Here is a 144179-nt window from a genome sequence, read left to right as displayed (position 1 = left end):
TCTACCTGAAATGGACTCACTAGGCATAAGAGGAAATTGCCAGCTGCCGTGGCATTGCCGCCACACCTGTGAAGGGACAGACCTTTCAAATCCACACCATTGGCCACTGCTTTCCACCCTGTGGGAGCTCGTAAAAATCCTGAGCTCCAGGCTGCGTCCCAGATCCATTAAATCAAAACCTTTGCGGGAGGGATTTAGACATCAGCTTCAAAATACTTGGGGTCGAGGTCCGCAAGCAGGCTTTCCATGGGTGGCTGTACTGTGAGAGGCGCAGATCGTTGGCTCGTTGGTCCTATGGAAACTCATCAATCAGAGCATGGAGTTAAACTTCTGCTGAGCCTCACTGCTTCCGTCTGTCCGTCCTCAGTCTTCATCTAGGGTTTGTGAGAAGACACCCGTTGCCTGGAATGACAATGCTCCTTCTGGTCCCCATCATCTGAGGTCGTATCCCATATGTAAGGAGTCTGCGTTACAAACTCAGGATTCTGTTGTGGCTAAGTTGTGAAGCGCATGTATCTCAGCATTGACCTGAACGAGACCTCCGATAGGGCATTTCAAAACTGTATTTCCTGCATGCTTGTGCCCCTGAAGGACAGAACTGTGTATCTTATGAAACAAACAGTAATGAATAGAGGAAGTCTCGTTTTAAACAAACAGATATTGCTACATCCATGACCCTAATCAATGAAGTTGCTAACACTTCACTAGTTTTTAGGAACAGCTAGCTGTGAATAGCACTAAAGCTCTGGCAGAGTTTCCATTTTTGAAAAGAAACATTTCTTTGGAAATGAATCGGGTTTTGTTTGTTGTTGTTTTTTTAAATACTACAAAGCAATTTTCCACAACCTTGGCTGCTTGGAACAGGCATTGTTCGGAGTTGCCTTTGTTCTTGTCAAAGCAGCCAACACATTTTATAATATCCCTGAAAATCATTTGAAACTCAATTTATTCCAATTCACGGGGAGACCATAAATATAGCTTTGTCTGTGTACAACAGTGAAAACAAAAGAGCAACCCATTTAGTGAAGATATCCAATAACTTGGATTCCAAATTTAAAGAAAGGAAAACAGATAGCAACATACCCGATTTTAATGTGAATCTTTAACACGGATGGCCTAGCAAAACTGGGAAGTAAATCTACACCGCTTTGTGGTTGCCCAGTCTTTTGGAAACCATTCAGGTGCCCTGAGCCTCTCTTTCTGCTCCTCCTCTCTCTCCTGAGCTGGCTTCCTCCTTCTCAAATCTTACCTTTAGAAAGGAATCAGTTAGGGCGCCTGGGTGGCTCAGATGGTTAAGCGTCTGCCTTCAGTTCAGGTCATGATCCCAGGGGCCTGGGATCGAGTCCTGCATTGGGGCTCCCTGCTCCTTGGGAGCCTGCTTCTCCCTCTGCCTTTCTCTCTGTCTCTCTGTCTCTCTCTCTCTCTCTGTCTCTCATGAATAAATAAGTAAAATCTTTAAAAAAATATAAAGGGATCAGTTAGGTACTGTTCATTTGTGCCTTCAAAGGAATGTTAATTTTTTGATGCACCCCCTTCCAAGGATATTTACATTTTAAGGCTTATCTTTATTATTCTTAAACTAATAGTAATGGCGGGTGTGGTTGTCATTAAGAAGGAAAAGTCATACCCTGAAGGAAGTGAGTTATAGTAAAGATGAATCACTAGATGTGTTTGTACTCCCAGAGTCGCCTGGAAAAAAAAAAAAAATACCCATTACATATACTTATGTCTTAAAGAGAAGTAAACTATAAGAAACTATTATACAAATGCCCTGCTGTGCCAAAAGGAAAAGAAATGAATTTAGAATATTAAAACAAAACCAAACCAAAGACAGACTGGTCCACATATTTTAAAAAGAGAAAGGAAGATGCTACTCAGGGAACGAAGGGCTCAGAAGCGAGGGCTCTGAGAACCCGGGGAGGCAGCTGCTCCCACAGGTTGATGGTGGTGGGGGGGGTGGGGGGAGATTCCATGGAGCCCCCAGGACACAGATTAGACGCTGATGGGAGGGCAAGTTCATTTGACAGTTCAGGCCATCTGCACATTTGATTTCACACAGACTGGACATCTAGATGATTGACTTCTTAAACCCAGCACAAAATGGATTTCAGGTTTGTGTTGTTTTTGCTTTCAGAAAATGCCATCTTAGAGAGAATCCACGAACTGTTCCCTCGGAGGCAGAGGTCTTTGGATGGGCGGAGATATTGAGGGAGTTGATTTTGAGTAGCTTCCAGGCTATTTAGGGAAGACTTTTAACCTAACCATTTATTTTTTTAAAAGATTTTTATTTATTTATTTATTTGAGAGAGAGAGAGAGAGAGAGCAGGAGTTGGGGACAGGGAGAGGGAGAAGCAGACTCCCCGCTGAACAGGGAGTCCAACGCGAGGCTCCATCCCAGGACCCTGGGATCATGACCTGGCTGAAGACAGATGCTTAACTGACTGAGCCCCCCAGGCGCCCCTAGCCTGATCATTTAGTAAATTTCAACCCTTGTCACCTTCTCACTAACTTTGTACAGGAATTACGTCCTCGCAGCGCCCCCTAGCTTCACTCCCTTCTCCAGACCTGGCTTCCTCCCAGACCGCTAACCCCAGGATGGGGTGCAGACCTGCGCTCTCCTCTTCTCCCTTCACTGACCCCGGCTTCTGAGTCACCCTCTTGTGACGGCAATCTGGCCGCTGCCATTGTCATCCCGATAGCATTGCTCTCTGAGGGTCACCTCCCCAGAAGCGTTAGCCAGAACCAAAGGATGAAAAGACTGTCAAGACTCATAATGAAGGGGAAGAAATGAGAAGACACAGGATGCAACTCTGGCGGGTGGTGGAGGCTCAAAACACACGTGGTCGGGGCGCCATGGGGAGGGGTTGGGGTTGACTGAAGGGCTGTCCCACGAAGCAGCCAGTGAGGAAGCGAATCTGAAGAAGCGCTCCTTGCCGTCGCACCCGAGCTCAGAGCCCGCACAGCTGTTCCTGCTCCTAGACTCTCCCGGGGCCGCAGAGACTCACACGGAGCGCTGTCCCCGGAGCTATTGTCATTGTCCGCAATGACGATCCTGGTCCACTCTTTGGGCTTTCTCTCTCTCTCTCTCTCTCTCTCTCTCAAGATTTTATTTATTTATTTGACACGGGGTGGGGAGCGCAAGCACAAGCACGGGGAGCGGCAGGCAGAGGGAGAAGCAGACTCGCCGCTGAGCAGGGAGCCCGACGTGGGACTCGATCCCAGGACCTTGAGATCACGACCTGAGCCGAAGAGAGATGCTTAACCGACTGAGCCACCCAGGCGCCCCTCCACCCGCCAAAATCTGACCCACCCTTCAGGCCCCGCTCTCCTCCTCACCGGGTGCACGAAGAACTGAATGAAGCCCCAGACAATCACCATCACGGTCACATCGCCTAGATTCTCAGGGTGGCCCCAAGTCTGCCCGCGGGCCGCCCTTTGAACAGCTTGGCACCGCACAATTGTAATCAACACCCGAGAAATTCCTGTAACTTAGCTTATCAAGTGTTAAAAGGAAAACGTGTCCAAAGTTCCCATATCCAAGTCATAAATTTCTTTTGCACCTACATGTAGCAGTTACCAAAAGGTGCCCAAGACTTTCCTCCTGAGCTACGAGGTCAGCGTCCTGCCTGCCCTCCTGCCTCTGGCTCTACGTTTTCATCTCTCTCTTCTCTCCTCTCTCTCTCTCTCATTTATTGATTTTAGTACCTTTCCTGCTGCTGGTTTATGTAAAATAATCCTGCAGGGAATCAAGTAGATGCTTCCAATTAGATTCATTACAAGTTCCCTTAAGAGCCGATTAGGAAGGTGGAATCCCAAGCCGCTGACTGCCTCAGTAATCCCAGCAGCATTTTCGGGGTGCTTGCCAACACCAGACCGGGTTTTAAATGCCACACTTACTACTCTATCACCAAGGGATTCTTGGAAGTTTGCAAAACGGTGGGTGCAACTAAGCATAAAGTTGGGCTTTACTGAATGCCTGCAAATGGCAATCAGGAGGAAGCCAGAAGCGGGCAAATCCTCGTGGAAGGTAGTCTTAAGGGGACTGGTTATTTAGCGTGTGATCTCTGTAGTCAGATGGGCCTGGGTTTCAACTCCCGTGACACCATTCACCAGCTGTAATACTTTGGGCAAAGTACTTCTCCAAGCCTCAGTTCTCTCATCAGTAAAATGGGGGTAAACAAGAGGGCTTTGGGGAGAATTAAATGAAGTTAGCACAATACGTGGCGTTTCGTCTTGAAATAAGTGGCAGCCACTATCATCACCATGGAAACTGACATTCTAGGGAATCACACACTGTCTCCCATCTCCAAACCCATGACCTTGCAGTTGCTAGGCTATCTGTGAGCTCTTCGGGCTACGAGGAAGACGGAAAGTAGGGAAAGGAAGATGGGGGAGAACAAGGTTTTCCTCCTCCCAGCGGGCTCCAGTGGAAGCCAAACTCTTCACACAAGGATCCTAGAGATAATATTCTGAAAATATTTTTCTTTCTCTTAAGTTAACAAATCTAGTTCCCTGTAGCCATTGAGGTAGCAGAGCCAGAGGAAATCCTTACGAGCAAGCCCTTCCTTCTGGCTCGGTGGGCTGTGCCGAAAATCACAGAAGGCAGAAGGACAAGCCAGCGGCCTGTGGTCTCCCGGCCACAACCCGGAAGAGGGGAGAGGGAGAGAGGCAAAGGGGGACGTGAGCCCCAGTCCTTCTCAGAGCTCTGAGAGGAGGCTGCCATGCAGAGGGGCCCACAGCACCCCGGGACTACCACAGCCCAGAGAAGAGGGGCGAGGGGCACGGTTCAGCAGAGGGAGGGCCTGTGCCCCCCCTCCCAAGCCCACGGTGGCTGGTCGAGGGCCTGGAAGGGCTCCAGAAACTCCCACAGTCGGCTGTGGAGGTAACAGAATTGGCGGCCTCAGGGCCTGCTCTGGTAGGGCCTCCGTGGCCTGACAGCAAGGCTGAAGGACAGATACCTACGCCAGGAGCTGGAGAGAGGACCTGGTGGGGTCTGCAGTCCCAGCAGGTGTAAGGCGGGGTGAGTCCGAGTAAGCCAAGGAACAACAGTGCACTTGGGGAGCAGCGTTGCCGGGTCCAGGCCCCTGGCTGGAGCAGCCCCCTGAGGCAGAGGCACGGGACAGGGCCGGGCCTGCACTGAGATCACCACCCCTGTCTTGTCACTGTGGGCTCTGCATGCCCAGACAGCATGCTGGCAGAGGAGTGCGGACGGAGGAGCGGGAAATGTACTGGGAAGAAACAGGAAAGATGGCTCCTCTACCCTGGGTGGGAACTCGTTAATTCGCCCGAAGAGAAGTCTGGCCTTTGCCCTGAGAGCTACTCTCTAACCCTTGGAAGGTCCTGCCTGATAAGAACGTCTGTGTTTATCTGGGAGTCTTAGCGTTGTCTCTTCCAACAATGTGATTCATGTGGGGGCTTTGGGCCACCCCAGAGGCTCAAGCTCTAGAGGGGCTGGAAGCTAAGGTCATGCAGGGGGTCAACCATACCTACGGGACAGAGCCCCATAAAAACTCCAGACACCGTGGCTCAGGTAAGCTCCCCTGCCTGGCAGTACTCTGTGTATTGTTGCACATGGTTGCTGGGAGGCCTGAGCACTGTCAGACCCCCCACGGGAAGAAGGTGGCTGGAGGCTTGGTGCTCGGAAGGCTCCGGGGCTCTGCCCCAGCTCTTGCCTTCCCCATTCTAATCTGTAACCATTGGCTGTAATAAACCGTAATTGTGAGTAAAAGAGTCTTCAGTGAGTTCCGTGAATCTTTTTTTTTTAAATATTTTTGTAGTGAGAGGCACATTTTTTTTTAAAGATTTTATTTGTTTATTCATGAGAGACAGAGGGAGAGAGAGGGAGAGAGAGAGAGAGAGAGAGAGAGAAGCAGAGTCCCGATGCGGGACTCGATCCCAGGACCCTGGGATCATGACCTGAGCCGAAGGCAGACACTTAACCATCTGAGCCACCCAGACGCCCAAGTTCCGTGGATCTTGTAGTGAATTATTGAAACTGGGGGTGGTCTTGGGGACTCCCCATCTGTGCATAGCCCAAAGAGACAGAGTTACTTGGCATGACTGATGCGGAAAATTGGATCCATTAGGGAAGACGAAGAAGCTTCATTGTCTTATCAACTTGGAGGGACAGTCTGAATATGTGTACGTACTGCCCAAGCAAGTAAGGACTCCTCACCACACCAAATAAGGCGCGGACGAAGGAACCAGGGTGGTGAGTTTCCCGTCAGAGTAAAGAAGAGGACGTGAGCACTGCCTTCCAACACGGAAAAGCCGTCATGTGAGAAAGGAGCTAGAATTAGTTTGTGTGGCTAGAGTGTTATATAAAGCCCAAGTGTGGAAGTTATGGAGGGCCAGATTTCAGTTTATTCTCAGCACAAACTTAGTGACAACCAGCAGCCTCTAAAAACAGAAGGGGCTGGCTCAAAGACAGTCTCGCTCCCCATCCGGAGACATCTACAAGGACAGTGTGAAGGACCCCTTTGGACTGAGTGTGTGTAAGAGGTGACAGCTGAGGGGCGCCTGGGTGGCTTAGTTGGTTAAGCGACTGCCTTTGGCTCAGGTCATGATCCTGAAGTCCTGGGATCGAGTCCCACATCAGGGTCCTTGCTGAGCAGGGAGCCTGCTTCTCCCTCTGACCCTCCCCCCTCTCATGTACTCTCTCTCTCTCATTCTCGCTCTCTCAAATAAATAAATAAATCTTTAAAAAAAAAAGAGGTGACAGTTGACTCATATGTCCTTTAGGTTGCCTTCTAAGCTGAGAGGTTATGATTGGGATGTAGGAGAATGTGACGAGATGTTGAGCCCATATATGGGAATGTTGTTCTTTCAACTCTTTGGTAGATTTGAAATTTTTTGAAAGTTGGAAAAAAAAAAAAGGAAAAAAATTTTGGAAACTACTTGGTGGCTGAAAATCTTCCATCATTCTAGAAAGAAACACAAGGGTTTGGTTTTTGTTTTGTTTTCTTAACCCGTTAAGGTTAGACTAGAGGCTAGTGTGATAGTGTTTGCATTTTGCCACTCCTGGCACATCTATATATTTAGCCCTTTCATCGTTGGTAATTGCTATGGATTGAACTGTGTCTCCCCAAAACTTGTATGTTGAAGCCCAAAACTTGTATGTTGAAGCCCTAACACTCAAATCTCCTATTTGGAGATAGGACATTTAGGAGGTAAAAAGGTTAAATGAGTTTGTAAGGGTGGAGTGCTAATTGGATAGGATTGGTAGCTTATAGGAAGAGGACGAGAGAGGGGAAAAATTATTTTGAGAGAGAGAGAGAGAGAGCTAGAGGAGGGACAGAGAGAGAGGGAGAGAGAATCCTCAAGCAGACTCCACACTCAGCGTGGAGCCCGACACGGGATTCGATCTCATGACCCTGAGATCATGACCTGAGCCCAAATCAAGAGTCAGATGCTTAACCAACTGAGCCACCCAGGCCCCGAGAGAGAAAGATTTCTGTCTCCCTTCTCCATGTGAGGACACAGCGAGAAGGCAGCTAGTTATAAGCCAGGAAGGGGGCTCGCACCAGGACCCGAACCCTTGGCCGGGCCAAAATTCTACTGTTAGAGCCACCCAGTCTATGGTAATTTGTCATGGCAGCCCTAGTAGACAAACACACCTTTTAGTGATTTACTGACTTACTTCCTGCTATTATATGGCATATATATAATAAGGTATATAAAATATATATACTTTATTATATAATATAAAACACACATATATAACACAGAGAGGCAGACAAAGCATTCACCATGGCATTTCTGGAGATAGTGTTCAGAGCGCTGCCTTGTAAGGCCAGAGCAGGTGACAGTGACAATTACTATGTGGCGATTACCATGGGGCTGCCTCCAAAGCCCCTTGTCCTAGGAGGAAACAGCAAGAGAAAATCAAGGTCCTTGTAGATGACAAGCCACTCTATGAAGTCAGAATGACCCAGGTAGGGTTCACCCATTGATGAAACCAAGACTGGGATTTGCTATAAACACTAGATTCTGTATACATATTAACATCTGAGGACACAGAGTTGGAATTTTACTATGGCAAAAATTCTATCCGTGCAGAATTGTAAGCAGGATAGACTGCATCCAGGGAAACGAACTGATTTTTCTGTTCTCCACCAGAGCAGCACCATCTGCTGGACTCAATCAAAATGCAAATTTTCCAGCCCTGAAGGAGCTGAGGAGAGACACAGAACTCCTCCCCTCTAGCTACCCCCTTCTCTGGACCCTAACATCCCTTTTCTTGTTTCCTGACATCAGCTGACTCTTCCTTCCTGTGCTCATAAATATAGATGCCCTATTTATATTTTGTGCTTCCGACGGGTTTCCTGGAGATTTGTTACCCCATATGTAATGGATGTTATGGGGAATGAATGCGAGGAATCTAGCGGGGAATTTTTAATAAGTTAGTCTGTAATTTTGCAGAGTAGTGCCTTGGAAAGGGGAACTAATTCAAATGTATCGTGCTCCATAAACTCCTTTCCCCAAAAGTAGCAGGTGGTGTGTGTGTGTGTAAATGCTGTCTAACTTGACTAATTTCCTGTCTCTACATCTAACCACTGACCAGAACTTGAGGGTCTAAATCTTCTTCCTCCGCCTACCTCACCCTATCCCATTCTATCTCTCCAGACTCTGAGATTAATCCCGACCCTAGCCAGAGGACCTTTAAGGAGCTCACACTCAGTACTAAATCTATTGCTATTTGCACCCCACATCTGGCCCAGTTCTAGCTGATGGCCTTCTGCCTACGGCCTGAGCCCACTGCCCAGAGCTCAGTCTCCAGTTCCCATACTGACCTTGACCTTGTTGCCCCGCTGCCTGCACGTCTTTCCGGATTATCTGCCCAGATCCTCCGTATTCCGGGACTCTTGTGGGGGAAATCGTGGGGAGAAAGATCTAAAGGAAAAGACGTCAGGCTGGCTGAGAGATGGTTGACAAGCGCAGTCAGGGAGGACAGAGAACAGCACAAGGCAGTGCGGAGGTCCCTAGGGAGCCAGCTCTGAGACCGAGGTCAGTGTGTGGGAGGCGAGGGCGCCAAGCCAGCCGTCGCGGCAGAGAGAAGTCCCAGTGCAATTCAGTCTCAGATGAAGCCGCAGCTGATCCTGTGGGGGGTTTGGAAATGGGACGAGCCTTCAGTGGTGACCGGACTGGGGGTGGGAGGGCTGAACCGTCATGCCCCTAGCCCGTCAACCACTGGATGAGGGCCTCCAGGGGGTGTGACCTTGGGTGAGGGGCTCTCTTCCGCTGAGGTGTCTTCCAGGAGCCCTCCTAGCAGCTAGGAGAGCAAGTCCTACAGAGACTCAGTCTTTCCTAAAGGAGAGATCTGGGCAGAGCATCATCTCACACCCAGTCTGGAAGTCGCTCTGAACCCCTACCCCAAGCACAAGGAGGACTAACCCATTCTATGACAAGAAGCCCCAGAAGAAGCTGGAGAGAGAGTGCTGAGCAACAGAGGGAGTACTGGAGGGGGATGAAGTGAAGAAAAGCAGCAGGAGGAACCAGAGCACGGCGGGGCATGAAGGAAAAGCCAGGGCCCAGAGAGCGGGCTGTGAGTGGCAGGGACGCAGAGCGCCCCCTGCAGTTGGCAAGCAACTGTCTCAACAGACGCCTGCCCAGAACACGGCTGCGAAAAAAAGACTCAGAATGATGGGGGAGAATACCAGACCATAAAATATTGAACAGAAACCCATCCTCCTCGCCACACTGGGCTAGGGGTTTTCCCCAGTTTACTTAAAAAGAGAGAGAGAAAAATAATTCATGACTGTCCTTGTTCCCCAAATGACTTCCTGTGGCAGGGGCGCCTGGGTGGCTCAGTCGGTGAAGCGTTCCCCTTCGGCTCAGGTCGTGGTCTCGGGGTCCCCAGACCGAGCCCCCTGTAGGGCTCCCTGCTCAGCGGAGAGTCGGCTTCTCCCTCTGCCCCTCCCCCCATTAGTGTTCTCTCTCCTTCTCTCTCTCTCTCAAATAAATAAATAAAATATTAAAAAAAAAAAAAGATTTCTTCCTGTGGCAGATCCTTAGTGAGCAGGAAGAGAAAATTTATACCAGAATCTCCTACTTGTTTTACATAATTCCAGGCAGATTAGACAAAATTCTCTCCCTTTACTATAGACAAAGATAGGGGAGTATTGATAAATCCTTTAGTCATGTTATGGACTGAATGTATCCTCGCCTCTCAAATTTCTATGTTAGAATCCTAACCCACAATGTGTGGGTATGAAGAGGTGGGCCTTTGGGAGATGACTAGCTCATGAGGGAGGGGCTCTCAAGAATTGGATTCGTGCCCTTCCAAAATAAGGTACTCTAGAGAGCTCTCTCACCAGCTTCTGCCACAGGGAATGCAGAGAACAGACAGTTGTCTATGAGCCAGGAAGCGGGTCCCCCCCCCAGACCCTGAATCTGCTGGTGCCTGGAAGTTAGACTTCTAGCCTCCAGAACTATGAGGAAATAAATGCTTGCTGTTTAAACCACCCGGCCTGTGGTATTTCTGTTACAGCAGCCTGGGGAGATTAAGACAGTCATCTTGTAAAGTCCTGAATTAAAGTCCCCTTCCAGGATTTTATGTAGCTCTGGTCTGGATTGCTCACTAATTATCTCCAGTGTCTAGAGACCATCTACCTGGTGAGCTGCCTTGTTGCAGATGAGAACTTTGAACGGACTCATTCCTCCCAGAGGAGGCTAAGCCATCCACAAGCAAAAAAGGAAGGGTTCAGGAACAAAGTTGCCCGAAAGGATCACTTAAAAATTAATAAGGAAATCAGAAAGCCCAGCCTTGGCCATCACACATGGCTATAAGCAAGCTCAGCCTACATACAAGGGTGAGAAAACAACCCAATGTTTGGCCTTTGGGGGCTTAGCCTACAAAAAAGCAGAAATTAAAAAAAAATAAGAAATAATTCAATTCTTAAAGAAATACTATGTGCCAGGTACGATGTGCTAGATGCTGGGGAGAGATCAGGGGATAAAATCGGATCACGATCTCTGTTCTCATGCAGCTTGCCTTTTTGTGAGGAAAAAAGCCATGGGCAAATTAAAAAGAGTGATACGAAGTGTGTTGACACGGGGCTCAATCCCAGGACCCCCGAGATCATGACCTGAGCCAAAGGCAGACGCCCGACAGACTGAGCCACCCAGGCGCCCTACAGGTAATTTTTGTACAACAATTTAAAAAGCACTGGTGTGGAAACTTGAAAACAAAGCAGGATGTTGGCTATCTTGGGGAGAGGAAAAGGGAATGTTGGGATTTGAAGCAGGGAAGCATCGATGAGAGTGTGACAAAAGCAGATGCATTGTCAACCAAGAGATGGAGAGGAAAGACCCCTTAAAAATTCAGGAAGAGGAAACTCCATAAATGATGGTGCCTATTAGGCCAATTTCTCCTGAGTACCAGAAACATGGGGCTTAGAAAGCTTGACTTGTTTCAGGAGCCGTCTCTAGGAAGTAGGGGTGAATGTGTGTGTGGATATTTTTTATTGTGGTAAAATAAATGACATAAAACTTACCATTTTTAAGTCTACAGTTCAGGGACATTACATACACTCACAATAGTGTGTAACTATCACCACGATCTGTTTCAAGAGCTTTTTCATCATCCCAAACAGAATTTCTATACACATTAAACACTAAGTGCCCCAACCCTCTTCACTCAGAGCCCCTGGTAACCACCAGGCCACTTTCTGTGTCTAGGAACTTGCCTCTTCTAGGTACACACCTTAGGTATTACCTACATGCACTTAGACCTCACTGAAGTGGAATCACACAGTGTATTTGTCTTTTTGTGCCAGGCTTATTTTACTTCACACAGGAAGTAGAGTCTTAATGAGATCTTCCCTCATTTTACAGATGAGAATATTAAGGTCCAGGGAGAGAAAGGATTTAACAAAAGTGCAGCCTTGAGTAAGAGGCCAGCCTGGGCCTTACCACCAGATACCAACCAGTCACAGCTCGGTGGCTTTCAAAGCTTACTGCAGCTCTAGAGAACGTGACCCTTGGATACACTGACACACCCACTGAAGCTGAAGTTGCACAAAACAACTTACACTGGGTGTGACGCAATCTGACTTTCCTATTTCACTATTTCAAAATGCCAATATAGACCTTTTGTATTAACTTCATAAACAAGAAGTTAGAAATTGATAACTTTGGGGGCGCCTGAGTGGCTCAGTGGGTTAAGTGTCTGCCTTCAGCTCAGGTCACGATCCCAGGGTCCTGGGATCGAGCCCTACGTTGGGCTCCCCGCTCAGCCGGGAGTCTGCTTGTCCCTCTGCCTCTCTCTGTCTCTCAAATAAATAAAATAAATTTTAAAAAATTTAAAATTTAAATTAAAAAATTAAAAAAAAAAGAAATTGATACCTCAACTGAGCAAAGTGTAAAGAGTTTTGACCAGTGATTCAGTAATGACGATAAAACCCACCGTGTAGACTGTAAGGTGTGTGGTTCAGAAATGTAGTTCCCCAGAGTCTTCATTAACGCAAATATTCACACAAAGCTCATAATAGACATAGACTGATTGAAGATTCCAGCGCACAATAATTACGATTGTTTAAAACTACAATTAAGGGGGCACCTGTGTAGCTCAGTGGGTGAAGCATCTGGCTCTTGGTTTCGGCTCAGGTCATGATCTCAGGGTCGTGATCTTGGGGTTGTGAGACTGAGCCCCAAGTTGGGCTCTGCGCTCAGCAGGGACTCTGCTTGAGATTCTTTCCCTCTCCCTCTGCCCCTCTGACTCATGGGCTCTCTCTCTCTCTCTAAAATAAATAAATAGGGGTGCCTGGGTGGCTCAGTCATTAAGCTCCAAGGGAAGCCTGCTTCTCCCTCTCCCACACCCCATGCTTGAGTTCCCTCTCTCGCTGTGTCTCTCTCTGCCAAAAAAATAAATAAAATCTTTAAAAATAAATAAATAAATAAATCTTTAAAACTAAAATTAAGTAGAAGTCAAATAAAATAGTTCACGACTTAGAGTATTTACTACATGCAAGCACCCTTGTAAGATTATATGTCTGTATCTATAAGCTTTAACCTTACAACAACCCGATGAGGCAGATACTGTTATTATTCCCATTTCACAGATGAAGAAATGAATAAACAATATAGTATAGAGTCAGTGTAAAATTTCACGAATGTTACAACCAGTTTGTTTCTACCAGCACAAAGGGGAAGAGGTCGGTATACTTGCAGACCTCTGGCTAAAGCTCTGGCAGAGGCACACATTAAATGTTCTTAGCATCTCTGGTCTCCAAGCTCCCCCCTGGACACTGAGAAAAGCTGCCTCGAGAGCAAACACATTTTGATTGGCCCCCGAGGGGTGAGGGATTGTTGTTCTCTTCACAAGAGAGAATACAATCAAGGGAAGTTGGACAACCCATCTTTGCCCTACTTCCTGCTTCCCTTTTCACCAACTAAAGGCCTGTGGGTTCTGCACACCAGCTCCCCCATTCCTCTGGCCAAAGCTGGTTGCCTGTCCTCTTTGGCCAGAGGCGGCTGGCACCATGCCCTGCTGCTGTCACATCCACTACAAGTTTCAACCCTTCGCTTCCCCAAGCATCTTCTTTCTCACTTGACTGTGAGTCCCTTCAGGGACATTACTTAGTGCTGATCGGGTCTTCCGTGCCTAGGACAGAGCCCGAGGTTGAAATGTTTGAAAGGACCTGGATGTCTGTCTGCTGGGGCACCCACCCCGCCGTCTGGTGACTCCGCTAGGTACTCACAGTGGTCTCTTTTCAAAGTCGTGGCGGTAGGGGGAGAACTGGGCGGGTAGAGCAATTTTGTGGTAAGGAAGTTGATCCCATGTATAAGGTGTTGCATCATGACATCAAATAATACAATGAAATCCAAGTGTGTTCATTTGGCATGTTTGTGCTTCACTTCTTACTGGGGGGAAGGGAGGTGGGGGATGTGAGAAACACTATCTTTTATTTCCCCCCATAACAATGCAGTAATTCTGAATCTAATAGGCCAGCACACAATTCTATTGGTTGATTATTTTTCATCAATTGGTTGATTATTTTCATCAATTCTAGCCTGCCAGAAGACAAATAAATAACTTTTGGAAACTTCAGTTTTTAGTCCCGGGAGTTTTTACAAATAAAATGACACATGTGTTGGGACAAATTACATGCTTAAAAGTCTGTCACTAACATCGGTTTTGCATAAAAAAGTACTCAGCAACTGTTACAGTGGCTTCTCTTTGTTGGGGCTGGAAATAATGTGTGAATAGCTACGCTAATTTAGGGGCAATTTTCAAGTTTCATGACTATATAAAAAAGCTAAGAGTTGTTCAATAGGGAACATTTTGGGGTGGAGCTGCTGGGAGACTTCCTTGTTGATTTTTATATCTTGACAGACTGATATGATTGAAATGAATTAAATATTAGACATGCTTAATATTTTATACGTGATATGTCATCATAATAGCAAAGTACATAGATCACATTATTGACTGCCTTTGGATTTTAAAAATCTAGATTGTTATCCAGATGAATAGCATTTCATTATGGCCTGCCTTGCTCTGTCGATTTAAAAAGATAGTAATTACCCTTCGTCCCATTGTAAAGCATGGCAGTCATCAAAAATGCTGAAGCTGTTTTTGTAGGTGGTTACAGAGCACAGCAAGGACCTCCAATGAGAAAGTCAAGGCTTTTATGGAGATCTCTGAGCCTTACTGACACGCCTCCACATCGGTGCTCCGACACTTCCCAAGTCCACGTTTGTTGCGGGATGCTCCTCAGGCCAAACTCTTGCAGATTTCAAGAATTTGGGGAGGCGGGAGGAGCTGTTAAAAGTATCTCTTTGGGGACGCCTGGGTGGCTCAGTCACTTAAGCGTCTACCTTGGGCTCAGGTCATGATCTCAGGGTCCTGGGATCGAGTCCCACATCGGGCTCCCTGCTCAGCGGGGAGTCTGCTTCTCCCTCTCCCTCTCCCTCTGCCGCTCCCCCTGCTTGTGCTCTCTCTCTCTCAAATAAATAAATAAAATCTTTTTTTTTTTAAAGGTATCTCTTTGTCTTCAACAGGGTACTTCACCTTGGAAGCAGCACACATCTACTTAAACTAGAAAAACAAGTCATTGTAAAGATACAGGAACACTCAAAAGAAATGAGCTACCAAGCCATGAAAAGACATGGAGGAATCTTAAATACATACTACTAAGTGAAAGAAGGCAATCCTATTGTACGATTGTATGTGTTGTTCGAAGGCTAAGTATTGTACGGTTCCAATGACATGACACTCTGGAGAAGGCAAAACTATGGAGACAGTAAAACATCAGTGGTTGGTGGGGAGAGATGAAGGAGTGGAGCACAGAAGATGTTTAGGGAAGTGAAAATATTCTGTATGATATAATGGATACACGTCATTACAACACCGAGTGAACCCTAATGTAAACTATGAGCTTTGGGTGATGATGATGTGTCAAAGTAGGTTCATCATCTGTAACCGCTGAGCCACTCTGGTGGGGGATGGTGATCATGGGGGAGGCTGGGCCTGTTGGGGGGGTTGGGAAGGAGGTATATGGGGGATCTCTGTACCTTCCTCTCGATTTTGCTGTGAACCAAAAACGGCTCTGAGAAAAATACAGGGATGTTTCGTGGACACCAAGAACTGGAGGTGTACTTTGGTCTCCCATGAGGGATTAAAATGTGGAACTCCAAGACAAACTCAGGCAGCTACATCTGTCTCTGTGTCTTTGTCTCTGGGAGTACAGACTCTTCCTGTGTCTGGCTTCCTTTGTGAATGGGCATTATTCTTGCCCTGGAAAACAGGCTCCTTTTTGCCTTCAGCAGAAGATAACCTTGCTCTGTTCCAGTGAACAACTGAGCCTAACCAGTGCCTCTGAGTAATGGGCTGTCTTCTCACTTGAAACTGTTCTTCACCTGGGGTCCATGTGGCGTTCCGGGAATTTGGAAGGGATATAAAATTTGCATGTTCAGGGCGCCTGGGTGGCTCAGTTGGTTGGACGACTGCCTTCGGCTCAGGTCATGATCCTGGAGTCCCGGGATCGAGTCCTGCGTCGGGCTCCCCGCTTAGCGGGGAGTCTGCTTCTCCCTCTGACCCTCCCCCGTCTTGTGCGCTCTCTCTCAAATAAATAAATAACATCTTTAAAAAAAATTGCATGTTCACTACCCTTTAACTGAAATTCATTATTTTTTTTTAATAATGAACCTAGGCAACAAAGCACAGTAGAGCTTGGGAGACCTGTAACTTAGTCACTGTGATTATTTTAGGATGTGCCTCTCAGATTCTCTTCCAGGAATGAGGACTTATCAGCTAGGTGCTCAGAAAGCTGTTGGGAGAGTGACCCTCAGCTGCAGAGTCACCTCACCATGGGTCATCAGCTTCCTGGGGCTGCTTAGAGCCAATGATAGATCAACGCCGAGATACATAGGCCTTGGCCTCTCCTCTGATTCAAGACAGCTTTGAACTTCCCTTCCCTTCCCTTTCTTTTCCTTTCTCTTCCCTTCCCTCCCCTACCTCAGGTACACTTCCTAGGACACCTCCTGAATGCCAGTCTCCAGCTTAGATTCTGCTTTCCAGGGCACTCACCGAGAGAAAGCACCAGTATTTTCGTATCACGGGTGTTGCAGACATCCTGAAATATTATATACGCTCATCCCCATCTCGATATTACAGTAGTCATTAGACTGCTGGATCTTGTTATTTAATACAATAAAAATATACTTTACTATATTAAATTTGCTTTTAATTTTCTGATTTTTTTGTCATCTCATGAATTTTAGTTCATGTATGCAACAGATAGCAGAATGAGTCACCCCAAAATATGCCACATCAGTATAAGGATTATTTTGAGTGACCAGGAAGATCAGGGTTAGCTTACAAGGGTTGTTTGTATGGATTTCTCTAGAACCCGACTTCCCATCCCTTGTGACAAAAGTTACTTTTCTCCTGGCACAGGGAGGACATCTTCCATTTGGGAGTTTTATCTGGTGCTTTCGTGAAGAAAAGGAGGGAAGTCAGAGACTCCTACTTGCACCTGCTGTTTCTCAAGTGACTTTAGCTCAAAATAATCCTGTCCAATCTCCACACAGACACAGGGTGCAGTTTTTAAAACAACACCACAACATTTCTGGAGTAAGAACTAACATTATAGTTAGCATTTCCCAAGTGTTGACTATGAACCAGACTCTGCCACTATCTCGGTCTTTATAACGGGCCTGTGAGGACGCCCTACCATTATCACTATTCCATACATGGGGGAACCAAGAATTACAGAAGACGAAGAACATCCAAAATCACACAGCTCATGGAAGTGGCAGAAGTGGGATTATGGTTTCAGAGCCAAAGCTCCCTCTTTCCTCCTTTTGAGATAACTTTTTTAATCACAAAAATTTTCAAACATGCCCCCAAATACAGAGAAACATATAATAGACTGCCATGTACCTATCCCCCAGATCGAACAATTTCCAATTTTTTATAATTTTATTTTGCCTATCACGCCCGCACCACCCCCACATTTTTTTCTTTCTTCTTTATATCTGGCGTATTTTTTAAAAAAGATTTTACTTGTTTATTTATTTGAGAGAGAGAGAAAACAGGGGGAGGGGCAGAGGGAGAGGGAGAGAGAATCCCAAGCCGACTCTGTGCTGAGTGCGGAGCCCAACGTGGGGCTCGACCTCACGACCCTGAGATCATGACCTGAGCCAAAATCAGGAGTTGGACGCTCAACTGACTGAGCTACCCAGGCACCCCTATATCTGGAGTATTTTAAAGCAAACCCCAGACATCACAGAATTTTACACAGTAGAATAGTAGAACCCAGGAGAACACTTTGGTGGAATGATGATTTAAATATGCCAGTATAGTCATACCATTCTCTGTGTAAAACACTTGAGCAGATTTCTCTTCTACTTGGGGTGAAACCTTAACATGATCTGTACACCCCTGAGTCAGAGGCCAGGGCTCGCCCACCAACCCCATCTGCTGACTCTCTGCCTTGCTCAAGAAAATCCTAGGCAGACTCACCTTCCTTCAGTATCTCTAGCTCTTCTTCATTGGCCTGGCCTTCCTCCAGATTTTCATAAGCCTGAGAGGCTTCTCCTTCCCCCAACCTCCTGTTGAAATGCTCCTTCCTCGGAGAGACCACCCTATGCTAATTTAGAGTCCAAATTCTTCCCGGTCTAATTCTTTCTTACACCACACTGGGCTTTGCTTTCATCTCGCTTCTTACAATGGATAACTTTGCTTCTGTTTGTCTGTGTGTCTGTCTCTGCCACTAACACTGTAAGAGATTTGCCAGTATTGTTCACCGTTCTATACCTAGTCTCGGCGTGGCGCCTGGCACATGGTGTGCACTCACAAAAATGTGCACATGATGTATAACTTACAGGTAAAAGTGTAAGTATAAAAGGAGAAGTTAGAATAAATTTTGAAAGGATGGCCTATTTTACTTCAACATTTAATTTCCCAGTGTTCCTGGCTACCTTAACAGATGTGACTGGCTAGCAGCACCGAGTGATGAGACCAGATCATCCCCCCAAAAAGACACCCTCCTTCCACCATATAAAATTTGTCCCCATTGTCCTCAACAGCTAGAACTTTAGAACATACTTTTCTTTTGGTTCTAAATATACACATTAAAAAAAAAATGCTTTGGGGATGCCTGGGTGGCTCAGTCGGTGAAGCGTCTGCCTTTGGCTCAGGTCATGATCTCAGGGTCCTGGGATCGAGCCTCTCATTGGGCTCCCTGCTCAGCAGGGAGCTTGCTTCTCTCTCTGCCTGCCAGTCCCCCTGCTTGTGCACTCTCTCTCTCTCTCTCTCTGACAAATAAATAAAATCTTTTTAAAAATAAAAAATGATAAATAAATAAATAAATAAATGCCTGGGGTCTTGAGATCATAAACAAGAAATTCAGGTGGCTTTCTTGGACATGTTAAGGGTCAGGTCCTAGGAACCTGTGTCCAAGGCCACGAGCATAAACCAGTCATTTCCCATCAGCATGAAGTGTGGACGTGGATGGTCTGCCATGGGTTTTATCTGCGTCAGCTCCTGCATCATCCTGCCATCCTGAATTAGGATTGTGGGCCGAATCTCTATCGCAATCTGTGCCCCGTGAAAAAGATGGAACTAACATCCACCGCTCCATTTGCTGCAGTGACTAACATGAGGGGCTCCAGGTGCTGGGCCAGAGTGCGTGTGGCCTTACTGTTTAGTCAAGTGGCCAAAAGGGAAATATTTGTTCTCTCTCTGTTCTACAATAATGTTTTTATTAGAAAAGTCATACATGTATATTGTGAAAATGGGCAAGTGCCGCCAAGTGTAAGGAAGGGAATGAACATTGCTGATGATCCCACTACCAAGAAATAGTCACCGTTAATATTTTGGCTTATTTGCTTCCAGATATTTTTTCCTTTGTGAAACTGCTGAGATTTTATCCCTTCGACCTACAAACGTGTTAATTTTGTACGGTCTACGGTAATTTATCTCAGTCATGTTCTATACATATTCTTTTACATACGTAAGAGCAAACTAAACAGATTGTTTTCAAGCTTGCTTTTCTCATTTAACATTATAATTCAAGCATTTGTTCATAATAGAGAAACTTTTTGAAAACTCTGTCCTGAACGACTATTATATTCCTATGTACGGATGTGCCACAATTTACCCAAAGATTTCCCTACTCTTGGACCCACCAGCTGTTTCCATTTGTCACCATTACGAATCGTGCTCTGATCAACATCTCTCTGTATAATTATCTGTACTTATTTTAGATTATTTTCATGAGATTCTTGGTTACAGTTTACACATACAGGTTTCCCTTGTTATCCAAAAGTTTGCTTTTACACCACTTCTTTTTTTAAAATTTTTTATTTTATTTTATTTTTAAGATTTTATTTATTAATTTGACACAGAGAGACACAGCTAGAGAGGGAACACAAGCAGGGGGAGTGGGAGAGGGAGAAGAAGGCTTCCCGGAGAGCAGGGAGCCCGACGCGGGGCTCGATCCCAGGACCCTGGGATCATGGCCTGAGCCGAAGGCAGACGCCTAACGACTGAGCCACCCAGGCGCCCCTATGCCACTTCACTTTTAAGAAACACTGACAGGGGGACGCCTGGGTGGCTTAGTCGGTTAAGCGTCTGCCTTCGGCTCAGGTCATGATCCCAGAGTCCTGGGATCGAGTCCCACATCGGGCTCCTTGCTCAGCAAGGGGCCTGCTTCTCCCTCTGCCTGCCTCTGTGTCTCTGATAAATAAATAAAATATTAAAAAAAAAACAAAACAAAAAACACTGACGGGGCACCTGGGTGGCTCAGTCGGTTAAAGATCTGACTCTTGATTTCAGCTCAGGTCATGACCTCAGGGTCGTGGTCACGCTCAAGCCCTGAGTTGGCCTCCACACTGGATGTAGATCCTGCTTAGGATTCTCTCTCTCCCTCTCCCTGTGCCCCTCCCCCTGCTCGTCCTCTCTTTCTAAAAAATAAAATTAAAATAAAATAACACTGACATTACTGTACATGAGTTTTTGCTAACATGAAGAGGATTTTTGCTTTTAACAAATGGTAACTGTTTCTTTGCTTTAGGCCATTATGGCTTACATAAGCTTTCATAGGAACTCCACTTTTGGATAGAGGAGGGAACTGTATTTTAAGGTCTAATGATACATATTGCCAGGAACTTGATTTTAAGAAGAAACATATGTTTTGTGAATGCAAGGGCCGTGTTTGCCCACCCCTGTTTCCCCAGTGACTAGAGCATTAGCCACAGTGAAGGTACTTAGTAAAATATTTGCTCAATGGATTAACATATGGCACCAGCCACTGAAAATAAAGGAAGTTTCAGAAAACAGCATCTACCCGTCAGCCTCTCTCCTGTATCTGAGATATTTTATAGTGGTTGATAAGCATATGATAACGCTTACTGGGCCACGCTAGGAATTATATAACTTCTCTGCATCTAGTTTGTTCCTCTGCAAAACGAGATCGACAATATCAGCCTCACTGAGATGTGGTGAGCTTATTAAGTCAGGTAATTTCTACGGAGATGCACTGGGGTGCCAAATACACAGTAATTGCTCAATGAATGTCTTCTATTATGACTTTACATAACTGAGAAATCCTGAAAAGATTTTTTTCCTCAAAAGGAGGTACATAAGGAAAAGTGATGATTCTACGTAAGCATCTCAATCAACGAGTCAAGAGACACAACTATGAAGATTTTACAAGACTTCATGACTTTTTAAAGTCCTTGTCGGTTGTTTTTTACTATCCTAGACCTATTCCTCTTGAGTGGCTGGCAGAAAAATCTTCACAGGAAAAAGAGCTCCGCTTGCAGTGGAACAAGGCCAGGGCAGCTGGAGATACTGGGGCGGGGGCGGCGGGGGGGCGGAGGGGGGACAGTGAGGTGTCCCAGGGAAGCATCACCAAGCGAAAGAGAGGAGGACACCTTCAGGGATTCAGAAAGCAGGGAGCGGGCCTAGACTGAGAAGGGCTTTGAGACTTGAAGACTTCCAGACCTAGACACGCTCGCTGCTCGACTGTGTGGCCGGGCCGGGTCCTGGGCAGCAGTGGTGGTGTGGGTGCCGAGTGAGGATCGAGCAGGTGCTGGGGTCAAGGCCAGGTACCCTCACACTGAGCACTGACTGGAGGAACTGTGCTATGTTCCGTGATTTAATCCACAACCATCATTGCAAGCCTGCTATGTGCCAGGCCCTGTGGTAGGCCCAGGGCAGTCAGCAGGGAACGGACAAAAAAGGCAAACACTTTCTCTTTTGTGGAATTGGGTTCTGGTAGGAGGATACAGACAACAATCAATCAATATAATACATATGTACACGATATAATATGTAACTTGGAGGTGATAAATGCTTTGAAAAGAAGACAGCTGAATAATGGGGATGCCGAGTGTGGGTGGTGGAGGGGAAGTCTGCGATACTAAGTGTGGTTCGTGTGCGTAGACGGTGTTTAAAAAGTGATGATGGGGCCGAGACGTAAAGGAGGTAAGGCAGGAAGATGCACGGATACAGGGAAAGCGTGGTCCGGGCAGACGACCGGCCAACGCAAAGGCCCCAAGGTGAAGAAGGATGTCCATTTTTGAGTAAAATCAGGGAGGCCGGAGGGGCTAGAACATGGTGAACTGGGGAGAGAACGGGAGGAAGCAAAGGTAGAGAGATTAAAGGGGGACCCTGCATTGGAGAGCCCAGGAGGCCCTTATAACGTCACGTTATCCTGGATCAGAGCTTCGCAGTGATGGTCTCAAGTAAGAGGGGTTTCCTTGGGCCACACTCGGGCTGCTCAAACGGAACGCAGGTACGAGGAATATACTTCTAAATGTGGCCATTCAGTTATTCTCCACCGTTCCTTCTCCCTGGGCGAGGTGGAGGAACTTGTGGGCAGCCCTGGGGAAAGAAGCAGGAAATGAACCCGGTCCCAGACAGGCACTCCCTGGGGACTTTCGGATATGTTGCAAGAGTCTGGTTGCTGGGTCCAGCCCTCCTGCTCCTCAAGCTTCCACCCCTTCAAGTGCATAACCGGGGACCCCTCAGTTCTCAGGGGCATATGACTCTCCCTACAGACCCCAGCATGGAAAGAGCTTGCCCAAGTGGGCAGCTCTAACTCCCCAATAGGAAGCCCACACTGGTAGTGCCTGTCCACTAAAAGGATCTCTTTAGTGATTAACAAAAGCACTCGTGGGGCACGTCTGCCTTCAGCTCAGGTCATGATCCCAGGGTCCTGGGACTGAGCCCCACATTTGGGGGGGGGTCTCTGCTCAGCGGGGAGTCTGCTTCTCCCTCTCCCTGCTGCTACCCCTGCTTGTGCTCTTTCTCTCTGACAAATAAATACATAAAATCTTAAAAAAAAAAAGCACTCACAATAATGAAGAGGACGTGAGTATGGTTAAGGACCATGATTATTCAGGATCTCTACGAGTAAACATATCAATTCAACATTCTTCAAAATACTCAAAATTCTCCAGTTTTAGAGTCAAAAGCTAAAGTATTTATTTATATTTTAAGATATTGGGGAGTGAAAACATTATCCCTTTGGGCGCCTGGGTGGCTTAGTTGGTTAAGCGACTGCCTTCGGCTCAGGTCATGATCCTGGAGTCCCGGGATCGAGTCCCGCATCAGGCTCCCTGCTCAGCGGGGAGTCTGCTTCTCCCTCTGACCCTCTTCCCTCTCCCCTCTCGTGCTCTCTATCTCTCATTCTCTCTCTCAAATAAATAAATAAAATCTTTAAAAAAAAAGAAAACATTATCCCTTTAAGAGCTGCTTACTTTTATTTGCTTATTTTTTAAAAGATTTTATTTTTTTGAGAAAGAGAGAGAGATTGAGCAGGAGGCGGGTAGGGGCTGGCTCAGTCAGTGCGACTCTCGACCTCACCCCAGTGAGTTTCAGCCCCACATTGGGTGTAGAGGTTATTTAGAAATAAAATCTTAAAACAACAAACCAAAGCAAAAACTCCTGTGGTCAGTGTTATTTGAAATATGGAAAATTAAGACCAAGAGCCATAGACGCAAACAACCTCAGTAAAGGACACACCACTTCGGGCTCTGAGTCACAAGAAAAGTGAACAGAGAAGGCGATGGTCTAGCAAGTAGACTAGAAACAGAGACTGTTTTTACATCTTAGGCATTGCCCTCCGTGAGTGAGTGTCTCGGTTTGCCCCTGCCCTCTTGAGCAGTATTCGTGAGTTGCTCTTTGCCCTGATTAGAAGGGTAGTGCGCCCGCCGCGTCGGGCGCGGCCAGCGCCCCGGGAGGGAAAGCACGCGCAGAGCCGGCGGCGGAGCGAGGCCACACTGCCCCCTAGAGGTCTGCTGCGTGCACGCCCGCGCGGCCCGGCAGCCGCCTTCTGGGCACCGGGCGCGTCCGGTGAGCTCCAGCGCGTAGGATCCTGCGGGAGCGAAGTGGCGCGGCCCGCGGCGGGCCTCACTCCTGGGCGGACCTGCCGGGTAGTCTTGGGCTCCTGCGGGAGGCTCACGTCGGGGAGAGTCATCAGCCCCCGGGGGGACACACCGCGAGGGAGGCTGCAGTCGCCGTGTCGCCGACACAGTGGCCCGAAGAGGAGCCCGGCGGGACTGTCCTCCTCCGGCCCCTGCCTCCCCTCACCCGGCCTGCGCGCTGCGGCGCACAGGGGTCATCAGGAGCCAACAGAGAGGCGGCGGGAGCTCTCCAGCTGGCCGCGGACAGGGGGAATCCCGAAGGAAGCTTCCAGTCGGGGGGGCGGGGTTGGGTAGCGCGGTGGGGGACACGGGGAGGAAGCCGAACCTGGGCCGGCATAGCAGAGGGCGCTGCACAGAATACAGGGAGCTCTTCTGACCACACGAGAGAGCCAGGAAGGCGTTCTCTGGACGGGACCAGATGTTTCTAGAGGGAGTGGGGATTTACGTGATGACCAATCCGTGTGTAGGTTTGGTGTTCTTGCTGCTCGGGGATGGCAGGAACCATACAGCTCACCACTTAATCCAGTCACAGCCACACAACCACTTTTTACCCGTTTGATACATGTCCTTCCAGACTTCTTCCCATTCCTATGCTGTGTAGACAAGTTCGTTTCCTACTTTCTCATTTATAACAAAAGCTCTTGTCCTTAGTGCTTTTGAAAAAAAACAATTTGATAATTTCTTATCAAGTTACCACCATATGACACTGCTGTGTATTTATCCCAGGGAAATAAACACTGGCGCCCACACAAAGTCCTGTACACGAGTGTCCATAGCAGCTCCACCCACCAACAACCCAGATGCCCTCCAGCGGATAAACGGGGAAACTAGCACACAGCGGAATACCACTCAGCAAGGAAAACAGAAGGAGCTTCAGATGCGAACCTCAGTGTGGATGAACCTCAAAGGCATGCCAGGTAAAAGAAGCGAGTCCCAAAAGATCCATGTGCATGAAGCATTCCTGAAAAGACCGAACTCTTAAGTACAGAAAACAGTCCTGGTGGCCAGCTCGGGGGAGGGGGCAGGAGGTGACAGCGCAGGAATAGCAAGGGGGTGTTTGGGGTGATGGAATGGCTTGTCTTGATTTGATGGTGGTACACAAATCGACAGAGATGCCCGTACTCACAGAACTGTGTACACAAAATAGTCAGTTTTATTCTATGCGAATTTTTAAAAATAGGCCAAAATGCCTATAAAACATAATTTAAAATAATTTGTTTTTAGTAAATATTCCAGCCAGGGGCCTGTATTATCATTTATCCACCTCTTTCCCTGCTGCAGGGCTGTTGGACCGTTCATGTTTCTGCATAAATAAAGCTGTCCTGAAAACTTCAGGGACATACATCTTTGTTCAGATTTAGGATTTTTTCATTAGAATGGAGTACCAGAAGTGGGATTACTGAGACGATGGGTGCGAATATTTTTAGACTTCTTGGTATCTGCTGCCAAATTGCTTTCCGTCCGGGGTTATGTCAGTTGACCCTCCCACCCGCGGCGTCTGAGATTCACTGGGTTGGACACTGTTACATATGTGAAATTAGATTTATTCAGGGTCGTTTGGAGAATCCTTGTAAGGAAGAAAGAGGAGTAAGAGAAACAGAGGTGGGTGAGCTTCTAGACCAGAAAAGAAATCAGACCTGCAGACCTGAAGATTTTTTGCTTCCTATTTTTGTGCTTTTCTGATAATGCCAACCTTTCTCCTTACCTTTCTTTGTCCCGCTAGCTTTCCTGATTGATTTCTGTTTTCTTATTTCTTCTTCCCCCTCTCTTTTAGCCCTAATGCAGGAGCAAAGTTAGGTCACCAAAGCAGAAAGGCCATTTTATATAATTGACTAAGCAATCTTTATTTAAACACCAGTCATGTGAAAGGCACTGTTCTAGCCGCTGCGAGACTCGGCGCAGAGCAAGAAGAATGGAGTCTGCCAGCCCGGGACATACAGCACAACAGAGAGAGAGGAAGATAGTATCACTTCCCTGCCCAGGACCACCTTTCCCTCTTCTGTGTTGCTAATGATGGCACCGAACACGGGAACACCAGCAGATGCTGTGTAACCCTTTGAAGAAAGAGCGATCGATTGATGGCTCCAAGTGACGTTCATCAATTTCACAAGCCATGTGAAATTAAGCTGTGCCTTGTAAGGTGGGTGCGTCCATGTCAGTGCATTCCAGGTAGGGAAAGCAGAGGTGGCAGTATGGAAGTGAGACTCCTTCCCTCTGATGTGCTTGTATGAAAACTAACAAAGAGCGATCAAAAACCTCCTCTCCCGACGTGAAGAGAAACTGACTCAACAGCCCATTTGCGTGCACCGGCTTGTGGGGGAAAAGGGGAAGGCCTATTCCCCAAAGCAGCCTTCCTCTCACACAGATAGAGATATCATGTATAATAAATTGGGAAAACTTGTGAAATGAGACATCTGTTCTGCATGCTCAAGCACCAAGGCACTCTGAAATAATGAATTTCCACTCTGTATTCTAGGTGCTGGTGATGATGAGCTGAGAATGAGTCTGGAAGGTTCATCTCTCTCCAATAAAAAAGGTTCATCATCTCTCTCCAACTTGTATAATAATTGCTTTGGAACACTTTAGGTAGGAAATTGAAAGAGATTGGAGGAAAGGAATGATGAAAGAACCGAAGAGGAATTGATGAAAGAGCCAATAAAGCTAAGAAATGTTGGGAAATGAATTTTAATGAACTGAACAACACCTTCAGCTAATTCAACCAATTCAACAAAGCCATTATAATTGTATATATGGTGCTTGTTTTGCCACAAATCTACGTAGACTAAAAGATACATTACGAAATGCAAGAACCTCCTGTATTCAGAATCCGAACAAATGCCTAGATGTTTGAAAAGATAAAATGTGGATATTCTGTCTTAGGTGTTTTTAGGACAGGATGCTTTTTTCCCCCTATAATAAACATTTTATTCTTTCTGGATGCCATCAATTTCCCCTATAAGGCAGCAGCTATGTATTGTTTTCTAAGGTACTACTGGTTTTCAAGTTCACTCCTGACCTTACAATATACAATAATAACTCATAAGTCTTACCAGATGGCGAAGGTTTCTGCATAGCAAACAAATAACAGAATGAAAAGGCAACCTATGGAATGGAAGAAAGTATTTGCAAACTATACATCGAATAAGGGGTTAATATCCAACATATAAAAGCAATAGCAAAAAGTCAAATAACCCAATTAAAAAACAGGCAAAGGACCTAAATAGGCATTTTTTCCCCAAAGAATTTATATACAAATGACCAAAGTATTTGAAAAGGTGCTCAACACCACTCTTCATCAGGGAAATACAAATCAAAACCACAATGAGATACCACCTTATACCTGTTAGAATGGCTATTATCAAAAAGAGTAAAGATAAATGTTGGCAAGGATGTAGAGAAAAGGGAGCCCTCGGGCACTATTAGTGGAAGTGTAAATTGATACAGCTATAGTGGACAACAGTATGGAGTTTCCTCAAAAAATAGGCGGAGCTACCATAGACCAAGCAAACTCACTTTTGGATATATATCTAAAGGAAATTAAATTTGTATCTCGAAGAGATGTCTGCACTCCTATGTTCATGGCAGCATTATTCCCGATAGTTAAAAAATGGAAACAACCTGAATGTTCATCAACAGATGAATGGATGAAGAAACTGTGGTCTGTATCAACACTGGAACACTAGTCAGCCTTCAAAAAGGAGATCCTGCCATTTGTGACAACATGGATGAAAATGGAGGACATCATGCTAAGTGAAATAAGCCAGGCACAGGAAGACAAATACAGCATGATTCACTTATATGTGGAACCTAAAATTCTCAAACTCTCAGGAGCAGAAACTGAAATGATGGTTGCCAGGGTTTAGGAGGGGGGGGGGGAAATGGGAAGATGTTGGTCAAGGAGCACAAAGCTTTATTTATGCAAGATGAATAAATTCTGGAGTTCTAATGCACAGCAATGTGAATACAGTAACAATACTGTGTTGTATACTTGAATTTTAGATCTTAAGTGTTCTTATCACACACAAACATACACACAAAGAAAATAAAGTAACTATATGCTGCAATGTATATGTTCATTAACTTGATGATAGTGATCATTTCACAATGCATACATATGTCATATATCAAGTTCTGTATCTTAAGAAAAAGAAATCTTAAAAATATTAGACATTCTTTTTTACAATATTTTTTAAGTAAACTCTTTGCCCAATATGGGGCTTGAACTCACAAGCCCAAGATCAAGAGTCGAGTGCTCCACTGACTGAGCCAGCCAGGCACCCCTATTAGACATTCTTTTTAACTGAATAAAAATGAAAATGCAACATATTAAAATTTGTAGAATACAGATAAATCACTACTTAGATGGAATTTTTTAGCTTTAAATACTTATATGTTAAAAAATGGACAAGGAATTTGAGTATTTGGCAGAAAAGCAAAACTAAAGGGCCGCTAAACCAACAAATCGTTATCAATTATACTTATAATCACAGAAATGTGAATCAATATGTCACTTATTCCAGATCAGAGAAAAAATGTGGACAATCTGAAGTGCTGGTCAGGTTGTTGGGATTTGGTGGCTTTATTTCTTCGCACAGTGGAGTAGAGTTTAACAAAATTGCTAAAGTTGAAATCTACTTGTGGACACATGCCCTGTAAAGATACTGCCAGGAGCCCATAAGGAAGCCAAGATAAAACGTTTATTTCAGAAAAAACGTTTATTTCAACACAGTAACGGTGAAAATGGAAAATAATTTGAATTTGGGGATTATTAATTCAAAACACATGATAAATTATGTAATGTGTGGCCTATTCACAAATGGAATATGACACTGCAGCTGAATAAGTGAATTTGAACTACATCTGTCAGAACGGATGCTCCCAACACAGAATGTTAAATGAACATGTACAGTAGTAATTCTAGAGAAATAATGCAGATGTAATGTGCAGAAGCACAAAGCAGCCGGAAAAGAGACAATGAAGATGTGAAAACATGGATGGGAGGTTTCAGGACAACCCCTCCCCACCCCCGCACCCCACCCCCACTCCCACCCTCCCACCCCCACCCCCACCCCCACCCCCACCCCCACTCCCACCCTCCCACCTCCACCCCCACCGGGAAGGAAAGCTGACAAACACTAAAAAGACCACAAAGGGGGGTATCAATTGTTTCTTTATCTCTTTTCACTGCAGTCTTTTTTTTTTTAAAGATTTTATTTGTTTATTTGCCAGAGAGAGAGAGAGAGAGAGAGAGCACAAGCAGGGGGAGCGGCAGGCAGAGGGAGAAGCAGGCCTCCTGCCGAGCAGGGAGCCCGATGCGGGGCTCGATCCCAGGACCCTGGGATCATGACCTGAGCCGAAGGCAGACGCTTAACCGACTGAGCCACCCAGGTGCCCCTTCACTGTAGTCTTTATCTTAAGACATGGGGCAAAATGTCAGCCACACGGAGGTTTATTTATATGCTTTTCTATATGTGTGAAGTATTTCATAACAAAACGAATGGATACAAAACAAAACAAAACAAAACCGTTAGTGGGCATGTGAATCACTGGGAACCTTGTTAAAATGCAGATTCTGATTCAGAGGTGGGGCCTGAAATCCTGCATTTCTAACAAGCTCACAGGTGATAAGGATACCGTTGGTACCTAGGGCATGCTTGCAGTAAAAAGATTCTCAAGTGATAGTTCTTAATCTTGGCTTCCCTCTAAGGAAATTTTATTTAGCAAAAACTATTAGCTCTTAGTTGTTGAAACTGGTTCAGTATTCTCTTTTGAGTCCTGTGTTGAGTCCTGGAATGGCAAGATATTTCTAGATGATGCTAATGGGTAGCCAAGGTTGAGAAGCACTGGTCTACTGAAAAGTCAAGAATTCAAACTATTTTATTTTATTTTTTTTTTTTAAGATTTTATTTGTCAGAGAGAGGGAGAGAACACAAGCAGGGAGAGTGGCAGGCAGAGGGAGAAGCAGGCTCCCTGCTATGCAAGGAGCCCGATGTGGGACTTGAACCCAGGACTCTGGGATCATGACCTGAGCGGAAGGCAGACGCTTAACCGACTGAGCCACCCAGGCGTCCCAAGAATTCAAAGAACTTTAAATGACAGAAACCCAATTCAAGCTAAACATGGGAATTGCTTGTAAATGGCATTCGCAAATGAAAAAAAGAATAATTGTGATTTTTAAAACTGTTAAAAAATAAAATTGTTACTCAGAACATATTTGATTAACCACTCAGTGAGTGATACACATAAATACTGTTAAAGGAATTTAGAGGAGAGCTCTATTAGGCTGGCATACTTAAGGAACGGAGGACTCGGATAAGATGTGACAAGACTGTGCCCGCCCAGAGTCCCAGGTGTGGTATGAGCAGAGGCGACAAAGAAGTGAGCACCTGAGCTGAGGTGAGCTCTTCTACTCCTCTGGAACTGTGCTTTTTCTGGAATTGAAAGCCCCTGAAGCTTCTTGTTTATACCACGGGCCAGACGGGGTTGCTTTGCAACTCAAAGCCATCAACATGTTTGCGTATTGTTAACCATTTGCCATTTTCCCACCTACTATAATCTCATGGCTGAGTTCGAATTCTGACTGATTGAACTGTATTACTAGGAGCTAATTCCCATTTTAAAAGGTTAAGGTTCTTAGCCATTTTCTTATTTGAAACTGTTAAAAGTAGCTTTAGGTATGCTGTGGGATATGTGCATGATGGGGTATTTCTCCTTTGCCTGGAATACCTTACCTCCCTACTCCTACTGCGTTCCCTCATTTAGCCTCCTTCCCATCTTAGGACTTCTCAGGCTAGCCTTTGGCAAAGGATCATGGTATTTTATTTTATTTTTTTTAAAAGATTATTCCCTGGGATCATGACCTGAGCCAAAGGCTGACACTTGACCTACTGAGCCACCCAGGCGCCCCAGATCATGGTATTTTAGAAAGAATTCAGATTCTCTGGGGAAGTCAGGCCCTCCAACACTGTGGTGGTTTTAAAGATATACCCACAAATTCTTTGATCTTCCTCCCTAAAGAGAAGGGGCTTAATCCGCCTTCCTCAGTGCGGGCTGGACTTAGTGACTCAACTCTAAGAAATGGACATGACAGACGTGATGGACTGGTACTTTTGCAATTTGGTTACTAAAAGATTGTGGCTATTGTCTCGAGGGTGCGTGCTCATTCTTTTGCTCACAAATTGCTCACCCTGGGGGACCCAGCTGCCGTGTTACGAGGCAGCCTGTGGAGAGGCACAAAGTGAGGAACTGAGGACTGCCAATAGGCATGGGAAGCAGCCTGGAAGGAAATCGTTCCCTGGAGAGAAGGTGCAGATGACTAGGGGCGTGGCTGACACCCTGATGACAGCCTTGTGAGAGTCTGGGCAGGACCACCCAGCTGAGCGGCCCTGGACTCCTGACCACGGAAACTATGAGATGGTGTTTGTTTTCTTAAATTGTTAAGTTTGGGGTAATGTCTGTATTGACTACCAGAATAGAAAGGAATGCTCAGTGTCAGGGTGAATCCATGGATCAGGGAGCCCAAGAGAAATGAAATGAGTGTGTGTATGTGTGTGTGTGTGTGTGTGTGTGTGTGTGTTTAAAATACATCCCACTTCTTTGGAAGTGAAAAATGAATTTTTGAAAAAAACAACCAACCAGGTTCTTTACTGTTATGGAAACACTTAAGCACCCCCCACATACACTCACAGTTTCTCTCTCTCTCTCTCTCTGTCTCTGTCTCTGTCTCTGTCTCTGTCTCTCTCTCTCTCTCTCTCTCACACACACACACACACACACACAGAGTCACACTCCCAAGAGAGTAGAGGACAGTAGCTTAGAATATAAGAGGAAGACTGGTTGAACAACTTACGCCCCTGGGAGCAGCCCTGCAAGCAAGAAGTACCGTAAGTTAGAGCTGTCTGGCTTTATCTTTTTTCTTTTTTAAAATTTTATTTATTTATTTTTCAGAGAGAGAGAGAGCACAAGCAGGGGAAGCAGCAGAGGGAGAGGGAGAAGCAGACTTTCTGCCAAGCAGGGAGCCCGACGCGGGGACCATGAGATCATGACCTGAGCTGAAGGCAGACACTTAACCGAAGGCAGACACTTAACCGACTGAGCCACCCAGGCGTCCTGAGCTGTGGGGTCTTAAATGAAAGAAACCTAATTCAAGCTAATAAGCAAAAACCGTAATTTATTGGTTCACATATATGGGAAGTCCGGGGGTAGAATGGCTTCAGGCCTCTTGTTTATATGGGCTCAGCTGATGTCACATGTTCTCTGTCCCTCTTATCACCTCCAGCTCTGCTTTATGCTTTATCTTCTCCTGGGGCAAATGGCTTTCTTTGGCCACCAGCAGCGCAACTTCTCATCCCAAGTTTACCTCCTTTAGGGGGAAGAGCACAAGTCTCCTGACATCTATTAATCCAACCTTGGGAACACTCTGATTGATCAGCTTGGGTCACAGTCCTTTGTGGGAAGTGGGGTTGGGGTTCTGTGATTGACAGGGCTGCCTGGATCCCAGAAAGAGAGGGTGAGTGCCTAAGGGACCCAAGAGGGGGAGGGAGAGAGGGCTGGGCAAACAAAAATATAAACACATTGCCCTACCACCTGGAGGCTTGACAGAAGCAAGCCCTTCTAGACAGCAGTTGCTGTTCTTAAGGTGCTTCGGAGAGAAATGGGATTTTCTTCTGGAAACTTCCCAAAATGGAAGTCCCTGGTGGCCATAGCAGGCCCTCAGGGCATTTCTACTTAGAGCTTTTCTACTTGTTAAGTGTGAGAAGTCAACTATCCTCCATTCAGCAGGAGAGAATAATTAGGTCAATTTGCCCTTATATTCTGGAGAAAGCTCATTTGGAGTTTCAAAACACAAAGAGATTGAGGATGTAGGAATGTGTGGAGGTGGTAGACATCTGCTGATTTTTTTTTCTTAAGCAAGTTTGAGTTGGGATTCCAGCTTATGCAACCAAAAGATCCTAATAAAGTTGGTTTTTAAAAGATCCAGATTTTTCTATCAGAGATATGGCAAATGAGATACAAGTGACTTTATTAAACCTTGTATTAGAGATTAAAATATTTTGCACTGGTAGATGAATTCAAGAGCCAATATATGCAAAAATGTGCCAACTGAATCCTCTATATTCAGAATCATAGTGTTAGAACTGAATGAGGCTTTAGAGATCCTAATTAACTGGTTTTCTTTTAAATGAGAACAAGTATCTTTTCATATGTTTAATGGCTGTATTTCTTCTTCAGCGGGTTGCCTTTTAAAATTCTGCTGTCTTAAACCATGAGAGACTCTTAACTCTAGGGAACAAACTGAGGGTTGCTGGAGGGGCGGTGGGTGGGCAGATGAGGTAACTGGGTGATGGGCATTAAGGAGGGTACTTGTGATGGGCCCTGGATGTTATATGCAAGTGATGAATCACTAAATTCTACCCCTGAAACTAATACTCTACTATATATTAACTAACTTGAATTTAAATAAAATCTTGAAATAAAATAAAATAAAATAAAATTCTGCCACCTTTTTTCTATTGGAGAATGAATTTGTTAGCAATTTGTGTTTTTACATGAAAAATATAAACATATCTGCCATATACAGTACACATCTTTCCCCTCATGTTGTTATGCTGTTTTTTATATATACAAGTAAGTTTTAGATTTTATGTATTTAAACTGATTCATATCTCTTTTTATGGATTATATCTTTGTACTTGTAATTAGCAAAACTTCCAAATCCCAAAATACAGTCAATATTCACTTATATTTTCTCATAGTTATTTTATGATTTACTTTTTAATTTTAAAAATTGATCTGTAATTCAGTTCTATGTAAATTTAATTTGTGAAGTAGGCATCTAACTTTATTTTTTCCCAAATGTTGAGCCAAATGTCCCTGTACCATTTATTAAGTAATCCATCTTTTCTGTGTTCGTTTGAAATGCCACCTTAAGTTAATATTGTCTTTGCATTTATATAAGGTGGCAAAACTGCTCAAAAACATTTATTAACAGAGACTAATGTTTTATGTAATTAGTATTTGACTTTATAGTTCAACATCCAGAAGGGAAAAAAAAAGGGAAATGACAGATTCCAACACTATGAACAATGTTTGTTGGCATTTTTGAAATTACAGAACTTGAAAAAAATTCTGATGTTGCTTTTTTTCAGAGTAGAAGTTAGCTGCACTTGAGAACTTTATTCTCTCTGCATTTTTCCTCTGCCATTTGCAGATTTTCTAGGGGACTTAACATCTGGTATTGAGAAAGCCTGAGGAAGGAACTTTGCTGTCAGGAAATTTTTCTAGGGATGTTAGGATTGAAAAAGTGGGGATTGTGCATTAAAAGGATACTTATTCTTTAAGATTTTAAACTCTAGGGGCGCCAGGGTGGCTCAGGCAGTTAAGCGTCTGCCTTCGGCTCAGGTTGTGATCCAGGGTCCTGGGATCAAGTCCCGCATCGGGCTCCCTGCTCAGCGGGGAGTCTGCTTCTCCCTCCCCCTCTGCCTGCCTCTCTGCCTAGTTGTGCTCTCTCTCTGTCAAATAAATTTAAAAAATCTTAAAAAAAAAAGATTTTAAACTCTATCTACACAGCCCCTATTTGGGTTGGATTATATACCTTCCACACAAACACACACACACACATGCACACACACACACATGTGCGCACGCACGCGCACACACCCACGCACGCACAGAGAGAGAGTTGTTCAAGTCCTAACCCCAGATATTTCAGAATGTGACCTTATTTGGAAACAGGATTGTTGAACATTAGTTAAATTAAGATGGAGTTATACCATATAAATAAATAGGAAGACATTTCATGCTCATGAATTGGAAGAATTAATATTGTTAAAATGTCTATACTACCCAAAGCAATCTACACATTTTTTTCAAAATTTCATTGGCATTTTTCACAGAGATAGAACAAACAGTCCCAACATTTGTTTAGAACCACAAAAGACCGTGAAGAGCAATGGCAATCTTGAGAAAGAAGGAAAGCTAGAGGCATCACACGTCCTCATTTCAAACTATATTGCAAAGCTGTAGTCATCAAAACAGTGTGGTGTTGGCACAAAACCAGACACATAAATCAATGGAACAGAATAGAGAGCCCAGAAATAAACCCATGCATGTATGGTTAATTTACAACGAAGTAGCCAAGCATATACAATGGGAAAAGGACAGCCTCTTTAATAAATGCTGTTGGGAAAACTGGACAGCCACATGCAGAAGAATGAAACTGGACCCCTACCTTACACCATATACAAAAATAAACTCAAAATAGATTAAAGACTTGAACCTAAGACCTGAAACCATAAAACTCCTAGAGGAAAAGATAGGCAGTAAGCTCCTTGACATCAATCTCAATCTTGGCAATGATTTTTTGGATCTGACACCAAAAGCAAAGGCAACAAAAGCAAAAATAAACAAATGGAACTATATCAAACTAAAAAGCTTCTGCACAGCAAAGGGAAGGGAAGAAAATATTTGCAAATCGTATATCTGATAAGGGGTTAATTTATAAAATATATAAAGAACTCATACAACTTGATGGCAAAAAAAAACAAATTTAAAAATGGGCAGAGGATCTGAATAAACATTTTTTCTAAAGATGACATACAGATGGTCAACAGACACATGAAATGATATTCAACATCACTCATCATCAGGAAAACGCAAATCAAAACCACAATGGTTTATCACCTCATATCTATTAGAATGGCTATTATCAAAAGGACTAGAAATAACAAATGTTGTTGAGGAAGTGGAGAAAAGGGGAACATTTGCGCCCTGCTGTTGGCAATGTAAATTGGTATGGCCAGTGTGGAAAACAAGAGAGAGGTTTCTCGAAAAACTAAAAATAGAAATACCATATGATCTAGCAATTCCACTTCTGGGCATTTATCTGAAGGAAACAAAAACACTAAGTCAAAAATGTATAGGCACCCTCACGTTCATCGCAGCATTATTTAAAGTAGCCCAAACAGGGAAGCAGCCTAAGGGTCCACTGATAGATGAATGGATAAGGAAAATGTGAAATGTGGAAAGGAAATGGATAAGGAAAATATATACACAGGTTTATGTATATGTGTGTATGATCTCACTTCTATGTGTAATCTCAAAACTAAACAAACAAACAAACAAACCCAAACTAATTGATACAGAGAACAAACTGGCCTGTTGCCAGAGGCAGGGGAATGGGAGATGGGTAAAGAGGGTGAAGGGAATCAAAAGGTACAACTTCTAGGTATAAAATTAATAAGTCATGGGGATGTAAGGTACAGCATGGTGACTATAGTTAATAACACCTTATTATATGTTTGAAAGTTGCTACAAAAGCAAATCTTAAAAGTTCTCATCACAAGGGGGAAAAAACCTGTAACCATGTGTGGTGATCGATGTTAGCTAGACCTGTTGTGGTGACCATTCCGCAGTCTATTCAAATATTCAATCGTGTGGTATATCTGAAGCTAATATAATGCTATATGTCATTATACCTGAATAAAAAATGTTATATGTCAGTTATATCTCAATAAAAAGGACGGAGTCATACTGGAGGAGGGTGGCCTTCTAATCCAGTAGGACGGATGTCCTCATCAGAAGATGCCACGTGAAGACAGACACACAAGGAGGACGCCACGTGACGACAGGGGCAGAGATTGGAGTTATGCAGCCATGAACCCAGGAATGCCTCCTCACGCATGCACTCTGCGTCAGGGTTGGCTAAGTGGCCAGTACGGACTGTTGGCAAGTTACCGGAAGCTAGGAAGAAGATAGGAAGGAATCCCCTACAGACTGCAGGGGGAACACACCTCTGTTGACACCTTGAGTTCAGACTTCCAGCCATCCCGTTTCAGGAAGTTTGCCACAGAAGCCCTGGGACACTAATACAGCCCCCACAGAATTTCATGGCCTCATGGCTTCTGACACCAAAACACCCAGTGACATCTCTGATCTGAATTTTGCCAAATTCTGAACTCTCAGAGGAGATGACATGACTAGTAGAAGATGAGAAGATACTTGCTAACTACAGCCCAAATGACTCCATGGAAGGGAGGTAAACGTTAAGTAGACCCCTTGAGGTCAGAGCTGGAAAAGGGTTCAGTGCAGACTGTTGAAGCCAGGTGTTGCAGTGCGGGGCCCTTGCCTGCCACTTATGAACACTGTGACCTTGAGCGAGTTATCTAACTTCTTGGGGCCTGTGTTTCCTCATCTGTAAATAAAATATCTGCCTTACAGGGTCATCGTGGAGCTGGGCTGAGCCCCTCAAGGCAACGATGCTCACAAGAGCACCCGACCCAGACTCATTGAGTCATAAATATCACCAGACTGTGCTTGTTGTCAGTACCCCCACCTGTCACAAGGGCCGTTGACCCTGCCTACGGAGACTGTGGATGACAGGTAAGGCGGGGACTGTGGTTGATGGGTAATGGCTAAAGACTCCCTGTAATGTTGTCAGTTTGCAAAGGCAGTTTGGCCATGGGACAAGACTGCAGCCATGGTCTGTATCCAGTCATCCTCATGCCTCCTTACGGGTTTCTGGGACTGAACTGTGTCCCCCCCACCCGACTCATATATTGAAGCTCTAACCTCCAATGTAACTGGATCTGGAGATAGGGTCCCTAGGAGATAGTTAATGTTAAATGAGTTCCTAAGAATGAGGCCCTCGTCTGAGAGGATTTTGGCCTTACAAGAGGAAGAAATGTTTCTCTTTTTCTTATTCATTCTCTCTCTGTCTGTCTGTCTCTCTCTGTCTCTATCTTTCTCTCCACCATGGGAGGATGTGGCAAGAAGGCAGCCATCTGCATGCCAGGAAGAAAGATCTCACCAGAAACCATGCTGGCACCTTAATCTCCGACTTCCAGTCTTTCCAGAACTATGAGCACATAAATGTCTGTTGTTGAGCCACCCGGACTACGGTATTCTGTTGCGGTGGCCCGAGCTAATACACATATTCAGCACTCATAGGGTGAAATATACATACTTCTTGGGAAGTGGCCATGTGGCTCTCCCTGCTCGGCTGTTTCTGCCTTGCCTACCAAAACCCCAAATCTGGAGTGCTTCAGGACCCTCTTCTCTGCTCTACCTACATCCTTTCCCTGGACCTTTGATCTCAACCAGGCCTAAGGCTTTCAATACCACGTAAACACCAAGGACACCCGAATCCACTCCTCTTCCCTTCCCTCTGTGGTAGGCTCCTAGGTCCGACTGCCTTCTTGATGATGCCTCCACTTGGATAAATAATAGGCATTTCAAATATGTAAAAGTCCAAAACAAACCCTTGATTTGCCAACCCTGCCTCATCCATGCAGACACCTCCTCCCCACTCTAAAAGTCATCCCCGATTTCCACTTCCTAATACCCTCTGCCCACATCCAATCCAGCACCAGGTCTTCTTAATCTTACCTCTGAATTAGATTTTAATGTTCTCTCCATCTCTTGCTTTCATTGTCACCACCCTAAGCCAAGCCACTGTGATCTCTTGTCACAGTCCCCGAAATGATCTCTCTGTCCATTTTATTTAACACTATATCCGCAGCTCCCAGATGATTACCTGAGCACACAGAACATGCTTTATATTAGGCTGAACCACTTGGAATTGCTGATATATAACCATGTTTGACCTACAAAAATGACAGTTTTAAACCATTCAACACAATGAATATTTGCTGAATGAAGTAATGAAATGAAATTTTACGTTGCTGCCACCAGGAGACCATAGACAGTTACATTTGTGTGTAGTTTGCTCTTTCTGAGTTCACTTGACCACTTTTTACCCTAAACTGCCTCCAGAAGTACCACTATGGTTTCCAAATAATAATTTTCCATTATGAAAACATTCTTCTTTACTAAAACAGATACCACTAATAACTTAAATGCAAAACTTAAAGGTAACACCTCTTTGAGGAAATTTACTAAAAGAAATGGAACTTTCTGTGGTTAGTTTGATTGAAACATATCTTATACACAATAACATTCACCCATTTCAGATGCATAATTGGATGAACTTTGACAAAATGGAGTTACCGCCACCACACTCATAACAGAATTTTCCAACCATGCTAAAAACTTTTTTTAAAAAAATTGGTTCCCTTGTCCCCTCCCATCCCCAGGCAACCAGTGATCTGCTTTCTGTCATTATAGTTTGGCTTTTTCTAGAATTTGCCTTCCAAGGATTTACATAAATGGGATCATATGTGTCATCTTTTGTGTCTGGCTTCTTTCACTTAGCATAGGTACTTTTTTAAAAAAAATTTTATTTAAATTTCAGTTAGTTAACATACAGTGTAATGTTAGTTTCAGGTGTACAACATAGTAATTCAACACTTCTATACAACACCCAGTGCTCATCACAGCAAATCATCCCCACACCCACCTCCACTCTGGTAACCATCAGTTTGTTCTCCATAGTTGAGCCTGTTTCTTAGTTTGCCTCTCTTTGTTTTCCCCTACCTCATTTGTTTTGTTTCTTAAAATCCACATGAGTGAAATCATATGGTATTTGTCTTTCTCTGACTGACTTATTTCACTTAGCATACTACACTCTAGCTCCATCCATGTCACTGCAAATGGCAAGATTCTATTCTTTTTTATGGCTGATAAAAAATAAAAAATATTTCATTGTGTACACACCACACCTTCTTTATCCATTCATCAGTTGATGGACACTGAGCTGTTTCCACAATTTGGCTATTGTTGATAATGCTGCAATAAACAGGGGTGCATGTATGCCTTCGAATCAGTATTTTTGTATTTTTTGAGTAAATACCGGTAGTGCAACTGCTGGATTGTAGGGTAGTTCTATTTTTAACATTTCAAGGAATTTCCATACTGTTTTCCACAATGGCTGCCCCAGTTTGCATCCCCACCAACAGTGTAAGAGGGTTCCCCTTTCTCCACATCCTCACCAACACTTGTTGTTTCTGGTGTTGTTGACTTTAGCCATTCTGACAGGTGTGAAGTTATATCTCATTGCAGTTTTGATTTGCATTTCCCTGATAATGAGTGATACTGAGCATCTTTTCATGTGTCTGTTGGCCATCTGGATGTCTTTTTTTTTCTTTAAGTAGGCTCCATGCCCAGCATGGAGCCCAACATGGGACTTGAATTCATGGCCCTGAGATCAAGACCTGAGCTGAGATCAAGAGTCACATGCTCAACTGATTAAGCCATCCAGGCGCCCCACCATCTGTATGTCTTCTTTGGAAAAATGTCTATTTGTGCCTTCTGCCCATTTTTTAATTGGATTATTTGTTTTTTGGGGGGTGAGTTTTATTTTATTTATTTTTAAGATTTTATTTATTTATTTGACAGAGAGAGAGAGAGCACAAGCAGGGGGAGCCGCAGGCAGAGGAAGAGGGAGAGGCAGACTTCCCGCTGAGCAGGGAGCCCGATGCAGGACTCGATCCCAGGACCCTGAGATCATGATCTGAGCTGAAGGCAGCGGCTTCACCGACTGAACCACCCATGTGCCTCGGGTGTTAAGTTTTATAAGCTCTTTATATATTTTGGATACTAACCCTCTATCAGATATGTCATTTAGCATGATACTTTCAAGATTAATCCACTACTGTATTAGTTTATTCCTTTTATTTCTGGCTAATTTTTAACTTTTGTGCTTTTTGGTGGCTGGCATCTTGTGGATCATTCTCAGTTTTGCAGAAGGCGGATGGTTTCCTTCTGAGGTGACAGCACCAAGAGGTGGTAAGGCACAAGGAGAGGGTCACTGCTTGTGGCAGGACGGCCGCACATACATGCTCCCTGTGCCGCTCACTTGCTAGGAGACCTAGGGAGGCTGTTTGGCCTCCCTCAGCCTGTCTCCTCAGCTGGGATGAGGCTGATAAGACTACCTACTTAAGGGTTTGTGTGAGAAGCACATCAGTTCGTGATGTGAAATGTTAGCACAGGGCCTGGCGTGGAGAAAATGCCTGATAAATTGTACCTCAGCTTGGCTTTTGGAGCTACAGAAGATCCTCCCTCTCCCAGCACGTCTCTAGCTTAACTTTTCTTTTTTTTTTTTTAATTAAAGATTTTATTTATTTGAGAGAGAGAGCACAGAGGGAGAGGGAGAGGGAGAAGCAGACTCCCTGGGGAGCAGGGATCCCAACTTGGGACTCGATCCCAGGACCCTGGGATCATGACCTGAGCTGAAGGCCGACACCTAACTGAGCCACCCAGGTGCCCCATCTAGCTTAACTTTCCGTTTTCTACTCAACCTTTTACTCAACTCAGCTACTCAATCCCTAAATGACAAAGCCTCGGAAAGGGAAAAGAAGACCTGGATTGAGGCTGCCGTTTTTTCTTTGTGAATTAAGCTCCATGTCTCCCTCCTTCTGATTCAGGTTGACTTGCAAGGCTGCTTCCCAGGCTTGTTCCCCCTTCCCTGATAAGGGGCTCTGAACGTCTGCTCTCTCATCTAACTGCTGATCTACATCCAGGGCCGCAGGGGTAATTGCTTGAATGGCCTCCAGCAACTGGCCTTCAGGTGTCACATTAGCGGTCAAGGCCTCCCTCTGAGCAGACCAGCCGAGAGGCCGAGAGGCCGGGGCAGGCGGCGGTTCCATCACAGTGCACTGCAGTTCGGTCGGTGCAAGGGCAGGGGAGGCACGTTAGTGCAGGCAGGGCGGTTTCTCTCTGCACTTCCTCAACACCCCTCAGACCCTTCTGCCTGGCCAGGTGAGGATGTCGGAGGACAGCCTGCATCCCTCGTGTCTCTGGCACCAGCTCCTTCTGGCTGACCACTCTCTCCCCATCTCCTGCACTCGCTTCTCCGGTCCTCTCCCCCCTGTAACCGCGCGGGCCATCCCCAAGGCACAAGGCAACCCACACAGAACGCTTGCTTTTGGGCAGACCATTCCCAAGTCCAACCCTGTTGGATTTCACACCCATTTACTACCATTCAACAAATATCCCACTACAATTTTAATTCCAAATGTCCCAAACTGGTCTCCTTACTCCCCCCCAACCACACCAGTACTGCTCTGGCTCGGGCGCCCTCCCGATTTCCAAGGTGAGAAGCAATGAAGGCCGATGTGACACTCCTATTCCAGTCAAGGAAGCAGACAGTCACCAGGTTTACTGTCCGTCCTTCTGGACTCTGTTCCGAGTCCCTCTCCTCTCTCTTCTCACTGTCACCCTCACCATGATGGCTAATGTTTCCTGTGTGTCTCTCTTCCCGACACAATGCCGGGTGGACCACCTCACTTAATCCACGTGGCCACCATAGGAGCAAGCTAGTGTTAACCTCTTTCACAAACGGTCCAGTTCTCACTGCCATTGCACAAGCTCCTTCTCTTTTGGGGATGTCCTCTGTCCACATCCTTATGGAATGTCCCCTTCCTCTGAAGTCCTCGGGAAGTCCTCGTCTGGTTTCGCCATCTCACACGGGTCCCCCTTTGCACTGAATGTCCATCACACTACGCACCATGACCCCAAAGTCAGGACAAAATTGTTCTTCGACTCTCAGATATATTAAAATCATTAAAAGTTCATTTTTCTCCCGTTATGAGAAGGATACATGCTCATAACAGTAAATTTAAAAGATAGGAAGAAATGATCACTATTTACACTGCTTTCCATGTGGTCTTTATGCATGCCTTTTTTCTGCCTGTGTTCATCTTGTGTTTGTGATTCACTATTATAAAATATGTATCCCTGTGTTCATCATCAACATCATTTGAAATTACTGAATAATATACCATCGAGTGAATTTATACATTTTCTGTATGATTGGATCCAAGGAGATAGAGTACATGAAGCAAAATGAGTTATCTGGCACATAACAGGCGATAAAAAATTATCACACAGTATATCAATTGATTTATGTCTCATTAAGGGTTCAAACTGAAGGAAGTCTGTTCTTATTTTCCAAATTACTTAGTGTAGTACTGCACTCATACAAAATGCTCAATCATTTTGGGGGAAATAACTTTTTTTCCCCCTCATCATGAAGTAAGGTATGCTGACTGCAAAAAATCCAGAAAGTAAAGAGGAACATGTTGAAGATAATCTCAGTCCTCAGAAATAAGCACTTTAGGGGTGCCTGGGTGGCTCAGTAGGTTAAGTGTCTGCCTTTGGCTCAGGTCATGATCCCAGAGTCCTGGGATCGAGCCCCGAGTAGGGCTCCCGGCTCAGTGGGGAGTCTGCTTCTCCCTCTCTCTCTCTGTCAAATAAATATATGAATAATCTAAAAAAAAAAAAAGAAGCACTTTAAACATTGTCAGTGCCTTTTCTTTGAATCTAGATTTTCTGTTTTCTACATGCACACAGGCACACACACAAAGCCAAACACATACATGAAACAAATATCAGACACTCAAAATTGTCCCTCCAACACTTTATGAAATCTTGCACAATAGCTCCCTCCACAGTGAAAAATGTCTTTTGCTCTATCTGAAAAAAGGTCTCTATGCAATAGGGTCGGGCTCTCCAATGTGTTTAACTCGGTAAATATTCTCAACATGAGAAAATAAAAACAAAAGACCTTCCGTCCTAGCAAATTTAGACCCCAGATAAACAAATTTAGAACTAGAACTAGAGGTTCAGCAAGTTTAAGGTTAAGGAGCAGGTTGGGGACATTTAAAGCGAACGGTTTCTGGGCTCCGAATGAAGTGAAACAGAATCCCCAGGGGCATGGGCAGGCTGCTGCATTGTACACAGCGTGCAGTGTCGAGCTACAGAGGGAAGTGAGAGCCCGAGGGAGAAGCAGGTACATTCAGTCTCTCACCTAACTACCATGAGTGACACTCCCAGACGGTTGCTATTAATAGCTGACAGAGCTTTTCATTTCATACATTACTTTCTTTTCATATAGATCTTGAAAAAGTCACAGATAAAAGCCACATTCATTTCCTAATACTTAACAATAACTAGTTAGAGAAGCTTAATATGTTTTCATATTTTTGTCTTGCTCCAGTCTTGTGATTTCCCAAAATAGATCTATTATTGGAAGAAAGAGTTCATGGGCAAATGTCACACTTTGCTTGATTCAGCTAATTATATTTCTGCTTTTGCTTCGGAGAAGATTAATTTTCCTATTCTGCTAATAAACCATGTGATAGCAAAATGCCTTTAGTATTTTTATGCTAGGAAGTGCCTGTGACATTTTAAAGAATCGGCAAGCTATTTCAGATAGGCCACCATGTGCATAAAGATTAATTTATTCATGTGAAATGTTCAATAACCAGAAAAGGCTGATTTAAATAAAACCATTTCACAGTCATTTTTTGGTTATGGACACTGATTTCTCGTAAGAAGTAAAGTGCCCAAATACATGAAGAAAGGCTCAAACAATGGTAAACACATATTGATTGCGTCTAGCCAAGTAAGCACCATCTTTGGTTTTACAGATGGTGTTAACTTGTCACTAACTGTATTTAAATGCTTATGATGAAACCTTGAAATTGGAAAAGCAATGTTGTTCCTGAGTCTCATGAATATTTTCTAACTCCTTTGTCCTAGATTCCCTGCCTGATAATCACCATTTTCAGGGAAGAAGAAGCCATAATATGTGATCAATTTTTATTGAAACTTTTTTTTTTATTACTTTGACAGAGAGAGACACAGCGAGAGAGGGAATATAAGCAGGGGGAGTGGGAGAGGGAGAAGCAGGCTTCCCGCTGAGCAGGGAGCCCAACGCAGGGCTCGATCCCAGGACCCTGGGATCATGACCTGAGCCGAAGGCAGACGCTTAATGACTGAGCCACCCAGGCGCCCCGAAACTTTTTTTAATCTGAAAAGTTCTTACACATCTTACTTCTAGTAAACCTGGAAAATGTAGAGAAAACTGGAGGCATTAAAACCTTTAATAAGAAGGGGCACCCAGGTGGCTCAGTTGGTTAAGTGGCTGACTCTTAATTTTGGCTCAGGTCATGATCTCAGGGTTCTGAGGTCGGGCTCCGTGCTGGGCCTGGAGCCTGCTTAAGATTCTCTCTCTGCCCTGGAACCAGAAAAGACCCCAAAAAGCCAGAGGAAGGTTGAAAAAGAAAACCAAAGCTGGTGGCATCAAAATTCCAGTCTTCAAACTCTATTACAAAGCTGTAATCATCAAGAGAGTATGGTACTGGCACAAAAACAGACACAGAGTTCAATGGAACAGAATAGAGAACCCAGAGATGGACCCTCAACTCTATGGTCAACCAATCTTCGACAAAGCAGGAAAGAATATCCAGTGGAAAAAAGACCTTCTCTTCAACAAATCGTGTTGGGGAAACTGGACAGCTGACAAAACCAAAAGACAACCAACAGAATGGGAGAAGATATTTGCAAATGACATATCAGATAAAGGGCTAATATCAAAAATCTATAAAGAACTTATTAAACTCAACACCCAAAGAACAAGTAATCCAATCAAGAAATGGGCAGAAGACACGAACAGACATTTCTCCAAAGAAGACATCCAAACGACCAACAGATACATGAAAAAAAGGCTCCATATCACCTGGCATCAGGGAAATACAAATCAAAACCACAATGTGATACCACCAATCAGAATGGCTAAAACGAACAAGTCAGGAAACGACAGATGTTGGTGAGGATGCGAAGAAAGGGGAACCCTCCTACACTGTTGGTGGGGATGCAAGCTGGTGCAGCCACTCTGGAAAACAGTATGGAGGTTCCTCAAAAAGTTGAAAATTGGGCTACCCTATGACCCAGCAATTGCACTACTCGGTATTTACCCCAATGCTACAAATGTAGTAATCTGAAGGGGCACCTGCACCCCAATGTTTATAGCAGTAACATCCACAATAGCCAAACTATGAAAAGAGCCCCGATATCTGTCGACAGATGAATGGATGAAGAAGATGTATATATATACAATGGAATATTACACAGCCATCAAAAAATGAAATCTTGCCATTTGCAATGACATGGATGGAACTGGAGGTTATTATGCTGAGTGAAATAAGTCAATCAGAGAAAGACAATTATATGATCTCACTGTTATGTGGAATTTGAGAAACAAGGCAGAGGATCATAGGGGAAGAGAGGAAAAAATGAAACAAGACAAAACCAGAGAGGGAGACAAACCATAAGAGACTCTTAATCATAGGAAACAAACTGAGGGTTGCTGGAGGGGAGGAGGTTGGGGGGGATGGGGTGGCTGGGTGATGGACATTAAGGAGGCCACTTGATGGAATGAGCACTGGGTGTTATATAAGACTGAAGAATCACAGATCTGTACCTCTGAAACCAATATACACTATATGTTAATTAATTGAATTTAAATAAAAAATGTTAAAAAAAAAATATGGGCTCCTGGGCGGCTCAGTCATTAAGTGTCTGCCTTCGGCTCAGGTCACGATCCCAGGGTCCTGGGATCGAGCCCCGCGTCGGGCTCCCTGCTTCTCAGGGAGCCTGCTTCTCCCTCTCTCACTCCCCCTGCTTGTGTTCCCTCTCTTGCTGTCTCTCTCTCTCTCTGTCAAATAAATAAATTTAAAAATCTTTTTAAAAATATTTAAATAATTGAAAACACAAAAACAAAAAGATTCTCTCTGTCCCTCTCCAGCTCACATGCGTGTACGTGCGTGCTCTCACTCTCTAATTAAAAAAAAATTTAAACCTTTTTTTTTTTGAAAGTCAGGGGAGAAGAGGCAGAGGGAGAGAGAGAATCTCAAGCAGACTCCCCGCTGAGCGTGGAGCCCAAGGCAGGGCTCAATCCCATGACCCTGAGATCATGACCTGAACTGAAACCAAGAGTCAGATGCTTAAGCCACTCAGCCACCCAGGAGCCCACTGAAAAAAAAAAAAAAACCTCCAATAAGGAAATCAATGTTAATGTATTTAGGATGTTTTCACATTTTTAAAGGACTCACCATCTTCTTTTAATTTTTTTTTCTGATTTCCCACAGTTGAGCTAATTACTTTTGGGATTATTTCACATTTATCTTCCCATTTAGATGATAAGCCTGATGAGAGGAGGAACTGACTTTATTCCCAGCACTTATCACACAGTCTGCACTAAATAAATATATACTTCTATATACTTCCCTCCTGCACTACTACTTGGAGTAGGGAGTTTCCCAAATTTACTGCTCTCATTTTATTTACTCAAAAATTTATTTCAAACTCCTAGGAACATCCTTTATCTCATTATTCTAGGGTTTGGTGAGCAGAATGTGTGTCTCCTTGTGTCTGCCCTTTCAGAGCTGTCTAGATTGACATCACACCCTGTGATCTCTACCTTTCTCATCGGTGAGTCAGGCTGCCCACAAAGCCAGTTCCTAACACCCTTGTCAGTTTGCTTGGTTGAAGGATGGTGACGTCCTTCTCAGGATGCCTGGGGATATGATGAAATAAAGACAGTGATAGTAATCCCTCCACTTAGTAGCCCGAGCCACTCTCACCCCTGAGGGAACTCTCTACCACTGGAATAGAGCACCAGGGGCATTGAGATTGCATAGGGTTTGGTGGGATGTCAGCAGGAATTCTTCCAAACATCCAGGGCATAATCTTTTCTCTTCCACCTCTCCTTCAGAATGTTCCTCCATAAAAGTCCCCTTTAAGTGCAGAAGGAAAGCTATTTTGAGTGTGAAAATCGTCCTGCAATTGTGTCAGGGTGGAAAGCCTCAATGATCAACTGCTGTGAGCAACCGTTGGGTGGTCGGTGCTAATAACTCCCTGAAGTTCCGTGTTCTGAACACTGGTGCTCATTACTTCATGCAAATCCCAGCAAGTAACCAAAGATCCCCAAACTTTAGAATTTCCCATGTCCTTTTCTCTCCAACCTTCCCTTCTTCTCAATGTTGTTGGTCTCGTAGCCTCAAGGGTCCAGCCCAGAATCCACAACATACCCTATTCCATGGTTATGAATAAAGACCAGATAATTACAAACATGATCTCATTTTTCACTTTGGCTTGGTGAAAATTAATAGGTAGTCAGGAATTTTATAGGTATGACTCTCAGTTTCAGTTTGTATAATTCCTCCTGACTTCTACATTTAATCTAACTCTAGGGCCATTTCTTCCAGCTCCCTTGAGATAAAAGGCATCAGACCCCAAGCCTTCCATTTGGTTCCATGATTAAATGATTCTCTCTAGAGCTAGCTTCCTTACCACAGGCCGAGCAGCTCCCTTGTTCTGGATGGAGGTATTTTCTGTCTTGGACTTTTGTCATCTTGAAAGCAAGTTACTTCATTCATGTCTGTCTCCATCTTCTGGTTGACACATTTTCCATACTTTCAAGCCACGGTATCTCTTAAACAATTCATATTTCTTTTATTATTAAACTCCCTTTTCCAAAGTTTTCCTCTGTAGCCTATAATCGTCCTTCCTCATGTCTTTAAATCCTCAAGGAGGCTTTAGACCCTAAGTACACATTTCCCTTCATCATTTCTCATTACCAAATTTAGAATGACGGAATATTTTATTTTTCACATCATAGATCTTTTATTCTTTTTAAGGGGAGGCATTCTCAAGTGGTCATAGATACCTAGAACTGCTCATAGTGTTCCTGGTAAGGGCACATAATGAATAGATTAAGACATTGTTTGGCATTGATTTTTATATCTTTCCTGACAATGCTGGTCCACTTTCAAAAAACATACTTATCTAATTAAAAATTAGTAATACAATAGTAATATGTATTCATTGTAGATTATTTAGAAAAGTTAATCTCACCACCCAGAGAAAACTTATATTTTTCCTTTCAATCTGCCTTTCTATACAGACGTGATCTATAAAATGTGATCAGGGGCGCCGGGATGGCTCAGTCAATTAAGCATCTGCCTTCGGTTCAGGTCATGATCCTGGGCTTCTGGGATCAAGCCCAAGTAGCGTCGGGCTCCCTGCTCGTCAGGGAGTCTGCTTCTCCCTCTATCCCTCCCCGTTCATGCTCTCTCTCTTAAATAAATAAAATCTTTTTAAAAAATTCAGTAGCATTAAGTACATTCCAATGCTGTACAACTGTCATTACTATCTCTTTCCAGAACTTTTTCATTATCCCACATTGAAACTATGTATCCATTAAACAATAGCTCCCCATCCTGCCCTCCCTACAGCCCCTGGTAAACTTTATTCTTCTCCTTTCCATCTCTACAAATTTGCTTATGTGGGTGCATCGTATATGTGGAATCATACAATATTTGGCCTTTTGTGTCTGGATTATTTCTCTTATTATAATGTTTTCAAGGTTCATCCATGCCATAGCATATATCTGAATGTCATTCCCTTCTAAGGCTGAATAATATTCCACTTTATGTATACATGTTTATTCATTCATCTGTTGATGAACATTTGGTCTGTTTCTGCCTTTTGGCTATTATGAATATTGCTGCTAGGAACACTGGTGTACGAGTTTATGTCTGAGTCCCTGCTTTCAGTTCTTTTGGGTTTATCCCTGGAAATGTAATCACTGGATCATATGGTACCTCTATGTTTAATTTTTTGAGGAACCCCAAACTTCTCCACAGTGACTTCACCATTTTACATTCCCATCAACAACGCACAAGGGTTCCAATTTCTCCACATCCTCTCCAACACTATTTTCTAGGTATTTTGTTTTGTTTTGTCTTAATAATAGTCATCCTAATGGGCGTGAAATGGTTAGATTTTATTTGTATCAAACGTTTATTTATTTTTAAATATTTTATTTATTTGAGAGAGTGAGTGAGCAAGAGAGAAAGAGAACACAAGTGGGGAGGGGCAGAGGGAGAAGCAGACTCCCCCGCTCAGTGGGGAGCCCAATGCGGGGCTTGATCCTGGGACTCCGGAATCATGACCTGAGTCCAAGGCTGTATCAACCTTTTAAAAAGCATGTAGTTTAAAATCTCAAATACTTTCTTATGGTTTACTAAGAAAAACATCAGTCTTAAATCCCTTCTCCCTTCCTCTAGGACAATCATTTATTTCATTTACTGGGCATGTGGGTATCTATTTCCGCATCTCCAAAGAACATGCATTGAGTGATATTTCTGGATCTGCAGTTTTGGAGATCACCTACTGACTTCCCACTATGAGCTACGACTGCTCCTACCACACCTTCTTTACTTTTTCACCCCCTCATGATATGGTCACAGCAAATTTCCTTTAGATTATATCAATCAGTATGTCGACAGTAACATAATTATGTGAAAACTTCTCACACCTGAGCCAGGTAGGAAACTATGGTTGATTTTTCTTTCCTGAATAGCTTTTTACTTGCTCTGCAGCAAATCCTCTTGCTTTATCATTGGTTTAGTTTTCCAAGTACTTATCACTAATTTAAACACCATATTTTCTTTAACTAGTTCCCTAAATCTTAAGACGTATTGATTTCATCTTCCCGATGAAATATCTTCTGGATTCTTCTGACAGCTTCTGTGTTGGTCATTGTGCCCAATCTACAGCTGCTGTCCTGGGATGTCGCCTTCACCCTCCTTGTGAGCCGACTTTCTCCACTCCCCTGGTCCGTTTCCTGGGTCTCATTTCCTGTTCTGGCGAGGCTGCTGGCTATCACTGTGGGGAGATCGGGTTGGGCAGTTCAGTTAGGGAACCTCTGATGTCACTGCTTTCAGTTTTTGCCTCCTGGGCTGGTCAGATAAGATTCTTCCAGTCCTCTGTCTGGAGAGTACGGTGGCAGCTCCCAGCTCATGGAGCTCACCCAGAGTGGGTGAGCCGAGATGGCTCCACGTGCACACTTTCTCACTGTTTCCCATAAGGTCCCCCCAACTTGGACTCTGCTGGGGGTCCCACGGCCAGAAGCCAGTTTTACTCTCTTGAGAATATGCCTCCAATGAAAGAGGAGCAGTAATGTAACTTCTTAGAGGTTAAAGGGATCTGGTGTTCTGATTCTTCAATAAACTTTCAATGCATCTCCCTTTTTCAGTCTCTCTTCTTCACCTCATTTCCAGAACAATCTGAGGCTGCCAATTCCTGGGACTTTGAGGATTTTCAGTATAAAACGAGTTGCCTCATGGATTTGCCGATTCTGGCAAAATAGTTTGGTTGTGGGAGGCCTGCTAAGTCTTCTACAGCCCATCTACCATCTTTCAAGTTTCCAGTTTTGTTCTTGTCATTTCTTCCCCCCATTTCTCCCTATCTTAGAGGTCTTTTAAAAATTCGGTCATTATTTTCGGCTCAGGTCATGATCTCAGAGTTGTGAGATGGAGCCCCATGCCCGGCCCTGTGCTGGGCGTGGAGCCTGCTTAAGATTCTCTCTCTCTCTCTCTCCCTCTACCCTTCTGCCCCATAAAAAAATAAAAAATAAAAAATAAATTTAAAAAAATTCAGTCATTTTCACTGGTTTTGGGGGACCAAAATTTGATGCATGTGTTTAATTTACCCTCCATACCTGGGAACTCCGTCGAATTTCTACCAAGCCTAACTAAGACAGTTGATACCAGTAGTCCTGTAATCTGAGTGTAAGGATGACGCCCTGCAGTGTGCTCATTCACCAGCCCGTTCTGCCCTGGAGTTGGTCTCTGGCATGGGGCCAACACTCTCCCCTGTGCTGAACCAAGATGGGATATAGGTCAAAGGGAATGCATGAACTTGTACACGGTGTCTAGCACTGGAAAGTACCGGAGAAAGAGTAAGGTGGAAGACTGTGAAATTGGGAGTACTCAGCAGTGTAGAAGACAGAAACAGAGCTAGTACGAACCAGCTGAAACCCAAACGTGAGGGTCAAAGGGCCTCATTCGCAGCTTTTACTTTATTTTATTTATTTGAGAGTGAAAGAGAGAGCAACAGAGAGAGCACAAGCAGGGGGAGCAGCAGAGGGAGAGGGAGGGGGAGAAGCAGACTCCCCGCTAAGCAGGGAGCACGATGCAGGGCTCGATCCCAGAACCCTGGGATCATGACGTGAGCCGAAGGCAGACGCTCAACGACTGAGCCACCCAGGCGCCTCTCACTGACAGCTTTTAAACAGACCCTCATTGCTGGTGACCAGAGGGATGATGGAGCTGAAGACCAGACATGGACTTTAATTAAGAGTGGCAGAACTTCGGGCGCCTGGGTGGCTCAGTTGGTTAAGTGACTGCCTTCAGCTCAGGTCACGATCCTGGAGTCCCAGGATCGAGTCCCGCATCGGGCTCCCTGCTCATCGGGGAGTCTGCTTCTCCCTCTGACCTTCTTCCCTCTCATGCTCTCTCTCTACCATTCTCTCTCTCTCTCAATAAATAAATAAAAATCTTTAATAAAAAAAAAAAAAGAGTGGCAGAACTTCAGGGAAGGTGACTTCTCAGCCTGGGCAAATCCCTTCAACAGCATCTGGTCGCCCCGGAGTGGGACCGCGAGACTTGGAGTACAGACACCTGTTAGACACTCAAGGGCCTTAATCACCAAGGTTCCCCTGAACTCCAGACCTACAGAGGTGAACCGCTCCCTTGTTGGAGGACAAAAGAGCTTCTTGCTTGAAAACTATATAGAAGCTTCAAATGAGCCGAGCATCTTACAAAACAATGCTGGCCCTGCTCAGAATTTGCCCCCACTTGTCTCCTGGCCACCAGGGTGTTCTAGGATCAAACTGTAGTATGATTCAAAAGGGGGAGTGCAGGGTTTGCTACAGGAAGAGATGAACATCTAGGCCCTTATTTTAAGGGCCAGTCCAAAGCCTGCAAAGGAGCCACAGGATCCGCTGACACATGCCAGCAGGAACCCAGAGAATAAGTCTGCCGTGGGTCCCCAGGGGACTGGATCCAGTGGGTGGAGTAGGAGTTAAGACCCTGTCAAGGGCCCTGGAATGACTTAGAAGTTTGGCTTTCCTCCTATTTCTGGGACATTCAGAACCACGTTTACTAACGCATTGTTTCCACAAGTATTTATTGGCCATCGGGTAGGCATGAGGCAGTGGGTCTTCAGTGCTGCACAGGACAGACGTGCCCCTCGACCTTGTGGAGCTCAGTGGGAAGGACCGGTAGCTGACTAGTAAACACCAAGGTAAAGCATATCTGGCTGCAGCCATGGCTCTGAAGGAAACCACCAGGGTACGGTCACAGGGATGAGTGGAAGGGAGAGCCTAGTTCAGCCGAGATGGTCAGGAAGGGCCTCTCCACAGAGGCGACAGGAAGCGGAGAACTACAAGAGAAGCCAGCCACACAAACAGCTGGAGTAAGAGCTTCCAGTCTGAAGGGCAAGGAAACACGGCACTCGAGGTGAGGAGCAGACTGGGTGTCTGCTTGGGCTTTAGAACTCGACTTAGTTTTGGAGCTTTGTGCTTCTAGGCAAAGATGCCTTTGATGTACGGGATAGGTGCATACATCGTCAAGTTTTTGAACTGCTATGAACTCACACATTGTTATTTTTGGATATAAACAATAACATTAGTTTCCATTTATTTATCCCACTAAATACCAAGTACTTTACAAATATTTCTTATCTCATTTAATTGTCCCAGCAATCCTGCAAGAGAGCGAACATTACCGCATTTTACAGATGAGGAAACTGAGGCTCAGAGAGACTAGGTAGCAGCCACAGGATTTCTTTCACTACCTACCCCAGTAGACTCGGTTGTGGGATTCTAAATGTAAAACTCTAAGGCCTTTATTTTATTTTAATTTCAAGCTTTGGCCTAAAATGTAGCATATTACTTTAGGACACAAAACAAATGGAAAAGAGCCTCTCCTTGACAGGTACAATGAACACCAGTGTTCTGTTTTTCTAGCCTGCACCTAGCAATTATCTTCTTAAGCCAAGAGGATGCCACTTCAACAAATCAGCCCAGGTTTGATTTGGAGAGCAGAGCTAAAACAAAACCCGGTTCAGTTTAAGTTTAAACACACTTGCTGAATGTGTTCAGCAAATAAAAGGACCAGGAACTAATCAGCAATAACAACAAAAACAAAGTAAGATGATATCTGAAGAAACTCCTCAGGTTTTTATATTCCAAAGGGACGCTACAGAAGACTTATTGGGGACGTCTGGAGAGCACCAGAAAAGAATTTACAAATTAAACTCTTATTTTAAGGGCCAGTCCAAAGCCTACAAATATAGTAATTAAAATCCAGGCATGTATAAACATATAAACAAGCAAACTTTGTATTGGTGCTGGCCCTCCAACTTCTTAATTACAGAGTGGAAAGTCAATGTTACCGTCTCGAAATCCCTGGGATAATTACAAAGGACTAAATGAAGGCAGATTTTCTTGGCCCAGAAATATGCTTGTCAAGTTAGTGCAGGATCACATTTAAAGGCTGTTGCCTACATGCACTGAGCAAGAGTAATGAAGGGGTACATTTAGTCAAATGATTCAAGGTGGTGGAAGAGACAGGAGCTGTTTCAGCATGAGAGTAAGGAGAAGAAACAGTAAGAGGAGTCCTGTCTAGTCAAAGTGAGAAATCCATTCCAAGTTTCCAATGACCCTCATTCCACCTAGAGATGAGCCTGATGGAATCGAATGACTGGCAAGTTAGCTGGAGAAAGAGGTGGGATGCTGGCGGAGAGGAGCTGAGGAGACAGGCGTTCTCAGCAGGACCATGCACTGCCCTGGGGTAAATTTAAGGGAAAAAAAGGAGGGGGGAAATAAAAAGTATGCCCCACGCCTCATCCCAGACCAAATGAATCGGATGCTCTGGGAGTGGGGCCTAGGTATTAGTATATTAGGAGAATCCATGCATGGCTTACACTGAAAATCACCAGCTTAAAGGGACTCAAGGCTATGACACAGAGAGGAGGGATGAGAGGAAGGGCACGTTGGGAACGTGTGGCCTTGAGAGGCTGATGGAGCTGTGTCCCTTGATGGGCTACGGGACAGGGAGAAGGAATGAGGCAGCCCCCCAGCTCCCTGTGGACTTTGTATGGTTTGGGAGATAGGATTCAATCATCAGTTAAAGGACCATGGCTCCTTCTATACTGTTCATGTGTGACTAGCGGATATAACCACGTGTAATACCGAACTGCCCCTCCATTAAGTGCATGGTACCGCCACATTATTTTCCAGGGTTGTTCTTACAGCGGAAATAGAAAAGTTCCAGATGGACTCACTCTCTCTGCTGCTTGCCACCTGCCAATTATTTCAGTTTGAGCTGAAGTCTGCAGACCGACAGGGTGTGGTCACTAGGTGTTGATGGTGACCGGGCCCCCCACAGCCTGATCTGGGAGAGTTTAACAGAGCTACCTGTGTGGTTGATGAAAAAACATTACAGGGACTCCGTCACTGCTACTAGTGCCTACGAAAAGAAATTCTAAGAAAACAGAAAGATGTTTCTTCTTCAGGCCTTGAGTTGAGGCAAATTTCCGACAAGTCCAGACTAAAGAGGAGACCAAGAAGCTGAGATTTTAAGGATCCCAGGACAGCTTTTTTTTTTTTTTTTCAACATAAATGTCTCTATTGGTCCTGGTATGTCCCATGTTAATCCATTTAATGGACCTCTGTATATATGCATATGTTACCTGAGATAAATAGCAGCATTTGCTTAGTTAATCACATTAACCAGTCAGCTGGCAGAACCCCAGGAAAATGGAAAGAATCAGTAAGTTCTAATAAATAAAAAGAGAGAGCTTTGGGGGCACCTGGATGGCTCAGTTGGTTGGCTCTTGATTTCAGCTCAGGTCATGATCTCAGGGTCACGGGATCAAGCCCTGCATCGGGCTAGTACTGGGCGTGGAGCCTCCTTCCGATTCTCTCTCTCCTTCTCCATCTGTCCCTCCACCCCCTCCTGAAAAAAAAGAGAGAGAGAGAGAGAGAGAGAGAGAGAGCTTAGGTTTGGGATGCTACCTTGGGCTGGTAAGACTAAATTAGGAGGCTCCAGACTGAAGCAAGTCCCCTGAACTCAGGGGGTGTGTATGGCTGCCAAAGAAGGGGAGTGTGGACAAAGGACTAAAGAACTCCGAATACACTTATTGGCTGCTTTTTACTCTTCAATCTAGAGTCTTCTTGAACATGATAAATCCTGCTCAACTAAGAGGAAAATGTTGGCAGAGTTAGGATGAAGTCTCTTGAGTTCTGCTCCGTGAGGTTCAGGGTAAATCTTAGGAAAATGTGCTAGATACTCACTTTGGATCAGCCTTTGAACCCCTCTCTGTAAATCACGTATCGCACTGGAGACCTGAATAACAGACAGAATGATTATACTTTCCCCTTTGACCAACAAGGGTACATTTCAGTCAAATATTCAAATACTCAAACAGCCTCTTTATGCTAGGGATGGAAGTACAAGGTTAGGCAGTACTAAAGACCAGTCTTTAAGGAGTTCTAACTCCATGGGAAACAGACTGATGTGGAAACAACCTATTCTCTGCCTCATATTCCATTTGTCACACATCTATCCTGCTCTTTTCTTTGCCATGCTGTAAGGTTCAGATTCCCAAGCACACTCTATTTGCTAACTAATCAAATAGCTTTGATAATGTATTTTGTGGTAAGAATCTCAGAAAGAGACGAAAATATTCCCTTAGATCTGCAGAAGAGCACATATCATACCATATTGTAAAGCCAGTTCTGATCAAGTAGAGAATTCATTCCATTCACAAGAGTGTCGCTCTTATTCTCTTACCCAATGCAAAGACTTGTATAAAAAACTATATAATCTTATTCTAATCTTCTTTGGTTTAACAGAAAAGTCTTTTAATCATTTTTTTGAGAGAGAGAGAGAGAGAGCATGAATTGGGGGAGGGGGGCAGAGGGAGAAGGAGAGAGAGAATCTTAAGCAGGCTCCATGCCCAGCACAGAGCCTGATGTGGGGCTTGATCTTAAGAACCCCAAGATCAAGACCTGGGCTGAATTCAAGGGTCGGGCACTCCACCAACTGAGCCACCCAGGCGTCCCAACAGAAAAGTCTTTTAAAGACACCTAGACTTCTGAGCCTATTGCTATATCCTGTGAAAAGAAACTTATAATTGCTAGAATTCGGTAATTCTGAGTGGGTGACTTATGTAATAATTTCTTGCTTGAGGAAAAATGTTTAAATTGATCTCTCTTTTCTGAGAAGGATAAACGCATGCAGGAGTTCTTCACTAAGCATGAACAGCTTCATAATGTCCTTCTTCTCCCTTCATATATAAAAAGGTAATAAACTTAGGATTTTGTTGCATTCCTTAATCAAACCAAGAGTTTGAGAGTCTTTGTCTCCTTTAAATTCACATTGCTAAGTGCTCTGATAGAAGTCAAACGAAGAGTCATCGCTGTCAAGAAGAAATAACAGTTCCTTTTGAGGATGGGGACCTGAGAAAGCTTCCCACAGGAGATGACACTTAAGATGCCATAATAGAACAGTTGGATTTCTGCAAGCAAAGAAGAGAGGACGGGTTTGGTAAAGGAGTGTTTCTGGTGGAAGGAGTGGTAATGCCTTGAAAACATAAGTGCCATGTGTTGAAGGAATACTGCCTGTTTCAGAATGGTGAGGAGTGGGGACTTGTTACTCAGTGAAGCTGGGAGAGTTGGTTGGGTCAGATCAAAGGCTGAATGAAGCATTCTGGGACTTTAAAAAATATAAGCAGTGGTGTGCAGTAAAATACTTGTGAGTAGGGGGTCGTGTGATTTGCTATTCCCTGAGAAAAGTAAATAGCAGGAGGATGGAAGATGTATTGAAGGGAGCAAGACGCGGGTACAAGGACACCATTTAGGAGGTCACCTGAATAGTTTCTGTGAAGGGCGACAAGGTCCACGGCAAGGGAAGGAGAAGGTGAGCAGGAATTCAAAAGATGTTCTGGAAACATAATCCTCTGGAAATGAGAATGAAGATGAGAGGAAGATTGGATACCCCTGCAGGTTACTAAGAGGAGTTGTAGCATCCTTCTCTTTTGAAATGTATACTTATAATATGTGCACTGTGTGTCTACAGGATGTCTCAGAGGTGAGAGATAGGGGAGTGAATTGCATAATCACTAGAGGTTTTCCCAAATTCTCTTATCTGTGGTTGAAAACCTAGGATCATCAATGCAATCTATTTCAGAGGAAGCCATCGACAACAGCTGAAGTACACTCTATCTTTTGTCTATGAAACCACCACGGCACTTCCACTCTAGAGATGTAATACTCTTGCCCCGGAATGCCCATCTTCCTCCAGAGTGACTTCCAACTTTGCTATATCTCAGACTATTTGTGTGAATCATTCAACCACTTCTTTACACATGCGGAATGAGTTTTTACCAAGACTCAATGATTGAACATTATAAGTTGTTTCTATAAATCCTTCCTCTATTCTTTTTGAATCAGTGGCTCCCATCCTCTGAGTGCTCTCTCTTTAATTTTATTATTTCTCTTTGTCTTTAAGTTTCACTCACTTCTATGGTAAACACTTTTGGTAATATTTTTCACAAAGGATGAATTATGAAAATAAATGACACAAAGTAAGCCATTGTCATGTCATTAGGATAGATGATGTTAAGGACTTTTACAGTTCCAGTTTGATAAAAAGGGGCTCACCCAAGTGATAAGGCTCAGCACTGAGGTACTCCAAGTTGTTACATATTCATACTTAATTTTAGAAAGTTATGATCGTGAAATATGCACTGACCAAATGAATTGATAAATTACCTTCATCTCCGCCAACCATGTTGTATCATTTTCCAAGAGATGAATTTTTTTTTTAAGATTTTATTTATTTATTCATGAGAGACGGAGAGAGAGAGGGAGAGAGAGACAGAGAAGCAGAGGGAGAAGCAGGCTCCCAAGGAGCAGGGAGCCCGATGTGGGACTCGATCCCAGGATCCTGGGATCATGACCTGAGCCGAAGGCAGATGCTTAACCATCTGAGCCACCCAGGCGCCCCCAAGAGATGAATTTTGATGTAATGCAGAAAAGCTTTATTCTTTGAGTTATCTGTAATACTTCTTATTACTAGAGCCAAAGACCTTATCAGTATTTTCATTTTCATTATAAATTTCAAACTACCAATAAAAATTTAAAAGTCAACACCAATTTATAAAAGAAGGAGGCAGGGCACCTGGGTGGCTCAGATGGTTAAGCGTCTGCCTTCGGCTAAGGTCATGATCTTGGGGTCCTGGGATCAAGTCCCGCATCGGGCTCCCTGCTCCTTGGGAGCCTGCTTCTCCCTCTGCTTCTCTCTCTCTCTCTGTCTCTCATCAATAAATAAACAAAATCTTTAAAAATAAATAAATAAAAGAAGGAGGCAGAGAGGAAATGTATATTCCTACATATTTTGGAATAATCCAAGAGAGAAAATAATTTTCTCTGGAAAGGTGAGACTGAACTGGGTATTTTGAATGCGTATTGTTGAGATAAGCAAAACATTTGGTCCTAGAAGCTGAGAGGACGTATTACTGAATGATTATTTGCCTAAGAGGTTTATATTCAAGGATGTCTTGAAACAAGAATATGTAATTATTATTTACATCGATCTTAGCTGAATGATTTTACCAAATGTCATTCATGCAGACATTCACTAACTTATCAAAATTTATACATCGTTTATGAAGCAGGTACAGTGTTAGAGACAGAAGTGGCCCAGGTACAAGAGCCCTTGTTTTGTGGAGCTTATGACCTAGGGAAGGACAGAGGCGTTGGATCTGTAATCTCTTTCATTCATTTATTTATTGACAAATATTTATTGAGGCTCTATCATGTGTCAGGCATTGTTCTAGGCACTAGGGACACAACAATGCACAAAACATAAAAATCCCTGCCCTCATGGAGCTTAACTTCTACTCATGGTAAGTGCTTCAGAGGTAAATGCAGGGTGCTGTGGAAACCCATTCAACCCAAGCCCCACAGTTGGCCTGACTACTTGCTCAAATGCCTCCGGGAGGGGGCTGGGAACCTGAGCCTTGCTGTGTTTCCTCAGGGTTGGGTTCAGGCTGTACTAGACCAGAGAGCATGAGACTGATGGAGGAGGGCTTTGTTTATGCCTAAAGACCCTGTACCTCGCAATTACATTTTCTGCAACATGTTAACCACCTGACTAATGAGGTGCACTTGAGTCAGTTAAGGGTGTCTCTTTGCATACCTAGACTGGGCTACATGCAGGAAAATTCCAGTATCGTATGTATGTCTGTATGTAGGTATGTATGACTATACTTGAGGAGATTTCTTTGCTTCCAGGGCATCTGATAGGACCCTCACTAAACAGGTATTATCATCTGCATACATCCTCTGGGGAGGCATTTGGGACCAGGAAGCTGCACATCTTGGTTTGTTTTGGAAAATTGCCCATGTATTTTAATTGTGTTGACTTCCTTCTGTGTCCTTTAAGTGAATTAACTCTTATTGTCCAAGTGGTATACATGCTTGATCTTTCCACCCAACTAAACCTGTTACTGAAATCAGTCACTTTAGCAGATGTGCAGCGTGAGGTAGACTTAACAAATATGATACATCATCTGGCTTTACTTGCAATTTTAAAGGTGATGATAAAAATTATGAGAGGACTTTTACAAGCCTCCTAGTTTAGGCATTACATGATATGACCATACACTACAGGGGCCATGGAACAGAGTCAGCTCCAGCCCAGCTCATTTCACTATGAAGGCCACCAGGGGGTAACAATGGACTCATCTCTGCATGGACCCATCAGCTGCCTTGACAGGATGGTTTGAGGGAAGCTGGAGGAGACTGTTTTTAACCAAAAATGTTCCCCCGTTACTTCTTGCTCAGAATCCAATTTAATACATGGTAAGCATGTTAGTTTGAGTTTACCCTAAAGCAGACCATTCAACAAGGACTTGAGACCAGACATTTTATTTGAAGGTGATCCTAGGAATTGATGTGAGAGAGTGGAAGGAGTGAGACATGGAAGAGAGAAAGCTCTGGAGAAACCTGAGAACAGAATATCCATCCTTATCACACCTCATGTGAGAGCTCTTAGCTTATAAACCAATTTGCTAGTCTAAGAGAGAAAAATACCCCTACGTTATTTTTCATTGAGTGTCCTGATGTTAAAGGAACTTACGCCCATTTAAGAGAACATAACAGTTTGAAGAAAGGATACTGAGTAAATGACTAGAACAGATGACTCACACTGATACAGAAATAACAGAACAGACAGAAGAGCTCTTCTGCAATGTAATGAGAACTCTCAGGGAGATAGAATTAGAGAGCACAAAGTAATTCCTGAAACTGAATACATGGTTTCAAACTTAAGCTTCAGTAGAAAACCTGGGGGAAAAAGCACTACCAGAAAAAATTAAATGATGTGAAAGAATAATGAAGGAAATATCTTCTAACACAAAGCCAAAATATAAATAATGAATGACAAGTTAACAAAAAATGAAGCACAGATTCAGAAGACCTTATGTGCATGGAATTTCATAGGATTACTAGAACGCAGGGTGAGTAAAAAAAAAAATTTTTTTTTTCAAACAAAAGGTCTCACAGATTTATTACTGAACCAACCTACTGGTGCAGAAGCATTATGTAACAGAGAAAAATCACTTTGCTGATAAAGCATGTCTATTGTTCAGGTAGTAGTGATGTAGTTTACAGAGTATATGATGTGAGCAGGGGATCTTCACAAAGCATAAATACATGTGTCATCTCATGTGTGATCGATCCCTTGCAGACTCAGCTTGGGTCTCCTCCAATACCTCCTCTCGGAGTTGTACCTTACCTGTTTTCATCTGAATCCGCTGGGGAATGGGATGATTCTGTGTTTGTTTCTTGGCCAGGAATTACTTGATCCTGAAAGTCTTGTGAGGAGACATGGCAAGGAACACACAACCACACACACCGTGATGGTGGAGGAAGGGAGCCATGATGAGTCAAACTTGGATCCTGGGATGCTAATAAGAATGGGAATATGAGCAATAATAAGAAAAACATTAATTCTGTGATATTATCATTCTTGAAAATAAGTTTTGTTATCAAATTTGTAATTTTTGCAAAAAAAAAATCTTTTTGCTTCACACAGTGGAAACTAATACCCTGTGTTTGTGACTTTAAATGCTTTAAAATGTTAAGTTTGCAACACAAAATATTTCTTAAATCCTTGCATTTTAATTTGTTACTTATATAAGCAGTATAGAGGTATTTAGAGGAAAGTTGATTGTTTCATGATTTAATAAATGCTAATTTTCGATATTTATTTATTTATTTTTAACGATTTTATGTATTTACTTGACAGAGAGCTTACTTGAGAGAGAGCACAAGTAGGCAGAGCGGCAGGCAGAGGGAGAGGGAGAAACAGGCTCTCTGCTAAGCAGGGAGCCAGACGTGGGGCTCGATCCCAGGACCCTGGGATCATGACCTGAGCCGAAGGCAGCCACTTAACCGACTGAGCCATCCAGGTGCCCCTCGATAGATATTTATATTAGCTTACCAGGATTGCCATAAAAAAGTACCATTGACTGGGTACTCTGGCCTCCCCAGGGTACTTTTTTTTCTGTGCTGCTTAAACAACAGAAATTTATTTTCTCACAGATCCGGAGGCTGGAAGTTCAAGATCAAGGTGTCAGCAGTGTTAGTTTCTTCTGAGGACTCTCTTTGGCTTGAGGATGGCAGTCTTCTCCTTGTATCTTCATTCAGCCTTCCTCTGTGCTTATGTCCACGAACAATCTACTTCTTTATTTCTTACTCAGCTTGGGTTCTACTAGTCTTACATGACCCAAGAGGAAAAGAATGCCATCTTGGTCAAGCTAAAGTGACAAATCCTGGGTTGCTGGCTGGATTGAAGTTTTTCTGGAGGAGGGCTTGAATTGGGATCAGAATAGGAGACCTGTGAGCAGATAATTCACATTTGAACCACTCATAGATTTTTATTACAAAGTTTCACTAATCACCATCATGGGATTTTTTCCAAACCTATCTGTTAGTTTCTTATTGGGGCTGTAGCAAATTACCACAAACTTAGTTGTTTAAAATAACAAAAATTTGTTCTCTGACAGTTCTAGAGTTTGAAGTCTGAAATCACTTTCACGGAGCTAACATCAAGGTGTTGTCAGGGCTGGTTCTTTCTGGAGGTGCTGAGAAGAGAATCCATTTCCTTGACTTTTTTTCAACTTCTAGTGGCCTCCTGTATTCCTTTGATTATAGCCCCTACGTCTGTCTTCTAAGCACAGTGCACCATCTTCTGCTCCAACATCCCACCACCTTCCCCTCTGACTTGGACTACTCCTCTGACCAGCCTACAAGGAGAGTCGTGATGACATCAGCCCACCCAGATAATCCAGAATCATCTCCCATCTTAAGGTTCTTAATCTATCTGCAAAATCCCTTTTGCCATACGAGGTAAAATTCACAGATTCTGCAGGGTTAGGACATGGACCTCTTCAGAAATCATTATTCAGTTTACCACACTATCCTTAATACATTTCATATGCATAGATTTAAATTTTAGAAAACTTGGCGGTTTTATTAGAATTGAGGTGTTCTGCAGGCTGACTGCACCTAATTTTTAACCTTTCATAATGATATATTGACATAGTCTGTTGGTATAATTGGAAATTTATGTATGTCTTATTAGTACTTCATTATAATTATAGGGTCATCTAAATGTTATATTACCCGGATGATGAGAAAATGAGTGTGTGCGGTTAGCTTTCTTTAAGGGGGACATTTGTCCAATTTTTCATCTTGAAGCATATCTTCAAACACACCACTGGACTCTCATTTAAATGGTTACTGTGTGTGACTAGAGATGCTATTCAACTATTACCTCCTGCCCCCAGGGAGATCCCACTTGCTGATTAGTCCTTCCTTGATACAGGTTTTCTTTTTTTCCTCAGAACTGTTGGAAAAAATTCATGAACATTGGTTCGCTCTTTCTGTCCATACAAATAGAAACAGGAACTTAACTTCTTCATGAATGGATATACTTAATAAAAATAGATACAACGAACCATGAGAGACGATGGACTCTGAAAAACAAACTGAGGGTTCTAGAGGGGAGGAGGGTGGGGGGATGGGTTAGCCTGGTGATGGGTATTAAAGAGGGCACGTTCTGCATGGAGCACTGGGTTTTATTCACAAACAATGAATCATGGAACACTACATCAAAAACTAATGATGTAATGTATGGTGATTAACATAACAATAAAAATTTAAAAATAGATACATTATAATTATTAATAAATTATATATTCCATAATAAACATTATCCTACTTACTAAAATTAACAAAAGCTAAGTATAATCTATTCACCTTTTTAGGTATTACAACTATCATTTTTATACCTTGTATAAATTTTCCTTTTGCACATCATTATAAACTCATGGTCTTTTAAAAATTCAGTGAGTTCTAATTTATCATAATTTTTATAATTTTTTGCCAAGTTGGCTCAACTTGGTGATAGGGAACCCCCTAAAACTGGCCTCTTTGGCTTTTCAGAATTGCTTCCAAAGATCTTGAGAACACCATGACTTCCTAGGAAAAAATAGGAATTTCTGGATGCCTCCTGATTGTTTTCTGCTCCAGGACATTAAATTAACTATCCTCAAGAGCCTTGGTTTCCTCTTCGTAGAGAATGATGTTAGTGATCAAAATATGGGCTCCAGAGGTGTGTAATAGAAGTGGCGGTGATGAGTAGAAGGGCTGCTTCTGGGGCTGCTCAGGACAGCCACAATCAAGATTTCTTTTCAGGGTTCACACTGGTCGTTCCAACTTGACACATTCTGTTCTCGTACCCTGCTTATTGGCATACGGTTCCATTAGTCACCAAGACTTTCCCACGTTGACACTTGCAAACAAAGCAAAATAAAAGCCAGCAGTGGGATACCATTTTTCATCTTTCAAACAGGCAAGATTAGGAAGATTGAGGATGCTTGGTGTTGGCTAGAGGGAAGGGAATTAAGACATTCTTGTGGACCACTGGTGGTAGTGTAAGCTAGTATAACATTTTCAGAGAACAACTTGGCAACATCTATTGACAGTATAATATTCTTTAGCCCAGAAATTCCACTTTTAGGGATTTGCCTTACATATAAATTCATACACAAGTATGTATGACCAGTGCAGCATGGCCTGAGCTGGTGTGTAACAGGAAAAACATCTAACATGCCATCATAAGGGGATGGGTTAAATAAATCATTATGGTACAACCGTACACAGTGAAACACTATGGAACCATTAAAAAGAAAGAGGCTATACGTGTTCCCATGGAAAAATACCTAAGATACATTTATGGGTTAAAAAAATAAGGTAAAGGAAAATTAGTTTACTCTGATCCCGTGTGTGTGTGTGTGTGTGTGTGTGTGTGTGTGTGTGTATGTCTACCTATATATGTACACACACATATGGATATATACATACATATACACATTTGCATTCTGATAGCAAATGGCTGGATATATAAGAAACAATAGTTTAACCTCTGGAAACTAAATGGAGGTGGCTAGAGAGAGGAAGACTTACATTATAATATTTTATAATAATAAACTTTATAAATACTGTCAATATGATCTCAGGGAAAATAGTTTTATTTTTGTGCTCATCCGTTAATGCTGGTAAAAAAAAATTCAACTGAGTAAACTTCAAAGATCTTCTGGCTTTATTCAGTGATTCATGAATTGAGCAGCAACCCATGCAGCAGACAGAGAAAGCTCTGAGGAGCTGTACAAAATTAAAGGCTTCTATAGCCACAAGGGAGCAGTAACAAAGTTACACCAGCGGGAAGTGGACTGGTTGGGGCAAGGTCACTTTTCTTTAGGGGATGGCAGGGATCCATCAGGCAGATTTCTTCACTAGTGCTGGTCAGGTGATTCCTGATTAATTGGTTTAAGATTCCATTTCTGGGAGAGATCAAAACTGTAATTAATTAAGTCTTGGTTTGGTGACCTGGGGCTTAGCATAAGTGACTCCATTTTGATCCTGTTGTCTCGTTTTTAACAATATGGACTAAGAGTTAAATTTAAACTTTATTTCAGTTTTTCCCCATTATTGACTGAGAATTCCTTCTTCCAGTAGTTCCTCTGTTTTCAATAACGTCATTCTCTACATTGAGTCATTGCTGGGCTTTGTTTCCCCTAATTATAGTGTCAGTACCTGGTAAGAAGATAAACACCCTTCCCAAGGAATCTGATTGCATTAAAGGCTGCAATATTCTCATCCGACAACAGTAAAACAGAAGCTGCATGGCCCACTAATGACAGTTTCTTAAGGAGGAGAGGTAAATTTTATTAAACAATGAAAACCCTTTTCAGGCTGCCCTCATTTTGCTGTTCCAATGGCCATTTTTATCCAGCAAAAGTGGTTAAAATGAACGATTAAAAAGAATTCAAGGGTGAATTAAATTCTTAGAGATTTTCAAAGAATGATATACTATTTCCCTCAAAATCGCACATCTGTTGTGTATCAAATAAATTTCAATATTCAGAGGAGACCACAGAAATATGAGATCAGAGAAATCAAAGGCTGCTATTAAGTTTTCTTTCTTTAGGTATCTCTTCTCTGGGATTTCTCATTCATGCATCTCATTTTCATCCAACCAAGTAACTCATCAAACATTATACTTATCAAAATAAATACCATGACCAGGACTGGACTAAAATTTAGGGCTATATCTGTCAAAAAAAAAAAACAAACTAGTGTTACCTTTACAAATGTATGAAACAAAAAGAAAAAATAGAGGGTCAATCTATAGCTAAAAAGACTTAAAAGACTATTAACTAAGTTCAAGATGTGAACCTTATTTATAACCTGAGTCCAGAAAGTACACTTTTAAAATGATGAAAAAAATTAGAAATTTAAATTCTGCCTGGATATTTGATATTAAAGATGCTTAATTCGTTTCTAGGTGTGACAGTGGCATTGTAGTTGTTATAAAAAAGGAGTGCTTTTAGAAACACATACTGAAATATTTGCAAATAAAATCATATGATGTCTGAGACTTCCTTCAAGATACTATAAAGGTGTGGGGAATAGGTAAGGGTGCAGTACGGACAGACTGGCCATTGGGTTCGTGGGGACTGGGGCTAGGTGATGGTACATGAGGGCTTATTATTTTATTGTTTCTTTCATTTACTTTCAAAAAAATTTAAAAATCTGCCCTTCTTCCCTCCCTTGGGGAAAAAAAAAAGAGATACTGATTGAATCCCTACCTTCCTGGAGTTTTCAGTCTTAGGTGAGAAAGCAACATTCACTGAGTAACTAAAAGATGAAGTGTGTTAAAAATGAGAGTGCAGGGGTGCCTGGGTGGCTCAGTTGGTTAAGCATCTGACTCTTGATTTCCGCTCAGGTCATGATCCCGAGGTCCTGGGATCGAGCCCTCAGTGGGCTCCCTGCTCAGTGGGGAGCCTGCTTCTCCCTTTCCCCTTGCCCCTCCTCCTGCTTGTGTCCTCTCTCAAATAAATAAATAAAATCTTTAAAAAAAATGAGACTGCAGGGTGACAGCAGACCTTGCAACTGAGCAAGATACCTGGAGGTGGAGGGAGGAGTTAGTTGAATGTTTCTTTACCGAAGTTTAGTTGAAACGAACATTGAAGGGTGGGGTGGAATTGTGAGAGGGGAGAGATAGAGGTATTTGCCAGGCAGGAAACAGCATGTTCAAAAGGCCTGGAGAAGTGGGTATAGTATATACGTATCTTACAGTCTGTACAAGTTGAAATAGGATGTAAAGGTAAAAAGTCAGCTGAGGGGCGCCTGGGTGAAAAAAAAGTCAGCGGAATATTTCGTTTGCATATGTCACAACATTTATCTGAACTTGAAACATGTATGTCCACATTATGTTTTACCGTGTCACCTCCTATCACATGCGACTCAATTCAATGAGCTGTATTCTCAGTATCACGGATGTAAAGTCAAATAATATATGGTTGCTTCCTGTAAGAACCTCACAGTCCAATGACAGTGACAAATATATCTATACCTGTCTATACCTTATCAAAACGAAATGTGACAATATCTCTACTAACAGAATACAGTGAAGACTGTAGGGATATGGAGAAGGAGTGGTTCCTTCTGCCTATTAGAACGGCAAAAGCCTCAGAGGAGAGCATGCCACTGGAGCTAGGTTTTAAAAGTTAAGTAGGACTTGGTGGGTCAAAAACAGAGAAGATAGGGCATTCGGAACCAAGGGAACAGCGTGAACACCCACTTGGAAGCATGAAAGTACATATTATGTCTGGGGATTCACAGGTAAAAGCTGTCGTTAGAACATATAGTTAAATAAAATGTAAAACAACTCTTCAGGGCTGTGATAACGGGTCACATGGATGCTTGTATCTTTCAAGCCCTTCACAAATAAATAAGCATTTGCTAGCTTCGGTCACAGGCATTTCACGAAAGGAAATGCCTAAGCAGAGATGCGTACAGATAGTGCAAAGGACAGCGGATAAGGACAGAAGCAAGATCAGGTTGTCTCAATTTTTTTTTTCCATCTAAGAGACTGATGACCGGTACAACTGAGGCAACACCAAAGCATCAAACCATTTACCATTTTGGTAATTTTCATGATGCCAGAGTTTCCCTGCTGGCTCTGCTCCTTCTGTCTACCTCTGGGTTTGCTAGTTTTTCTGGGCTTTGTCCCGAATCTCTCTCTTTTTAAAAGAGGTCAGTTTCTTTTTCCACGGCCTCAAACAAACTCTGAAGGTCGTATTTATCCACCACTTCAACATCTCTTCTGGACCCCAGATCCATACATCCAAGCGCTTTCCTGCCATCGCACAAATGTAAGACCTGCAACACTGTCCTCTCCTCCGTCCACTCAATCCTGCCCTGCCTCCAGCGTTCCACATCTTCGTTAATGACTTCACCCTCAACTCTCCTCCCTCTTCCTTCCCTACACATTCCAACTCACTAAGACCTTTTGGTTCTCCCTCAGTCTTGAATCTCTCCATATCTGTCCTTTGCTGTTGTCAGTTGCATAAAAACCATCGTCTTTACCAGCTTCCACGATGGCGCCAACCAGGCATTCTCCATCTGAGAAGGACAAGATTGGGGAATTCCTCTCATGAGACCCCTTTAATGGCTCCTCTTTGCTCTTTGATAAAATGCCAAATCCTTAATAAAGCTAACAGCTTTCTGCGAGATCTGGCCCCTGTCTCTCCCAACTCATTTCTAATCATTTGCTATGTTACTGTTGTATTAGCTTTTAGGTTCTTGTATGTGGGTTCAGATCTTTTCCAGTTCATAACCTTCACACTTGCTCTTTTCTGCCTGGGAAGTTCTTTTCCACTCTCTTGGCTGGTTATCTCTGTTAGGCTAAGCTTTGGCTGGGGCTTAGAGGGTGAAAATCAGCTCCATCACTTACCAGGCTAGAACACTAACCATGGGTAAAGCCAGCCACAAAGTTCACAGGAAACTACTTCTCCCGAGAACATGCTATTTCTCCCAAGGACAAGCATCATGACAACCTCTTTGTTGAGTGATTACTAGCTGAAAAATTTGTTCTCTAAAACCACAGACTATCAGAAGCTTTGCTGTTTGAAACTATACATTAAGAATAAAATATCTCACTCTTGCCTGGAGATTCTAAGACAATTTGAGACAGAGACTCGGCCTCGACTTCCAACGCAAGTAAGATAAGGGGGTTCTGGATACAACACTCTGCATCTATCTTAACTTTGTAGTTTCTAAGGAAACAGGATGCAGGATCCTTCTTAGACCTGATATTGACTTCTGGTTTGATTTAAGTCTACCCAAACATTGCTTCATTTATATTTCATTCAAACTCAACTCGTACCCCAAATCCTATAATAACTTTATCTTTTCTTGGTTAGGCCAGATGCCTCACAATTCTTCTGTGTGTGATCTCCCTCACTGCAAAGCGTCAATAAAGTTGACGAGTACAGGGTGGTCCCTTGTAGGCTAATTGTGCTAGGACAAATGACACTTCAGAGAGGCCTGCTCTGATGTTGGATCCCAGGATAAAGTAGTGTTCCCAATGCACTCGGTGATAAGCATATCCTACTTTTCTTTCATGGTTTACTATATCCTTCAAGACTCCAAAGCAATGCAATGATTTAGTCAAAATATCTGGTTAGAAATATTAACTAGTTATATTGTTCTACTCTACTGGTAACTGTATAAAGTTGAGAGCAACCTAAATGTTCACTCCTTAAAGTCTGAAGCGATTTAAAATATTCATTGCCTCCTACCACACCTCAGGATGTTTGCATGGTGCATAAAAGGTATAAAAATCTGTAGCACTTGGGAATATTGTTTTGACCAATTTGGAAAAAAAAAGTTTCTAAACAATTTAAATAACAGCTAAGTCAGCAAAGCAGGCCTGATAAACCGCACATGAATCGGAAAGAAAAACATCGAAATAGCAGGAAAAAATTCTAACATATTTTTGTTGTTTCCTTTCTTACATATATTTTGTTGGGTTTTTTCTTACTCTGAAAGCAAGGCATATAATAACAAAAAAAAGCAAAAAGAACGTAAAGGACACCATAGTTCTAGCTTACACACAGGTAATAGAATTTAACACCTGGTTGCTGCTTCTTTCCTAAACACACATTCTCGCTCTTCCTCCGAACACAACCACCTTTTATCCTAAACTACCAGCATCCCTGTCCCTGGAGCCTTTTGGTAACTGGTTTCCAAGCTCCGAAGCCTGGGGAGGGGACTGGAGAGGCTGAAGGCTCGAGAACAAGCATGGCAGCAAGGCTGAAATAAAACTTCCTACGTTGCGATTTTGCCTTGGTTTCATTCTGAGGCCTAAAAACAACCAAGCAGCACTCAGGAACTGTCTCATAAGCGAATGAACAAACAGATGTGTCAATAAACAAAATCGGTTTACCACATGTCTATGTCATGTTCAATTTTTCCTAAGAATGCTATTTCCATCTTCGGGATAAAAATGCAGCATAGTATTTTCAGCTCTTGACACGGGCTAGTGTGGGCACATATTAATCTCCTGCCTGGCCCCCTTCCTATCCGAAACCACCAGCCTGGGCTAACTAGCACCTTATCGCTTCACATTTTCTTCACCTCCTCTATGCCGTTACATGAGATATTTTGTTTAATCCTAAGTACTTCAGTTACTGCTCCTGTCAAAAACAGATACCTTATCACTGGGATTTGACCTGAGAGCCGAAATTCTACTGTAGTCATCGGTCCTACTTTAAGAGCCAAGCAAGGCTTTTTTCTCTTTTTTAAAAAAATATATACCAGCCATCCCTCAACTACATTCCAAATCATCAAATATTTTTATCCACTCTCTTTAAAAATGTTGAATTTCTTAAAAAATGGTTTATTGTATTCACATGTAAAACAGAATAAATAAAAGTGGCCCAGTATTAAGCCCCACTGCTTCTTACTTCAAAGAATGTCCTCTAGATTTGCTATTGTTTGCAAAACAAATATATAAAATATACATTAAATATTCCAGTTACATGAACAACAATTTTGCAAAGCTTCAACAAATCATAGTTGTGCCTAATGTATCATGTGGCAACACTCATTATGAAGTTTTTAATACAGAGAACATTCTTTTTTCCAGAAATTATAAAAAAACAGATCTTTCTTTTGGGAACATCTAAGGCATGTGAATATTTGACTTTCAAATGCCCAACACAGAAATGGCCGGTTGCTTCCTGCTTTCCTCAATTCCCCATGTGAATGAGAGCCAAGCTATCCCGAACCAAACTTTCCTGAATGCACGGAACTGCCCATCCCAACACCTCTTTCTATCTTCTTTCTTTTCTCCCAGACTTCCATTCTCTTATAGGTAACAACTGTCTTTAATCTATCACAAGAAACAGAAATAGCTTAGCTCTTGGCGATTCTCCTCCTCCTTCGGCACACGCCCAGTCACACCACTACTGTAGGACCTTAAAGAAATTAACCTCACGGAGCCTGTTTCCTCATCTGTAAAAGGAGGTAATGGTACCCACCTGAAAAGGTGGTAAGGATTTTTGAAATAAAGTACGCAAAGCTTTTAGCACAATGCTTTGTTGGCGAACGCATTGTAAGTGGTAGTATTATCTCCATTACTCTCTTCAGCAAGGAGAACAATCCTCAAACCCACAATCTTAAGTGAGTGATATAAAAATAGTGCTTGTGATAAAACTGTTTCTCAAAAAAGTAACAATGACTTTGCAAGTAAAATTTGTCATTGCATTAATTGTGTTGCTGCTGTAATAAATTATGACAAACTTAGCAACTTAAGTTTATTATCGTAAAGTCTGGAGATGGGAAATTTAACATGGGTCCGCAGGACAGCTTTCCTGGTGAGGCCCCGGGGAGAACCCACTTCCTTGCCTGTTCTGGCCACCGGCTCCTAGAGGCCGCCCACATTCCTTGGCAAATGGCCCAGCATCACTCTGACCTCTGTGCCTCTCATCACCTCACCTCCTCCCCCAAAGCTGCAGACCCACATCGCCTCTCTTCATTCTGACCCTCCTACCTTCTAGAGGGACCCTGGGGATGACTTGCTTACACCACATACTCTCCCCATCTCAAGATCCTTCACCTAACCGCATCTGCAAAGTCCCTTTCTACCGTGTAAGGTCACGTATTCACAGGTCCCAGGGATTTGGATGTGAACACTGGGGTCATTATTTAGCCTACCAGAGTCATTTAAAATGATCAGGCCATTTAACCTTTTGGAAACTGCCCTGAAATTTCACCATATCTATAGAAAACTTTCTCTCTTCTCCTTTTTCACTAATAAAATCTGCTTTTCTTTAGGTGTAACCTGTTGATAAAAATAATGCCATTTCTGATTCAATATGTTTTCCTAATTTGGTTAATTATCAATGTTTTGATAGAGTAGTGTACTACAAGGTCATGGCAAATGTGTATTCTGTGTACACAGGCTAAAGTGAGATGCAAACAACCATCATGATATTTATCCTCTGGGTGAATTATTTCATACTCCCAAACAATGTACTCACCAACTTGCAAGACAAACTATTTTTTTTTATTGTGATAAAATATACATAACATAAAGTTTGCCATTTTAACCACTGTTAAGTATGCAATCTAGTGGTGTTAATTATATTCACAATGTTGTGCAACTATCACCACCATTTCCAAAACTCTCTCGTCACCCCAAACAGAAACCCTGTACCCACTGAGCAATAACTCCCATTCCCTCCTCCTCCCAGCCCCTGCAAACCTCGAATCTACTTTCTGTCTCCATGAATTTGCCTATTTTAGATATTTCATTTAAGTGGTACATTATATTTGTCCTCTTCTGTCTGGTACTTTACTCACCATAATATTTTTCAAGGTTCAACCATGTTGTAGCATGTATAAGTACTTTGTTCTTTTTTTTTTTTAAGATGTATTTATTTATTTGAGACAGAGAGTGCATGTGAGCGGGGGGAGGAGCAGAGGGAGAGAGAGAATCTCAAGTGGACTCCACGCTGAGCAGGGAGCCCAATGCAGGGCTCAATCTCAAGACCCTGAGATCGTGACCTGAGCCAAAATCAAGAGCTGGACACTTAAATGACTGAGCACCCAGGCGCCCCAGTACTTTGTTCTTTTTATTGCTGAATAATATTCCATTGTACGTGCAATGCCACATTTTGGTTACCCACTGATCTGTTGATGACACTTGGGTTGTTCCCACCTTCTAGCTGTTGTGACGAATGCTGTTATGAATATTGCAGTGTGAGTATCAGTCTGAGCCCATGTTTTAGTTATACACTAGGAGTGGAATTGCTGGATGATAAAGTATTCTCTGTGTAACTTTTTGAGGAATTGCCAAACTGTTTCCCACAGTAGCTGTTCCATTTTACTTTCCCACAAGCAATGTACTAGAATTCCTCTTTCTCCACATTTTCACCACAACTAGTAATTATTTTCTTTTTAATTTTAACCATCCTAGTAGGCGTGACGTGATATTTCCTGTGTTTTTGATTTGCATCAGTTCATGTGCTCACTGACCATCTGTGTATCTTTTGGGGGAAAATGTCTATTCAAGTCTTTTGCCCATTTAAAAAATTAGGTTTCTGTTCTTGCGGTTGAGTTATAGGATTTTCTATATATTTTGGATATTTGTCCCTTATCAGGTGTATGATTTGCTAATAGTTTCTCCCATTCCATGGGCTGCCTTTTTACTCTCTTGAAGTCCAAGTTATCATTTCTATTATCACTTGTGCTTTTGATGTCATATTTAAGAAAATATTGCCAAACTTAAGTTTATGAAGACTTTTTCCTTTTTCTCCCCAGAGTTTTATAGTGTTTAATTTTTACCTTTTATACCTTTTAAATTTAGGTCTTTGATCCATTTTGAGTTCATATTTGTATATGGTGTAAAGTAAGGGTCCAACTTCATACTTTTGAATGTGGATATCCCAGCACCATTTGTTAAAAGACTGTCCTTTCCTTACTGAATGGTCTTGGCAACTTAGTTGAAAATCAATTGATCATAGACGTGAAGGTTATTTCTGAGTTCTCAACTCTATCAAGTCCACTGGTTTGTATGTCTTCCTTCTGTCAGTACCACACTGGAGTATTGTAGCTTTGTAGTAAGTTTTAAGGGCAGGAAATGTGAGTCTTTCAACTCTGTTCTTTTTCAGATTGTTTTGGTTATTCTGGGTCCCTTGAAGTTCCATATGAATTTTAAGATGGGCTTTTCCATTTTTTTATAGAAAGCACTGTTGAGATTTCAAAAGTGATTATACTGAATGTGCATATCACTCTGGGTAATACTGTCATCTTAGCAATATTAAGTCTTCCAACCCATGAACACAGGACGCCTTTCTATTTATTTAGGTTTTCTCTAATTCTTACAGCAATATTTTGTAGTTTTCAGTGTAAAAGTTTTGTGCCTCATTGGTTAAATTTATTTTTAAGAAGTTTATTCTTTTGGATGCTATTGCAAATAGGACTGTCTTAATTTCCTTTTCATTAATTTTTTTATTGTTCTGTTAATCACCATATATTACATCATTAGTTTTTGATGTAGTGTTCCATGATTCATTGTTTGTACATAACACCCAGTGCTCCATGCAGAACGTGGCCTTTTTAATACCCATCACCAGGCTAACCCATCCCCTTACCCCCTCCCCTCTACAACCCTCAGTTTGTTTTTCAGAGTCCATTGTCTCTCATGGTTCATCTCCCCTTCCAATTTACTCCCCTTCATTCTTCCCCTCCTGCTATCTTCTTTTTTTTTCGTAATATATATTGCATTATTTGTTTCAGAGCTACAGATCTGTGATTCAACAGTCTTGCACAATTCACAGCGCTCACCATAGCACATACCCTCCCCAATATCTATCACCAAGCCACCCCATCCCTCCCACCACCCCACCACTCCAGCAACCCTCAGTTTGTTTCCTGAGATTAAGAATTCCTCATATCAGTGAGGTCATAAGATACATGTCTTTCTCTGATTGACTTATTTCACTCAACATAACACCCTCCAGTTCCATCCACGTCATTGCAAATGCCAAGATCTCATTCCTTTTGATGGCTGCATAATATTCCATTGTGTATATACACCACCTCTTCTTTATTCATGCATATGTCGATGGACATCTTGGCTCTTTCCACATTTTGGCTATTGTGGACATTGCTGCTATAAACATCGGGGTGCACGTGCCCCTTCGGATCCCTACATTTGTATCTTTGGGGTAAACACCCAGTAGTGCAATTGCTGGATTGTATGGTAGCTCTATTTTCAACTTTTTGAGGAACCCCCATACTGTTTTCCAGAGTGGTTGCACCAGCTTGCATTCCCACCAACAGTGTAGGAGGGTTCCCCTTTCTCCGCATCCCAGCCAACTACTGTCGTATCCTGATATGTTCATTTTAGCCATTCTGACTGGTGTGACGTGATATCCCATTGAGGTTTTGATTTGGATTTCCCTGCTGCCGAGGGATGTTGAGCACTTTTTCATGTGTCTGTTGGCCATTTGGATGTCTTCTTTGGAAAAATGTCTGTTCATGTCTTCTGCCCATTTCTTGATTGGATTACTTGTTCTTTGGGTGTTGAGTTTGATAAGTTCTTTATACATTTTGGATACTAGCCCTTTATCTGATATGTCATTTGCAAATATTTTCTCCCATTCTGTTGGTTGTCTTTTGGTTTTGTGGACTGTTTCTTTTGCTGTGCAAAAGCTTTTTATCTTGATGAAATCCCAAAAGTTCATTTTTGCCCTTGCTTCCCTTGCCTTTGGCGATGTTTCTAGGAAGAAGTTGCTGCGGCTGAGGTCGAAGAGGTTGCTACCTGTGTTCTCCTTTAGGATTTTGATGGACTGCTGTCTCACGTTTAGGTCTTTCAACCATTTGGAGTCTATTTTTGTGTGTGGTGTAAGGAAACGGTCCAGTTTCATTCTTCTGCATGTGGCTGTCCAATTTTCCCAATACCATTTGTTGAAGAGACTTTTTTCCATTGGACATTCTTTCCTGCTTTGTCAAAGATTAGTTGACCATAGAGTTGAGGGTCCATTTCTGGGCTCTCTATTCTGTTCCATTGATCTATGTGTCTGTTTTTGTGCCAGTACCATACTGTCTTGATGATGACAGGTTTGTAGTAGAGCTGGAAGTCCGGAATTGTGATGTTGCCAGCTTTGCTTTACTTTTTCAACATTCCTTTGGCTATTCGGGGTCTCTTCTGGATCCATACAAATTTTAGGATTATTTGTTCCATTTCTTTGAAAAAAGTGGATGGTATTTCAATGGGGATTGCATTGAATGTGTAGAATGCTCTAGGTAGCACTGACATCTTCACAATATTTGTTCTTCCAATCCATGAGCATGGAACGTTTTTCCATTTCTTCGTGTCTTCCTCAATTTCATTCATGAGTATTTTATAGTTTTCTGAGTCCAGATCCTTTGCCTCTTTGGTTAGATTTATTCCTAGGTATCTCATGGTTTTGGGTGCAGTTGTAAATGGGATCGACTCCTTAATTTGTCTCCCTTCTGTCTTGTTGTTTGTGTATAGGAGTGCCACTGATTTCTGTGCATTGATTTTATATCCTGCCACTTTACTGAATTCCTGTATGAGTTCTAGCAGTTTTGGGGTGGAGTCTTTTGGGTTTTCCACATAAAGTAACATATCATCTGAAAAGAGTGAGAGTTTGACTTCCTCTTTGCCGATTTGGATGCCTTTGATTTCTTTTTGTTGTCTGATTGCTGTGGCTAGGACTTCTAATACTATGTTGAATAGCAGTGGTGATGGTGGACATCCCTGCCGCATTCCTGACCTTAGGGGGAAAGCTCTCAGCTTTTCCCCCTTGAGAATGATATTCGCTGTAGGTTTTTCATAGATGGCTTTTATGATATTGAGGTAGGTACCCTCTATCCCTATACTCTGAAGAGATTTGATCAAGAAAGGATGCTGTACTTTGTCAAATGCTTTTTCTGCATCTATTGAGAGGATCCTATGATTCTTCTTCTTTCTTTTGTTAATATATTGTATCACGTTGATTGATTTGTGGATGTTGAACCAACCTTGCAGCCCAGGGATAAATCCCACTTGGTCATGGTGAATAATTCTTTTAATGTACTGTTGGATCCTATTGCCTAGTATTTTGGTGAGAATTTTTGCATCCATGTTCATCAAGGATTTGGTCTGTAATTCTCCTTTTTGATAGGGTCTTTGTCTAGTTTTGGGATCAAGGTAATGGTGGCCTCATAAAATGAGTTTGGAAGTTTTCCTTCCATTTCTATTTTTTTGGAACATTTTCAGGAGAACAGGTATTAATTCTTCTTTAAATGTTTGGCAGAATTCCCCTGGGAAGCCATCTGGCCCTGGGCTTTTGTTTGTTGGGAGATTATTGATGATTATTTCAATTTCCTTAGTGGTTATAAGTCTGTTCAGGTTTTCTATTTCTTCCTGGTTCAGTTTTGTTACTTGATACATCGCTAGGAATGCATCCATTTCTTCCAGGTTATCTAATTTGCTGGCATAGAGTTGCTCATAATATGTTCTTAGAATTGTTTGTATTTCTTTGGTGTTGGTTGTGATCTCTCCTCTTTCATTCATGATTTTGTTGATTTGGGTCATTTCTCTTTTCTTTTTGATCAGTCTGGCCAGGGGTTTAACCATCTTGTTAATTCTTTCAAAGAACCAGCTCCTAGTTTCGTGGATCTGTTCTACTGTTCTTTTGGTTTCTCTTTCATTGATTTCTGCTCTGATCTTTATTATTCCTCTTCTCCTGCTGGGTTTAGGCTTTATTTGCTGTTTTTTTCTCCAGCTCCTTTAGGTGTAGGCTTAGGTTGTGTATTTGAGAACTTTCTTGTTTCTTGAAAAAGGCTTGTATTGCTATATACTTTCCTCTCAGGACTACCTTTGCTGTATCCCAAAGATTTTGAACAGTTGTGTATTCATTTTCATTGGTTTCCATGAATTTTTTTAATTCTTCTTTAATTTCCTGGTTGACCCATTCATTCTTTAGTAGGATGCTCTTTAGCCTCCATGTATTTGAGTTCTTTCCAACTTTCCTCTTGTGATTGAGTTCTAGTTTCGAAGCATTGTGGTCTGAAAATATGCAGGGAATAATCCCAATTTTTTGGTACCAGTTGAGACCTGATTTGTGACCTAGGATGTGATCTATTCTGGAGAATGTTCCATGGGCACTAGAGAAGAATGTGTATTCCGTTGCTTTTGGATGGAATGTTCTGAATATGTCTGTGAAGCCCATTTGGTCCAGTGTGTCGTTTAAAGTCTTTATTTCCTTGTTGATCTTTTGCTTAGATGATCTGTCCATTTCAGTCAGGGGGGTGTTCAAGTCCTCCACTATTATTGTATTGTTGTCGATGTGTTTCTTTGCTTGTTATTAATTGCCTTATATAACTGCCTGCTCCCATGTTAGGGGCATAGATATTTACAATTGTTAGATCTTCTTGTTGGATAGACCCTTTAAGTAAGATATAGTGTCCTTCCTCATCTCTTATTACAGTCTCTGTTTTAAAATCTAATTTGTCTGATATAAGGATTGCCACCCCAGCTTTCTTTTGGTGTCCATTAGCATGGTAAATGGTTTTCCACACCCTCACTTTCAATCTGGGGGTGTCTTTAGGTCTAAAATGAGTCTCTTGCAGACAGCATATCGATGGGTCTTATTTTTTTATCCAATCTGATAGCCTGTGTCTTCTGATTGGGGCATTTAGCCCATTTACATTCAGGGTAACTATTGAAAGGTATGAATTTAGTGCCATTGTATTGCCTGTCAGGTGACTGTTACTGTATATTGTCTGTGTTCCTTTCTGGTCTATGCTGCTTTTAGGCTCTCTCTTTGCTGGGAGGACCCCTTTCAATATTTCTTGTAGGGCTGGTTTTGTGTTTGCAAATTCCTTTAGTTTTTGTTTGTCCTGGAAGCTTTTTATCTCTCCTTCTATTTTCAATGACAGCCTAGCTGGATATAGTATTCTTGGCTGCATATTTTTCTCATGTAGTGCTCTGAAGATCTCATGCCAGTCCTTTCTGGCCTGCCAGGTCTCTGTGCATAGGTCTGTTGCCAATCTAATGTTTCTACCCTTGTAGGTTACATATCTCTTCTCCCGAGCTGCTTTCAGGATTTTCTCTTTGTCTCTGAGACTCATAAGTTTTACTATTAGATGTCGGGGTGTTGACCTATTTTTATTGATTTTGAGAGAGGTTCTCTGTGCCTCCTGGATTTTGATGCCTGTTTCCTTCCCCACATTAGGGAAGTTCTCTGCTATAATTTGCTCCAATATACCTTCTGCCCCTCTCTCTCTTTCTTCTTCTTCTGGGATCCCAATTATTCTAATGTTGTTTCGTCTTATCGTATCGCTTATCTCTCGAATTCTGCCCTCGTGATCCTGTAGTTGTTTATCTCTCTTTTTCTCAGCCTCTTTATTTTCCATCATTTGGTCTTCTATATCACTGATTCTCTCTTCTGCCTCATTTATCCTAGCAGTTAGTGCCCCCATTTTGGATTGCACCTCATGAATAGCCTTTTTGATTTCGACTTGGTTAGATTTTAGTTCCTTTATTTCTCCAGAAAGTGTTTCTCTAATAACTTCCACGCTTTTTTCAAGCCCAGCTAGTATCTTTAAAGTCATGATTCTGAACTCTAGGTCCGACATCGAACTAATGTCCGTATTGAGTAGGTCCCTGGCAGAGGGTACTACCTCTTGTTCTTTTTGCTGAGGTGATTTTTTTTTCGTCTTGTCATTTTGTCCAGAGGAGAATAGATGATTGAGAGAACAAAATGCTAACAGGTTAACAACGTCCCCAGTAAATATACTCTATACAAATCAGAAAAGACCTGAAACCAGGGGAAAAGAAAGGGAAAGAAAGAAAAAAGAAAGAGAAAAAAAAAAAAGGAATAGAAAAAGATAAAAACAAACAAAAACAGAACAAAACAAAAAAAAAAACAGAATATGATCACATATGATCAGGCTAGTGCATAGATCAGTGCCACATACTAGATTTTGGGCATATTTTGGTCTGTTAGAAGAAAGTGCCTCCTAAAATTTTAAAGGAAGAAAGACTTATATATGTACAAAATAAGGGTTGATACAATGAAGGGATGGAAGATGACTGTAAAGATGAAAATTATAAAAGATTTTATAAAAGGAATTGATAAGATAAGAAGTTATTTGAAAAAAGAAAGAAGATTTAAAAAAAAAGAAAATGAAGGGGAGAGAATGTGATCAGGCAGGAGACTAGAACAAAGCCATACACTAGTGATTTAGGGTATATTTTGATCTGTTAGAAGAAAGTGTATCTCAAAATTTTAAAGAGAGAACAACACATATATATATATGCCAAAAATAAGGGTAACTACTATGAAGGGATAAAATATGACTCTAAAAATGAAAAATAAAAAGAAAATTAAAAAAAACAGTTTAAAAATTAACTTCGAAAAACTAATGAATCATGGTAAAAAAGCCATAAATTCTATGTGCAGTATTCCCCTAGCGCTGGAGTTCTCCCGTTCTCCTTGATCGGTAAACTTGGTCTTGACTTGCTGGCTGTTCCTGCTGATCTTCTGGGGGAGGGGCCTGTTGCCGTGGTTCCCAAATGTCTTTGCCGGAGGCGGAATTGCCCCGCCCTTGTCGGTCCGGGCTAAGCAAGCTGCTCGGGTTTGCTCTCAGGAGCTTTTGTTCCCTGCAAGCTCCCGGCACAGCTTTGGAGGACCAGGGTGAAAATGCTGGCCTCCCAATCTCCACCCGGAGGAGCCGAGAACTCGGGGCCCCGCTCCTCAGTGCGCCCCCAGAGAAAAGCAGTCACTCCCGTGTCCCCGGTCTCCGGCCGCACTCCGTGCTCACCCGGCCTGTGACCGAGCGTTTCTATCTCTGGCACCCGACCCCGTGTGGAGTCTCCAAACCCAGCAGATCCCTGCGGTGCGCTCCCGCGCCGCTCCTCCCGGGGGAGGAAGGGGAGTCTCCCCGGCTCTGCCGCTTGTTGGGTCCCTGCTGGAGGAGCAGTGGCCCGACTGGGCCGCGGATCACAGTTTATGGCCACCCCGAGCTGAGAGCCCGCGCCTCGGCTCCGTCTCTGCAGCCGGCTTCCCCGCTCCGATCCCTGGGAGCTCTGCCGCACTCAGGCACCCCCGGTCTTTCTGTGACCCCGAGGGTCCTGAGACCCCACTGTCCCGGGAGGATTCCACCCCCCGCTTAGCCACTGGAGTGACGTCCCTCAGAGGAGCCGACTTCTAAAAGGTCCGATTTTGTGCTCCGCGGCTCTAGCACTTGCCAGAAGCGGCCGACGGAGGCCCCTCCCCCGCCGTCTATCCTCCCGAATATCGCCTCGGATTCACTTCTCCGCACGTCCTACCTTCCAGTAAGTGGTGGCTTCTCTGTTCAGAGAGTTGTTGCTACTCTCCTCTTCGATCTCCTGTTGAGTCCGTAGGTGTTCAGAATGGTTTGATCCCTATTCAGCTGAAGTCCTGAGACCAGACGAAATCCAGGTCTCCTACTCCTCCACCATCTTGCTCTGCCCCTTATTTTCCTTTTCAGATTTTTCACTGCTAGTGCATAAAAATTCAACTGATTTTTGTATCCTCCAACTTTGCTAAATTCATTGATTAGCTCTAAAAGGGATGTGTGGGGGGTATGTATGTATATTTGCATGTATTCTTTGTTTTCTACATTTATGTAATCTATGGTATAGTCAGTTTTACTTCTTCTGTTCCAATATGGCTGCACTTTCTTTTTTTCTTGTCTAATTCCTCTAGAACTGCCAATACTATGTTGAATAGAAGTGGCAAAAATAGGCATTGTTGTCTTGTTCCTGGTATTAGGGGAAAAGCTTTCTTTCCTTCCCCATTGAGTATGATGTTAGTTGTGGGGTTTTTTATATATAGCCTTTATCATGCTGAGAAGGTTCCCTTCTATTCCTCATTTATTATGAAGGAATATCAGATGTTGTCAAGTGCTTTTTCCACATGAATTGAAATGACCGTGTGGTTCTCCCCCACCTTCATTCTATTCATGTGATGTGTTACATTGATTGATTTTGTATGCTGAACCATTATTACATTTCTGGGATAAATCCCCCTTGGTCATGGTGTATAATCCTTTCTATATGCTGCTGAATTCTATTTGCTAGTATCTGTTGAGGATTTCTGTGTCTACATTCAGAAAGGATATTGTAATTTTCTTGTAGTGCCTTCTCAGGTTCTGGTATCAGGGAAATGCCGGCCTTATAGAATGAGTTGAGAAGTATTTCTCCTCTTCTATTTATTTAACGGAAGGTTTTTCTTTTCTGGGAGTTTTTTTTTTTTTAATGCATGTGTTGTTATTTTTTTCATAAATAGAAACCACATCACTTAATTTGTTACAGTGAATAATGAGAGGCACTAATTCAAGAGGGCCACAGAAAGCTTTTACATCCACATAATAGAAACAATAAGCACCTTCACCATCCATACCTTTTGTTAGCTTTTCCTTTTGATTTCTGTTCCCCCATGTACATCAGTATGTTGCTTCCAGAATGGTACTCTGCCCTTGAATCTTATACTAGTTGGGAGGTTAGTCTATCACCTTCCCTTCATAACTCTCCAGTCTTCTTACTTGTCATGGGTCTATTCAGATTTTCTTTTTCTTCTTGAGTCAGTTTTGGTAGTTTGAGTGCTTCTAGGGATTTGTCCATTCCCTCCAGGATATCCAATTTGTTCGGTATACAGCTGTTCATAGTATTCTCTTATAATGCTTTTTATTCCTTTAATCAGTAGTAATACCCCCTCTTTAGCTTCTGATTTTATTGTATTTTTTTAAAGATTTTATTTATTTATTCAACAGAGACAGACACAGTGAGAGAGGGAACACAAGCAGGGGGAGTGGGAGAGGGAGAAGCAGACTCCCAGCTGAGCAGGGAGCCCGATGTGGAACTCAGTCCCAGGACCCTGGGATCATGACACGAGCCGAAGGCAGACGCTTAACGACTAAGCCACCCAGGCACCCCTAGCTTCTGATTTAAGTAGTTTAGGTATTCTCTTTTTTCTTAATATAACTAAAGGTTTGTCAATTTGTTGATCTTTCCAAAGAACCAGTGTTTGGTTTCATTTATTCTATTGTTTTTGTATTCTCTATTTCATTTATTTCTGCTCTAATCCTTATTATCATTATTTTCTTCCTCTTAATGGCTTCAAACTCAATTTAATATATTCCTGAATTAGTTTTTTCCTCAAATCCTAAAATGTAAAAATAAATAAGTATCTCTGTGCCATGAGACAAAGAATAGCCTACTTGTTAGATTTACTGTTTAAATCCACATAAACAGCTCTCATATAATTAACAGAATATTACTATGTCTTCATGAAGATGTTCAGAAAAGGCTTAAGGTCATGAAGGAGAGCTACCCCAGACTGAACGTTAAGGCCACCCTCTAGTTTTCAAGACTGTGTCAGCCTTGAAACAACAACACCACAAGCCTCTTGGGCACCTACAGGAAAAACTGAAATCAAGTCTCTCATTTTTAGACTATGGCGTCATCATGAAACACATCAGAACTTGGTCTGTTTTTGTAGAAAACAAGCATGACCAGAATCCTCTGATAGCCTATGAACAATGATTTCTCCCCTTGAGAGAAAAGCATGGATCTAAGTGACACCATTACTATAATGTGATTCCACAACTCTCCCCATAAATGTGCTCCTAAGTCCCTACGACTAGCTTTCCAAGGGTGTGCTTGGAAGAGTTGACTTCTATTTCATTTGCATCTCTTGCTTAGCTTTCAAATGTCACCTTGTCTGACCCAGATCACCATCACCAGGTATCTCATGCTGCGCACCTACCTCCTCCTCTTCCCTGGACTTCCCATGCTTCATAAACCGTGACCATTCTGAGTGAGACACCCAAGGTCAGGTCTAAGGAGATGGGATCAGGTAACTTCAGCAAAATCAAGAAAGGCATGACAGGTTTAACTGAAGGGGTTAAGTGGGATTAATAATTACTTACACCAATTAGGACTTTCTACAGAAAATAATGAAACACTAGTTCAAACAGTAAAGACGGTTATTACCTTAGATGACAGGAAGCCCACAGGCAGTATACTCCAGGTTTCATTCATCAGCTCAATGGCATGATGAAGGACTCAGGTTCTTTCCACAATTGGCCATGTCATCTCGGTGTGTTGGCTTTGTTTTCAAGCTGGCTCCTCACTGGTTCTAAGATGGCTGCAGCAAGTCTAGTCATTGCATTTGGACATGCTAATGTCCAGAAAAGTTGCCTCTTCCTCAAGTATATCATTCTCTTGCATTTTAAGAATTTTTTTAAGATTATATTTAAAATTATTGGCGTCTCTGTGCTTTCAATCTCTCTCATCTTTCCAAACCATGAATCACATCTATTAAAAACAAAATGTTGGTATAAAATAAAATTTTAGAAATAAACTTCATGGGGGGGCGCCTGGGTGGCTCAGTCATTAAGTGTCTGCCTTCAGCTCAGGTCACGGTCCCAGTGTCCTGGAATCGAGCCCACCATCAGGCTCCCTGCTCTGTGGGAAGCCTGCTTCTCCCTTTCCCACTCCCCCTGCTTGTGTTCCCTCTCTCGCTGTCTCTGTCAAATAAATAAATAAAAAATCTTAAAAAAAAAAAGAAAGAAACTTCATGGAATAGATGCTGAGTGAGCTGGGAATTTTTAAGAGTTGGATAGAGGGAGAGGTGCATGGAATAGTAGAAGGTGAGAATCTAGTGGGGCTTAAATCCTACAAGAATAGAAGTTTAGAACCAGGAACAAAAGTTTTGAGCCAGGACTTCTTGGCCTCTCCATTTTTTGTTTGTTTGTTTCTTCTTAATTCTAAAGGATTTGTATTTTAGAACTTGCCTTGGCTAAATTTTCTTAATCTTATGTTTTAAACTGTCTCATTTAATCAATAACAAGTACTCCACCATCTTTCAAATATCCATTTGAGGCATTTCATTTACTGAATACCAACTCCTTCCCTTCCAGAATATTTAACTGTGCCAACTGCAATATTTCTTTGAGTCATTAGGATCTCTGATTCACTCATCCTATAATGTGTTGACTGTTTATCACCCTATCATTTATCTTTCTTAGAACCAAAAAAACTTTCTCAGAAATTGCTAAGTAGACTGCCCCTCCTATCTCAGTGACTAGAATTTAGTTACATGCTCTTTCCTAAACCAAAACTGGCAAGAAAAATATAGTTACCAGGATTGGTTTAAACCAATCAGGACTTTTTCCTTAAGTGGGGACAGAGTGACCTTCCTGAGAGGTGAATACATACACATTGATTCCAAGAAAAAAGGGAGAATAAATGTTGAGTGGGTTAACTAATATAACTGCTATAGTATTATGTGCAACATTTATCCTTTTAGCCCCATCTACAAATGATACTTTTTGAGGTCACTGTTAATTTGTCAGGAATAGGTAGGTATCAGGAAAAGAAACACAAAGATAGCTCTCTTTCCACTTATATTCTAGAACTGGTTCTACTAAGTACTTGTTAGATGAGATGATTTTGGCAAGGCATCTAACCTCTCTTTGTTCTGATTTCCACATCCACAACATGATATAAATAGTGTTCTTCATAGGTCATAGGATAACTGGAAAGGTAAAATAATTATGTTGCATAAATACACAGCAATATTATTTCCACATTTTATCTTCCCACAGTTTGTTCTATCTCATTTATTCATTCATACATACACCCTTTTTTTTTTTTAAAAAAAACCCAATGTATTTATTTAATATATTTGTCACAAGGGCTCAACCAGAGACTTAATTTAAAAAACAGAAACAAAACAAAAATGACACCACAGCTTAAGATACAGAGTCCTAGACAGAAATGAAGAGAAAGACTATCTAAGGAGAAAATAAAAAGACAACACAAAGAGAGAGGCTGGACAGTCAGGGATCTTGGCTGGAGACCTGCTTCGAGTAGGTTTCTTGCAGATACTTCTTAAAGGCTGTGGGGTTTTTCCAGAGCTCGGCAGCATGCGTGTTCAAAGGACTATCAATGTTTGGTTCTCCTAGCAGGCTCTGGATGGACAGCAGGATGGTCCTGACATCATACAGGGCAGACCACTTGTCCTTCAGGATGTCCAGGCAGATATTTCCCTGGGTGTCCACGTTGGGGTGGTGGCAGGGTGGGAGGAACTTCACCGTGGGCGCGTTGTAAGGGTAGCCACTGGGGAACTCCAGCGAGAGCTTATACCTCAGGTCTTCATAAACCGTGCCTGCTGCCCCATGGATGGTCCACACCCATTTGAAAAGGTTGTCGGATTCAGGGAAGGCAGGGATGCCTTTGTCACCAGACATCATGAGGGTCATCAGCTCCTGCTGTAGCCTCTTGCCCACGGGGCCCCGGGCGGCGCCCCCGCTGGGCTGGGCTCCTTTGCGGGCGGCGGCGACGCTGGCGGCAGCTGGGTCGCGGTTCTGGGAGGCCGTCCCGGGCGCTGCGGGGAGAGACACAGGAACTCGGAGAGCACGACTGCAACTGCTACATACACCCTTTTAACAAGTAATTGCTGACAGTCTACTTGATGTAAGGGATGGATATTTAAGCATCAAAAAAGTTTTCACCACGGCTCTTGCATCTAAGGTATTAACCAAGAATGAGTTAGCAGCAACTGCTTTATCTCTTGGAATGCAGAATCAGACAAGGTAGTGCAGGATATAAGACAGGAAAGGTGGGGTAATGAAGGGTGTCGTTTATGGAACGATAATGATTGCTTCAATTGGAGTGTGAACTGTCCTGTTTACTAAAGTTGCTACAACCAAGTGTGTGAGTCCACAGATGCCAACACTGCTTTTCTAGCTTAGGTAATGTTGGATTTTAATACTTACTGATATACAATATAGGCAAGTAACTCAACCCAAGAAAGACGGATTTATGTTACAAGAAAATAGTAAACAGGGGCACCTGGGTGGCTCAGTCGGTTAATTGCCTTTGGCCCAGGTCATGATCCCCGGGTCCTGGGAGGAAGCCCCATGTTGGGGCTCTCTGATCAGCAGGGGGCCTGCTTCTCCCTCTCCCTCTGCCTGCTGCTCCCCTGCTTGTCCTTTCTTTCTCCCTCTCTCTCTCTCTCTCTCTGTCAAATAAATAAATAAATAAATAAATAAATAAATTTAAAAAATAGTGAACAAAAACTGAAAGACTGTTTCATGCATGGGCTACGGAGACAACATGAAATTGACATTAATGTACTAAGTAAAAAACGTTCTTCCTGATAAAGAGCTAATGAATAACTAACTTTTCTCTGAAAGTTCTCTGTTCTTGGGAATAAGGAAATACTGATGGCTTTAAAGTCAGCTAACCCATTGTCTTAAAGGTCAAATTGCTCAAGGAGATTTTCCAATTTTGGAAAACATTTCAGAAAAAATAATATGTTTAAACAATTGCTACTGTCTATGCTTGTTCTTGAAAAATACAGGGAAGAAGAGAAATTTTTTTCCCAAGATTTAGAACCCATTATTCATCTTTGTGATGGGATAACAAGATCTTTTGGAGGGGACTTCTGCAGGAAATTATGTCCCTGAGCAACAGTACTGGCATGTACAGGAAAATCATTACAGAACAGGAGGAGAAAGTGAAGAGCTACAGTTTCCTCCTATTAAATGGAAGCAGCAAAACACAGAAAGAATACTGGCAATTTAAACATTGTATCTGGTTTCCAAAATAGTTCAATGGATTTAGAACCAACATTTGATGGGAGGGAAGAATTCACATCAAAGTCCTAGGATGTGTCGAGACACTAGAAGAGAATCTTTGTCACTGCAAAATAACTTCCTTAGCAAGGCAAAACAGGGAATGTAAAAAAGCAAGTCACCTCCATCATTATGCACGGTTCGGTGAAGTTCTACTCATCAACTGAAACACAACGTTAAACAATTCAGCTTGGCTTTTATGTGCTGGGGAACAATGTAGTGGTTAGCTACCAGTGATGCTGATATTGTTCCTTTTGAACAAAGGTATCTTCTCTGTGGAGTCTGGTGATCTATGCAACCTCTACATTCAAGCGAGGGTTGAAGGGACTGATGTTGAAGCATGGATCACTCCAGCCCTGTCCATACACATGGACCCTTCTTCTGGCGGCTGTTTCTACTACAATAAAAAACAAATAAGCACTAAATCAATAACAAGGAAAGGAAAGATGAAACAGCAGGGCAGTAAGATAGTAGAGTTAAAACTTTCTTGGCATAGGCACAAAGTTAATTGCTTAATGTAGTTGTAAGATAACAAATATCTATGACAAACTGGCCATTGTCGGTTTACTTGGTTAAAGGAAAAGCGATAACAAGAAACATTTTAATTATGTTCAGTAAAAGTTACAAATTGATTTGGGGCCAGGAACTATATAAACTCTTTATGTAAACTGCCTCATTTAATCTTATCAACAACTGCACAATATAGGTATTATCCCCAATTTATAGATGAAAACAAATGGAGGCAACAGTTTAACTTGCTCAAGATCTCACAGATATTAAGTGATGAAGCTGGAATTTGAGAACCAGAAAGTCTAACTTCAGAAACTATGTTTTTAATCAATATGTTCTATGCTTACATAGACAGCCTACCCTATCCCCTAAAGCATTTAACCTTTTCTTTCTTTATTGTTTCTTCACCAGAAAGCCTCTTCTTTAGTAACATCTTTTAAAAAATATTATATATGTCTGTAACTTAAAATACTGTATTTGACACCATGCAATCTTAAGAATGGAACAACTATTTTAGAAGTCCTATGAATAAATAATCAGCAAAAATACTGTATTCTTTAATATAGTGGATTAGAAAAGTTCTACTTAAGACAAATTAGAATAATGTAGAATAGAACTCAACTTTTTTCTTTTCCACTCTAAAGGACACAACAGATAATGTTCACTTCTGGATAAAATCACACAACCACTAGCAATTCAAGTCTTTCATTCTCTGTTGGCTCCTCAGAGCTGGCCAACCAACTTTTTACTTGTTTCCCATTCCTCTCAGTTGCAAATCCTTTCCTATTTCTCTCAGTTCTAAATCCAATCCATTTCTACATTCCAAAGACCTAAATCCTATTCTCCCATCTCTTCAGACAATCTTGTCTATGTCACTGAGGAACCTGAGGCCATCAGGCTGGAAATCCACGAATTCCCTTCTGCTAGACCAACAAATGTATCTACATGTGCATCCATCCTTCCAATCTTCTCAGAAAAATAAGGTCTCCTCTTGTTGGCCCAAATCAAATTCTCTGTGCTCTTGGTTCCATGCTCTCATCTCTTCAAGGAATCTGAACCACTAATTTTCCATTCTACCTCTCATGTTGTCTCAGATTTGTCAAATACATTTGCTATCATGCTCACAACCTCACATGAGGAAAAGCGATCCATCCATGGTCTTTACCAAGACACAACCATGTTTTATACCATGCAAACTCCTGGGTACTAGCTGACTGGACAAGGTGGGCAACTACCTAAAAGGGCAGCCAACTTACAGACTGGCCAGAGAATTAAGACTGGCCTGACATGAAAAGATGAGCAGGGCCTATTGCCTATTTAAAACTTCTTAAAGCTACTCACTGCTTTAAGAATGAGAAACCCATTTTAAGGAAGATGAGTGGATTTTTATAATTAGGAAAGTTAAGAAATGATCTTTGATGCATGTCTTGCTTGTGGAAGTAATTTTAATGTTCAGTGGAAGTTTATAAAATGTAGTTGCTAGAGAGCTATGCATCTTAGCACAGGAATAACATATAATATTACTGAAACATTATTGATAAAAGTACCACTCATAGCAGCCTATTATGTGAATTTTAAATGTCGTCTATGATTCTCACAATAATTTCACAATGTAGGTTCTAATATTCCTAGTTTTCAAATAAGGAAACTAAGGCACAGAGAACTTGAGTTACTTCCTAAGGTCACTCAGTTAATGACTGGCCTGGCAATGGCAGAGCTTGGCATCTGGATCCAAGGCTTATATACTCTTTATATCCTCTTTATACTACCTCTGGATTTTTCCTAGTGAAAAACATGAAGGCATTGCTTAACTTTATCATTTGTCATCTTGGCCATAACAACAAAATGACTGGAGCTAGTTTAATAAATATACAAAAAAGCATAACATTAACAGATGAGGAATGAGAGGAAGGAAAAAAATCAAGCTAAAGGCAAATTAGTGTATAGGAATGTGCGTCATTGATTATGTATGTAGGTAGACAGGGTCTCTAAAGGTTACTTCATTAGGAAGGATGGTGCCTTTGGGAAGACTCAGTACCTCCTGAGTATACAAAAGATCAGGCATGAGAGGTGATCATTATTAGGCACATATATTAAGCAAAATATAATGACGCGCAACTGGCACAAATGCTTGCTGAATGCACTTCGAAATATCATCAGGCATTTCAGCCTGTAAAATGTAAGGGTTAGGAAAGTCCATAAAGAAAAGGTAGATGTTCACCAAATATTAATTTGAGCAAAGTTCTGTGAAAATATCACTGAACCGTGGATATTCTACAAAGTGGCATCTCGAAAAAAGAACATCTGTCAATGGAAAGATGGCTTCCTGCTACAGAATGTCTTAAAATTTGCAGCGTCCAAGTTGGAATCTATTCTTGATTTTACACCATTTTGTTCAGTGGTTAACATTTAGAGGTACACCTCTCTGAACCAGAGACACCTCAACAAGGTGAAAGGTAATTAAGATAGAGATGGGCTTACCAAGAGCAATTTAGTAGTGTCTCTGAAGGAAAAGCTCCATTACAGAAACAGATGACTTCTTTAATCTTTAGTCTTTTCCCAACTAGTGTACAAATTGGTGGTCAAGTGGAGAAACCAAGGTATTGTTCAGATTTATGATTTTTTTCCTTGGATCAAAGATTCTTGAGCGCTAACCTATGACAACACGTAGCTGCTGACGAGTATGTAGTTACACCGGAGCAGAGTTTCAGCTTGGAGTGGCGGTAAATAGAGAGCATGTTTGCTCCATATAGCAGATTAGCTCATACTTAATAATGCAGCCAATCACGGGCTATGATTCATCACAAGTGATCATGGTTGTGCTGAAAGCCTCTGATGCCAACACGCACAATCCTTCTAAAATGCCGTGTCGCTGGGCTCAGTGAGCTCCGCTAGCCCGGGTCCAGACACTACCAAAGGCTCGGGAATTGGATTTCCTGGAGAACAGAGCCTCTCTCCGGTTCTGGTGCGCCTGGCTGCACGCTATTTTCAAACTCCAACCAGAGAACACGTTTGGACTTCGGGAGGCAAGCTGGGGCAGGGCCCAGGGATCTACTCTGTGAACAGCCTCAGGCGCTCTGGTGGTTCAGAGAGCACGTTTTCAACACCGCAGGTGAACGGGGCGGGGGCGCACGAGTCAGCCACTGTAAGGTGTCCTGTGTGGCCGGTCTCCGAGACGCGGGCTCTTTCCCGCCCCAGAGCATTCGAAAGAGCAGAGCAGTGGTTGAGTCAGCCCCGGAGACGCCTGCCCCAAGGAAGCTCGCCCCAGCTCCAGCCCAGCCACAGGTCTCCGAAGCTCCCCGGCGTTTCGTGCCGGCGCCACCCGAGCCGGAGGCGGGGGTCTCCAGGAGCCCCCCTCCCGAGCGCCCGGCCGGTGCCGCGCCGCGCCGCGCAGCGAATCCTGGGTGCCCAGAGCCAGGCCGGAAGCGCCGTCCGGGCCCGCCCCCTGCCCGCCCCCTGCCCGCCCCCTGCCCGCCCCCTGCCCGCCCCCTGCCCGCCCCCTGCCCGCCCCCTGCCCGCCCCCTGCCCGCCCCCTGCCCGCCCCCTGCCCGCCGGAGACGGAAGTCGCGACCCCCGCTGGACGACGCCCTCCGCGGGCTGCGCCGCACCATGCTCCGCGGCCCGCGCCGCATCATGCTCGGCGGCCCCGAGCGCCTCGTCAAGGTCTCCGTGGCACCGGTCGCGGCCCTGGCTGTGGCGCTGCTCTCGTCGCTCTCGCGCTGCTCCCTCCTGGAGCCGGAAGACCGCGCGGTCTCGGCGCTCAGCCCCTACTTCGGCACCAAGACCCGCTACGAGGATGCCAACCCCGGGCTGCTGCCGGACCCCGAGGCGCCGCGGAGGGACCCTGAGCTGCTGGAGGACACCTGCACCCCGGTGCAGCTGGTCGCCCTCATCCGCCACGGCACCCGCTACCCTACGGCCAAGCAGATCCGCAAACTGCGGCAGCTGCACGGCCTGCTGCAGGCCCGCCGGCCCGGCGACGGGCGCGCTGGCCCCGCAGGCGGCCGCGACCTGGGCGCCGCGCTGGCCGACTGGCCGCTGGGGTACGCGGACTGGATGGACGGGCAGCTGGTGGAGAAGGGGCGGCAGGACATGCGACAGCTGGCGCTGCGCCTGGCCTCCCTCTTCCCGGCTCTCTTCAGCGTCGAGAACTACGGCCGCCTGCAGCTGGTCACCAGCTCCAAACACCGCTGCGTGGACAGCGGCGCCGCCTTCCTGCAGGGGCTGTGGCAGTACTACCACCCGGGCCTGCCGCCGCCCGACGTCGCAGGTGCCGGCCCGGGGCCGCCGTGGGCAGGGTCCCCTGGCTCGGTCCCCTCTCACTCCTCCGTCCCCCGGGTGGCCATCCCGCGGCGCGTGTTCGGGGCTGGGCGGCCTGTCTCCCTTGTCCGCATGCACATTCATCTGTCGGTCCGTCAGGGATGCAGTGGACCCCTTCCAGGGGCTGGACGCGGTAGCGGGCGTTGGGGCACCCGACAGGAGAGGAGACCTACTTTTACTTTTTTTAAATGACGTATGGGTTCTGGGCCCACATCCTGTTTCAGGAAGCGACTCAAACTTTCTTTACTGCTGTGCTTTTTTCTCTGTTGTGATGTTGTGTATACTGTAGACTTACCCTCCCTGTCGCTGTGGGTCCCGGTCACACTCGGTACTTGCCTAATTTATTCCATTACTTTTGCAGAACTGGAGAGATCATCTAGTGGGGCCCTTGTACTCCACAGGTGGAAGAAGCTGAGCCCAAGGATGTGCCTTGTTGATTGTCCTTGGTTAGTCTGAGGACCAGAGTCAGGCCTGGAATCCATGTCCCCCCCCCCCCTCAGAAAATGTTTAATAGTCACAGATTCTAAGAATAACAGACACCTAACGCCTGCTATATGGTTTTGTGCCAGGCATGCCTGACATTTATTTCACTAAATCCTTACAAAAGCCCTCTGAGGTTGGTAGTATTTTCCCCCTACCTAACAGATGAGGAAATTGAGCGACAGGAACACTAAATAATGTGCCTAATTTCGTATGGCTAGGTATGGACCCAGGAAATCTGATTTAGAGCTTGGTCTCTCAACCCTTAGACTCTACAGCGTCCGTTCACTCTGTAACTTCGGAGTAAGGGTGGAAATAATATAACATGTTTGTGTCCGAGAGATGAGCAAGTGTTAATATTTTCTTGGCCAGTTTTCAGATCAGAGATGAGGTGAGACATTGTTTAGCTTTAAACCCAAGTGAAAAATAAATTAGAAGTAGACTGGTTTGTCATTTTTCCAGTAGCATCCTCTCTTAACACAGTTCAACCATCTCCAAGAGGTGGTTCTGTTGATTGTGTGTCATGTTACTGCTATGTGGGTGGTTCTCTTGGCTGACTTGTTTACTCACTTGTTGAATTGTGCTTTTTAGTGATTAAGTGAAAATTCCCCACAAATCTGTTAAATTAAGTGAACATGCAAAGCAGAATATACTTCGCTATGGCCCAGTGTTTATAGTGTATACCAAAAAGGGGCTACTGGCCCTCCTGGGATGAGGTCTTAGAGATTGAACTCTTTGCCTAGCTATTTCATTATCTCTCTCTCTTTTTCTATATATATGTATATATAATTGTAATTGCTTGTTGTGTACACCTGGGCTTTCAAGGGACTCCACTGAATCAGATTTTGTATTAGCAGCAAAAGGACAATACCTTTGTTTCTGTTTACAGAGTAGCGGTAATGAGTTAATAGCAAGGACAAAGAATCCGGATCCACTTGGGAAATTGTATTTTGAGGCCACAGTGAGAGGACAAAGGTCACCTATTTTCCGAGTCAAGCTGTTTTACTATAATCCAGTTGGCAGTGACATTGGGCAGAATTACACATTTCAGGAGGTCCTGAAACGGACACGCACACATACATATAAATACGTTTTTTCACACCCACATCCAAAGCAAAACACTATGACCGATTTGATTTTCTCATTTTGTATACAGCAGTAGTATTTTTGGTGTGCTTTTTGTGGTAAATTATTGGGGAAATGATTGAAATCGATGTGTTTTGAATGACTGAAAAAACTTAAAAGGCACCCCAGTAGTTGAGGCATGATTGCAGATGCTTTTATAATACATATTTGCTGCCAAATTGGGAAAATAATAGAACTTAGTGATTCTAAATGGAAAGCATCTGGGAGCTTTAGTTATAAAATAAACCAAAAGCAGAAGCACCAAGCACCATGAAATACAGAAGACCTGAAATGTTGATGTTTTGTGCTGTTGTCAGTAGTTTTTGTCCAAAGCAGTCTTTTGTAAAGTAACATAGCGTTGGGAAAGTTAATAGAGAAAATAAAATACACTATGTCGGCTTTGGCTTAGAGGAGAAAAACAGATTTGATCTGCTGAATCAGTCTCTCAACATTGTAGTTAGGAACTTTGCTAGTTTTCAGTTTGCTTTCTCAAGTTTTCTGTGCCCGACAGAAACGGTACTTAACAGAACAGATTTCTGCACTTCTTAGGATTTTCATGTCTAATTATTTTTGTTTTCTTTCAGAAAACACTTATTTCAGCCACCTTTTTTTTTCACTGTGTAGTAATGCCATAACATCTCATCTCTGATTCTGTGTTTCTTTAGTCTTTTCTAGCATATACTCTCATGAGTTACCGTCATTACAAATGGGGAGTAGTTTTGCCCTGTCTTTCTTGATTAGTTTGTGCTTATTTCAGACATGCCAATAAATAAGCAGGTTTTTAGTGTTCTTTTTCACACTTGAAACAAAATTTTCAGTAATCTGAGATTATCATTCATGTTGGTGGTGTGTATATAAATATGTATAAACAATTTTTTTTTCTGTTTCAGACATGGAGTGTGGACCTCCAAGAATTAATGATAAACTAATGAGGTTCTTTGATCATTGTGAGAAGTTTTTAACTGAAGTGGAAAAGAATGCTACGGCTCTTTATCATGTAGAAGCCTTCAAAACTGGACCAGAAATGCAGAACATTTTAAAAAAGGTTGCAGCTACTTTGCAAGTGCCAGTCAACAATTTAAATGCGGGTAATGTGCCCATTATCTTTCATTCGAACTCTGAAATAATTTAAATGGTTCTCAACTCTGAAAATAAGAAGATAGGGAAGCATAAAGTAATTCCTTTTAAAGGCCCACAATTGATTTTACATTAAGAAAATAATACGTTCTAGGTCAAGAAAATTGTATATCTCATGCTTACTGTTTTTTTTTTAAAGATCTTTAAAATTTTTTTATTAGAGAGTACAAACAGGGGGAGCGGCAGGCCGAGGGAGAAGGAGAAGCAGGCTCCCCGCTGAGCATGGAGCCCGATGTGGGGCTCGATCCCAGGACCCCAGGATCCCGACCCGAAGGCTGACGCTTAACCGTCTGAGCCACCCAGGCGCCCTCATGCTTAATGTTTTGAGATTCATATACTTCTTTGAGCTTTATGTAAATTAATGTACAGGATTCTTGCTATATCCTGGAATCTTTTTTTTTTTTTTGCGAGCAGTGGTATATAAAGCTTCAACTCTAAGCATTATTTATATAAATTATATTTTTTAATTATTTTCTCATAAAATGATAAAAGTAGAAAATTATATAAAATTCCTTAGCTTTTGAAGCCATTCAGAAGTGTGTGTGTGTTAATGTTTTGAGGAGGGGTGTTAGAAAGTGAAAAAAGCAAAGTACTTTGGGTATTTTCTTTGAGGCTTTTAAGCCTAGAGATGCTAAAATGAGCACTTGTGTCTGTCAAAAGGTCTTGCGGTGGACAGGCTGCCTGTTGCACTTTGTCATGCAGCCTGGTACCCCAGGTGGTGAAAGGGGGCCCTATTAATAGCTGCTGGGAAAGCAGGTGGGAAGGCAGGGCACATGCTCACCTACCAACAGGAAACGTAGAAAAGATAATGGGATTTTTCTCTGATTTCTAAGAATTCATAATTCATACAGCAAATGTTGACATACATACAAAGATTGTGGGTTTCTTATATTGTGAATAAATTTCCAAAAAGCTAGAAGTAGGAGATGTTGGGAAAATAATAGACTAGAATCATGGAGCTTGAATGCTTTATAAGCCATCAAAAAAGTGAAGATGCCTGGACTAGAATTTAAAATTGAATTTTTTCTCTTTCCCCAAAGTGGCTAAACATTGTGGCCATCTACAGGGCTTTAAAAATTATTTATTTTAGGGACGCCTGGCTAGTTCAGTTGATAGAGCAGGTGACTCTTGATCTCAAGGCCGTGAGTCCACATTGGGTGTGGAGATTATTTAAAAATAAAATCTTTAAAAAAAATTATTTTAGTGGGAAGTAATTTAAGCCTGTAGATAATAATAAAGGCTGATACAAAGAATGAATGTCCATATACCCACAACTCAGTTTTATCAAATTTTAACATGCTGCAATTAGTTGCTTTAAATGAATTGTCCCTCGGTGCCTCTCCAGGATTTTATTTCTCCTTTTCTTCCCAGCTGTAGTCATTGTCAAGAATTGAACATTTAAATCATCCTATGTCAGTTTTTATATTTATGTTTCTATACATAAATGGGATATTGTTTTGCAGGTTTTAAAACTTTTATGATCTCAGTCTGAAATTTGATAATACGCACGTGTGCAAGCAGGGGGAAGGGCAGAGGGAGAAGCAGAGCAGGGAGCCTGACGCACGGGACTAGATCCCAGGATCATGACCGTGAACAGACACTTAGCCCACTGAGCCACCCAGGGGCTCCTCAACTTTTTATTTTTTATTTAATGTGTGTGATTTTAGTCCTACATTTTTTTTTTTTAAAGATTTATTTATTATTTATTTTGAGAGAGTGAGAATGAGAGAGAGAGTGCATGAGAGGGGGGAGGGTCAGAGGGAGAAGCAGACTCCCTGCTGAGCAGAGAGCCCGATGCGGGACTCGATCCCGGGACTCCAGGATCATGACCTGAGCCGAAGGCAGTCGCTTAACCAACTGAGCCACCCAGGCGCCCTAGTCCTACATTTTAAACTTTATGTACCAAATTCCTTTATATAACTATACCAGTATCTAGCTATTACTTGGTTAGCAGAGGGTTAGACTGTTGAAGATTTTTTTTTTTTTTTAAGATTTTATTTATTTATTTGACAGAGAGACACAGTGAGAGTGGGAACACAAGCAGGGGGAGTGGGAGAGGGAGAAGCAGGCTTCCCACGGAGCAGGGAGCCGGTTGCGGGGCTTGAGCCCAGGACCCCGGGATCATGACCTGAGCCGAAGGCAGACGCTTAACGACTGAGCCACCCAGGTGCCCCTGTTGAAGATTTTTTAAAAAACAATTTTTAGTCTCAGATTATTTGTGTTTTGCTGATGGGGTAACTGAGAGCAACTTCTTTCGGGGGGCAATATAAGTATGGTGGTGAAAATCATGGGTTCTGGAATTGGACTGTTTGTATTTGAATCTTGACTCTGTTATACTGTTGATTACCTCTGTGGTCTTTACAAGTTAATTAATAGTTCTAGGCCATAGTCTTTCTCTATAAAATGGGTATAGGAAGTGTACCTTTCTTTTAGGATTATTGCAAGGATTATATGAAATTAATTCATGCAGAGCATTAGTACAATGCCTGGCAGAGTAACAGCTCAAAACTATTGTAGCTATTTAAATCCTTTTGTTTTTAACATGGAGGGATGATGATGTATGTATTTACTGTAACTCATTTTTACTTAGCAGTATATCTGTCTCATGTAAATCTGTCTCATTTTATTGAATTCCATGTGATTTCATAGGATATCTGATTCAGGTTCTAGGTCAGTGATAGTTAGAAACTTACTTAACCCATCAGATTTTACTGGTGGAGGGGACTGGAGCTAATACACTGCAAATTTTTTTTGTAGGAGATCATTTTCCTACTGAGGTTTTTCTTAGTTTTTCACCCTTTCAAATAATGCTGTGGTGAACATTTTTATAATCTGGTTTTTGCCCTTGAGAATTTATAAGGTGAATAACTGTCGGTGGAACTGTTGGGTTAAGGACAATGAATATTTTACACCTTGACATATACTTCCAAATTGTTCTCTGAAAGTGTAGAAATTTATATCAACGATATATGAGAATGCTCATTTTTCCCTGTCTTATCCAGCAGTGGCTATTATTAGTCATTTTGATTTTTTGCCAATTTGATTAATGAAAAATAGTATCCAGCTTTAATTTGCATTTCTTGAATCACTTGTGAAGATGAGCATGTCTTCCTGTGTCTGCTAGCTACTTGCATTCCTTCTGGGGTTTGCCTCTTCCTTATCTTGTCCATTTCTGTCAGATTATTTTTATGTTTTTCTTGCTCTTTATGTGTTATAGATATATTAATTACATATCCTTTAACTTTGCTTGACAAAGGATAAATCCTTTGCTTATTGTATATTGCTGACATTTTCTCTTGATTAGTTGCTCACTTTTTAGGTTTAGATGTCTCTGGTACCCATTATGTCTTTCATATAGCCGCGTCTGTATTCATCCTGGCATTTCAGTGTTGTCTTTTGCCTAGGAATCCTCTCTCACTCCAAGATTATTCTATTTTCTAGTGTCTTCCTTTATCTTGTTTTTTTAATGTTCATTTTTTTTTTAAAGATTTTATTTATTTATTTGACAGAGACAGTGGGAGAGGGAACACAAGCAGGGGGAGTGGGAGCGGGAGAAGCAGGCTTCCCGCAGAGCAGGGAGCCCGATGCGGGGCTCGATCCCAGGACCCTGGGACCATGACCTGAGCCGAAGGCAGACACTTAACGACTGAGCCACCCAGGCACCCAGTTTTTTAATGTTTAAATCTCTGATCTATCTGAAATATTTTTGAGGTTCCAAAAGACTGGCCAAGAAGTCAGCATGGTCATAATAGTCGGGTCAGGGCTGTAACGCCTCATGAGAGTTCCACCTGTTTTGCGGGTGGGAAGATTGAGACCCGAGAGGCTGGAGCCACCTGCTCCGGATGATTAGTGGCAGAGTTAGGTCTCAAAGCCTGTCGTCCTCTGAAGTGTTTCTTGGTGAAATTTATCTGTCAGCTTCCTTCCAGTTAAAGAATAGACCATTAGGATTGACTTTCATTGTTTCAGAACTAGAACTTTGAGTGTGTATGAGCCAGGTTCTTTTCATCAAACATCCATGGTACTTAGAAGTCACTATATTATGTTAGGTATTAGGATTATCAACCCTTTCATTTATCCAAGCAAAGTTTTTATTATTTTATTTATTTTTTTTTTTTTAAAGATTTTGATTTTTTGCCAGAGAGATACACAGCGAGAGGGAACACAAGCAGGGGGAGTGGGAGAGGGAGAAGCAGGCTTCCTGTGGAGCAGGGAGCCTGATGCGGGGCTGAGCCCGATGTGGGGCTCGATCCCAGGACCCTGGGATCATGACCTGAGCTGAAGGCAGACGCTTAACCATCTGAGCCACCCAGGTGCCCCTCAGGCAAAGTTTTTAAATGGCTTTTATGTGTGTTCTCAATTAAATATTCTTTTTATACTATATACGGCCTTAGGGAAGTTCTTTAAACTCCAGCCTGGTTCCTTGGGAATGAGGAAAGACACTGAAGGTAAAAAGCCCTGCAGTGGCTTCCTTTTTCTCTGTAGCATTGAGTAGCAGCCACATGCCTGTGACCGAATAGCACAGCCAGCTCTCCTAGCCAGGGACTTGGTGCCCTACCCTTCTCTTCAAAACCCAGGGGTATGTAAAGGTAATACAATCAGCTCATTTGCAATGTAAAAATCCCAGGTAACTTAATCTGAAATCTGCTGCCTGCCTGAGCAACTCAGTCTGAACAAACGGATGCTGTAAGCACGCTCTGTCTCTGCAGTCTGTGATTTTTCCCTCTTTGTTTCTCTCCTTCTTGACCCTTGGTTCCCCTCCCTCCTGACCCCCGGTTTACTCTGCCGCCCTCCACCTTCTGCAGTCTTCGCTCCGTTTTGTACCCTTCTCTCTGTAATCCTGCCCAATAGTTAGAACATGAAGTGTCGTGTCCTTAAGAGAACTGTTCAGTAAATGTACTTTGTTATTCCTCATTTTCAGATGGGGACTAAAAGCTTTTAGAACTTTAGCTTCCCTCCTCCAGCCCTCTAAAATGAACAAAATCAAGTTACATTTAGCGAGTTCTTGGGTTAGACCCTGTTGGATTTGGTAGGCAAACATGCTCTTAACAAGCACATTACTTTTAAAACCAGAAAAAATTGTAACTTTTAGTTACCAGTTAAATGTCTTCATTTCATTGGACTGAAATTTCTACCTCCTCATGGTTTCTTCCTGACAGCTCCAGGTCCGCCTGTTTGGATTGTACAGAGTGGGTCTTAATTCTCTGATAGGAAAAAGCCGAATCACCTTTTCTCTGTGCTGAACCCACCCAGATCCTTGGACCATACTGCATGTGGCATTCTGTAGCTCTTTAGCCTTTGGAAGATGATGGAGAACAGTGACTCACGAATTTTACTTTTCTTTTTTCCCCCCAGATTTAATTCAGGTAGCTTTTTTTACCTGTTCATTTGACCTGGCAATTAAAGGTGTTAAATCTCCTTGGTGTGATGTTTTTGACATAGATGACGCAAAGGTAAGTATTACTTTTGTGGTTTCTTTGCCTTTTTTTTTTGCATTATTTTTGTTGTTGTTGTTGTTGTTACTTGAAGCGGCTTTTCAAAAAACAAGCAGGCAGGGAACATGAACTGTCTTTGACTAACTTACAATTTTCCTTGCAGAGGGGATGAATTGTTCAGATGGGGTCTACATATAGTTTGGGTTCAGAAGACTTTAGAAAACATTCTTCCATGGTGATTTGATTAGATTAAATTCCCGTTTTACCCATCATCAGATTTTGTTGCTGGAAAGGATTGTAGAGCTATTAAAATACAAATTCCCTTTAAAGGAAGCCAGATCTCAGAGAGGAGGAGTGGTTTTTCAAATACCTAACTTTTCTTTTTTGATAGTTTTCTTCAGGGTAAATTGAGCTCAGTGTTCTACCCGGTGATGGCAGTAAGTTCTCCACAGTATCTGTCTGCCTGCTTCATATTTCTTTTCTTTCCTCTTCATTCAGATTGCTTCTTTTAGACTCTAGAAAGAAGGCCAGACAGGGCTCAGCTGACTTTAAGGGAGGCAGATTCTGGTCATTTCTGGGATGTTGGGAGCCAGAGAGGTAGGGTAGGAGAGTGTTAATTGTTTTTGTGAGCATTGAGGATAGTAGCATTGGATAGAATTCTGGTGTTTCTATGGATCATTCAGGAATGTGGACTTTTGAAACTTCAGTCATCTCTTGCATACATATAAAACGTTCAGTATGCCGTGTGAAAATCAATTATTAACTTCAAAACTTAACATCAAATTTTGAAAAGAAGCGTACTGTTTACCAGATACCAGCAGACTTTTAAGCCAAGAGCTAATGTACATTTGAGGATAAACAAGTAACATTTGTTACTCAAAGACCAGAGTGACCATAGTCAGATTAAAGGTAGGTTTATGTGTTTCTGGGCTCATGTGGGAATGGGGCTTAGCCCCTGAGTTGGAAGCAGAGGAGAGGACCCTCAGTGGATGACTGCTCTCAGACGCTGAGCACCAGCGGTAATGGGTGCCGTCTCTTTCCCCTCTGTCTGCTCCTGTCCTCTCACTGCCCAAGACTCATCTCTTAGAAACTTCCTGACCATAAAATTAATAATTATGCCAGTATAGGTATAAACTGAAACTTATAGTCACCATTTACATGGGTCAAAATACTTCCCTCCCTTTTCTGCCTGCCCAGATTGCTCTAGGGAAAAAAGTTGATAAACAGAAGTAACTTTGAGTACTGTGTAAATGGTTGTTGGGCGTTGGCTAAGGGAAAGTCACCTCTTAGCAGAAGAACAACTTCATTTGCCCAGGTTACTGCCCTTGGTGGGATGCTTGGCATGTGCTCACCGGGCCCTGCTCTCTGCACTGCTCCTGTCGCGCGCACCTCAGTCCCTGTGGTGTCTTCCAAGTACCAGCGGCTTCTGGTTTAAACGCAAGCTGCTTTCCCCGTGCTGAGGATGCGCACCTCACATCCTAGCCAGCCTCCACCTCTTCGTCCTTGGGACACCTGCTGCTTTCCCTCCCTGTTCCTTATTTGAATCCTTCTCCTTTGAAACATTTGACTCTTGCTTTTTGTGCATCTGTCTCTTCTGGGAGGTAGTTTGACATACTCCGAAAACCCTGGAAGTCATGATCTGGGTTCAAGTTGCACTTGGGCTTCCTGTACCTTGATTCCCACATCTGTTAGAAGATGGAACTATTGGGTTACTCAGGTACACCCCCTATAATTCTAAGATTCTATGCTACTTGACTTTTTCTCTCCCCTGCCCTTTTTGGGGATTATCCTTTTGTCTCTTTATTATTGCTTATGAAGAGTTTCTCTCCTTTTTTTTTTTTCCTGCAACTTACTTTGAAAAATTTCAAACTGACAGAAATTGAAAGAATGATACAGTAAACACATTCTTCACCTATATTCACCAGTTGTTACCCTTTCTTTGCCACATTTGTTTTTCACATTCATTTTCAAGGAGTTTCTCATTGCTGCCGTAATGAATTACCACAGATTTGGTGGTCTAAAACAATAACAATTTATTATCTTACAGTTCTGGAAGTCAGATATTCACAATGACTCTTACCACGCTAAGAGCAAGATGCGAATAGTGTGTTCTTTGTGGAGCTCAAGAGGAAAGTCTGTTCCTTGCCTTTTCCAGTCTCTGGAATCACTGTTTTTTAAATCCCTCTGACCCCTGCTTCTGTGCTTGTGTGCCCTACTCCTGACTGTCCTTCCGAACTGCTCACCTCGGCACATGTACGTAGCCCAGGATAATTTTCTCATTTTAAGATCCTTAATCACACCTGCAAATTCCCTTTTATCACGTAAGAGAGCAGAGTCATAGGTTCTAGGGATTAGGAGGTAGGCATCTTTGGGGGCATTTATTCTGTCTACCGCGTATATATAATCTTTTTTCTTTGCAGACATCAAAAGCACTTCACCCTTAAATACTTGGGTATGTATCTAAAAAAAAAGAACATTCTGCTACATAGACAAAATATAATTTTTTGACACATATATGTAATAGTGCAATATTAGCTAGTATATAGCCAATATTGAAGTTTTCACATTTGTCTTAATAAGGTTCTGTATTTAGAGCTTTTTTTTTTTTCTTTAAATACAGGGTCTAATGAAGGATCATTCATTGCGTTTACTTGTCATGACTTTTCAGTTTCCTTTAATCTAGAGAAGTACTCCAGCCTTTTGTCTTTCATGCATTGGCATTTTTACAGGCACCTCAGCCTTTTTTTTTTTTTGGCAGAATGCCTTTGTGTCTGATTTTGAACTTTTGATTAGATTAAGGTTTAAGCATTTTTGACAAGAATACTGTGTAAGTGATGTGTCCTCAGTGCATGTCTTTTTGTCACATTATTGATGATGACATGTTTGATCATTTGATTAAAGTGATGCCTGGCAGACTTCTCCATTGCGGAGGTACTTTTTTACCTTTGTAAATAAAGAACTTCTTTATTTAATTGACTGTGATCTGAAAATTTGAAATACATGTTTATTAAATTAATTGATTAAAACCTTCCTTTTTATATATTAAAAAGCAAGTAAGTTTCATTTAAAAATACAAAGTTCTCTTTTGATTTATGTTTCCTATGATTATTTTCTTTTTCAGTGATTTGATAGAAAATAATTTATCTCTGCTTAGAACTTTTCACTGTGAAATAGGTTTATATACTGAAGTATTTACAGATGAAATAAAGTGATGTCTGAGATTTGCTTCAGAATAACCCAGTGGTGGGGCGCCTGAGTGGCTCAGCATCTTCCTTAATGCTCAGCCAGTTGAGCCACACATGGGCCTCTCAGATAAATAAATAGAATCTTAAAAAAGAAAGAAAGACTAATCCAGTGGTGCTAGTGGGAGATAAATAGAACAGGATTGGGCAAATGTTGATTTTATTGAAGTGGGATGATGGGTACACTGGGGTTCATTATATTACTGTTCACTGTTTTTCACATGTTTGAAATTGTTTGTTAAAATATTTTTAAAAATTAAAAGTGAACAGACATTTATGAAATTCTGAGAATTACAGAGATCATTAGATATCCAGAGCCTTGTCAAATGCTGGACCATGTGTGCCTTCATTAAGCAAGTCTTGTTCGGGTGCCTGCTCTGTGCTAGGCACATGGTTGGAATGGAAGATTCTAACATAACAGGCATTGTCCCTCTTTAAGGAGTGGAAGACACAAACATTGTAAGGCAGTGGGGTGGCTATAATAGAGGCATATGGAAGGTACAGGGGTGCATAAAGGAGAAGGTTGCTGTAATGGCAGTCATTCTTTGTAAAAGAAATGACACATGAACTAGGTGCTTTTATGTGGCATGGCTTTTTGCAACTTTGTGTATATCTTATACTGTAATGAGGGTACCTTGATTTTCTGTCTCTTCTGGAGTCGGTTTGGGTATTTAATATTTTCTCATAAAAATCATTCCGGTTTGGGGCTCCTGGATGGCTCAGTGGGAAGTCTGACACTTGATTTTGGCTCAGGTCATGATCTCAGGGTTGTGAGATCAAGCACTGCCGTGGGACTCTGAACTGGGTGTGGAGCCTGCTTAAGATTTTCTCTCCCCTCCCTTCCCCCCCAGTTGCATGTGCACTTGCTCTCTCTCTCTCTCTCTCTAAAAAAAACAATCCTCCAGGTTTTCAGATTTATTTGTAGAGTTTGGCAAATTTATCTCACAGTGTTTTTAAGGTTTATTTATTAATTTTGGAGAAAGCACGTGCACGAGCTGGGGGGAGAGGGAGAGGAGAATCTCAGGGCTCGATCCCAGGACCCTGAGATCATGACCTGAGCCAAAATCAAGAGTTGGACACTTAACCGACTGAGCCACCCTTGCGCCCTTCTCTTGCAGTTTTTTAAACAAAATATATTTCCCCTCTGTATCTGAGATTATTTCCATACTATTATTACTTGTGTATTTATTTGTTTTTTCATGGTTTTCTTCATTATACTAATTTAGTGTTTACTTTTTTTTTTTTTACAAGTAATGGTTTACCTTAAATCGCCCACCTCTTTCTTTTTGTATCTAGTTTTTATTCAACATTGTTTTTATTCTAAGATTTTATTTATTCATTTGAGAGCAGAGAGAGAGCACAAGCTGTGGGGTGGGGGGAGAGGGAGAAGCCGACTCCCCGCCGAGCAGGGAGCCCAGCGTGGGCTGGATCCCAGGACCCTGGGATCATGACCTGAGCGGAAGGCAGACACTTAACCGACTGAGACACCCAGGCGCCCCTGTTCAACATTGTTCTTAATATTTACCTATGATGCTGCTATATAGTTCACTTATTTTCATTGCTATATGGTATTCCATTATATGAATTATCATGGGTTTTTTTTTCCCCCCAGTCCATTTTCTTGTTGGTAGACATTTGGGCTGTTTTCGGTTTGGGGCTATTAAGAACATTATCATGTAGGTCTGTGGGGCATATACAGACATATGTCTGAAGGTCTAGGTCTGTGGTAGAATTGCTGGATCACAATTCTGGTTCTATAATTATGTAGAAGTTCGAATTTACTAGATAGTAATGTCAAACTATTTGTGATGTTGCCCCAGCTTATGTTTCTGTCTTCTTTTCATAACCTTTTTTTTTTTTTTCCTGCTTTTGACTTTTATTTTCTTAAGTCTTTGGAATTCATGGTAGTATGGTTCATTTGTTACTCAGGAGTTTTCATCTGGCTGGCTGTTTGAGGGTTATAGCAGTTCTCTTTTTCTTTTGCGTGTTTGTATAGATGCTGTGCTGGTCCCCGAAATTTTTAGTTATTACTCATCTTTGCAGCAAGTTCAGCTTTTGTTCCTCCCTAGCTGGCCAGTGGGGATGAGTGGCTATTCAGAAATGAGCAGTGTTCCTTCCGGTTTAGAGTTGCTCCCCTCTGGATCCTTTGTAGATGCTTCCTGCCATCATTGAATACCAGTCTGTCTCCTGGTAGTGGTATTACGGACTGTTCGGGAGGCTCCCCGCAGGCTTCATTCTGTTGGCCTCAAGGTTTCAAGCTAAGAGTTGTTTCTTGTGCTCCATCAAGTGTTCCCTGTGCTTTGAGGTTTTGTGAGATGTTTTGTTTGATTCTCACTGCGCTTGGCAGCCCTCCCTTGTTTATGGTTATGGTCAGGGGGATAAAGGTCTCCTAATCTCTTTGACGAAGGCATTTACATTTCTCTTTTTCATTCATTTTTTTTAGGGTGATTTTGAGAGGACAGAGATGATCTAGCCTGATTCCATCATATTAAAACCTGAAGTTTTGTTTTTATTTTCTAATGAAGAACACTTGTAATGCTTTGTCATAAAAGGTGATGTTTGGCGTAGTCTCAACTGTAGTTATTGATGTAGTTTTTGAATGTCGGTGTGTTGGTTGGTGTGTTGGTGTGTGAGGTCTGGAGCCGATGGCCAAGAAAGAATTCTTGAGACATCTTTGGTGCAAAAAGGTGGTTCTATTAAAGCTTGGGGACAGGACCCTGGGCAGAAAGAGCTGCTGCCCCAGGATTGTGAGGAGCAACTGATTCTGTACTTTGGGGTTGGGAAGTAAAGATCAGGGAAGTTTCAGAAGGATTTTCATATGTTAAGACTCACAGGATACTGGAGGCCCTGCTCTTGTCAAACCGAGGTTTTTGTTCCCTCTAGCAAGGCATTAACATGAATACCGTTGGGAGCTTCCCGGAGGAATGTTATACCCTGCCTGCCTCAAGTATTTGTCAATGGGCTGCAGGTTATAAGGACATTTTATTTTAACTATTTCCTTCTGCCTTTCTTTCCCACATCAGTTATCATTGCCAATTAAGGAAATTTATTTCTTGCTTACTGAAACCTTCTATTTGTTTACTGTTTTAAAAATCAGGAATGTGTGCTGAATTTTTGTCATCCAGGAAGATGATTGTGGTTTTTATCTTCTTTAATGTTCTAACATAGTAAATTACATTAGTACATTTTCTAGGATTGAATCCTTCTTGCATTCCTTCTTTCTTAAGATAAATTCCCTTACAGACTGCTTTTTCTCCTAGTTAGAGCTCACATTTCTTTTTTCTTCATGTATTTCTAGCAATTTTTTTTTATTAACTACCGGACATTGTAGAGTATTACGTTGTTGAATGCCTAAATTTTGTCGCCTTTAAAGAGTTTTAAATTTTGTTTTATTTTGCAGTTAGGTTATTTGTGGGTCAGCTTGATCCTTTTGAGGTTTATTTCTGAGTTTCATACTCTACATTTGACCTACTAAACTCAGGAACAAACCTTTATTTGTAAATACGCCTTTACTGTTAAAGTGCGACCCTTCTGGTCTGTATTGGGCGTCTGGGTGTCCACTGAAATTCTCCTACTTAGGCTGCTTGGAACTTGAGTATCTCCCAGCCTTGTGATAGCTCTGGAATTCAGCTTATAACTCCCATAGCATTGAACAGCAGAATCCAGAGGACCCCCAGATTTCTGGAGCGGTTTTTCTGTGTAGCTTCCTTCTTTCTCTCTCCCCTGCTAATTCCGGCCCCTTAACACTCTGCGTCCGGACTGCTCTCCTCAGCAGGACTGCGGGATTCGGCCCGACATCCCTTCCCCCACTCCCCCCACCCCCACCTCCGCTTGCCACAGTTTCAAAATGCCTCCAGGCAGAAACCTGGGCCATTGTAGGGTTTGTTTTGTTTCTCTCCTCTCCGTGATCACGGTTCAGTGCTCATCACTCAATGACTGAAAACATTTATTTTACATATTTTGTCCTGTTTTCTACTTGTGTCCGGAGGGCGTGCCTGGTATCAGTTACTCCATCATGGCAGATGGTACATTCTTTCAGTAGACTGCTGAATTTTTTTTGGTAATGTTTTATTTCACATTCATTACGTCATGTTTATAGGGAGGTTGGTGTATGGCCGTGGCTCTCGTCTGTGAGTGGTACTACTAGCCTGGCCCTATTCCTCTTCCTGGGTGGGGGGTTAGAACGCAAGGGGGGATTTCTGTGTGCACCAGTGAGTAGGAGCCACCGTCGAGAGCACAGGAATTGCAGTGCAGTGGGCTGGAGTTTTCCTCCCCTCTTCGTCTGGGCTTGCTTCCTTCACTTTTGGGGATGGGCTTCCATTATTCTCCTGAAATGAGTTAAGAAGCTTTCTGATGTAGGCAAGAGCGTTAAGGTTCAAAGCCAATGGTCTTTGGTGTGAAAAAGTGGTTGTATTAAAGCCCAGGGACAGGCCCCGGGGGTAGAAAGAGCTGCACCGGGGTCATGAGGAGCGGCCCATTATATACTTTCAAGTTGGGAGGGGGTCAGGGAGAGCGTAAGTCTCTAAGGAATTTTGGAAGCAAGGTTTCCAGGACCTTGAGGGGCTAGCTATTGTTGGGAAAAGGTCATTTTTTACCGTCTAATAAAACCTTAGTCCTGAGACCCTTCAGATGTATATCGGTGGGTCATATGCTTAGGGGGTGATCGCCAACATGTATCTTGGGGGTTTAGAGATAAAGGAAGTTTCCAAAAGAATTTTTATATGTTAGAGTGGACTTACAGGATCCCGGAGGAGGGGGGGGCCTCAGGCTAAGCTTGCCTTTTGCCCTTAGCCAGGTATTAACATTGAGGCGGTTGAGTCCCTAGAGGAAGGTCACTCTGCCTGCTTCAAGGACTTGTTGGTGGGCTATAGATAGTAAGGAAATTTAATAATTTTTCTTCTGCCTTTGTTTCCCACATCACTTTCCATCCTTTCCTGTACCCTGGAATAAATTATTAGGAACTAACTCTTGAAGTTTGGTAGAACTCCTACTTAAAACCAAATATGCTTGGTCTCTTTCAGGTAGACCTTTGTCTCTAGTTATTTTGTATAGTCAGATTTTTCTGTGTCAATTCAGGTAATTTATATTTTCCTAGAAAAACTGCTTATTTCATTTACATTTTCAAATCCTTTAGAGATGAAGTTTCAATAGCGTGCAAATAATGATTTTTAAAAAGTCTTCAGGCATGTCTCCTTTTTCATTTCTGTTACTGTTTTTGTTTTATTTCTTGAATGGATTTGGCAGAACTTTAATTCTTTTAATTTTAATTCTTTCATTTAAAAAAATGTTTACTCCTTTTGCTAACTTCTTGATTTAGTTGCCTTTTTAATGTGTGTTTAGTTTTGTTTTTGGTTTATGGCAATGGCTTACCCTTGCTCTTAAACTTATGGCTTGCACTTAGTTTCTCTAGGGGCTTTTTTGGGGAAGAATAACTCAATTACTGCAGTCTTCTCTTGTACCCATTTTTATTTTTATTTTTATGTAAGCTCTACACCCAGCGTGGGACTTGAACTCTCACCCCCAAGATCAAGAGTCAGATGCTCTACCAACTGAGCCAGCCAGGCACCCCACTTGTACCTCTTTCCATTGCATGTTTCAGCCCCCTAGTTTTGGTGTTTATCTGATCAAGTGATACATGAGTACAAAGTTTAACATTCAAAGAAAGTCTTCCTTAATCACCAATTCCAATTCAAGACTTCTCCACACAGATCAGTCCCTGCTGTCAGTTCAATGTGTACCTTTTAACCGTTAACCCTTTTCTGTGCTGTTTATAGTCTGTATCATTCTTAAAAAACAGTATAATGTGTGTTTGTAGGTATACAATAAATACATAAAGGGCATTATACTGTGTTTATTATTCTTAACCTTCCCTTCTCATTCAGTATGTCTTTGAGAGATCTTTCCACATCAGTACATGTAGATCTACAATATAGAAATTTTAAATAACTGCCCAGTATTCCATAGTATGTGTATACCATAGTTTAGTCAGCCATCTACCTATTAATGAAATTTCGGTATTTCCAGGAATCTCTTCTTTCTGCTCTGTAAGCAGTGCTGCTGTAAGACATTCGTAGACATTCCGTCTTGTGTGCATCTGTGACTATGACTTCATAAGAAATGGAATTAAATGGGCCATAGAAATGTATGCTTTTATGGATTTTGCCAGTATGCCCTTTAGAACATGTATTCCAATATACATTCCTTTTCTGTATCCTTGGTCTACTTTTATTACTATTTTTGCAAAACTGATACATGAACCAAAGTAACTTGTTTTCTATCTGGTTTCTAGCTTCGTAAAATTCTTAAAAGTTCCTGATCCGTTGTTAGCGTCTTTCTGTGCTATAATGAATATTCTTCTTTTTGTATCTTTTTTTCTGTATATGTTTTTACTATCACTTGAATATAATTTTAGCAGAAAGGGGACGTGAGCACATGTCTTTAGCCCTCTGTCCTGAGCTCTCATGGATGCTCGATTATTGGCTATGAGTACTACTAACTTGCTCTTGCATGCCAGCTCCTGCATTCCCACAATTCAGATTTGTGTTTCATCGTAAATATCTGTGTGTCATGGTCTTTTGGGGCAACTCGTAAAAGCTTGAAATGGCAAGTATAAACTCAGTGAATGCTGAGGTTCTATTATACTTTGTGTAGAATGGTAATTAAACAATGTAACCTTTTCTGAGAATCATTATTAAATCGGAATTTGTTAACATTAAAACATGTAATAGTAATGATTTTTGAAATTTTTATTTTTAGGTATTAGAATATTTAAATGATCTGAAACAGTATTGGAAAAGAGGGTATGGATATACTATTAATAGTCGATCCAGCTGCACCCTGTTTCAGGATATCTTCCAGCACTTGGACAAAGCAATTGAACAGAAACAAAGGTAAAACTTAAAAAAATTTTTCTGATGTGTATTCTCTTGAGTTCCCAATTAAGCTTCTGGAAAATGTTCTGTGATGGGTGAATTTTTAAAAATAGGTTTTGCTTGTGTTTTAAAAAAAATATTTTAGTATAATATTTAGGCTTACGAAAAAATTAGATGACATGATGTGAGTTATAAGACGTTTAAAGCCTTCGTTCAGCCCAAGACCTTGAGCATTACTAATGACTGGCATGTGCAGTGGTTGGTTCGCTTGTCCCGCTGCCTTCTGCCCTCTCTACTCCTTAACCCCTGTGACTGCTGCTCGCACGTTGGTGGATCTCATTGCTTTGCCTCTTTAAAAATAGTCTTTATTGTAAATGTATGTGTGCAAACAATATGTTTAGTTTTGCTCAGAGTCATATGCTCATTGTCTTCTGGGACTTGCTTTTTTTTCCCTTCAGCATTTTACATTTATAATTTTCATCATGATGTTACATATACTATAAAATAAAAAAATAAACATTTTTACTATAGTGTAATATTTGGTAATGTATGATATTCGGTAAAGAAGTGCCACAGTTTATAGCATCTTGTCAGTGGACATTTGGGTAGTTTCTCTTTTTGCTTTTATAAATAGTGTAATTGTACATGGCTTCTGGTAGGAATTGCAAAATGTTTTTATTTTGAATGAGAGTTTCTCATGGAAAAGCCTTTGTTAACATTCATACTTTTCGGGGCGCCTGGGTGGCTCAGTCTGTAAGCATCTGCCTTCGGCTCAGGTCATGATCCCAGGGTCCTGGGATCGAGTCCCGCATCGGGCTCCCCGCTCTGCGGGAAGCCAGCTTCTCCCTCTCCCCCTGCTTATGTTCCCTGTCTCGCTGTGTTTCTCTCTCTCAAATAAATAAATAAATAAATAAAATATTTAAAAAAAAAAATTCATACTTTTCAGGGTTTAAAAAAAAAAAACTTTTCATAATTTAAACCTGTGATAGAACCTAACCCCACTTTATTTGACAAATAGCTTCAATGAAAGCTTATACATTCATAATTAGAGGCAAAAATGCTATAAAAATGAAGACGGAAAGACTGAAGATTGTGTATTTGTGTTTGCAGTATTAAGTTTTATACGTACATGTAGAGAGAGAGAGTGTGTGTGTGTATGACTCTAGTTTATGGAATTTTCTTGGGTTTGATGGGAGTTAGGGAAAAAAACTAGATTGAATAGTTTCTGCTACTGGACACTTTTCGTGGGGCAGAATAGTCAAAGCAGGTTCCGTCTTTGATAAAGGCATTAACTTCTTTCCTACTTAGTTTTATGAGTGGTTTATAACCTGTCAACTTCATAAGATAACAGATTTTTGCTGTCTGTTCATTGTTCTCCTGTTGTTAAATGTGAGGAATGGCAAACTTAAAATTGTGTCAGAAAGATTCTTAAATAATTTTTGCAGGATTTGCTACTGCGGTTTGATACTAGATTTAACATTTAAGAAGTTACCATTGGTGTTTCAAAATGAGTATTTTTGTACACTGAAAACTATGAAACATTACAGAGAGAAATTAAAGATGACCCAAATAAATGGAGAGATACGCTATCTTTATGGCTTGGAAGACGGATTGGTCATCTGTAGACTGAATGCAGTCCCGATCACGGACTCAGTAGGTCTCTGTAGAAATTGAGAGGCTTATTCTAACATTTACACAGAAATGCAAAGAACCTTGAAGAGCTAAAACAATTTTGAAAAAGAACAGCACCAAAAACATAATTATCTCACTTCAAAACTTACTATAAAACTGTAGCCATAGACAAATAGATCAATGGAATAGAATCAAGTCAGTAATAGCCTCATATATGATCAATTTTCGACAAAGATGCCAAAGGAATGTATTGGAAAAAAGGATAGTCTCCAGCAGATGGTGCCGGAACAACTGGACAGCCATATGTTAAAAAGTGATACTTGGACCCTTAACGTCATAGTCTACACAAAAAGTGGGTGATATATTTAAGTGTAAAATTGGAAGTCTTTCAGAAGAAAATGTGGGATCAATGACCTAAATATAAAACTGTGAAACTCTTAGAAGAAAACAGAGTAAATCTTCACGATCTTGGATTAAGCCAAGATTTCGTAATAAAACATTTCAAAAGCTCGATCCATCAAAAAATTGGTAAAATGGACTTCATCAAAATTAAAAATTTTTGTGCTTCTCAAAACACTCTTTGGAAAATGAGAAGATAAATTGTAGACGTAGAGAAAGTATTTGCAAAATATACATATATGATTCAGGATTTGAATCCAGAACGTATAGAGATGTTACATCTCAGTGAGGAGACAACCCAGTTTTTAAAAAGAGCGTGAGATTTTAACAGTTAAGTGGATGGCAAATAAGCACATGAAAAGATGCTCATCATCATTAGATATTAAAACCACAGTGAAATACCACCAGTGTATCCCCTAAACTGGCTGTGAAATAACAGAAAAAGTATATATTTGTCTCTGCCCCAGGTTCTTGCCATAGGGCTCCTGAAGCCATGTAGTTTCCTGGGTGATCAGAGTGTCTTTTGTTGTAATGAGGCAACTTTGGGTGGGACCCTGGACAGCTCCAGGAGAGCTGTCCTGAAAGACCAAGCCATGAGTAGAAGCATGAAATTTTCACTCCGAGCCCCATTGTCTTGAGAAGGGAGGGGGGCTGGAAATGGAGCTAATGATCAATCATGCCTATGTGATAAAAGTCCAAAAACGTTTGAGATTTATGGAGCTTCTGGGTTGATAGATAAACAGGTAGCAGTGCTGAACAAGTGACTTGCCTGAAGAGGGCGTGGAAGCTCTGTGCCCCATCCAGCATTTCTGGCCCTTCCCATCTCTCCCATGTGGACATTCGTCTGTATCCTTCATCATATCCTTTTATAATTACCTGGCACATGTGTTTCCCTGAGTTTTGAGAGCTGCTCTAGCAAGGAGGGGGTTGTGGGAACCTTTGATTGGTAGCCAAGCTGAAGAGAAGTTGTGGGTAGCCTGCGACCTCCTACTTGCCATTGGTACCTGGAGGGGACAGAGAAGGCAGTCTCATGGGACTGAGCCTTTCGTGGACGCAGATGCTGTCTTTAGGGCCACGTCAGAATGGAGTTAAATTGCCGGATACCTAGCTGGAACACAGAGGACCCTTGGTGTGGGGAAAATGCCCCATGTGTTTGGTGGCCAGAAGTGTCCGAAGTGGTAGGAGTGTGGTGTGAGAGGAAAGCAGAAACAAAGGAGGAAAACACTGGGTGTTTTCTTTATTCACTGGCTAAAATACAAATTTAAAAAAAATTGTCCCAAATGTTGGCAAGATGTCTAGAAACTGGAAACTGTATACTTTGCTGGTGGGAATGTAAAATTAATACAGCCACTTTGGAAAAGTTTGGCAACTTCTTAAAAAGTTAAACATATAGGGGCGCCTGGGTGGCTCAGCCGTTATGCGTCTGCCTTCGGCTCAGGTCATGATCCCAGGGTCCTGGGATCGAGCCCCGCATCAGGCTCCTTGCTCGGAGTCTGCTTCTCCCTCTCCCACTCCACCTGCTTGTGTTCCCTCTCTCACTGTGTCTTTCTCTGTCAAATAAATAAATAAAATCTTTAAAAAAAAAAAGTTAAACATATATCTACCACATGATGTAGCAGATTTAGTCCTAAGTACCCTATAGAAATGAAGCTACATGTCTTTTATGTGACTGTTTACAGTTTTTAGATATGAATAATACTACAGTCAATAATTTAAATGCCCAGCAACTGATAGATGGAGAAACACAGTCTGGTGTGTCCATGGGATGGAATACTACTCGGCAATAAAAAAGAATGCTGACAGACGCAACAAATGAATGACTTCAAAAACATTATGCTCACAGAAAGAAACTGGTTGCATAAAACTCTACATTGAATGATTATTTTTATTTGAAATTTCTAGAAAAAGCCAAACTTTACAGATGAAAGTTTGTCAGTGGCTTCCTGGGTCTGGACATGGGAGTGGAGATTGACTGCAGATGGGGTACAGGGAAAGTCTTTAGGGCAACAGAAGTGTCCCAAACTGAATTGTGAGGTTTGCACACACATCTCCTTTATTCACTAAAATTCATCTAACTAGGGGTACTTGGGTGGCTCAGTTGGTTAAATGTCTGCCTTCTGCTCAGGTCATGATCTCCAGGTCCTGGGATCGAGCCCCGAGTCCGGCTCCCTGCTCAGCGGGGAGCATGCTTCTCCCTCTCCCTCTGCCTCCTCTCCCATGCTCATGCTTGCATGCTCGCTTGCTCTCTCTCTTTCAAATAAATAAATCTTTAAAAAAAATTCATCTAACTCAACAATTAAAACCAGGTGGATTTTATAGTAGTTCCATCATACTTAAATAAAAATTTTAAAACCATATGAGTATTTAGTAAAAGGGAAAAGGGAAAGAATGAAATAATCTTTTGGTAAAAGTGGGAATAATTTTTGAAGAATTCACTAATTCAGAAAAATGGAGTCTTAGAATTTTTTACAAGATGACTGCAGAATGCTTATGACATGTAATTACTAAAAATGTGTTTTAAAATTATTAGTTCACGTCACGGCCTTAATAAAATATACTGTAAAGTAATTGAATATTTTAAAAAATTAGGACTCTTGAAGTTCTGTACAGGTGATCTGGATTACTATAAACAGGACAACCTCATTTTTTTTAAGAATTTATTTTTTAGAGCACTTTTTGGTTCACAGCAAAATTGAGTGCAAGGTAAAGCGATTTCCCATATACTCCCTTCCCCCACAATGTGCACAGCCTTCCCCACTACTACCTCACACCAAGAGTCTTTTTGAAAAAACAGTTCTGAGAAATAATTCATCATATAGTTCACCCTTTTAAATTTTATGATTCTGTGGTTTTTAATATGTTCAGAGTGGTGCAACCATCACCACTGTTTGTTTATTTTTTAAAGATTTTATTTATTTAGAGAGAGCACACGTAAGCAGGGGACAGGGGCACAGGGAGAAAGAGAGAATCTCAAGCAGACTCCCTGTTCAGCATGGAGCCTGAAGCAGGACTTAGTCCCACCACCCTGAGCCAAAATCTGCCAGGCGGACCCTTAACTGACTGAGCCCCCCAGGCACCCTTCTCTGGGAGGTTTTATTTGTTTTGTTTTTATCTTAAAGTGAAATTCCAATTTTTAGCTTTTTTTTTTTTTTTGAGATTTTATTTGAGAGAGAGAATGAGTGAGCATGAGCTGGGGGCGGTTACAGAAGGGGAAGGAGAAGCAGACTTCTCGTTGAACAGGGAGGACTCGATCCCAGGACCCTGAGATCATGACCTGAGCAGAAGGCAGACACTTAACTGACTGAGCCACCTTAGCTTATTTTCTTATAATTTGCTTATGTTACTCACAAATGAAATACAGAAGGAAAAATGCAACTAATTGATTGTGAGGTAGTAGCTGACTTTTTATACTTAGAAGCTGATGAAGCTGATTTTTGTGCATGGTTTGTGGAATCAGATGCAGTATTATAGAGGCTAGTGTGATGCTGTAGGCAGATACTTGGATTTAGTTTGAGTCCTGGTTCTGCTTTATTGATGCTGCAGATTCCTCCCTTCTGAAAGGGGGCTCTATCTCCTGACTAGGGTTGTTGTGATAATGAAATGAGATAATGTCTTTAGAGCACTTAGTATAATGGGATGTTTTCATTGGCAAGATGAGGAAAGTCTACTCCTTTTGCATGATTACTCCTTTATTTGTGAATTGAAAAGAAGATTCATTCAACAGTATTTTAAAACACCTGCTGATACATGTCAGGTAGTGTTGTAGGACCTGGAAATAGTGATGAGTATGACAGACTCATTGCACTCATGACTCTTACTATCTAGAGAAAATAGAAATGTATATAAAAGCCCTGGGTAATGGTGTAACTGTTCATGTGAGATTGTGAGACAGTATAAAAAAGGGAAGGAGATTTTGACCTTGTACGAAGGAAGTCATCTTCTTTTCGACCTGAGTAAGGAAAGTCAGCAGTAATTGTGAAGAAACTAGCAGGTGCTTTTCAGGAACCGGTTATCTCTGTACAAAAAGACTGATTAGGGTTTTAAAAAATACTTACGTAGCTGAATCAAGATTAAATTGTCTTAAATAGATGAAAGTGTATTTAGAGATTTCTGTCAGATTTCTATCCAAAACCAGATCGATACTGATTTTATGAGCAGTTAGGGTTAGGGTGAGCAGTTGGCTAAGAGTACTAAAGAAAACTGACATACACTCAGCAAAGAGAATAATAGGATCAAAAAAATTAATAGACTTTGTTTTTCAGGGTGGTTTTAAGTTCACACCAAAATTTGGGGTGGAAATTACAGAGTTTCCACATACCATCCCCTCCTCCACATACACAGCCTCCCTCAGCATTAATATCACACATGAGTGTGGTAGAATAAGATTATAATAGAGTCTTTTACCTGTGTACTTTTTCTAATCCATTCCATCAAAGCATTAACCTTTTTTTCTTCTGACTCTTAAAACTTTTCTTGTGTTTGGATCTAGAGTCTGTAAATGAGTATGTTTATATATGAGCAAAAATTTTTTTTTAAAGATTTTATTTATTTGTTCATGCGAGACAGAGAGAGAGAGGCAGAGGGAGAAGCAGACTCCCCGCTGAGCAGGGAGCCCGATGCGGGACTCGATCCCAGGACCCTGGGATCACGACCTGAGCCGGAGGCAGACGCTTAACCATCTGAGCCACCCAGGCGCCCTATATGAGCAGTATTTTATCTTTACTGTTGTCTGAGGGAAGTATCTTTCACTTAATTCTACAGTCCCCAGACTACCCTTGCTTTCCCCGTTCCCTCCATCCCACACTGAGATGCTACTGTGTACAAACCTTTTTATATCAATGTTAAATCAGAAATAGTCTTAAGTGTTTGTTTCTTCAACATTATTTTATTTTATTTTAAAGATTTTATTTATTTTTTGACAGAGAGCAAGAGAGGAAACACAAGCAGGGAGAGTGGGAGAGGGAGAAGCAGACTCCCCGCTGAACCAGGAGCCCGATGTGGGGCTCGATCCCAGGACCCTGGGATCATGACCTGAGCCGAAGGGAGTCGCTTGACGACTGAGCCACCCAGGTGCCCCTCTTAACCATAATTTTAAGAGCATGGCTTTACTTTCACAGAAAAACCGAAGATTGCAAATAATGTTAAATGACAAGTGCCAGCATTTTGGCTAAGTATAACTGCCTCTTAAGTTCAGGGTCCTTGACTCTTATTAGGACCTTGAATTTTATTTTCCTTCTTGAACCATCACAACAGTGATGGGATTAAAGTTAAAACCAGTGCATCTACTATTTAAGCAAATTTAAGTGGCTTTTGCTGTTTAAGCAGCTGTGATTAGAAAAGCAGATTGGTGGGGGCGCCTGGGTGGCTCAGTCGGTTAAGCATGTGACTTGGGCTCAGGTCATGATCTCGGGGTCCTGGGATCGAGCCCCACATCGGGCTCCCTGTTCAGCGGGGAGTCTGCTTCTCCCTCTCTCTCTGCTCCTCGCCCTGCTCCTGCTTTCTCTCTCTCTCTCTAAGAAATAAATAAAATCTTAAAAAGAAGCAAATCCGATGTACAGAAGGGATGAGACCTATTGGATTTTATTCTACTCTTCTCTTCCCCTTTACCTCTGTTGATGTATTTTTATCTTTGTAGATTGGGGAATTCGATAAGGAATTCAGTAAGCAGGAAGTGTCCCACTTCTTTAAAGTAAGGTTTAGGGGCGCCTGGGTGGCTCATTCGGTTAAGCATCTGCCTTTGGCTCAGGTCATGATTCCAGGGTCCTGGGATGGAGCCCCATTGGACTCCCTGCTCAGCGGGGAGTCTGCTTCTCCCTCTCCCTCTGCCTGCCACTCTCCCTGCTTGTTCTCTCTCTCTTTCTTTCTGTGTCAAATAAATAAAATCTTTTAAAAATAAGGTTTACATTCTGAACTGAAATTGCTAGCCTCACGAGAGCTTTCACTTCATCATGGGTACTCTCCGAAATCAAAATTAACTGCTGTAAGTATTCGTTACTGTCATTAAAGTCTCATTAACTTTTGTTTACCTTTTAATTGACTCAAATCTTTGATATTTTCAGAGTTCACTGTTGAATAAAGGTATGGCTTTTTAATGTTGTGTAGTTCCATATTTTAACGTAAGATGGCAGCGTTGAAATACACGTGTAGTGGCAACAAGTGATTTTTTTTTTTTTTTTAATAGCTCTTTTGGTCAATTATGTAGCCCACGGGAATGGGGGGATTTGTCTTTTCACGTACTTAGAAATGTGTGCAGATTCTAAGTCCTCAGTTGCTTGTTTTGCTCCCTTTTTTTTTATTTTTTTTATTTTTATTTTTTTTAAAGATTTTATTTATTTATTTGACAGAGACAGCGAGAGCAGGAACACAAGCAGGGGGAGTGGGAGAGGGAGAAGCAGGCTTCCCGCTGAGCAGGGAGCCTGATGCGGGACTCGATCCCAGGACCCTGGGATCATGACCTGAGCCGAAGGCAGACGCTTAACGACTGAGCCACCCAGGCGCCCGTTTTGCTCCCTTTCTGAAGTCAGGGTTCCGTGGAGACTAAGTAGGCATAGCAGGAAACTCTGTTAGTGCTGCTTGTCGAAAGACACTGGCTAACTGGAGGTTAAAAATAGAACTAGGCTGGCTGGGCTCTGAGTTCAGTTTCCAGTTTCCAGCTGGCTTCTGGGGAGACTGTGTGTGTGACTCGGTGGACTGCAGGCCTGTGATGTCTGGAACTCCATTTTAGTGTTCACTCCTCAGTGCCGAGAACAAGCCTGCAGTCCAGATGGGGGTCGGTATGCATTAAAGGAATCTCTGACATCCTCCCTCTTTCTCCCGTAGTCCCTATTTTTGTCAGTGCTGCCATCATCCTTCCAAGGTGTCCGAGCCACAAACTGCATTATGCTTGACTCTGCCTCCCTCACCTTCTACATCTACTCACCTGGTTGTGTTCTTGTTTTGTTTTGTTTTCTTCCAGTTTTATATCTTCTCCCACATTTCTTTACCCTCACTGCTACAACATCAATTCAGGCTAATACCTTTCTCCTAGATTTTAGCCCATGTCCTCTAAGTGCTTCCCTGATTTTGGTGTTACTCAGACTCTACTCCAGTTTCTTATGCAGGCAGTAGAGGGTAAACATTGAAATTACTGTCTCAAGGAACCCATGTTCTGGTTTGGAGGATATTTATGTAATAGCACTAAAACACATTTTTTTTTAAGTGCTAAAGGAGAATTAATTTGATCTGTGGAATTTGGTAAAGGCTTTATGGGAGAAGGAGTCTTTGAGGTTGATTGCCGAAGACTTCTTTCCCCAACCTCAGCATATCCACTCTTAATACTTGGCTTAATTTCCTAAAGACAGTTTTATTGACATATCATTGATGTGAAGTAAATGGCACACATTGAAATTGTACAATTTGACGAGTTTTTGCGTGTGTATGTACGCATGAAGCCGTCACCACATCCAAGATAATGAAATATCCGTCACGTGCAAAGACTTCTTTGTGGTTCTTCCCACCCTCCATATGCAGACCTGCTCTGCTTTCTCTCACTATGGGTGATTTTTTCTGGACTTTTATATAATGGAACCATATACTTGTGTACATTTTTTGGTTTGACTTCTTTCAGTCAACATAATGGTTAGGAGATTTATCCATGTTGTTGTGGGTATCAGTGGTTCACTCTTTGGTAAAGCTGAATAGTACTCCACCGTATGGGTACGCCTCGGTTTGTTAATCCGTTCTCCTTCCGATCCATATGTAGGCTGTTTCCAGTTTGAGGCAGCTGTGAATTTTGGTTGTCTTGGTATGGGCATTGCTTCTCTTGGGTAAGACCTAGAGATAGATTAGCTCAGTCATATGTAGGGGACTGTTTATGTTCTGAAGACACTGCCAGGCTCTTCCATCCGTGTTTGAGAGCTCAGCTGTTCTACGTGCTGGCCGAAGCTTGATCCGGGAGGACTTTTTAATTTTAGCAATTCTAGTGGGTGTGTAGTAACTCCTCATTGTAGTTTTAGTTTGCATTTCCCTAAACACTGTTGATGTTGGTCATCTTTCCGCGTACTCATTTACCATCCCTGTGTTTACTTTGGTGAAGGGTCTGTTCACATCTTTTGCCATTTTGTAATTAGGTTGTTTATCATCTTCTATTATTGGAAGAGTTCTTTGTATATATCCTAGGTACAAGTCCTTTCTCAGATTTATGCCTTACAGATAGATTATCCTAGTCTGTAGTTTGCCTCTTTGTTTTTGTAATACTGTCTTTTTTTGGGCTGAATTTGCCCCACTATCGAAGCAGTTCCTCCGGAGCATCTGTTTGGTACCCTGTAGATTTTGAGGTTTTCCTAGTCTGGCTCATGGAAGCAGACTCTTCCTGGCCCTGTGTTAGCTTTGGGAAGTGTTTTCACCTATTCTTTTCCAGTGTTTTCCCTGGATTTGGAGAGTTTTCTCGCAAGCATGTGCGGATCGGTACCAGCCGAAAGCTCGAGGGGAGTCCCTGCGCATCTCTCTTCTCTGGAACTCTGCCCTGTGAACTCCAGCCGGTGTGGCCTCCCTCAGTTCTCAGTCCTGTCTCACCTGCTCAGGAAGATTGCCATGCTGCGTCTGGGCTCCCCTTCCCTGTGCTGCTCTCTGGGAACTCGGCGGTGAGCTGCGAGAGGCCTTAGGGTTTTACCTTCCCTCACTTGGACTCTGCCTAGTGCTGAGTGTGTCAGAGCTACTACCTCATTTATTATTTCTGGTTTTATAGGAATTGAAGGCAGGAAGGTAAACCCAGTCCCTGTGGCTGGAAGAAGTTATTTCTATTGTCTTTTTGCTGGAGAAGAAACTATGCAAAAGTCATTTTAGTTCTACATTTGTGCTAAGCTGTCAAACTGGTGCTTCTTCAAATGCCTCATTGTAGCTGATGTTTCAATCAGATGTATAAGAAGACTTAAAAAATATGTATTTTTCCCTGGTAATTTTCTTCCCAGAGCATCTCCTGTCTCTGGCACTTCATGTTTATTTGTGTGCTTACGTAAGTATGGGAATTGTCTGAGTTGTCTAAAGCTCAATTTGATATTCCTGGATCATGTTTAAAAACACTTTGCGTGATACTAGTTGAGTGTGAAACATGAATTAAGAGCTTAGAAATATCTAAGCTGAGGACATTTAGAGGAAAAACGTACAATTATTAGTTGTTTTTCTGGTTGAGCTTTTTGAATGACTTTAAGTACCTTCTTGAGGTATTTTACCTAAATCAAACACATACATAGTCCTTGATCCTCATTTAACAACATAATTTTGGACTTCAAATTAAATTTCATTTTTTATTGAAGATTTAATAAAATCTCCTTACTTATGTAAGTAAAAGGGGGCTGTTTGAAGACCTACATTCTTATCATGCTAGTAGCATTCATAACGCACTTGTCTTTTTCTTACTTTTAAAATGAGAGGGCTTGGCCACATCTCAACCCTCAAACATTAGGATCCCAACTGTGTCTTTGTATATATACATTAGTACAGATTACTCATTTGTTTTCTTATATTTGTATTAATAGATTACATTTTCCAGGTTTTTTTTTTCTTTTTTAAAGCTAAAATGTGCCTATCTTTTATGGTGGTTTTGTCACGTTTTGGAAAATTTGACATTCCAAGTTTAATGCCTTTTTATCAGAAGAAGAGAGCGGAGTTAAAGGTGTCCTGTTTCCTGTCTTGGTATCCCTTGTTCTTTGGGAGACCGTTCTGCTAAGAGTTCTAAAGAAAGAATAGTCATTGCAAGTTGGGGATATAAGTTAATTTGAAAAAATGTGACTAATAGAAATCTGTGTTAGTTGATGGATCAGAATACAGAAAGCACAGAAACAGAAAGATGCAAGAAAAATAGGTAAGTTCAAAGCAAATTATAAAACATCTGAATTATTAATTTAAAGTTAAGTATGCAAATATTAAATGTTAATTAATCTGTTGAGACATTTTAAATACAGGACTCACTAGGGAAAAATCATTAGACTTCCCTGGGGTACCTGTGATTGATGCAGGAGATACAAGTGTGGGACAGAAGTTTAGTGGACTGTTCCTCAGGATGTCAGACTGAAACCGTACCAAGCAGAGGGATTCTGGGGATGTTAGAGAGTCTGAAATCCCACAGCTGGATTCATGTTTTTATGGGCTTGTGCATTTCTCTGGGAGGAAGTCCCATTCCTTTTGGCAGATTCTCAGTGGTTTTATGTCCCCAAAGTTTAAAGCTACAGGTACAGTAGGTATTGAACGTGCCTCACTACTGATTGCCTTGGCAGGTCCTCCTCCAAAAAACATTTACATCTTTTCACCAAAAGATTGCATTCTTTTGTTAAAAACTTGGTCCTTTCTTTCATGGCATTTTGAACCTCCCCGCTTTGTTTACGGAATGGTTTTGACGGAGAAAGCTACACAGTATCATAGAGTCTACACAGTATCATTGAGTGACTGGAGCGATCTTTATGCTTTCAGCAATCTTCTGAAAAAAATTATGTGCAGTGGTCTTAGGAATTGAGTAAACTGAGAAGTGATTTTTTCCCCCACGTTCTTTCCCCCTTTACCCTCTCATACATGGTATTCTGTCTTATTCCGGCCCTCCACGCCAACACACACACTCACTCCCTTACTCCCTCATTCAGACACACATGTTCCTACCCATTTTCTGTTGCCAATATTTTGGGCTTAATCATAGAGCAGCTTTGCTTTGAAGAAGCTTGGGAATGAAACCCAAAAAAGTTCTTATGCACCCTTAGGACTTAGGTATATTCAAGGAGAAGCTGGGGATTTGATTCTTTCAAATACCCGTGGGGCCTATACTAACGAGTAAATCAATTCCTAGCAGATGGCCTAGAACACTTGCAAGATTTATTATCTGTTATAAGACAGCAAAGAGCAGTGTGTTCTTGAAATGAAACCAACTTCAGAGAAATTACTGATTTACTATATAGAACCTGGCACATACCTTTAAATGGCTTCTGATGAAAGTTGGACCTTAAATAAATACTCTTAGGTATTTGCTTTGATGTCTTTAGAGTTACAAAAACAAACAGAAACCCCTTATTGTGTGTGTGTACACACCAGCTCCACAACTTTTAGCCTCCACTAATTGAGGATATCCAAGTCCCCACTTTCAGTGTGCAGATATAATTTAGGATAGAGATATAATATGTTGGGGCACCTGGGTGGCTCAGTGGGTTAAGCGTCTGCCTTTGGCTCAGGTTGTGATCTCAGGGTCCTGGGATCGAGCCCCACATCGGGCTCCGTGCTCAGCGGGGAGTCTGCTTCTCCCTCTCCCACTCCCCCTGCTTATGTTCCCTCTCTTGCTGTCTCTCTCTGTCAAATAAATAAATAAAATCTTAAAAAAAAATACCATGTATTTCCATTTAACATTAATGCTACTTTGTCAAAGAAAATTGAAATGTAAGTAAGTCTTAAAAGGGGGCAAACAGTGTAAGCTTGAGCAGCTGCTTAAGGGGGATTATATTGACTCTTTGGAGGGAGAGTATACTCTTTTTGGTCACATATTTTCCCATGGCAGTAGTTTGTTTCTTTGTTTTTTTAATTAGTGAACTTTATTCTTTAGAGCAGTGTTAGGTTCATAGCAAAACTCAGCAGAAAGTACAGAGTTCCCCTAAATTCCCTCTGCTGCCCCAGTACAACCTCCCTTCCGGTTGACACCCCACACCACAGTAGTACCTTCATTGTAACTGATGACCCTCCACTGACACATAATCATCACCAGTCTTTGGTTTACATTGGGGCTCACTCTTGGTGTGACACATTCTCTGGGTTTGAACAAATGTATACTATCTTCATAGTTTTGCCTTTTCCAGAATGCCATGTTTGTTGGAATCATACAATATGTAGCCTTTTCAGATTAGCTGATTAGCGTCTTTTACTTAGTACTATGCATTTACGTTTCCTCCACATCTTTTGATGGCCTGATAGTGCATTTCTTTTTGGCACGGAGTAATATTTCATTGTCTGGATGTACCACAGTTTATTTACCTGTTTACCTACTAAAGGGCATCTTGGTTGCTTCCAGGTTTTGACAATTATGAATAAAGCTAGTATTAACATCCCTGTTCAGGTTTTTGTTTGGATGTAAGTTTTTAAATCATTTGCATAAATACCAAGGAGCACGGTTGCTGGATTGTATGGTAAGAATATGTTTAATTTTTTTTAAATTTTATTTTAATATGTTCATCACCATACATCACATCATTAGTTTTTGATGTACCGTTCCATGATTCATTGTTTGCGTATAACACCCAGTGCTCCATGCAGAACGTGCCCTCTTTAATACCCATCACCAGGCTAACCCATCCCCCCACCCCCCTCCCCTCTAGAACCCACAGTTTTTTCTCAGAGTCCATAGTCTCTCATGGTTCATTTCCCCCTCCGATTCCACCCCCCTTCATTTTTGCCTTCCTGCTATCTTTCTTTTTTTGCTTTCCCACCAGCAATGAATGAGAGTTTCTGTTGTCAGCAGTTGGTATTGTCAGAGTTCTGGATTTTCACTCCTCTAACAGGTGTGTAGTGGTATCTTGTTTTAATTTGCAATACATAATGATTTATGATGGCTTTTCATATGCTTGCCGTCTGTGTATCTTTTTTCGTGAGGTGTCTGTTCAGGACTTTTACTCATTTTTTAATTTAGGATTGGTTGGTTTCTTAGTTTTGAGTCTTAACGAGTTTTTGTATAGTTTAGATAACAGTCTTTCATTAGATATGTCTTTTCTAAATATTTTCTTACAGTCTGTGACTTGTCTTTTTATTCTCTTGACATTGTCTTTAGTAGAAGTTTTTAATGGTAAATGTCCTTTTTTTTAAAGATTTTATTTATTTGAGAGAGAGAGAGAGAAAGCTAGAGAGCACAAGTTGGGGAGAAGGAGAAGCAGGCTCCCCTCAGATGTGGGGCTTGATCCCAGGACCCTGGGATCATGACCTGAGCCGAAGGCAGAGGCCCAACTGACTGAGCCACCCAGGTGCCCCAGAAGTTTTTAATTTTAACGAACTCCAGCTTATTAATTATATCTTTCATTGGTCATGCCCTTGGTGTTGCATCTAAAAAGTCCTTGCCATACCAGGGGTCATCTAGGTTTTATCCTATGTTATCTTTTAGGACTTTTACATTTAGGTCTGTGATCCTTTTGAGTTAATTTTTGTGAAGGCTATAAGGTCTGTGTCTAGGTGCATTTTGTTTTTCATGTGGGTGTCCAGTGCTCCAGCTCCATTTGTTGAAAAGTTGTCTTTGCTCTGTTGTATTGCTTTTGCTTTGTCAAAGATCAGTTGACTATCTATATGGGGTTCTATTTCTGGGCTCTCTGTTCTGTTCTGTTGGTCTGTTTGTCTATACTTCCGCTGGACCACACTATCTTGATTACTGTAACTTTACAGTAAGTCTTGAAAGTTGTAGTGTCAGTCCTACAACTTTGTTCTTCTACTTCAGTATTGTGTTGGCTTATCTGGGTGTCTTGCTTCTCCATATAAACTTCAGAATCAGTTTGTTGATATCTACAGAATCACTTGTTGGGATTTTTATTTGGATTATATTGACTCCATAGATGAAGTTGGGAAGAACTGACATTTTGACAGTATTGAGTCCTATCCATGAACATGGAATAGCTCTCCATTAATTCAGTTCTTTGATTTCTTTCTTAAGAGTTATGTAGTTTTCTCATATAGATCTTGTACATATTTTATACCTAAGTATTTCATTTTGGGGGTACTAATATAAAAGATAATGTGTTTTTAATTTCAAATTTCCACTTGTTTATTGTTGGTGTATAGAAAAGCAATTGACTTTTATACATTAATCTTGTATTCTGCAACCTTGCTGTATATACTTACTAGTTCCAGGAGTTTTTTGGTTGATTATTCGGATTTTCTACATAGACAATCATGTCATCTGCAAAGCCAAAGTTTTATTTCCTCCTTCCCAATAGATATACCTTTTGTTTGGGCAGGGGAGGGGAGGTCTCATTGTGTTAGCTAGGACTTCCAGTATGATGTTGAAAACCAATGGTTAGAGGAGACATCCTTGACTTGTACCTGATCTTAGCAGGAAGGCTTTACATTTTCCTCCAGTGGAGGAAGTTCGTCTATTCCTAGTTGGCTGTGAATTTTTATCATGAATGCATGTTGAATTTTGCCAAATGCTTTTCCTGAATCTATTGATAATGTGATTTTTCTTTATTAGCCTCTTGATGTGATTGTTTACATTATTTGGCCTTTGAATGTTGAGCCAGCCTTGACACCTGAGATAAATCCTACTTGGTTTTGGTGTATAATTCTTTATATACATTATTGGATTCAATTTATTAACATTTTGCTTAGGATTTTTGTGTTCATTTATCTTAGTGTATATTGGGTGTGTAAGTATAGTTTTTTTAGTAGTATCTTTGCCTGGCTTTGGTATTAGGGTAATACTGGTCTCATAAAATTAGTTAGGATTATTCCCTTTGTTTCTGTTTTCTGGAAGAGTTTGTAGAAAATTGGTAGGGATTTCTTCCTTAAAGGTTTGATGGAGTTCACTGGTGAGTCCATCGGGGCCAGTACTCTTTTGGAAGGTTATGAATTACTGATTCAATTTCTTAATAGATAGAGGCTTACTTAGATCATCTATTCTTGTGTTAGTTTTGGCAGATTGTGTCTTTCAAGGAATTGGTGCATTGCATCTAGGTTATCAGATTTGTGGGCATAGAGTTGTTTATAATATTCCTGTATTCTTTTAATGTTCATAGGATCTGTGGTGATCTCTTTTCTTTTCTGATATGAGTAATTTGTGCCTTCCCTCCTTTTTTTCAACCTAGCTAGAGGCTTATGGATTTTATTGATCTTTTCAAAGAACTAGTTTTTTGATACTGATTTTTCTCTTTTTTGTTTTAAATTTCATGTATTTCTGCTTTTATTTTTAATTTTATTTTCTTCTGCTTTGGATTTGATTTGCTTTTCTCTTTCTACATTGCCTTTTTGTGGCAATGAAAAAAAGTGGAAGCTTAGATAGTTGATTTTAGATCTTCTTTTCTAATATATATATTAGATGCTATAAAATTCCCTATAAGCACTGCTTTCACTGCATCCCATAAATTTTTGATAAGTTGTGTTTTCATTTTCATTTAGCTCAAAATATTTTTAAATTTCTTTTGAGATTTCTTCTTTGACCTATGTGTTATTTAGAAGTGTGTTGTGTAATCTCCAAGTATTTGAGGATCTTCCAGTTATCTTTCTGTTAGTGATTTCTAGTTTCATTAACTGAGCAGATGTCACATGATTTCTATTCTTTTAAATTTAAGATGTGATTTATGTCACAGAATGTAGTCTCTTGGTGAATGTTCCATATGAGCTTGAGAAGAACATGTAATCTGCTATTGTTGGATGAAGTAGTCTATAGATGTCAGTTGTATCCAGTTGATTGATGATCTTGTTGAGTTTAACTGTTACCGATTTCTGGCCTGCTGGATCTGACCATTTCAGAAAGAATTATTAAAGTCTCCAGCTGCAATAGAGAGTTTATCTGTTTATTCTTGGAATTCTATCAGTTTTTGCCTCATGCATTTTGTGCTCTGTGAGGCATATATGTACACGTTAACGAGTATTATTTATTCTTGGTGTATTGACCCCTTTATCAATATGTAATGCCCCTCTTTATCCCTAATAACTTTCCTTGCTCTGCAGTTGGCTCTGTCTAAAATTTATACAGCTACTCCTGCTTTCTTTTGCTTAGTGTTGATTAGCATGTTCTATCTTTCTCCATTACTTTACTTTACTTTTAATCGGTATGTGTCTTTACATTGAAAGTGGGTTTCTTATAGGCAACGTATAATAGGGGCCTTGTTTTTGAACCACTCTGACAATCTCTATCTTTTAATTTTGATATATTTTGTCTATTGACTTTGACAGTGATTATGGATATAGTTGTGTTAATATCTACCATGTTTGTTACTATTATCTATTTGTTGCCCTTGTTCTTTCTTCCTGTTTTTGTCTTCCACACTTGATAAACAGTTGCCTTTGTGGTTTCAGTTGAGCATTTTATATCATTCAATTTCCTCTCATTTCTTAGCATATCAGCTGTATTTCTTTTCTTTTCTTTTCTTTTTTTTTTTTTTGGTGGTTGCCCTAGAATTTGCAATATGCCTTTACAACTAAGCTAAGTCTATTTTCAAATAACACTGTACCACTTCATGGGTAGTGCAAGTACCTTATAATAACAAAATATTTCTCTTCCTTCCTGTCCCTGTATCATTGCTGTCATTCATTTTACTTACACAGAAATATACATAGTGTGTGTGTGCATGCACATGTCCATGCATACATAATCAAGTGCCTTACTGCTATTATTTTGAACAAAATGTTATCTGTTAGGTCAGTTAAGAGTAAAACATGTAAACGTTTTTGTTTTACCTGCACTTACTCATCTCCAGTGTTCTTTCTTTATGTAGCTTTGAGTTTCTGACCTATAACATTTCTTGTGAGGCATGTCCACTGGCAACAAATTCCCTCAATTTCTGTTTGTCACTTCTGAAGGATAATTTTGCAGGGCATAAAATTCTAGGTTGGTGGGCTTTTTCTCTCAACGCATAAATATTTTACTTCACCGCCTTGCTTGCATGGCTTATTTCAAGATTTTTTTCTTTGTCTTTGATTTTATGAATTTTGAAGATGCTATGCCTAAATATGGGGGGGTTGTTTGTTTTGTTTTGTTTTGGAATTTATTTGCTTGGTGTTTGAGATTCCTGGATCTGTGTTTTAGGATCCAACATTAATTTGGGGACGTTCTCATTCATTATTGCTTTAAAGATTGCTTCGTTTTCCATCTCTCCCTTCTTCTGGTATCCCCATTACACATGCTAATCAAACCTTTTTTAATTGTCCCACAGTTCTTAGATATTCTGTCCCACAGTTCTTGGATATTGTCTTCTATTTTTTTCAGTCTTTATTCTCTGTGCTTTTCAGTTTAGGAAGTTTCTGTTGTTACATGCTCAAGCTCAGAGATTCTTGAGCTGTGTCCAGGTTACAAACACATCCTCACTTCTGTACCATGTTTTTAATATCTAGTGCTTTTATTATTCTTTCTTAGAATTTCCACCTCTCTGTTTAACTTAGCCATCTATTTTTGCATGTTATTGAGCTTTTCTTTTAAAGCTCTTACATATTAATCATATAGTTTTACAAAATTCCTGGCCTGGTAATTCTACCATATCTGCCATATCTGATTCTGGCTCTGATTCTTTTTCAGTCTCCTTAAGCAGTGATTTTTTTTTTTTTTGCCTTTTAATATGCCCTGTCAATTTTTGTTTAAAGTGGACATGATGTACTGCATAAAAAGAACTGTGGTAAACAGCTGTTAGTAATGTAGTGGTGGGGTGTGTTTGGGGAGGGCGCATTCGGAGTCTTGTGATAGGGCTCAAGCCTTGCTGAGCCTGTGCCCCAGGCTGTGAATGGCATCTTTGTTTCCCAGTAGTCTCTCCCCCTCCTCCGGTGGCAAAGGATGGTGGCAAAGGATGGTCGGAGGTGGCTAGACCTGGGTACTTCCCTTCCTTGAGGCAGGTTAGGCTCTGCAAAAACAGTTTCTCCTGAAGGCAGGCCTTGTTAAGAGAAACAGAAAGTTCTGGCATCTTTCAGATGGTTCCTGGAGGTAAACTCACTGAGTGTGGGTGCTCCCTGCGGTCCCTCGGAGTTTTTAACTTTTTAACTCCGACCTGTCCACACTGAGCCTGTAGCAATTTGTCAGTTACAGTTTAGGTTTTCCTGCCCCACCCTGGTTTCCCTGGAAGTTTCTGTTCTTGTACATGGTAATGCTCTGCGCCCACCTGTCTCTCTCTCCTCTCCGGGGAGCAACACTTTGCCTTGTGAGCTTTTCTGATGGATCTAAGAAGACCTGTTGATTTTTCAGTTTGTTCAGTTCTTTGTTACTGTGAAGTGGCAGTTTCTAAGCTCCTTACTGACTCGAAATGGTGAAGTTCTAGTTGGTTTTTATACACACACATACACACACACACACACATCCAGATATTGATATTTTGGTAGAGTTTCAAACAGTAAAGTAAAAATCACTTTACATATTGCTTAGTCATTGTTTATGAGAAAAGCATTCTGACATTCGTAGCTCTTAGTGGATCCCTGACTTGAACTATAGAGTATAAAAAGGCTGAAAAATTATTGGCTAAGTGCTTTTGAATTTTATACTTTGTAATTATGAGTTAGATTTTTTACTGCTACTTTCTTGGGGGGCCTTGAAGAAGACTGCTTTATTATATTTAGTTTTAACACCAGAACCATTAAGGATTACTAAATTGAGTTTGGCTAGGAAAAGTAAAGTAGTGAAGAAAAACAGTTATGATTTATATTGTGAACTATAATTTAATTAGTGCAAAAAATACTCAGCATTCTTTTAGATCTCTTAACTTACTTAAGAGTGTGCTAAATTCTTTTTACCCTTAACCCAACCTAGACGTCTAGTGAGCACTGAATTTTCTTTTTGAAATGCAAAAATCAAGAAGAAAGATTTTTTAAATTGTATGGAACATGAAAGTGCTGAGAGTTTTTTGGCAACTTTAGGGTTTCAACTTTATGTTCATGTTGGTAGCATATTTTATAAAATATAAAGTATTCTTTTCTATTTTATAAGCTTTTTCTTTACGAGATAAAATTTCTCTAAGCCAGATTTTTAATAATCTGCTTTCTGGACATTTCCGAAAAGCCATAAACCAAACCAATCAAGTGTCTTCTTACTGTATGCCCAATAAAGATTTGTGCACACACATTTATGATTGATTTACATATAGTCCACGAAGTGATCCTTTTTTTCAAGTGTGGATGAAGCAAATTAGTGAATCGGTGTTTTTGTAGTGACTTTAATTGGTAGTTCAGAGATAGCTTAGGTAAGTAAGTTTAACCTCAGTGTTTTCATCTGTGAACAGGGGATGGTAACACCCAAGTCCTAGGATAAAGCGGCCGTAACACTTCCCTGGGGCCACAGTGGGCTGCATTTCTGCTGTAAGACTTCCTGGGAATGCATTTGTCACCCTGCTCAGACCCCTCTTCCTCCGCAGAGCATGGCCAGTTCCTCCCAGGACAGGAGGGCTTGCTCTCCTGCCCGCCCTCCCTGGGTTCCCCTAATATTTACACAAGTGCTAATCTGTAAGACCCAGGAATAGCTTTTATTTGTTTTTTGTTTGTTTGTTTCTTTCACCTTACCACCCTTCCAAAAGCAAAACAAAACAAACCAGCATGGTACCTGGCACTTGGCAGGGAATGATTCGACCTTTGGCATCTAAACAAGATCACCAAATGGATCTTTGCTCCTCTTTGTTCTGTTTTGGAGAGTTGGGTGCATCTGTTTTGTGCAAGGCCTTGCTGTGTGAACACGGGCAGCACCAGGCAGCTGCTTCCTCTGAAGTTGTAAGAGCGCCTGCTGTGTGTGCGAGGCACAGAGGGGAAGCATAGACAGAAATGATCACCAGTGAGACTGTGCTCATTTCTCCTTTGTACTGGGTATTAGCTCATAAACCTAAAATATTTTTATCTGATTACTGCAGAATATCCAACCTACAAATACTTGTAAGTTCATTATTTTCTATAGGCACTTTTGGATTTCTAAGCAAATTACTGTTTTTAGTTTTTAAAACTGTTTTGGGGAAGGTAACATTAGTTTTCACTCCATAATCTGTAGTTATCCTTGTCTTAAGTTATTATTATTATATTGGGGAATTTAACCAGACCTTTAAAAATATAATTTTTTGTGTTGCCAGCTTCTGTAATAAAGATTGATCTGTGTAGGAAGATAGTAGTCCTAGCATTTATTTAAAGATTAGACTTTTTCTTACTATTTGCCTAGAATTCTAAAATTAAAAATTTATTGAAGTATAATTAACATGCAGTGTTACTACTTTCAGGTGTACAACATATTAATTCAACAATTCTATACATTACTCAGTGCTCACCATGATAAGTGTAATCACCATCTGTCACCAAACATTATTACTATCTTATTGACTATATTCCTCATGCGGTATTTTTTATCTCCATGGCTTATTTATTTTGTAACTGGAAGTTTGTACCTTTTGGTCCACTTTATCTGTCACATCTGTAATCCCCAGCCACCTCCCCTCTGGCAACTAACTACCAGTTTGTCTCTGTATTCAGGAGTCTGTGTTTTTATCTTTTTTTTTTTCTGTTTGTTCATTTATTTCTTAAATTTCACGTATGAGTGAAATCATACAGTATCTGTCTTTGTCTGACTTATTTCACTTAGCATAATATACTCTAGGTCCATCCCTGTTGCCACAGATGGCCAGATCTCGTCCTTTTTTATGGCTTAATAATATTACATTGTATGTATACATCACATGTACATAACACATCTTTATCCATTCATCTATTGATGGACACTTGGGCTGCTTCCATATCTTGTCTCTTGTAAATAATCCTGTGATAAACGTAAAATAAATTTTTTTAAAATTTAGATATATCAAATGGCAGAAGACATTTATTTTTGCTGATACAGCTCTCTATGTGAATTAATATATAAACTTACTTGATTTCCCATGAAACTACTATTAAGCATTTTTAAAGCATAGTTTTCCTCAATTTTCTTCTCAAAAATAGCTGATTTTAACAATAAAGCAAGTCAAAAGGGAAAATAAAATTCTATATAAACCTGAAGAACCTTTAGGTTTGAAACTTAAATTTGGGTCACAACCTAATTTAATTTTCTTCAGTAGCTCAGATGTAATTACTAGAGCTTCTCATGATTTGTACATAGCCTTGTTGGTTTCTTGCCTTTCCCCTAGTGCACATTTTTTTTATATGTGTGTTTGTTGTTTTGTATCTTTTTTTGTCTTTTCTCTCTATTTGATTGACTGTTGAGTCTAAGTATGTCTGGCTGTCTACACCACTGTCTATCCTGCGCTGTCGACACAGTACCACCAGCCCCACGTGGTTTATTCAGCACTTGGAAAGGGGGCTGGTCTGAATGGAGATGTGCTGTAAGTGTGAAGTACACACTACCTTTTGAAGACTCGATAGAAAAAAAGAATGTAAAGTAGTTCATTAATCATTTTGATGTAACTTGTTGAAACTAGACTATTTCGTATTGTATATTGTCTTACATCCTGTTCCCAGTTTATTGGAGTTCCTCTGTCAGTTGGGTCTTTCTGTGAGACCACGGGGGGGTTGCTGCTGCCCTTCCTGACTTCTTGCCCACCCTGATGGATCTCGTAGACAGCAGTAATGGAGCATTAGGCCGAGGGTTGTGCCTGGCTTTGGGCTTGCTTCCTCCGGTGGGAGGACTTAAAATGTAAACCAGTACAGTTGACCCTCAAACAACACGAGTTTTAACTGTGGGTTCATTTACATGTGCTTTTTTTTTTTTTTTTTTTTTATAAATTCACAGTACTGGGGCCCCTGGGTGGCTCAGTTGGTTAAGCGACTGCCTTGGGCTCAGGTCATGATCCTGGAGTCCCGGGATCGAGTCCCGCATCGGGCCCCCTGCTCGGCAGGGAGTCTGCTTCTCCCTCTGACCCTCCCCCCTCTCATGCTCTCTCTCTCATTCTCATTCTCTCTCTCAAATAAATAAATAAAATCTTTAAAAAAAAATTCACAATACTGTGTATTTCCTCTTATGATATTTTTAATAACATTTTTATAACATCTTTTCTCTTTATTGTAAGAATTCAGTATATAATACATAAAACATTCAAAATATGTGTCCATCAACTGTTTATGTTATCAGTAAGGCTTCCAGTCAACAGCAGGCTGTCAGTAGTTAAGTTTTGGGGGAGTCAGAATGTTCTACACAGGGGCGCCTAGCTGGCCTAGTCCATAGACGGTGCAACTCTTGATCTCAGGGTCATGAGTTCGAGCCCCACATTGGGTGTGGAGCCTACTTTTATACACAGATTTTTGCCTGCACAGAGGGTTGGCGTCCTTAACCTCCTCATTGTTCAAGGGTCAACTGTATTTTTACATTACTTACTTTCTTTAATTTGTGTTACTATTAAATTCCAATATATTTACACTATGACAGTGGTGTTGTTAGCTTTGACTTGCACATACTCAAAAGCATAAAGGCAAGGCAAGTAATGAATGAATCCACTCTTGGTTAGACAGTGTGCTGTATGTCCTCTCTGGAGTAACCCTTATTCCTGTTCAGCTGGTTATTGCTTTATGGGAGTATATGTTGTCAGATCTTTCAGGGTCTCAGGAGGAGTGAAAAATCTGGCTTTTTAAGAATCTGAAATCACCCTATCTTTGTATACTGACAAATACTGCAAAATTTAAAAATAGTTACATGGGTCAAACCAAATATAATTGTGTTCTGAATGATACTGCTTTGTAACTTTGGGCCTAAGGGGATGCTTCTAGGAAATAAATACAGGTTTTATTTATTTATTTATCAAAGATTTTATTTATTTATTTGACAGAGAGAGACACAGCGAGAGAGGGAACACAAGCAGGGGGAGTGGGAGAGGGAGAAGCAGGCTTCCCGCGGAGCAGGGAGCCCGATGCGGGGCTCGATCCCAGGACCCTGGGATCACGACCAGAGCCGGAGGCAGACACGTAACGACTGGCCGCCCAAAATACAGATTTTAGATACTTTAAATGACCTAATTAGGATATCAGTTAAGAAGAGGGGTTTACAATCACCTGTTGTGAATGGCTTTAAAATTTCCCTTTTAGAGAATATTAATCTATAGAATAGTGGATGATTATATAATAGTATGTTATTGCTTCTGTGTATTTTTTGAGTATGTATTTCTAGTACTCTATGTTTTTATTTTTTATAGGGATGTTTTTCCGCTCCCTATTCTTCTGTTTACTTTTCTGTTGCTCATTTTAATGTGAATTTGGTTTCCCTGAACATTTAGAAGAAGCCTCATGTCAGATTGTTTTCTAACCTCATGGAGCTCTTTCTGGTGTTGTGTGTGTGTGCTGTTCAGAAGTCTGCTGGGTTCCTTTCTGACATTTTCTGGCTCCGGGCCCCTCCCCTGACTTTTATGCCCACCTGCTTTCCCCTTGGTCTTTACTGTCCCTGTCCAGCTCAGTGTTGAGCGCGCTCCCAGCAGTTTCTCGTGTCTGTGGCCTCTGTCCTGGAATGGGGCCTTGGAGTGGCTGTTGCGAGAGTTCACAGGGGCTAGATTTCTGCACCACAGGAGAGGCCTGTGCTAGTCCTCTCTTGCACTCACCAAATGAATATTAGATCTCTCAGCATGCTGTGTGGCTTCCCTCTGCGTTCTTCCACGTGGACACCGATACTAATATTCAGGTCTTGAGGCCCTTGGTGATTCACTGAGAAAACTTTTCCGTACAGTTATTTGTAAATGTTTCCCTTGGGTTTTGGACCTGCTCTCTAGTTCTGTCTGTCTTTTGTGGGGACTCTGCTGCCGATTCTGCTGTCCTCTAACTTGGTTAGTCTCATGTGTGGGGTGGCAGCAAGAAGTCAGACAGTCACTTGTATTTGAATAGATTTACAAATTATGTTTAAGAACAAAGTCATATTCTTCCTATTAAGGTTGGGGGAAGACTAAGCAGTTTTTTGCTGCTGCTTATTTTAAAAAAGCCTTTACCAAAAAAAAAAAAGAAAACTTGCAACTAAAGAAAGGTGACTTAGCTTGTAGTATTGAAAGCTGTTGTACTTCTGGCGTTATGTAAACTCTGCTCTCAACCACAAACACAGTAAAATCAGCTAGAATAGGTTGCATCCCTCCTGTTTTGTGGCTCTCTTCCAAATTCAGTGCCCAAGTCAGGTCTTTTAAAACATTGAAGGATTATATGAATTACCTTGGTTCTAACTAGGTTCTAACCAGGAAATTTACTGAATATTGCTTGTCCTTACTTCCTAGATACAGATAAAATAGCATTTGAAGTTCACTCAGAAGACCTCCCTAGAATAATTGATATTGACTAAAGGCCAGTTTGCTCAGTTTCATTCATGGAAAAGCAATACAATTTTGAAATACATATCTGCTTCAAGTTCCTTAACCTCCTAATAAAAGCTCTCTTCTCTCTGTGAACTTAAAGAATAGCAAGTGTGCAGTGTTTTAGATGGATTTGCAATACCACAGTGATCCTGAATTTGGAACTTAACTTTGAGTATAAACAGTTCAGTTCTTTGCCACAGAGGATTTTAGCCATATTGTTGAGTTGTGTATATAAAGATTTAAAAAAGATGAGAACATTGTACACTGCTTCTCACTACCGTAGCTACTATCTTCCATGACATGAATCTGTATACATATTTTTTCTCCATTTGTTTTTTAAGGTCTCAGCCAATTTCCTCTCCAGTCATCCTTCAGTTTGGTCACGCAGAGACCCTTCTTCCACTGCTCTCTCTCATGGGCTACTTCAAAGATAAGGAGCCCCTAACAGCTTACAATTACAAGGAACAATTGCATCGCAAATTCCGAAGTGGCCACATTGTGCCCTATGCCTCGAACCTAATATTCGTGCTTTACCACTGTAAAAATGCTAAGACTCCCAAGGAGGAATTCCGAGTGCAGATGCTATTGAATGAGAAGGTGTTACCATTGGCTCACTCACAAGAAACTGCCTCCTTGTACGAGGATCTAAAGGACCACTACAAGGACATCCTTCAGAACTGTCATACCAGTGAAGAGTGCCAGTTACCAAAGGTGAACAATACGTCTGACGAGCTATGAGTAACTGGAGAACGTTTTTCATTCATCGGGGAGTGATTCATAGGGAGTGATTACATGCTTGGAATAGGTGGGCAGTCCACGGTTACAGAAAGCTTTCACAATACTTGAGTATTTCTGTCTTTTCACAGAAAAATGTTGAATTTCTATTTGAATCCGGACATGGATGTGTAAGACACTATTCTTCACTGGGCAGCTCTCTTAGAAAAAATTCTACTTAGAGAAATAGCTGGTACTGCAAACATTTACAGAAATTAAGATCCTGTTTATTTAAGAAGTCTCACACTGAGATAGAATATGATTTCAAAATGATACTTGAAAGTGCTGGACTCACAACGTATGTCATTTGGATGATCATGAACTTGACGGGACTAAGCGTAGCGACTTCCGGTTGTGATGCCTTTCCTCGTCTTTCCCTCAGGTGGCAGTTCTGGTATCTTCGGTCTTCAGAAATAGTGTGGGGCCCGGGACTGTTGCTTTGGAAGAAAGCTGATCTCTCTCTAGTTAAGAATTTGAAATAATATTAAGAAACAGAGTGTGATTTTCAAAGGACACCTTCACTGAATGAAGACAAAAAGTATAATAAAATAGATATTTTTGTTAATAGTATTTATAAAGTATTTGAGCACTTTTTCGATAGTTCCTTTTAACCTCCTAGTAAGTCTTGCAAGGCCTTTCCTAAATTATTATCCTACCTGTTTTACATTTATAACAGTGCAAGGACAAAGACGACCATTAGCAACAAGGAAGACAGAATCAGAGTTTCTTAAATCCATTGCTTCGTGATTTTTTTCACTCTGTCACTTTGCTTCTATTTTTATATTTTGCTATTATGTGAAATGTATCTTTTGGTTATTGCTTTTCCATTCTTTTTTCTTTTTTTCCCCTAAGTAAAGACTTTATCCTGATAGCTTAGTTTCACAGATCTGAACCCATTTCAAAGAGATACTTCTGAGTTTTGTCAAATGCCGTGAAAGTGTTTGCTATAATAATAAACAGAATTCTTGTGGCTTTACTATCAGGTCTTTTCTGCTGTGTTGATATACAATCAGTAATTGATGGTGAAAGGTTGGAACTTCAAGCAGCTTTGGCAAAATCAGGCACTATAAGGCAATTTTCTCCTATTAGAAATTTCCTCAAGTAAATTTCCACTTCTTTAAGAAAAATGGAAATACATTTTATTAAAAATCTAAATAAGAAATATCACAACTATATACTGAAATTATAAAAGATGCATGTATCATCTGTTGATCATTGATCTTCAAATGAATTGCATCCATAAAATAAGTCATTAGCTGGGACATATTGCTGATGCACCAATACACTGCTGATGGTTCCTGCAAGGGGCTGTTGTTATCTTACTTTTTCTTTTTCTTTTTAATTTGTAAATGGCCGGAGAAGAAGAGAATAATATAACAAGCATTCATATGCATCATTCTGTTTCATCAGAATAACATTGTAACATGTGACTTAGATCCAAGTAAGAACAGTTGAGGTCTTTCTTGTGTTCTGTGCCTAGAGGTAACCACCGACATAAAATTCAGTATTCATTCCATTGCATGCTTGACTCTGGAAACTTACAGTATTGTGGGGATTTTTAAATTTTCTGTAAAATAGCCATTCTTGAATATCTTATTCTTGAATGAATGATTTATTTCAACTGCTGTGTTTTCTTTTCAGGACTTTTCTTGATCCAGATTATTTGTCACAAATTAATATTGTCAGTCAATACTTGTTGAGTACTTTTTATGAACAAACATTAGACTCAGTCTATAGGTGTATAAAATTGGATGAATCTTGTTCTTTCAAGGGGGTTATCTCAGAAGACCTTAAACAAATTTACTTGTTGTCTGACACATTGACTAAATAATTTTTGATTCACAAACTTCTCCTAGACTATGAAAGTTTTATAGGAAGTATTTAATTCTATTGTTAAAATAGGACCATATAATCATCTTGATAGTATTTCAGGATGGGAGGGCAAGTGTGGTCCATTTTTGCTAATACTACAGAGATTGTGTTATTATTCTGGTGCTATGAGTCCCATTTAGGATATGCCTGAAACTGGAGAATTTCATGATAAAAACTAAAGGTCTTCTCTAGGATAGGATATATAAAAAGTTGAACATCAAAAAATTATCTTTGGCTAACAAGAGTTCATTCAGACTAGGTGACCGAATCACTCAGTTAAGCCAAACTTAAGTGACTGTTGGTTCTGACATTTTTATCACTTAAGAAACAGCCCATCGACATTAGCCATTTTTTGTCTAATGTACAATTTGATGTGTGCAGTGCATTGTACTCACTTTTTTATAGTCATGTTCTCATTTTGAAGTTTCTGCTCTCCAATACATAATCATTCACTTGATACTAATTTTGTGTATAGTCTTGATCATAATTTTAACACGGAAAGCAAAACTCCACTTGTGAAGAAAAAAGACCTGTTTTTTTTTTTTCCAGGCATAATCAACTTTTATATCTTTATTAGATTGCTTTCCTTTTGTAAACCACAGAACTGATGCATGCCCTTACATACTTGGGAGTCACGTACAACCAAACCAGAACATATTTCTCTAAGGGTATTTCATGTGGTGTTCATTAGTGATCCTTGGAATTCGGACTGTCCTCTGCCAAATGGAAGCTGAAAATAAATACTTGCGCTACCATACAATTTGCCTGTATTTAGCTGTCCTGAACTTACTTCCCAGCATGACTGTGTCTTCTCCTGGTAATTCTTTGTCTCTCACTCCCTTAGCATTTCCTTCCGCTCACCTCGAAGCCCAGTCCACTCTTAAGCACCTTCACATTAATCTGTTAAGCTGTTTTTACTGTGTGTGTGTGTAGTTGGTATTTTTGAGAAAATTCCACAGCCGCCCCCCCGCCCCCCCGCAGATGTCATGTTCTTCTCGTTAAAAGACTTGTAGTTTGAGCTTCCTATCTGGCAACGTGGGAAGAGGTTAACCTTTAGAGCTTTAACAGTTTGGGCCGCCTGGCTGGCTCAGTCCATGGAACATGTGACTCCTGATCTCGGGATCGTGAGTTCTAGTCCCATGTTGGGCATAGAGTTTACGTAAAAAACAAACAAAAAAACAAAAACTCTCATTACTGAAGTAATACATTTTAAGATAGAAGGATTCTTCATTTTTATTCTAAAACTAGTCTCAATTCAGCAACTTCCATGTACTATGCCCAGATTCTAAGCCATTATTTAGACCCAAGCCATTCATGTACACCCTTTTGTTTGATGAACTGGGAGAACAAATATTTGCTCATTAAAATGATGGCCTTCTAAAGTAAATGATACTCCTAGTATAATGAGAACATGCTGTTAGAATATTGTACATGATATCTGAAATAGCTAATATGGAAAAATGAAGCTGGGATGAAAATCTGTAGATTATCTCTGCTTTTTTCATTAGAGTTCATCCTGCCAAACTTGGTTCTGATTGTCTTTGGACCAAATATGAACAATATGGGTGCTTTGGGAAACTTTCAACAAATACTCTGTAAAACAAAACTCCAGTTTCGATATAAATGATACAACTATATACTGGGAAATATGTCTTTGGATACATCCAGATGAGGCAGTTCTATGTAATTGCTCAGAAGCATTCTTCCGTGGAGAGAGGAAGGACACCAGTTTTTGCTCTTCCCCTGAGAGACCAGCATTAGTCTCTTTTCCTTACAATTTCTGTCCTTGCCCTTGCCTTCCTGAGGAGGTGCGAACCCCGGTCTTGGTGTGGGACAAGAGGGCGCTCTTCCTGTCTGCGGCATTGCTCCCTGAAACTGGCTGTCACTCTTTGTGTTGGGGAGATGAGGAGGAGAGCCCGGTTTTCTAGCTTGACTGTTTTTGGTAGTTTTGTAGTCTCCTTAACCAGGCCCGAGTCCTGTCCACAGTGGGGAAAAAAGCAATTGGGCTTCACAGATTTTCTCGCTACTTCCCTGCTGATGATTGAGCGTTTGGGGGCAGACGATTGAAGGAATGAATGAGAAACCATCCCCTGCCTCTTCCTTGCTGAGGGAGAACGAGGCCACGAAACTGCCAGGCACGGATAGGGAACCAGAAGCAGCTGGGATCCTGCATGAGCCGGCTTGCAGGTCTCCAGGTCTTTGTCGTACAGGAAATGGAGGGAAGCCGCCAGCACCGGGAGCTCTTTCAGACGGGTGGTGCTGATTTTTGCCTCAGTCACCAGCTGGAGGGAGGAGATTAAGTAGTGCTTGCTTTTCAAGTCTAGCTGTTCTCAGTCTCACTCTTGAAAAAATAAAAGCCTAGCCAGAAGACTTCCTTCCAACCTGTGGGCGCTATATGAGCTTCAGAGAGCTGTTTTTGTTTGTTTGTTTTTAACAGGACTAAAAACTCTGGTTATGGGGACGCCTGGGTGGCTCAGTCGGTGAAGTGTCTGCCTTCGGCTCAGGTCATGATCCCAGGGTCCTGGGATGGTGTCCCATGTCAGGCTCCCTCTTCTCCCTCTCCCTCTGCCCCTTCCCTGTGCTCACACTGTCTCTCAATAAAATATTTTTAAAATAAAAACAAAAGCTCTGGTTATTAAGGATGTTACAAGCACCACCGTAGATAAAGGGCCATGCATTTGTTAGTATTTGCCCAAATATGGATTTGTCATGTCTCATCTTTGGAGAAAAATCATCTCCTGTTACAAAGTCATAATGTAACAAGATACTTGATAATTATCAATGTACCTGCTGTTAACTAGGTTCCCTATAAAATCGTGTGTAAAATAGTCATTGCCATTGGGTGAGGGAAATGTCTACACCTACCGTGTACTACAGAATGTGTTTCACTCTGGCCCCACCTAATCTCCCTTATGGACTGTGAAGTCGGTAATGTGAAACCCATTTTACAAATGAAGAAATGAGGTTGAGAATGAAAGTGTCTTTTTTTTTTTAACACTTCACTATTCAGATGTGTTTGTTCTATCAGTGATAAAGTGGAATTTTGACCTAGTTCATATGGGGCACCCTGGGTGTGCAGTGAGTAATGCAGTCTGATGATAAACTACATAAATCTTGACTCTGCTCACCGGTGCAATAAAAATGCTTCCATCCTTTGTCCTCTGTAGCCATAGGCTGTAGCTGCTGAGGTCAAGAAGTTGTACACTCAGCAGGAACAAAAGGGAGACAAAGTGTCATCCAAGTGTTTCACATGACCTTCCCCCAAGACAAATCGCTTCCTTCTTTCTCCCCAGGCTCAGATGCCTGCACCACGCACCTGATGTAAAGGCTTTCCAAGTTAACCAGGAGGGGCAGGTTAATTGCTTGTGGTATTTACAAACCATCCCTTAGAATTGTATTTGTAGTATTTCAAAGCACAGCACAATCCAGACCATGCTGGAGATTCTAGATCCTTTCGGCTCCAAGATAATGGGAATGATGGTTATAATGTGTGCTTATTCTCCCTTCCATTCCTTCATTCAGTAAAGCAGCCACTTCTGTGGGCTCTTAGAGCCTCACTCCCATAACTCACCCCTTGAGTCCATAAAGCCAGGCTCATTGAGCACACCGCAGTGGCATCTGACAGATGCCCCACCAGATATTCATGATGATTTCTAAGGGGGGGTGAAAAAGGCAAGAGTTTACTGCGAGTTGAGTATGCTGTGCCCTATCCATGATCTCTGTCCCACGCCGTCATATAAATGTTCCATTTTGATTCCCATTGCAATGACAGTGTGGGTTATAGCAAACACCGCATGACTACCCATTTTTTTTATGTCCCTAGAGCCCCGCTGCATACGAGGCATTGCTAGAAAGTATTTCCCCATCTGAGGCCCTGAACACAAAAACTTGATCTCCCGGGGATGACCACTTGAAGCTTAGCCTGCAGACCAGCAGTGTTTGGCATCATCTGAGAGTTCGTGCACTGATGAGTGGGATTTTCCTATACATCTGCTGCTAATTCATTTTCCTGAATCTCGGCTACGGAAGCGGGGGATGCAGGGGGAGGAGTTGGTCGGACGGGCTGTCCCTTGCCCTTTGTGAGCTGTCCTGATTCAGTTCCAGGCCCCATGTTCGTCTGGACCTTCTGCTTCCTTTACGCTTTACGTTCCTCTTCTCCTTGGTATGGATTTTTATTCCCAGGACGTTCTCCTCTAAGCGGGGCCATGTTCTAGAAGGGAGTGTCAACAGGGGAGATTTGAGGGTTCACAGGGCCCCTGCTCAGCCCCTTTCAGAGCTGAAGGTAACCCAGCTATAGTCTGGCTGCTGTGGGATTTCGGGCCCCTGTGCTTTCAGTGAGTAATCGTGAGTGATTCCAGGCTCCCCCCTTCCATCAGCTGCCCCATGGCTTCCCACAGAGGTGACACTCATATGGTATGGGCCTTGGGTGGTTTGTCCCACCGTCTCACTTTGGGGAGCTCTTGGGGATACTTCACCAACTTGTGTTGTAGATGTCTGTGGGGTGTTTGGTTTTATAATTTTTGCTGCTCTGTGTTTATGGGAGGCGATGGGTTGGGGAAAGTTAAGAAATTATGCCATCATTTGGCATCTTCTCAGATTCTTTCCATGTCTTTTAGAGGGTCACCACCGTTCCTATCTCTTCTTTTTTGAAGTACTTGTTCATATACTTTGCCCAAAAGTGGGTTGTCTTCCATTTACTGAGATGTGTAAGGAAGGGTTCTTTATGTAATCTGGATACAGATTCCTTATCAGATGAATGTTTTGCAAATATTTTCTTCTGGTCTGTGGCTTCTTTCGATCAACACTATGTTGTGAGGTTTATTGGTGTTTCATGAGTTGTGGTTCGTTCACTCTCACTGTATTATATTGTTCATGAATATACCATAATTTAC

The 144179-nt window shown here is 41.8% G+C and overlaps 1 protein-coding gene and 1 pseudogene across 2 annotated transcripts; one reads left to right on the top strand and one right to left on the bottom strand.

The window, feature by feature from the left end:
* Positions 1-85617: 85617 nt before the first annotated feature.
* LOC114210328 (ubiquitin-conjugating enzyme E2 C pseudogene) lies at positions 85618-86349 on the bottom strand (annotated as a pseudogene).
* Positions 86350-91663: 5314 nt separating this feature from the next.
* Positions 91664-138391, top strand: MINPP1 (multiple inositol-polyphosphate phosphatase 1). 2 transcript variants are annotated; one of them, XM_028104591.2, is made up of 5 exons: positions 91664-92369; positions 94915-95112; positions 100514-100611; positions 110592-110725; positions 136983-138391. In XM_028104591.2, the coding sequence occupies exons 1-5, from the start codon at positions 91709-91711 to the stop codon at positions 137377-137379; spliced, it is 1488 nt and encodes a 495-aa protein (XP_027960392.1). In that variant the 5' UTR covers positions 91664-91708; the 3' UTR covers positions 137380-138391. The 2 variants fall into 2 exon arrangements, with proteins under 2 accessions (XP_027960392.1, XP_027960393.1); XM_028104592.2 differs by lacking the exons at positions 100514-100611; positions 110592-110725 and having other exon boundaries at positions 136983-137173.
* The last annotated feature ends 5788 nt before the right edge of the window (positions 138392-144179 follow it).

Source organism: Eumetopias jubatus, unplaced genomic scaffold (genome assembly GCF_037043125.1).
Source record: "Eumetopias jubatus isolate StellerSeaLion01/CBP00866 unplaced genomic scaffold, mEumJub1_p1.0 scaffold_17, whole genome shotgun sequence".
NCBI classification, from domain to species: domain Eukaryota; kingdom Metazoa; phylum Chordata; class Mammalia; order Carnivora; family Otariidae; genus Eumetopias; species Eumetopias jubatus.
This window is presented reverse-complemented; position numbering and strand designations above follow the sequence as displayed.

What these genes read in the sequence shown, in the direction of transcription:
- MINPP1 (XM_028104591.2), top strand. Translation starts at nt 91,709, where the DNA reads ATGCTCCGCGGCCCGCGCCGCATCATGCTCGGCGGCCCCGAGCGCCTC. An exon ending in TTGACATAGATGACGCAAAG is followed by an intron (nt 100,612 to 110,591) that starts GTAAGTATTACT and finishes TTTTATTTTTAG; the next exon opens with GTATTAGAATATTTAAATGA. An exon ending in GCAATTGAACAGAAACAAAG is followed by an intron (nt 110,726 to 136,982) that starts GTAAAACTTAAA and finishes TTGTTTTTTAAG; the next exon opens with GTCTCAGCCAATTTCCTCTC.